Source organism: Carettochelys insculpta, chromosome 2 (assembly GCF_033958435.1).
Source record: "Carettochelys insculpta isolate YL-2023 chromosome 2, ASM3395843v1, whole genome shotgun sequence".
Lineage (NCBI taxonomy): Eukaryota > Metazoa > Chordata > Testudines > Carettochelyidae > Carettochelys > Carettochelys insculpta.
This window is the reverse complement of record NC_134138.1, coordinates 83,180,630-83,324,808: the sequence shown is the minus strand read 5'-3', so window position 1 is coordinate 83,324,808 and position 144,179 is coordinate 83,180,630. Positions and strand designations below refer to the sequence as shown.

Genomic DNA, 144,179 nt, shown 5'->3' with positions numbered 1-144,179 from the left:
GGTTACCCGTAGGTTGGCCGCCGAGTCACAAACATGTTGGGCTGTGAAGTGTGTGCCCTGATCACTCTGAAGCACCAGGGGGACGTCATACCGTTCGCTGAGTTGGGTGAGTGCTGTAATCGTAGCAGCAGTGTTTGCATGCTTGCAGGGATGTACAAACAGCAGGCCAGTATAGGTATCCACGGCAGTTAGCGCATACAGCCATGAGCGCGATGGAGGTAGCGGTCCGATGTAATCGATTTGCCACTCACTACAGGGCAAGTGCCCATGGCATACGCTTCCTGTGGCTAGTGCTAGCACTACGGGGGCCAGTTTGGTGCAGACGGTGCATTTCAGTCAGGCTGCCCGATACGCTACCAGGGGGAGGTTCTCACCTTTGGTCAGGCTGTATTGGTGGGCTGCGTGGGCGTCTCGGTGCCCTGATTCCACATGTAAGGCCATGGCGCGTTCTGTGATCGTATGTTCTGCCATCTGATCCATGGCTGCGTTGAGTTGCGTCTCCCAAGTCGTTTGTTTGGTATGGGCGTCAACGTGCCGCACCAGCAGGGGCTGCTGCCGAGCAAAAGCTAAGAGTTGTTGCCATAAGTCGGCGCCCCAGAGGGGGCGATCCACTATCTTCCATTCCTTGGCTTCCCACGTTGTTACCCAGGTGCACAGACCCTTGTAGACTACCCAGCTGTCAGTATAGATAAAGGTCTCCGCTTGCCCAGCTTCCACCGCCAGCTTCGCTGCCCACAACTCTGCCCATTGGCTTGAATTACCTCTTCCCCAGGCAAAGGCGATTTCATCCCTGTAGGGGGCATATGCAAGTGCTCGCCACTGTTTCTGTCCCGTTGAGGTGTACGTAGCAGACCCATTGGTTACCCAGATGCTTTCTCTCCTTTCCTCAGGCACAGTATCCAACGGAGGTGCCTCCGCCACTGGCAAGAGGGCTACTGGTGCGTCGACGGCGGGTAGCTCATCCGCTAGCTGGGGATCATGCTGAAAAGTAATGGTTCCCAGGAGAAGGGCATGTGGAACAGTGAGTGTGCGGGCTCCCAAGTGCATGCGCTGCTGTAAGTAGTGTTTCCACTTGAAGTGGGTAGCTGCTTGGGCCACTCCTGTATGTGCATGCTCAGAGGTATCTGTGACCCACCCCATTAAGGGGATTGGGGTCCATACAGTAACAGGGGCAACACCCATGACCCGCTCAGTGTTCTGCAAAGCCCACACCACTGCTAGGATCTGCTTTTCCAGGGGTGCGTACCTGCTTTTGGCTCCGCGGAGGGTTCATGACCAGAAGCCGATAGGTTCTTTTTGCTGGGTTCCTACCTGCTGCCACAGACCCCAGAATGCCATGTCGCTGACGGTTGTTACCTCCAGTTCAAACGGTTGGCCTTGCAGCGATGCAGTGAGGCGGGCGTGTGCCACCACCGCCTCTTTGCAAAGGTTGAAAGCTCATTCTTGCTTGTCTGTCCAGTTCCACTGGGTGGCCTTGCGCACAAGCTCCTGTAAAGGAGGCAAAAGAAAAGCAAAGTGAGGAATAAAAGCACGCCAGAAACCGAGAAGGCCCGGAAAGGTTTGCAACTGCTGTTTAGACGAGGGTGTGGGGAACATCTGGATGGTATGCCGCGCTTTCGGTGGAATGCATTTTTCCGTACCCATCCCCAGTACACCCAAGTAGGCCACACTAGTGACTGGCCCCTACACTTTGTTGGGGTTAATAGCCCACCCCCGTTCCTGCAAACCTGTTACAACGGTGTCTAGGGCGACTTGAACGGTTGGTTCCTCTGGTCCCGAGATCACAACATCATCGATGTAGTGGTAGCAGGCCGTCTGGTCAGGGAGGTCCAGACACTCCAGATCAGCCTGCACTAGCTGATGGCAGATCGTTGGGGAGTGCTTAAAGACCTGTGGTAACATGGTAAATGTGTACTGCTTTGTTAGCCACGTGAAGGCAAACTGCTCTTGACTCTCGGGATGAATGTTAATAGAGAAAAACACATTGGCCAGGTCTATGACTGCATGCCACAGCAAAGCCGCCACGGTGATGTGCTCCAGGATGGTAACCATGTCTGGAACTACAGCCGTAAGCTCCAGGGTTACCTTATTGAATTCCCGATAGTTCACTGTTATGCGACACGATCCATACGGCTTCTTCACTGGCCAGATGGGGCTGTTGAAGGCACTCAGCGTGGGGCGAATAATTTCTGCTGGTAGCAATGCAGCAATAGTGTTACTGATCTCGTGCTCTCCACCAGGAATGCGGTGCTGCTTGACTGACACCAGGGTCTGGGGGAGGGGCAGGCGCACAGGGTCCCATTTGGGATGTCCCCACAGTAGGGGCTCCACAGTTCTGATTGCCTGAATGTATCAGGGGTGCCCAAAGGCAAACAGCCCATACTTCGTATCCACACACCAGCCACGCAAAGCATCCATTCCAATGATGTATTCACCCAAAGGTGCAGCCAGCACAGTCGCCCAAAAGGGAGGGGCTTTCCCCAGCATTAGGGTGACCTCCACCGAATAAGCAGTGGTCTCTACTCCTCCGAGGCCCTGCACGACCATCGCGTGACCCGCGGTCTGGGTAGAATGCAGAATGGTCGCCTTGGCTCCAGTGTCTAACAGAGCTAACACATGCTGCTCCCCTCCCCGGGGCCACTTGATGGTTAACGGGACAAATGGGCGCCGGTCCCCTGCTACCTGTTGCACAGCCACAGCCCATACCACAGGGGACCCGCCTCCCCGTCACCTCCTAGGGGGAAGGGTCCAGTTGACGGGGGCACTGGGCTCTGTCCTCCCCCCAGATCCTGTACCTTTTTGTGGTGCCTAGGTCTCGCCCACCCTCTTGGAGACACTCACATCCTCACTCCGCTGAGTAGGCGGCAGTTGTAACCAACGTTTGTACAAGTCTGGTGTTGGCAAACGATTGATCTCTTCACGGGGGACTCCTGCCTTCAGCAAGTCTGTCCACATGGTTCTCTGGGTCACCTGAGCGTGCCCTTTCTCCTGTCCAGGGGCTCCCGCCCGACCACCTTTTCCTTTTGTGGCACGGACTGCTTTCGCGCCTATGACCGTTTCTAGTTGCATCAACGTTCCAACCAAGTCACCTACATTCCCGCCCACTGCCATGACCATGGCCATAAGGGAGGCCTTCAGCTTGAGGGGGGCAAGGCGTAACAGAGTGGCCTTGATGGATTATGGACCCCTATATCGTCTGGTCCCGTGTTGATGAAAGCCACAGCCCACGCCAAGCCCAGCTGCCCCAGCACACCCACCCCTTCTGGAATCGTACGCAAGGGCTTCACCAGTGCTTCCAGTTCCTCCGGGGAGGGGTAGACCCGGTCCACCGCCGCAGTCAACCAGCAGTACAAGGACAGCACTACCATGGTGTTTCCCTGTGCATCAGTTATACCTTGCATAGTCTTCAGTGCCTGTCTGACCTGTGAATCCTGGGACAACATGCCCATCTGGTGGAGTTCTGCAAGCAGCAGCAACACAGTGTTGCCCGCATTGTCCCACACACGCACTAGCCAGGCCAACAGGCCTTCCCCTGGCTTCTGCCTAAAACTCTTCACCATCTCCTGCAACTCACTTGTCTTAAACGTTCGCCAGACCTCATTGCAGCAACCTCCTTCTGCCCTCAGCTCCCGAATGGGACGCGCCTGTCTCAGGTCAATTTGCACAGCCTCCCCGTTCACCTCGTCCTCCTCCTCAGACGAGGAAGAGCTCCAAATGTTACCATCCGAGGTCTCAGGGTCCCAAGTGGCTAGCGCAAGGACTGCACGCACTTGGGCCATCGACACCGGTTCTTTCCCTAATTTCACGCACCACCGATTTGCCGCTCTCACCGCCAACACCTCACAATGATGGGTTAACTCTTGAGTCCTTTCGGACTGCGAGGTAACCACCTCCTGCACTATTGCCCGCTCATCCACCAAATTGCGACATTCCTGCTCCTTCCCCGCCAGCGCCTTCTGCAGGCAGCGAAGCTCATCATCCAGGACCCAGAGGGCAGTTAGGAAAAGCCATGCTACCTCTCCCACCGCCCTTTTTTCCATCCCTGGCCAGCAGCTCAGCCGCAGCCGACACAACGCCCCTTCTACCTGTACCGGCATCACGCCTGCCGCCTCCTGCAACTCCGGCCAGTCTTCCGGGGCTGCCCAACAGGCCACCATCCGCGCTACTGGCCCCCATCACTCCGTCGAGGGCCATCCTGGTATGCGCTGCAGGGCCAGCGCTGGCTTCCCTGCCTCCCCCACTTTCAACCAGAAAGGCATCGTACCTGGAGAACCCTGCTCGCTGCGCCAATTGTAGCCAACCAGGCTCGGGTTCCCCAGAAATGAGGCTGCACCCAGAAGGTGAGTGCTATATTTGGTTTATTGAAAGCGCTTGTCACCCGCGACAGGAGCCCCGGAGATGCTGCAGTCACCAGTGGGGGAAAACCCGACGTGTCAGAGCTTCGCTTGGGGAGAGACTCTGTAACAGGCCTCCTAACACTAGCTGATAAAGCTCAACTCATTAACATAAGATTGCCTAAAATTGCCTACGCATTCCTTATCACTATCTCTGGTGGCCTACTGCCAGCATAGCTTTGAAGTGTTGGCAAGCGTGCTTTGTTTTGCAGGTGTTGTCATAGGATTCCTCTGAGGGTTCGCAGAGGGATCGGACTGCTCTCATGACACCGTTACAAAATCTTCTCGCACCCTACACTAGTTATCACAGGTTGAATGCTCTGTTGGCCTAAGTCCACTGAAACCATGTCATGTTACAGCCACAGATAATTTGTTCACGCATATTTGCGTGACTTTTTCTCCCTATTCTAACCAATGCTAAATATACCAAATAGAGCCTTTGGTATGAGAAATCTGAATTTGTCTGGCACTGGACTGCATCTAAATGGGATACCATAGAACACTCTATACTGGTCTAACATTAGAGGGGTTATTTTGAATTAATTCAAAATAACCATCTCTGCAGGACAACATAGTCTCACCTGTCAGTACTGGTGCGATGGTGTGTGAGAACTGAGGGTACCATGCAACAGCAGGAGTGCCAGGACCTGGCTGAGGGGGTCTGGCTGATCCTCATCATCATCCTTCTGGAGCAACATGTAGGAGGCTTGGAGGAAGCATGCCATGAGATGCAGCATGAAGCTTGTGAGCCTGGCAGTCATCTGCAGATGCTCCTGCTCAATGCAGAGAGTGCTGTGGTGCCTGCAATGGCAACCAGAGCACAAGGCTGCAGGTGTCCAGTGTGTCCCCTTAAGGTCCCGGTAGAGGGAAGGCAGTGGTCGAGTGACTTGTGAGATGGCTGTTAAGAGCAGCTTTGCTGAGCAAGCCGCCCTGGGAAGCACCCACCCTGGCGTCCTCCCTGGAGTGCTTTTGGGGACTCTAATCCAAAATAGACTCTATTGCGTGTGGATGTGCTGCTCCAAAATAAGTTCTTCCGTATTCCAGGGCTTCCCTGTAGTATGGATGCATTATTCTAGAATGGCTTATGTCACAACAACAACTTCAGAATAAACTATTCCAGCATAACTCTGTAGTGTAGACATGCTCTCCATCAGTGGGTCCTAACTATTTCAGTAACATGGCACATTTCAATGAGACAAACATTTCCATGGCGCACCTACTTTTTTTCAGTTGAATCGATTGCTCAGAAATGTCACATTTCCTTACATTTGCTATGGTTAGAGTCTTACTAGAGAGATTTGTGCCACAGTAGTTCATGCAACAAGCTAAACAAGGATCAAAGTCATTAATATTTAAATCCACCACAGAATACACCTTCTTAGCCAGTGAGCTCAGATATTTTCAAAATCTGCTCAATGCCACACTCGGGACGTTGAGTAAATGAGAAAGTACTGAAAGCAGCCCCCCTCCCTGCCAGCCCATTGGAGCCAGGACGTGGCATTTAAACCTATCCCATGTCCAACTGGCTCCTGCCCTCCCTCTTTCCCCCTTGTCACAACAGGGAGTGGGGGCAGCCTCCCCTCCAGCTCATTCAGGCTGGGAAGCAGCATTCCGTCTGCCTCCCATCGTGAACGGGGCCCTACAGGGTTGGCATTTTCCCTCATGGTGCCTCTGCAAAGAGCCACAGAGCAGGGTGGAGGAGAAAACTGACAAATCCCACACCAGCTAGGGCTTGGGCAGCCTTGCTGCTGGACACCCAGCTGGCACATGGTCATCAATCCCCCCCTCCCCCCTACAGGCTCTGAAAAGAGCCACATCAAGGGAAATTGACAATATTCCTCAGCACGCTTGTACAGTTTCATAGCACACCAGTGTGCTATGGCAGACTGGTTGAAAACCACTGCCCTTTATGAGTGCTTAGCAATTAAAAGTTATATGAGTATCATAGGATTCACGGCTCACTGCTGTGATGCTTTCTTGGGACCATTGTAAGGGATTAATTCATGACCTTGAGACACCCTCGTCTTCGGTTTCTCAACCCATGATGCGTGTGTGCGTCTTTCTTTCTGGAGTCCGTTTACTATCTCTTCATAGCTTGGTTTCTCATCAGATCACTGTAGGCTTCACCTACTGGATATCTTAGGCACTCTTATGCTACACAACTCAGTGTCTGCGTCCAAACTAGCAAGTTCTTTCGGAAAACCTGGCCCTTTTTTGAAAGAACATGTGGAGTATCTACACACACTCCTTCAATCTGATCTCAAAAGAATGTAGCTTTTCTTCCAGAAGCCCTCTTCCACTCCTGGATCAGGAAGAGCACCTTCTTTCGAAAAAAAGCGTGTATAGACACTTTTTAATCAGACTTTGACTTATATTTTTCTCGGTGAGTGTTCCATCCCAAGACAATGCACATATTCCATCCTGAGACCATGCCCCCACTTCACCTCTTTCCATTAAGCATTGGTCTGCCTTTTCACACCCCTATATGCACCCTCCCCCAAGGTCTCCCACCAGCAGACACGCATCTATTTCTTTCCATGGGTGCTCCAGCACAGAATCGGCACCTATGTTCAGAGTGCAAAAATAGTAAAGCAGCAGTCCTGCTCAGAACATTAAAAGAGTTCTAGAGGCCTTGGACAGAGTAGACAAAACTTTCATGGCCACGAAGGAGGGCTTATGTTGTACTAATTCATGTTGACAAGTGACTGAGACCAAGTAATATGCCTTGTGAAGTCAGTGCCCATGTATAGATCAATGCTTGAGCTTTGCATGGTTCTTCCACTAATTAACCTACAGTAGAGTCACTGATGTAATGACCCATATGCAGAAAAGCCAGCAGGAGAAAATTATAATTGTGTATTACAACAACTGTCACAAGTTGGTTTTGATTCAGGAAGCATGTTTTGAATGTTCCCAACAGTAGTCTGGTATTATCATACTTATTACAGTTATGATTTGACTAGCATAAACTCTATCTTCTTTTTTCTATTGTATTTTTAAGACAGGGTAAAGGCAAGCAGCGATGAATGAACATGTAGAGCAATGGCTCTCAAATTGGGGACCTGACCCAAAAGAGGGTCAAAAGACTATTGGAATTGTAAAGCTCCTTGTGGTTGTGCCAACACTACTATACGTATGTGAAATCTGGACAGCATACGAGCATCATTTGAAGGTACTTGAACAATATAATCAACGTTGCCTCAGGGGAATTCTAATTATCTTTTGGGAAGATACCTGTACAAACTCTAGTGTCCTGGCAGAGTCGAACATGACCAGCATCGTAGCCATTATCATGTCAACAACTTGATGGACTGGTCACCTTGTTCAGATGTCTGATCAGCACCTCCCAAAACAGATTCTGTTTTCCAAGTTGGAGGAAGGACAGAGAAGTGTTGGGGGCCAGTGGAAGAGATATAGGGACATGCTGAGGGCACACATGAAAAAGTGCAGCTTTGGTGTCAAAACTTGGGGGAACCTTGCCCAAGACCATCCCCAGTGGAGAACGGTAATTTGTAAGGGGGTGTTCAGTCTAAGAGGTCCTGCTGCAGTGCAGATGAAGCGAGGCAGAGAAGAAGAAAAGAGCATCAACAACTGTCCTGCACCGCTCCAACAGCTGCTAACACCTGCCTCTTCTGTGATAAGATCTGTGGCTTCAGAATCAGGCTGCTCAGCCATCAAAAGATTCACAGATAAGCAGGACTGTGTGAAGCTCAGTGGTTTGATCGAAACCCAGACTTGTGAGCTCAGTCCTTGAGGGGGCCATTTAGGGAGCTGGGGTAAATAAATTACTGACTGGAAAAAGGCAAACATAGTTTCCATCTTTAAAGAAGGACAATCCAGTGAACTATAGACTGGTCAGTCTTACCTCAATCCCTGGGAAAATAATGGAGCGAATCCTCAAGGAATCCATTTTGGAGCACTTGGAAGAGGGGAAAGTGATCAAAAGTAACCAACATGGATTCACCAGAGGCAAGTCCTGTCTGACCAATCCGATTAGCTTCTATGATGAGGTAACAGGCTCTGTGAACATGGGGAAGTCAGTGGATGTGATATACCTTGACTTCAGCGAAGCTTTTGACACAGTCTCCCACAACATTCTTGCCAATAAGTTAAGGAAATATGGATTGGATCCTTGGACTATAAGATGGGTAGAAAGCTGGATGGATGGTCGGGCCCAATGAGTAGTGGTCAATGGCTCTATATCTGGATGGCAGTCAGTTTAAAGTGGAGTGCCATAAGGCTTGGTTCTGCGGCCGGTGTTGTGCAACATCTTTATTAATGACCTGGATGAGGGACTGGGTTGCACCCTCAGCAAGTCTGCAGATGACACAAAACTAGGGGGGAGAGGTACATACATTGGAGGGTAGAGAGAGAATCCAGAGTGACCTGGATAAATTGGAAGACTGGGCCAAAAGAAATCTTTTGCAGTTCAACAAGGAGAAGTGTAGAGTGCTACACCTTGTGGGGGGAAAATCCCAAGCGTTGTTATAGGCTGGGGACTGACTGGCTCAGCAGCAGTACAGCAGAAAGAGACCTAGGGGTTATGGTGGATTAAAGGCTGGATATGAGTAAACAGTGTGCCCTTGTAGCCAAGAAGGCTAACGGCATACTACGGTGCATTAGGAGGAGCATTTCGAGCAGGTCTAGAGAAATAGTTGTTCCCCTCCATTCGGCACTGGTGAGGCCACATCTGGAATATTGTGTTTAGTTTTGGGCCCCCCAGTATAAAAAGGATGTGGATGTGCTGGAGCAGGTTCAGTGGAGGGCAACAAAAATGATTAAGGGGCCGGAGCACAAGACCTATGATGATAGGCTGAGGAATTTGGGCTTGTTTAGTTTACAGAAGGGAAGACTTAGGGGTGATTTAATAGCAGCCTTCAACTTCCTGAAGGGCAGCTGTAAAGAGGAGGGTGAGAACAGTTTCTCAGTGGTGTCAGATGGCAGAACAAGGACTACTGGACTGAAGTTGAAGAGGGAGAAGTGTAGGTTAGATACTAGGAAAAATGATACAGGAGGGTGGTGAAGCATTGGAATGTGTTGCCTAGAGAGGTGGTGGATTCTCCATCCCTCAAGGTTTTTAAGTCCCAGCTTGACAAAGTCCTGGCTGGGATGACTTAGTGGGGGGTTGATCCTGCTTGAAACAGGGGGCTGGACTAGATGATCTCCTGAGGTCCCTTCCAGCCCTGTGATTCTATGAGGGTGACATGAAGATGTCCTACTTGCTATTGGGTGACCACCAAGAAGAAGGGAACTGTAGAAGTAGCAGCTGCTTGCCATGCACCCAGCTCTGAGGGCAGTGTAGTAGTAGAGGTGGGATGGGATGGAGGAAGGTCACCATAGCCTGAAATGTTTTCCAAAAGGGGTCCCAGAAAAAAAAACAAAAATAAAATAAAAAGTAAGAATCCTTTGTATTGAACAATGTGTCCATACAGATTCAAGCTATTTTTGTTGTTTCTATCAGCTTGGCAGAATTTGATTTTTTTATAACTTCAACTGATACCAATTTTTATTCATAAACATGTTTTTTAATTTTTAACCATTTAAATTTTTGCAGTTGTGCAAAATTATGAGGTTAAAATTTCATTTCAACTTTGATTTTAATTTTCACAGTTCCAGGAAATTGAGGGTATCAGACAAAGGAGGGGTCAGACAACATTTCTTTAATAACTGTAGACGTAGAGGCAAAAGTTAAAGTTTTAATATCAGTAAAAACACAAATTGTCCACATCACATGTTAAAATATACGAAGTAAACCTTCTTCCAGCTCTAATAACTTCTCAAGCAGCATTTTTCTTCTTTGACTTTGTGAAAGTTCAGTTATCATCAATGGAAACATTTTTAATTCAGGTACTGTTGTAAAAATACAGCCTTTTTCTGTAGCTATAATGGAAGGCTAGTAGACGGCATAAGAGCAGCTGCTGTCAGCTGAAAAGCAGGAACTCACATCCTCACATTTCATCTACAGTGCATTAAGATCTCCTTCTGCCTGCAAAGCGGAGGTTAGCCCTGGCTCACCACCCTGCCCCCCCCAAGCATTGAGCAGCCCAAGGATGCAGATGCTCGGTGCCCTTCCTGCATGGCTAGCGCCCCTGCACAGTCCACACACCCTGGGGCTCCTGCAGAGCAAGGTGTGGGCAGGGAGTCCCCCTCTGTCCTTTTCAAGTGGAGCCCAGTCCTAGACTCCCTCCTCTAGCACTAAACAGCAGCCCTGCCCCCGTGAGCAGGACCCCATCCCTCACAAGGTGGGGAAGGGCTGCTCATTAGCTTCAATCCAGATGGCTGCCTGCTGAGTGACTCACATTTCCAGCCCGCCTGGGCAGTGCATGACAAGTGCTAACTTGGAAAGCAGAACCACACTCTGACCCCTGCTCTGCTTTCCCTCCCAATGTCTCCCTCCCTCCCCACCCATCCCCCCGTGTCCCCCTGTTCCCTGCCTGCTGCCTCCCCTGCCCCCCCACTGTCATCCTCTTGTTCCTCTGCCTCTGCGCCCCCCACTGCCCTCCTCTTCCCCTATACTCCCTCAATCACCCTACAGTCCTCTTCTCATCTCCCCTCCCTGCCCCTCTCTGTCCCTATAACCCCCCATTTCACTGATCCCCTCACTGCCTCCCACTGTGTCCCCCCATTCCCCACTCACTGCATGGGGCTGGAGGAGCAGGCACAGCCCCACGAGTTGCCCAGCCCTGGGAGGCAGGAGGCGGTGCCACATGGCATGACCTGACCTGAGGATTTCCTTCTGCTTTGTGGCGGTCGGCTCCCAAAGACGTGGATTTTGGAGTTCCACAGCTGGCCTGGAGTGAGCCAAGCATGAAAGCAGTTTACAGTACTGCCTTTGACCAGCTTTGAGCATGAACATGTTATTAGCAAGAGAACAGTGTTATCAAATCAGAGCTGTTTTTATCATTGCAGACTATTTCTCTTTGCGTTTTTTCAAGCTTATGCTTTGCACAGGATGCAAAATGGACTGGTTCTTCCTTTAGTATTTCCTTTTGCCAGAGTCTTGGTGACATTGTAAATACCGTTATCAAAATCACTTGAGACTGTCGTTTAACAACTTTGTTTGACAAAAATGCTTGCTAACCGGTCTGAATCTAAATTCAATATTTCAATAAAAAAAAATTCAGCACCCTAGCCAAAAGTAGAAAATTAAGTTAACGGTTACTTGTGACAAGTTTGGTTTGGAGGTTGGGAGTGGGCCAGTTTTCATTAAAAAGCCAAAAGATGCTGATAGACTTTCCTATAACACTGTTACTGTTAAAAAGAGCCATCTAACAATGTACCAACCAATGAAGCAGCTGAGGAACGTAAAGCAGACTTCTGTAAGAAACTACAAAGTGTGGTGAACCAGAAAGCAAAGAAAGATATGTTGATTTTGATGGTTGACTTCAGTGTGAAAACTGGAAGCATAAATGCAGACAGAGAACAGACCTAAGCAACATGAATGAAAATGGAGAGCGCTTCAATAACTTTTGTTCCTTCAATGGATTGGTGGTGTTTTTGCACACAAAATAATCCATAAGGTCACTTGGGTTTCACCGGAGCACCAGTCCAAAAAACAGATAGATCACATCGGTATCAGCAGGTCTTTCAGAAGATCCATGCAGAATATCCACACTAGAAGAGGAGCAGACGTAGGCTGAGACCACCATTTGGTCACGGTAAAACTCAAATTCAAGCTCAAGAGGTACACCACAAATGTGAACAAGCTGGGACTGAGATTCCACATGGAGCAGCTGAAGGATTTAAGGAAGAGGTGGTTTCCAAGTGGATCTGTCCAACAGATATGCACTTCTGGCAAACCTCATTCCAAAAGATGCTACTGTGGAACAAAGTTGGGAACACACCAAACCAGCCTGGAAAGAAACCTGCAATAAAACAATGCGAACAAGGACAAGGCATCACAAAGAATGAATCACAGCAGAAACTCTGAGAAAAATGAAGGAACGAAAGGACAGAAAAGCAGCAGTCAACAGCAAAACAAGAGCAGCCAATGTGGAAGCTCAGAGACTGTATTCAGAAGCCAACAAAGAAGTTAAACACATTGTAAAACAGGACAAGAAAACCTTGTGGAAAATCTTTCACAACAAGCTCAACAAGCTGCAGGACAGAGAAACTTGAAAGAGCTCTGTAACATCACATGGAAACTAGCTGGGTCACACCATACAGTGCATCAGCCAGTACAAATAAGGAGGGGTATGTGCTAATAAATCCAAGTGAGCAGCTCAGTAAATGAAAGGAACACTTTGAAGTGTTACTGAACTGCCCTGCCCACATTAAACCTCCCAAGTTACCACCTGCAAATATACCACTACAAATTAACAGCAGCAGACTTACAAAAGAAGAAATTGGAAACGCCGTTGCCCATCTGAAAGTGGAAAAGCACCTAGTCCAGAAAACATCCCGCAGAAGCAATCAAGGCAGGTAGTGAGACATCAATCAACATGACATATAATCTATTTGGGAAACCCTGGGACACTGAAGAGATCCCACAAGACTGGAAACATGGCTTCCTTATCAAGCTTCCAAAGAAAGGCAACCTGAAGGAATGCACGAACTGAAAGGGCATCACGTTACTGTCTATTCCAGGTAAAGTGTTCAATAGGATTCTCTTGGAGAAGACAAAAATTGGTGGACAGCTCAGGGGAGAACAGTCCAGCTTCTGAAGCAAGACATCCTGTACCAACCAAATAGCAACTCTCAGAGTGATCACAGAACAGTCTCTCGAGTGGAACTCCCCCTTGTACATAACCTTTGTAAACTTTGAAAAAACCTTTGACAGCATTGATAGAGAGACACTGTGGAAACTGCTGCAACTCTGTGTCATGCCATTCAAAATTATTAACTTGATTTGTTCAACGTATTAAAGCACAACATGCCAAGTTGTTCACAATGGTGTCTTGACGGAATCCTTCAGCATACTGTCAGGAGTTCAACAAGGGTGCCTATTGTCACCTTTCCTGTTCTTAATCACAGTGGACTGAATTATGAACAGGACAGTAGATGGCTATCAATGAGGCATTCAATGGACACTTTTCAAAGAGCTAGAGGACATTGATTTTGCTGATGATGTCACCTTCCTTTCACACCAACATGAAAGCATGGAAGAAAAGGTCACAATACTAGACAAAACTGCCTCAGTGACTGGACTGAGCATTGACAAGGGAAAGACCAAGACAGTGAGGATCAGCCAGTCCAAGAACACTACCATCACACAGGGAGGCAATGACTCGGAAGATGTAGAGAAGTTCACTGATTTGGGGGGTATTCTGGGCATAGATGGAGGAACAGGTAAGGATATCAAGGCCAGGATAGGGAAAGCAAAAGCCCCCTCTTTCGAAATAAGGGGCCAGGAAAGCCCACGGACCAGGTCACAGAGCACACTAGCCCTTCTGAGGCAGCTACATGCCACTCCTTTAAAGGGCCCCTCCCAGACACACTCAGACTGCACTGCACGAGCAGCCCTGCTTTGGTGATACAAGTCTCGCAGCCCTCGAGCCAGCAGACATGGACATCCAGCAGCAGCTGGAAGCCTTACAAGCTGCCTCCCATGGAGCAGGCACTCTTCTAGATGCTGCCTGGGCAGCCACCCAGCAGCTTCTGGAATGGGAGCCCTCCCCAGGAGCACCAGGAGACGTCCCCGACCATCGGGCCCTCCTCACCCTCACCCACCGGGTGCCCCACCAACTCTGGAGCTACCCCTCCAGCACTGAGTGGTGGGAGCACCTGGTTATGGGGGAATGGAATGATGACCAGCGGCTGTGGAACTTCCACATGAGCCGGCAGACCTTCATGGAGCTCTGCCAGTGGCTCACTCCCGCACTCAGGCACCATCACACCCGGATGCGGCGCGCCCTCCCCATCAAGAAGAGGGTCACAATAGCTGTCTGGAAGCTGGCCACTCCAGACAGCTACCGCTCCATGGGCCAGCAGTTTGGAGTGGGAAAGACCACAGCTGGGGCTGTCCTCATGGAGGTAAGGAGGCCTGGGTCTGAACCCTGTGCTGGGGAGGGGGGCCTGGGTGAAGGGGGGCCTGGGGAGGGAGCCTGAGGAGGGGGTCCTGGGTGAGGGGGACTGAGGAGGGGGGCCTGGGGAGTGGGTCCTGAGGAGGGGGTCCTGGGTGAGGGGGTCACACTCTGCAAACCCTCACAGGCACCCATGTTCCCTCCCCACAGGTGGTGCGTGCACTCAATGCCCTGCTGCTGAAGAGGGTCGTCCAAGCTGGGGACCTGGACGCGGCCGTCAAGGGATTCGCTGCCATGGGATTCCCCAACTGCTTTGGAGCCCTTGATGGGACCCACATCCCCATCCATGCCCCAGACCACAGTGATGGCCGCTACATCAACAGGAAGGACTACCGCTCTGTGGTCCTGCAGGCCATGGTCGACAGCCATGGCCACTTCCAGGACATCTACGTGGGCTGGCCCGGCTCTACTCACGATGCCGGCATTTTCTGGAATTCAGGACTATGCCACCGACTGCAGGAGGGACCTACATCCCCCAGAGGGAGATCCCTCTGGGGGATACCACCACCATACCCCTCTGCCTTGTGGTGGATGCGGCATACCCCCTCCAGCCCTGGCTTATGCAGCCCTATACAGGCCATCTCTCTGATAGCCAGGAGCGCTACAATGCCCGATTCAACCATGCCCGACAAGTGGTCGAGCGAGCCTTCAGGCACCTGAAAGGCCGCTGGCATTGCCTCCTGGCACGCCTAGACCTGGGCCTCCCAAATATCCCCCCAGGTTGTGGGGGCCTGCTGCACACTCCACAACCTTGTGGAAAGCAAGGAAGAGGTCTTCGTGCAGGGCTGGGCACAGGAGGCTGCAACAGCCTACCCCCAGACAGCCACCGCCCTGAGCTGCCAGGCCCACCAGGACGGGCTCCGGGTCCAGGAGGCCCTAAGGGAGTACTTTGACCAGGGGGCCCAGTGACCGACCTCCCAGCCATCCGTGCACCCTGCCCCAGCACCCACACCTCACCCTCACCAAAAGCACACAGGACACAGGTTTTTGGAAAAATAAAACTATCATTATTTACAAGAATAAAAATGTCACCTCTTTTTGGCAAATAATATTAGCAAATATAAAACAGATTCAATGAAAATAATAACTATATACAATTGGGGATATCTCTAATAAACTATTACGGGGGGATCAACTATAAATAACTATATACAGGGTGGGGACAACTATGTACGGGGGGGAGACGTGGGCATGCCACACATCGGCCCATCATTCTGGGGTGGGGGTGGAAGGGCGCGAGCCATGCTGCATTCGGCTGGCCAGTCCCCCTCTCAGCCGGGGTCCCCGGCAAGGCCAGCTGGGGGCCGGGAGCATGGGGAGGTATGGCCCAGGTGGGTCCTCGGCCCTGGGTGGCTCCTGCTCTGAGGAGCTAGTGGGTGGGGCAGCAGGCGGGACGTCAGCAGGTGGGGCAGTGGGGAGGGCAGCAGGCCGGACATCGGGGGAGGCAGATGGGCCACCAGCTCCGCAAAGGTGTTGGCCACCCGGTTGAAGGTGGCCATAAATTCCCGCCAGGCCTCCCAGCACCAGGCAGCCTCCTGCTCCTCAAATTGGAGCCTCCGCTCCATGAGGTCCACTTGGCGCCGGAGGGCCGCACCACCTTGGAGTCACTTGTGGTGCAGTGGTGTCCTCGGCGGGTGTGGGCCCGTTCTTCTGATGGGAATAGCGATTTTGACGTCTCGCCGTCTAACATCGATTTGAACGTCGAAATAGCACATGGAGCGTGTAGACGCGACGCATGCTATTTCGACGTTGTGCCAGCTACTTCGAAGTAGCTGGCTAGTGTAGGTGTAGCCATTATGTTTGATTTTTGCAGCAGGGCTGCCCAAGCCTACAGCCATTGCAGGTGTCCAGGTGTAATTGATACATGTTCAGTTTTCTATTAAAATATGTTAATTTTACTGTAGTTAAAATTATAGTTCACTAGTAACCTTCCTCCGCCCAATTAAACAACCCTTAATTTTACCTAAGGATTGACTGCAGCGTGTATTTGGTAAGATCTGAACTATACAATACTAGAACTGGAAGAGACCTAGAGAGGTCACCTAGTCCAAACCTCCTCTGCCCACATCACAGGACCAAGCGCCATCTAGATCAGGGGCACACAAAGTGTGGGGGGAGAGGGACAAGCCCCCTTGGGGGAACTTTGTAAGGGGGAGGCATCAGCTCTGAAGTCTCAGGCTCCTCCATCTCATTAAAAATGTTGAAATAGGTTAGTAGTTATGCATGTGTATTCACATCTATATACCAATTAATAACATTTTTACACTGGACACATTTTCTCATGCATGCCAAGAGAGGGGTTTTGATCGTATGAGCAATAAGCAACATTTCTGTCGCTTTGTATTACATTAGGTGGGGGTGAAGGGGACTGCTAATTACAGGGATGAAAAGTGGGGCCTGACATAACAAGCTTGCTCACCCCGACCTGGACCACCCCAACAAGTATTTGTCCAAACTGCTCTTAAAAATCAGCAATGGGGGGACTGGCTGGTGGTGTGTTGTGGTTGATTTTCTGGAACTGGAAAACAACTTGTATGTGGCGCTTTTAACTTTAATAACTTTATGTCACTAAACTCCATTTGTTTGGAGAGTGATAGAGGCTGGACTGTTCCTAGAGGACTGTTTGGATCTGCCACAGTCATATGGACACAGCCTTATTCTACTAATGGAGTGACACAGGATTCCCTTATGTTACCAGGTTGGTGATTTCTTAATGATAGAAAAAAAAAAACAAGCCGTTTTGAGGATGACTGTCACATTTCCTGCAGTTTGTCCTGAATGTGGCACTTTCAGCTGTGACCCAAGCCAGGCAGAGTGCCAAAGGGGTTATGGAAGTACCATTGAGGTTACTGTAGTGCTGCTAACTAGGGGGGCAGAAGGGGTTGGCGTCCCTGGGGGAGGAGTGAGACTCAAGAAACCAGTTGTTGTGGGCATTGTCCATAGCTGCTGCGATTCTACGGTTGTGAGCACCAGTGACAAGAACAAAGCCCTAAGAAAATTAGCACCAGGCTCAACTGACAACAAGGGCAGTAGCCCAAACAGGGTGGAGCAAAAGTGAGGTAAAGCCAACAGTCAGGGCCTTTGTCAGCAGCATGGAATCAGCCACAAACCTGTCAGCCTCTGACAACTTTTACTTATGCCAGAGACTATATTTGAAACACTCAGAGCAGTTGCCACCCACAACCCATAGCTCAGCCCAGCCACCAACTGCCTCTCGGAACTTTCGTCTAACATTTTTACAACAGACTGAGAAGAGCCAGGAGCCCTTTTGAGCCCTTGTCCAGGAGAAGCTTGAGGAATCCACCTCCCGTCTGCATCGGTAGGAGGGGATGGTTCAGACAACCTTACGCTCGATGCCCCACTCCTGGCTGGTCTTACTCGCTAACCTCAGGCTGTGGCTTGCAAGGGGAAGTGTTGCTTCTTTGTCATGCAGCGATGAGAGGCTAGCGTACCCTGGTCCATCCTTCAGAGCCTGGGACAAGGTGTCAGGCACTGTCCTGAGTTTCACCCGCACTGAACCTTCCCTTCTCCAGTACCCTTGTAATGAGGGTGATCCTTGGGGACGCTCCAGTCCAGCCCTGTATCTAGGGCAGAAGGTTTTCCTCAGCACAGATGGGTTCACGACCAGCCTCCTGCCACTGACTATCCCTGCTGAGCTAGAGCCCCCCAATGCCTCGGTCAGTGCTGCTGCCTTTGTGAGGAAAGATGAGTTAGCGATGGTCATAAATGGGAGGGTCTACCTCTACAACTTTGGTGCCAGGAAAGAGGAGTGGATCCCAGCACAAGGGATTAATTCCTTGGTCACTGAGCTTTCAAACACCCACTGCTGCTATGCAGGGCAGGACCCAGCCTGCCAGGCCATCAGTACCACCATTTTTGCTTACGAGATTGGGCATTCAGCCTTCAAAAGCCACATCTTCAAGTCAGAGAATGGGGGCTCTTCGTTCACCCCTGTGAAGCTGAGCCCACAACTGCGCGGGGTGCTGCTTGGTGTCTACAATTTTGCTTCCCTCTCCCAGAGTGGAGTGCTCATCGCTCGCACCCACCATGGTGGGGAGGGGAAAGGAGGTGAGGCCTATTTCACATACTTTGGAGGCAATGTGAACCAGACATCCAACCACATCTCCATGGGCTTTCATCTGAAGCCCTCAGGGGGCTCTGATGTCCGGGGTATCCAGCATCCTCGCCTGTGGGGCTTCACCATCCTCTGGACCAAAGACACCGTGCTGGTCTCCAGCAATAATGGCTTGCTTGTAGAGCCAGTGACTGTGCTGGCCACAAAGGATCTTCCTAGCTCCCCCGACCCTTTCCTTGCCAGTGGCCTCTGCCATGTGGTTGTCAGCAATGCTGAAATTGCAGCCCTGACCCAGGACCATCAGCTTTTCCATGGCAGCTTAAACATGGTCTCCACAACTCTGGTGTACGTTGGAGAGCGCAACAGCAGCCAGAAGGGCCTGTGCAATGCTGTGCTGATGTTTGACGAGGTAGGGATGCTAACCATGTTGAGTCCTGTGCCCACCAATGGCTCCTGGGCTTATAACTTCCAGAAATGCACCTTCAACATGCAGTTGCTGCTCATGAACGTTTGGCCATATCTGCCAACTTGCCCAGTTGAGATCCTCAAGGGCCAGTTTCACAAGATCCATTACATTGACATGCACCAGAAGCTGAACCTTAGTGCCACATTTGTGCCAAAGCCAGGTACTGGAGCCTTTCCAATGGTGACTGTGAGCAACCCCCATGTGCTAGGGTTCCAGGCAAAGATCACAGAGGATGGATACACCTATGATGGGCACACCAAATATAGCTTGGACATACAGCTGCTGCAGCAATATTTCTCTGGCATGGCAGACCCTCATTTCAGTGATTCTTTCCTCTTTGGTGGGATGTCTGTTCTCACCGTGGATGTCCCCAACAAAGGCAGCTGCTGCATTGATATACATCCTTTATCTGCACTTATCAATGTAGGTTGCCCACCTACTAAACACATTACATTTTTTAAAAACACAACAGTGTGCAGCAAAGGCCTCTTTACCATAGGCATGCTGAAAGATAAATTCACTTACACTATCGGTCACAAATTATATGACCCAAATTTTCTTGCCATGCCACAGATGGGCCAAAGTGATCTTGAAGTTCCATATGACTATGATAAGCTGGGGTGTCCTCTTCTGCTTTATTACGATACCCCATGGCTGCCAGTCCTCGAAATGTGGGAAAATAATGCATTTGTGGAATACGTTTCTGCTGACTTTGTTGTATTTGAGGTCAACGGCATGTATAATTATGATTATCTCTTGACAGCTGCTGAAGCTAATTGTGTATCTCAACCTCAGAACTGGACAGCCTTGATACAGAAGCAAGCTTCTCCAGACCCACATACAGTGTGGAACAGAACAAACTATCTAAGCTGTAAGAATCACGATGGACCTAAATTAGTATCACCCTCAGCCAAGTATCAAATTCTTAACCAAAATGAAAAGAACAAGATTATTTTTTCATACTATAATGGCTTTTATATCTTTAAAGCCATTGTTGTGGACAAATTCTATAGTTACTGTGAATTGTCTGCAATTGTCAGTGTATATGTCTCTGGTGCCCTCCCAAAGTCATACATAGACGCTTGGACAACACTGACAGCTTTTCTGACTGTCATTCTGCTTGTGATTTTCATGGGATACATCTTACATAAACAATCGCTTAAGAAAAAATTCCCAAAGATGAAAATATTTTGAGCATAATCATTTAAAAACTTAGTATGGTAATCAGGAAAATTAAGGGGGTAGCATTAAGAATTTTAATAGGTTATTTTTATAGTTTAGGAAAGCAAATAATTTTTTGCTATGAGAAATTTGGTTGAGGCAGCTGATTAAAAGAAGTTATGGCTACTAAGGAAAGAGGAATTGGTTAAAGGAACTGTTATATCTGTTTTCTAACTTGATGAATGTTGGTGGGGGAGGAGACTGTTCTGATTCTAACCTACGAGATCTTTAAAGGGTGGACATTCCTTTGCAGCTATTTTAACGTACCAGTTTCTCTCTAATTCTTTTTTCTCGTCTTTCATGCAGTACTCTCATCTCTTGGCTTATGTGAACAAACCTTACAGCTTTCTATTTTGCTGCTTATGTATTGCTTTTAAGTGTCATCTTTTGTGGATGCAGTCAATTATATTAACTTATTCAAGAGCTGGATCTTCTCATCCAGCTGAGCCTTTCCTCAGCAAAGAGGAAGGATGTCCTTGGGGTGTGACAGGTGCTTGTTCCATGGTCACTGGAAATGCCAAAGACTCCAGTTTACTCCTCATTCTGGGTGTGATTAGGATGTACATCATCTTCCTCTCATACAATTGGCAACAAATTTTAATTTATATCTCGTTCCAGTTCATTCCTGGAGGGCACAGTACTGACACTTGTATTTGGTCTAAAAAACTCACAATGAAAACAACAAAATACAATTATTTTCCAACGTGGGAGAATTGAAGGAATTCTGAAAACATTACTGAGGTTGGAAAGAACTTGGCTTCAATTGGTTTACTAGCCTGTGCAAACACTAATCAGCATGAACACAGTTACAGGAGGTGGTCCCTGGTTAGTTCATTAAGTAAGGTTTTTCATTTGACAGACTGATGCTTTCCTGTTGGATGATGTGGTCAACCAAAGTATTGTCTGTTTAATAAATGTACCATGAAACGTTATGGTCCATTGCCATAATCAATTCCTACTTTTCACTGCTGAGATACTCACTCACCCCTCCTCTTAAAATGGGCTTTCAATCAGTTTTTTTTTTTTAAACTTTACTGACAGAAATGATGTTTAATCCTAACACAACGGTGGTATGGTAACAGAAACAGCAAAAACCACAAACATTCATTTAAGAAATAAACTGCGATTTCTCTATCCATTTCATATTGTCTTCATTATAGCAAAAGTATTTTAATACAGCAAAGCTACACAAATATCTTTACATCTTTGTAGTTAAACTGTTCATTTTTGTTTCTTGCTGAGGGCTCATTTGTGGTTTGTCGTATTTGTTAGCATACAGCAAGTGAAGACACAACACAGTTTATTTAAATTAGGTGCTTTAACGGGATTATTAGGAAAGAATTTTTGCTTTTTGTACCTGCATATTGTATGGATATTATTTAAATGTAAAATAAAAGTATCAGTTTTTAAAAAAAAATGGTACTGTAATAGTTTGTGGTATGTACTTGGTTTGGATCCACTTGACTCATTTGGTGTCCCTTTCCACACACCCCTTCACGTTTGACTGCGTGACCTTATTTCAAGCAAGGGCAGAAATCCCACATACATAGCAGCCAGTCGAGCTTTGCCATCCCAGTGGATTGAGTTGTGCCAAGAACCAGGGGACACTCAATAGTGCAATGGTGACACAAGGTGGCTAGTCCTCAGAAGCTCCCAGCTTCTACCAAAAGTTGAAGATAGCCAAATTCAGATCAGAAATAAAAGGCATGCATTTTTTGTGGTGAGTAATTAAACACTGGAACAATTAATCAAGGGTCAAACTGGATTCTCCATCACTGACAATTTTTAAATCAAGACATGCCAAGGAATTATTTGGGGGAAAGTCTATGGTCTGTATCATACAGATCAGACCAGGTAATTCTCTTCTGACCTTAGAATCCATGAAAATGTTTACAAGTTTAGCCAACTGAGGAGACAGTTGGGGTTGGGGCTATTTAAAAAAAAACAGGGAAAGTCTGAGGACACCTGGTTAGTCAGGACTGTCTAAAACCAGACTGGAGAGGAAAGAAAACAGGCTGGTGAGAGCCATCTCTGAGAGACAATCTGCAACGTGCAGTAAGCTCTGCAAACCCTCCCTGGGAAGAAGGGGAGATTGGGCTGGAAGCTGGCAGAGGGATTAGTTTACTGAGCGTCCTTAGCCAAGAGATTGCTCAGGGAAGCTGAGATGTGCTAAGAGCTCACAGTCTGAAGAGGGCCTAGGCTGTAGAACTTCTTGAACCAGACACACAATGCCATAAGGCTGGCGAGGGATGTGACTTGTTGGACTGTGTCTGAATAGATATCATGAGCTTGGGCACCCGCAGGTGAAGGGCCTGGAAAGTGGGATCCTGGAACAAAGGCAGAAAGAACTGGGCTCTGTGTGCTGGTGAACTCCATGGCGAGTGCCTCTGAATGATAAACCCGCAGAAAGGAACAGAAGATTCTGTGCGCCTTCACATTCCCTGTAGGTTTGCAGATAATGGTTTTAGTACAAGGATTTTAGAGAAGTGAAATGATGCCCAGAGAGGAACATTTGTACTCAACGTAAGAGACTGATCCTGCCATAGTAAACCTGTAGGTGAAAGTAAGCCAGTGCAGGGGACAGCCTCCCTTCTCCTGGCACCCTTTCGTGTGGCGGAGGGGATGCAGCTGCACAAAGCAAGTTTTCTCCCTCTTCCACCGAGGACCAGAGAGCGAGGGGAAAACGCACAGCTTCCGTGTTTTCCTTGTGCTCCCAGCCGCTATGAGAAGGGGCAGAAGAATGCAGCAGGCTGTCAACTTCCCCTCACTCCCTGAGGATCAGAGTGAGAAGAGCAGCAGTGATCCAACATGCATGGCTGCATGGCCTTCCCACAGTGGTGCCTTTGCTCCTCCCCCTCCCACTCACTCACACATCTCAGCCCTGCGCCCCCAGCCCCTTACCTGACTCTTGAAACCTCCACAGCCCCCTGCCCTGAGTCTCCCACACCCCTAGGTCTAAGCCCAGACACCTGAACCCCCACTGCCCCATGCGGTGAGCCCCTCCTCACCAGCAACTGACACCTACGCCATGCACACTGCAGCCCGTGTCCTCAGCCGTTCTTTACCCACCCGAGCACTGACTCCTGCATCCCACATACACAAACCTCTACCTTGAGCCCTTCCTCCCCAAATTCTGCCTCGTCCCCCACTCCGCTCCGCTCCACCCCACACTTAAATTTCTTACAACTACTGTCGGATCACACCCCCCCGAACCTCCTGCCCCGAGCCTCCCGCTCCCACCTCCGGGGGATGTGGCACGACATTACCTGTACGAAACTTGCTACTTTCATCCCTGGCAAAGGTAGGTGCCCGTTTCTGCTGCCAGAGAACACTGCAAGAGGGGCTGCCTTCTGACAAACCGCAACTGCAACTTTGATTAGAATGCTGTATGCATCTATGGGCTGGAACTGCCCCCGACACATGCATGGCTAGCGTGGCTGCCCTATGCCACTGCTTTTTACAGTGGCCTACAACTTCTCATTAAGATACTTTGTTTACAGGCTTCTGTTGTAAATAAGATGTAGAAAAAAATACAAGTGAAGTCTATACCGTGAATATGGCGTATGTTTTATTCTATTTACAGTACAATTGTTATAAATATAATACAATTCTTGAAAAGCTTAATTGAGTAGATTTTTTTTTTAAAACAGATCAACTCAGTTGTTATAGTTACATAATAAAGTGAACGACAATTTAAGTGACAATCTCATGGTTGTGGAATAGTGCATTCTGCACTGAGATGAACGAGAAAATACTCAAACTGGTTTCAAAATTATTTTCAGAACATCTTTCAGTGGGATTGTGTGTAAGCCATAAGGATCATTGGTTATCCAAATCAGAAGACACAATAACGAAGCCCCAAACTAATTATAAAACTGAAAAGAAAAAAAAAAAATCCAACAATCCAGGATAAATTGTTTTTAACAACCCAACAAACTTCACAGTAAGGTTGGAATTTCTGATGAACAATGGCTTAAGTCAGGAAAAAAGACAACCAGGCTTGTCTTCTGAATGGTCTTTCAGCATTGCCACAAAATATATTTAAAACACCATGCTGGAAGTTGTAACAGCCATCAAGCTGCTTTTTTATTACGACTATTTGGACAGGGCCTGGGATACACAAGTAAATTCAAATGGTTTTATAAGGAGTATTTTAGTTCAGTGTTATGAGTATTCATTAAGACAAATGCAAGAGACATTAAAAAGGATATATGCAATTCCTGTCCAACGTGCTTTGCATTAAGAAACAAAATGGCAAGTAGTCCAAGTATTTTGATATTGTTTCTTACACAATCTTTTGTAACAAGTTAGATGATGGAGTAACATTCCATAACTGGAATAAATGTCAATCTGCAGAATAAGAAAAATCTTAGATTCTTCTGTGTTTTAGTATGGTCTTTGAGTAAGTGGTCAAATATTATTGATGATGATCAGTGCTGGCATGGAGTTCTGCTGACTTGTTTCAAACAAAGTAACTTGGTCGGCTAACTTGGCAAATACTCTGGGAGTTCCAAGATTATAGACTCCTGTACGAACAAAGCAAGCTTTCAATTGCAAACTATGGACCTCCTGGCTTTTAAGCTGAAGTTTGTACTGGGTTTGCCCAAGCCACGTGAAAGAACCATGGATTTCTAGTGCTTCTGGACTGAAAGAGAAACATAAATCAGATTTCTGATCCTCTTATATGCTTAAGTGTCTACCAAACATGCATACATTCAAAATGACAGTCCTACAAAAAATTTTACTTCACTGTGTAATATGTTTCCCATATTAACTGGCAAGCAAATACACGGGTGTTGTGGCTTTCTGGTATTTTTGAAAATGACCAAGATGGGATGACTAGTGATCAGTTCTACATAAGTTCTATTAATTCATTTTTAAATTAGTTCTCCACAAACTGTTCAACTAGGACTTCTGGGTAGACTACTGCCTTACTGTCAAAATTTTTATTATATATCTGGAATTCTGAGTTTCATCTCCATCTGGTGAAATACACCAGGCAATCTTCTGGCACTGGGAAAACGCTTTCCAGTTACACTGAGTTTTGATAAGTCTGTCCCAGTTACTGCCCTTCAAAATCCATCTCTGGGAAACTTCTAAGAATGCCTAATTAGGGCTGTAAGCACGAACACTTATCAGCTATTTAACTGAACTAAGTCAAGTTTGATGACAATCAGGAACTTTGGGGAGTATTTGTCAACGTTCAACCACTTAGACTCTGGAATCACTGGAGTAAACTATACACAGAAATTAATCAGTTCTATTATAAATAGTACATCAGAGATATGACATTTGCCTCTTTTTATGCAACTTTTGTTTAAAATAATCTAATTTGGTTTTTAAATGTTTTTCCCCCATGTTACTGCTATATTTTTGAGTAAAAACCATAATCATGTGCCATAGAGGACAAAACTTAAGAATCTGTGACGAATGCCATTAAAGAAATTATTTTCTTTACAATAAGAGGTGATTTGTCAAATTTGTATTGCTTATCATAGAATACGGATACCTACACAGCAATTCTAATAAAAACAGTTATCTATGCACTTAAAAATAAACACACTCATTGTACAACTTTAAAGGAATGTAGATGAAAGTAGCTATATTTTAGTATTTTAAAAGTTAACTCATTACAGTTGAGGAACCGTGTCAAATATAATTATTCATTTTTAATGAAACTAGCATCTGTGCTGATGTTTCCCACAATGAAGCTATCAGCCTAATGAGAGGAACATTTCCTTATATTCCCAGGACAAGGAATTTAAACAAAAAATAAAATATTGTCCCACCTTTGTTTTTAACCCAGCCACCACTAACAATCATCTTGGCAGTGCAATCTGTTTGTTTTATTTCCAAATGGACATTGTTTTTCAAAAACCTCTCACATTGACTTAACTACACGCCCACTGAGATAATGGAAAACTCCCACTGACATCAATAAAAACACAAGTGAGGATGAAAGTCCTATCCTAAACATTTGATATATTTAATATGCACTTGATAAAATTATGCAAAAAATTAGATTAAGAGCTCAGTAGCACTAAGCGTTCACAATAAATATCAAATAGGTTGTAAATTTAACATCTAAAAGATTAATTACCTTGTTGTTTTATGCCTCAAGTCAATTATTACATCGACATCAGCCTGAGAACAATTGGAAAGTAGAAGAGTGACAGGCACTAAACAAAGGCTGCAAGAGAAAATTGGTTTATGATTTATATTTATTACTGGTCAATCTTGATAACTATAAAACTGTAACATACAACTATTTAAAAGAATGATTCGATCATGTAAACATTAAAATACAGAGCAGTATTTTGTACAATATTACAGTCTAATATTAGCTCTTACATGCGATCAGATAATCATTTTTACCCTGAAAAAGGAAATTCACCTGAAGTATATTTATGATTGTGACCTCATAGGAAAAAACACATAAATCAGTGTTGAAACTACTTCCTCTGTTGTCTACATAAGACTTGGTAATGCAACAGTTCATAGCATAGCTTGATTTTTGCAAGCTTCCTACAAAGGTAATGTACAGCAAGATGCAATAGTAAGAAATTTTAGAATGTGAAAGAACATTTGCCCCAACAAGCTAGAGGTTGAATTCTAAATCTGAAACTCTTGCATCAGGCAACATCCATACTCTGGCATGATTTTAGTTAGCAGAATAACCACTTATCATGGGCGTGGCCAAGTTTCCCCATGGTCCCATAAAGTTTGTTTACAGACACGAGTCCTGGCTCTGTGTTCTGTGCTGTTATTTGCTTGCAATTTACCCCTATAACCTACCCCTAAATGTCTTCTAAGAGCCTAGTAAGCAGCAGAAGTTGATCTCCTGTGATCCAGTTAAATTTGCTCGTTTAGCACCAATCAGTTCCCAAGGATGCTGGACAAGAGGGGTTCAATCTGTAGTCTAAATTTTGACTTGCTGCAAAAATATCTTTACACTTTGTCTCCATGTAGATCTATCCCTTTCTGCATACTGCTGATTAACAAACCTATTTAAACTACTTGCTTCTGTGGCCTGAAGAAATACATGTAGAGGTTTTTAAACAGGGCAGATGTATAATGCCCATCTCACGTTGGGGCTGTTTGGACATTCAAGTCCAACTTGCTGCATTTTTAAGTGTTGGCATTGCATTATATTTAATATTCTAAACAACTGTCCCTGAATACACTCATTAACACTAATGTTTGTATACAGAACACTCCTTTCAGAAGGATCCCACAGTCCTTGAGAAAAACTTTTCAGGGTTGTTTCCCCACTTGTTCCTGTCCACTCCTTTACCCCACCTCAAGAGTGGCAGCATGGCTCACAGGGGCACGTGGAAGATGCAGACGGGATAGGGCTGGGGACAGGAATGGGGCCAGGACCACAGCCACAAGCAGGCTGCATGTGGAGTTGAAGCCAGGCCAAGGTAGGAGATGGCATGGGACCATGACTTGGGGCCAGATCACAGCACAGTTGGGGATGGAGCAGGGCTGAGTGGCGCTCCCGCCTCACTGCCCCAGGGGGACTGGCCCCTGTCCCACCATGCCACCTTGGAATTTTCCTTTGCACCCTTGTAGAGCAGCACACTGTATGGGGACCAGTGAACTAGAGTTATCAGTTCACCACTTAACTGTTTAACTGAAATTTCTTAGCAGTAAACACAACTTCCTGCCTTAAAAAGTACCTTCAAAAGTTGACCACTACAGGAAGAATTTAAGGTAGGAAACACGTAACCCAAATTGGAATATGACTAGAATTTGATCCCTATTGAAATAAGTGCAGGCTCTCACTATTAAAGCAGTCATTTTGGCACTTCATTCCACACTTATGCTAGGTAGTTTCACTTCATTATCTACCGTATTATTATAAGAACATACCAGTTGCCAAGGTACTGAAAGACAACCCCTTTCTGCTAACAATTAAACCCTTTACTAGCAAGTTTTTTAAATAAAATTTCAAGGTAATCTAAAATTGAAACATACACTGTTTTCCTTATTTTTGTAATGTTATGATTACCAAAACATTGACAAGATTGCCATCTCAGTGTGAAGCAGATAACTGCAAAGTAGAATCTGCAGGAACATGTTTTATCAAATAAAAATAGTTTGCGTAAGTGCTTTAGTTTATTGGTACTATTTCAGCCATGTTAAGCCTCCTTGTTCTTTACACCCAAGCCATATTAACATAAATGTGGATATGCTACAGACATTACTAAAAACGAATAACTAGAGCAAGAATTTTTTCTGTTTCTTCAAATATTGTCATTTTGCAGCATATATATTTTGCTTCCAAGCCATTAATGACTGTTTAGGTTGTGATTTTTCTAAAGCTGGGCAAAGATACTACAGATTTTGTTCCACGATGAGTTTCATGAGCCACTTAATGAGTTATCTTAACATTCCTATTCACTTTTAAAGCAAAACAATCTATAGAAGGAGTAATCAAAAGGCAGACAATGGGCCAAATTCAGACTGCCAGATGTTTTTGAATGTACCCTTAAATCTTTTTATTCACTTATGGTTTTTTTAAAATGATTTTTCTCAAGCCTGCAACTTGAACCAAGAAAACCCCGACAAAAAGTAATTGACTACCCCGATCCACAGTACTTAATTTTCATTTCTTGTTTCAATCTGCAATGGCTAGAAAAACACTATTCTATTGTAATTTTATGAATACTGTTACCAAAAACATTTTTTCCCTTATAGCCCATATTTAAGTTGAACTTTTCTTAGTTCATGGCAAATTTATTTTATCCCTCCACAGAGCACAATCTAAAGTGGATTTTTATTACAGAAACAGAAGCAAATAGTTTCCTAAGAATCTTGACATTGTAAAAGCTAGCAATCAAACCTTTTCTGAAGAAATGAGTGATTAAAGGACTCTGGATAATGAAGACTAGTCTTGATAAGGTTAGAAAGCTGTTCGGGCGTCGGTCTTGTGGGTACTGAAGTGCTCTCTGGTCGAAAAAACTTTAAGAGAACCATTTCTGGTGATTCCTGGAACACAAAATCCGGATAACTGAATTTAAAACACTCTTATGAATACATTAACATGAGACACAATACAACAAGGGGTTAACCAGACAGATGTTAACACAAAAGTACTATTTTCTCCTAAGAACTGTATCTCCCATGATTACAATATTGTGTCACAATGTTTGCTGGAGTCAATTCAGGAAATTCCTGTGTCTCGCTGTTTCAGGTGACGAGGTGGTTAAATTCTTACGATGGGGTGCTATATCACAGGCAATTAAATTTCCTCCTTCCAAGACTGCTTTTCTAAAGGCAATAAAAGTGAAGGGTTCTGTATATAAGTTTTACTGGTAAGATAAAAATGGAAAAAAATTTAGACAGTGTACCTCAAGTTCATCTTGGGTTTTCACCAAAAAAAAAAACAAAAAAAAAAAAAACCCACCCCCAAGCAGCTACAGTGAAAAGTCTATGGGAAGGTTGCCACAAAGGAACCACAAATAGCCAGGAAAGCCCCAGAAGTACGTAGCACTGGGTGAGAAGGGAACTTTGTGTTAATAAAATATGTCTCTAAAGCTGCAACCTTAGAAGCTCTTCCACAAATGAAAGCTACCTCGCCCCCACAAACAGTGGAAAGCCCAAGGGAAGTCAGGGGGTGGAATACTCCACACCATTGCGGATCTCAGCCTCCAGGACAGATGGGACCAGATGATGTGGAAAGGTGCAACTGCTGCAATCCTGGCTGCATCTGGTTCGGAATCAAGATGCTATGGTACCTGTCTAACACCATAGAGTCTGTTACCTACCCAAATCACTTACTGATGAGGGATCAGTTTCAGTCATTCACTCATGAACCATTGGTGTAGTCGATAATCAGTGATACAAATGCATTCACAGTAGTGAACATGCCAGCAGCTGCTAAGTACAAGGAGCTGCTTGGTGACCCCTATTTAGGCACTACAAATAGTTCACTGTACTCTTAGCTTACTGCTCTGCTTATGTCAGCAACTGATATTAGAAAAATTTTTTACAATACCTAAGACAAAAAACTATAAGAAACACCTGAGACGACAACTTAGGTTAACAGAAGATTAAATATCTTGGCCCTCACTGAGTAAGTGGGAGATTTTCCACTGATTTTATTGCTGTTAGAATTTCACTCAGGAAATGTAAATTATTATTATTTGCATTATTGGAGCATCCCAAGTCTGGTTGTACTTGGCACAAGCCATCCAAAGATAGCATATGCTTGAAAAAAAAGTAAGATTTTTGTCCTTTTATGCAAAACTTTAATTTAAATTCAAACTCAAACCAGCAACCCAAAAAGATCAAGAAGCAAACAGAATACTCTGTATTAACTATGGAATATAGTTGGAAACTATCTGTTTTAATTCATTTGGCATCTCTGGTTCTGCTATAAAGGCGTACATTTTGCTGAAAGATGACACCAGGTGTAATATTAACTGTTTTGAGTGACCATAAAACTATGGAGAATGGGGGAGGGAAGCTTAGAAGATTTATCTAATTGAAGAATATTCAATATTATGTTGGATAGCATACATTAACATTCTAAAAACTGCTCTTTCCCTTCAAGTCAGTTACCTGTTCCAAGTCCTCCCAATCAGAATTTCCGAGTATTTTTTTAAAACCCTACAAAAACAAATATTAACATTTATCTGAACAGAGAAGCAAAACTCAATAGGAGAAGTTACAGAATGCAACAGCTATTACATAAAGTCTGGCATCATTAAATTTTCATCATGTGATTCATTTAACAATTTTGAAAGGCTTAGTTGAAAGCAACTTACCACAAGCCACGGTCAATCCTACAGAGTTCGATTTTGTCAAGTCTATGTCGATTTTGTCAAGTCTATGAAGACATGGCAAAATCGATCTCTCTGGGTTCAACCATTGATCCTGGCACCCCCTGCTATCGTGGTGTAACTGACATTGGCATGAGCCCACTGAGCCCCGATCTATGCTAGGGAACAAAGTTGACCCTGATACGTGAATTCTAGTGATGCTAATGGCGCAGCTAGATTTGAGGATCTGTGATTGACTTTGTTCCCTAGTGTACAACAGGCCTGAAATTGGACAATTTAAACACTCCAGATTTAAGTTTAGTCATTTGATTCCTATATAAGACATCCCTTTACTAACCTTCTTTGTGCCCAGAGAATGAAATACTGGTTATGCTGAACTCATAGCAAAACCCCCACTAACTTCAATAGGGCCGGGATTCCACCCACAGCTTTTATATTTGTGGGAAGAGTTTCAAGTCACACAGAGCACTGCTCTCCACTAACAGCTTCACAATGAGTTGCCTTTGTAAGAAACCTGGAGAAAGAAGCCATGAAACTGGAGAAAGACAGTGGGTGTGAGAATGTCTATTATTGGAACAACAGAAGCTGGGCTTGTAAAAGATATTAGCTCCCCCTGCCAGCCCACCTTGACTGCTACAATGCATAAACCATACAACTTATACCAGCCGTAGGCAAGATTTAGCCCACCAAGCCTCTGGAACCAGCTTGTGCACCACCCTGCTGGGACCCTCAGGAAAACAGCAGGTTTAAGCAGCTAATCGATCCATGTAGTTCTCTGCTCCAGACCCCCAGGGAAGGGGGAGGGGAGATTTTGTGCACTACTCCCACCCTTCGATAAAAATCTCTCAGCTCCCATTGTCTGGTTTCTGGCCAACAAGAACTCAGATTTTGCTGTGGGTGGAGAGGAGCCATGAAGGTGGAACAGCATGCAAAGCCCCACCCTCCCCTTGGCATCCAGAGCAGAGCCACAAGGAACATGCTTTACGGATCTGGGTCTACAGCAGGTAGGAAACCTGCCTCAAAGCCACCTAGGTAAGCACCTCCGAGCCAGTGCCTGCCTCTGGCATCCCACCCCTTCCTCCCCACAACTCCCTGCCCCAGGTCACCACCCAAATCCTCTGTGTCCCCCCTCCCCCAGGTCACAACTCCCTCCCACCCTGTGCCACCTCTCACATCCCTCCCTCAGGCCGGAATCCATTCATGCACCTAATACCCCTGCTCCCAGACTCTGCCTCAAGTCACCCCCCGCACTCCTTCACCCAAACCCTACACCCCTTCCTGAATCCCAAAGCTCTCTTTTGCACACAGCCTCTGCCCCAGATCCTACCCACTGCTGACTTATAAACATCTGCACTCTCAGGAATAAAGTTAAATAAAATTCAGCTAATATCAGCAATTGTGTTAATACAATAAAAACCTTTGTGTAAATGTAAAAAACATTCTTCAAAACAAACCACTACTACAAATTAAACCCCTCTAGTCTGGCGCTCTTGGGACCTGACCAGTACCAAAACAGGGAAGGTCAAGTGAGTGCCAATGGGTCTCCACAGGCGTGGGAAGTAAAAGGAAGGGGCACTGCAGTACCCGCAGGCTTTGCGCCCTGCATGGCTTCATGCCCACCAGCCCCTCTCTGCTGCTGTTGCCCAGGATCATGGCCCACTGACCCCTTTGCTGCCACCCAGGGTCCCAGCTTGCCAACCCCAAGTTGCAGCTACCAGCCCCTCACCCAGGGTTCCAGCCGCTGGCCATGGGGCTCTGCTCCTGACCCTGACTGGAGCTCTGCAGTTGCTTCCCACTGTGATACAAGTCAGTGTTCTAATTTTTTCCATTTATGCGCAGAAAAAATAGCATTATGTTCACTGAGTCACACGTGGATCTGCAGCAGAAACATACGCTGCAAACTGTGAGCGCTGTGGGTGCTCTGCTAAGCAGGGTGGCTGGCATTTGAATTTTTCCTGGGTGGCCGCCCAAGCACTCAGTTTACAGGGGACACTGGTCCCAGCCTGAGGCAGTGAGGGGAGTGGACAAAAGTAGGGGATGAGACTGCAGGCAGCAGCAGAGGAGTTGGCAGCCAGGACCTGGGGCCAGGTGGGACCACAGATGGCAGTGAGACCCCCTGGAGGGGGGAGGAGAGACATAGGATGCAGCTTGGCACTGGTGGGTGCAAAGTGCCTCTCCCCCTGTGAGTGCTTCAGCCCCAGAGAACCTATTACCATTCAACTTCAGATTAAGTGAATTAGTTAAAAACACATTTTGACCTTGACTGACAATCAGCTAAGATCTTTCTTTACATAACACCCAATCTCTGCTGCCTGTGTGTCAAATGAGTTTACCCTCACCTAGCCTACTAACCATCATGTTTCTTATGCTGGATTCTTTAACATGATTTTAGAATTTTTTTTCAGCCACGCTAGACTCTCCATCCTGCATTAATATTGGTTTATTCAAAGCTTAAGAGTTACTGTGTTCCAACTAACTTTAAATTGTTAAGCCAGAATTAAAAGACTTGGGACATCTGTAAAGGTCTCCCATGTAAGCCTCAATAGGTGCTGCTTTTTAGCAAGATGGGTGCCAAAAGAAGGTAGGTTAAAAACACATACCCATTCAACTATCTTAAATCAGTCTGAGATTTCTGTACAATGAACATGATCTCAAGAAGGGCTGAGACCCTAATCAAAAGACTTCAATGGCTAGTCCTCTGAGTCACTTGGCAATGTCTATTTGCTATTTACTCCATTTCTGGATAATGTTAAACATATTTGTTTTTTAAATTAATTGATGTATTTAGCAAAAAGAATACACAATATAATTTCACACAAGTGTCATATAGCTCCAAGAAGGAAAAAAATCCATACTCTGAGCTGAGTATGAAAGATTGAGGTAAGTAGGAAGGGCTGTGAAAAGAAGGTTCTAGAATAAGCTGAGTAAGGAGGTATGGCAGGACAGAAGGAGCAAGAGCTGTTGAGAAAAGGGAAAGCCTCAGACTGGAAGTGATGTAGTGCCAGCAAGCACAAAAATAAAGGGATCAGAACCTGGAAATATCAGCAGACTAGTTAGAATCAGTGAGCTCTCACTTCAAATCTCAGATTACAACTCTCCTCTCCCTTTGCCTACTTTTTTGCTTTCCTCTGTTAACTTTCAGTTCCAGTGATGTCAACTCCTCCTGATTTTGCAATGAAGGCTGTGTGAAAGGTATTACACACTAGACTGAATACTTTTTACATTGTTTATCTGGAAGAATAAACATCAGACAGGATTGGTGTGTCACAGTCAGCTGTTTGACTCAGCGCAAGATTCCGTGAGCAAAGTGGGCTCTGAAAAGGGCATTTTTTTAAAACTATTAAAAACTAAACTCAGGAGAAACCATTTTACTGGTGTGCGCATATTGTAAAACAACCCTCCAATAAACACTGACAATAAGCGTAGACTAATATTCACAATATAAAAAAGGTAAATTCCAAGTAATTGCCTTGAAATGAGTACTAGAGGGGGAGATCTCCTGCACACTTTCCTTAGTGACTCATGTGTTACATCCCTCTCTTATAAATTGTCGGCCTCTATCAATACCCAATTTTATCCTCTAATTTCCTATGCCATATATGAAGCTACATTGGCACAAGCTACCTCAGTTTATATTCACAAATTGTGAACTCTACCTTCTGCTTCATATTAGTACGAGAGGCTGCTCTGTGTCACTTAGTTCTTTAACAACCCAGTCGCATCAGGCCAAGTTTCTTCCTCCCAACACCCCGTTTATTTTGGCTACTCAAAGGAATGAATTACATTTGGCATTCTTTATTCTGCTTTTCTCTCAAGAGCTGTTTCACACATGTACACTTGGATGAGGGGAGGAAAGCCAATGACAAACAGATTCAGAACTGTCTGTTCATTAAAAGACTCCTACACTACTACTGCACATGAAGCATGTTTTTTAAAACCAATGTTGCTTAGCAACATTAGATGCATCAGACCACAGCACATGGCTATAGCAGCACTGTTATAATTTCTATTTATAGCACACCAAATATTAAGACTAAGATGTGCCAAAAGAGAGAACTGATCCATCTCGTCCAATAATCTACACCCATCAGTAACTAAAACCTAATTCATAATACGAAACTAAAAACGTCTATCTCCTTGTAACGCACACACGCACTAATGTAGTACCATACAGGCAAGGGGAAAAAAATCTCTTTCTGATTTTCACAGGGTACAAACTGTGCCCTTAAGTGTATGATTTTATTGCTCTTATCCCAGATAGGATAAGAAAGAGCGACTTAGATTTCACAATTTTATGGCCAAGAGTTTAGGGAAGGAAATATATCCATTTGATGCTGCAAATGCAATTTAACTTCATTAGGTATTATGCAATTATTTATCCTGAAATATGATCAGGAGCAGGATAACACTAAGCATTTAAAAAAAATTCTGATGGAATTGTTATGGATTCCATGTTGTCAGTATCTTGGTTTTACAATCTCATTGCAAATTACAATGCTTCGCTCAGTTGAGGATGATAATCTCCTGCTGGCAACTGCTGGAAAGGCAATTATATGTTCTTAACTTAGCAGCATTTGGTAACTGGGGGAAGAAAAAAAAAAAAAAAAGCCTCCCACAGAAACACAAGTAAAATGGCACTATGACTGTTCTACCATAGTTCAGTTCTTCCAAGAAACCCTAAAACTAAGGTTGAATAATTTCTCCCTGTACAGCAGGGGTTCAACTTTGTATTCTCTTTCAGTCAATTACAGCGAGGCCTACAGTTAAGGTTGCCCAACACTTAGAGAGGTAGCCGTGTTAGTCTCTATCTTCAAGAACAACAAGAAGTCCTGTGGCACCTTACAGACTAACAGATATTTTGGAGCATAAACTTGGACCCATTTTTGCCCACAAAAGCTTAGGCTCCAAAACATCTGTTAGTCTATAAGGTGCCACAGGACATGTTGTTGTTCTCCAACACCTATCAGTTATTTCAAGTCTAAACAGCGCAAATCTGAAAGTTACTGAGACTCAGATTTATCCTGCATATTACTTGTTTTAAATGCTTCTTCACATTCACAAATACATTGAACTATTCACGTGTACAATATTACACAAGTTAACTCTCAACCCCAAACAATTTGGAGTAAATACAGGCTTTGTGCACTGTTAATTCTTTGATTGTATATGTGCAGCACTGGCATACTCTGATATTCACCAGTTTGTTGCAGACCCTATCAATCATTTCTTTATAACTGCTTTTGTGGATCAGTGAAAACCAATATTCTAAAAAAATTAATTACAATGGTGGAAAGATTTTATTGATTGATCTCTCCCAATTAAGTATATCGGTTTCTCAAATTATTTCCTCTGATAATTCTATTAATTCTTATAATGCTGCTAAATTTTAAAGGGAAAACCACATTAGTGCACAGAACACGTCAGAATACTAAAGATTCAAGAATGTTTATTTAATCCTTTAGTGAAGCAAAACAAGGTCCTTATTTCAGAATCAAACTTATTTTATACCATGCTGATTTAGGCACAGGAGCAGGAGGTTGTGCTTGAGAGAGAATTCACCGAAGTTTCATTACTGCTATGTTACCATGTACTTTTCTTACACTAACATGCTGACTTCTTTATTGTTTCTCAATACAACAATGCATTAGAGCACTGAAAATTTTCATCCAGTCTGACTTTAGCCCTGCAACAAAACTCAAGTAATTTGTCTAAGGCAACTATGTAAGTATGTCTCCTATACATGGGTTAACTCCCTGCAACAATTATTGTGTTACACTGTAGCAGCATTAGCAATCCTCTTATGGACAGTGGTTCTCAACCCTTGCTCTTCAGGGCACATATAGCTCAAACAGCACACAGCTGCTGCCCATGTGACAGCCTCAGGGCTGTACAAGTAGTGTGTTGATATGGTGTGGTGCACGTAACACAGACAAAGCTATATATGCAGCCCACAGTGGTGAACAGGTTGAGAACTATTGTTGTAAGCCAGATGGATTTAACTCTTCCATTTAAAGTTTTGTTTTTATAGTTGTGTCACATAAGACTTGAAAGTACATTGCTAAAATTACTCTAAAATTAGCAACTTCCTTTTAACTTACAAGATGGCATACAGATCTTTACAAAATAAATACCATAGAAGCCTTTATAAAGGAATTTAAATAACTTAGACACACTCATACACACACACAGATTTTGGAAATACCAAACACTTTTGTAAAACAAGAAGTTTTTAATACAGAAAAGTATTATGATTACCTGCTTTTGAGGAAAGGAAAAAGCCTCCTTTCCTAGTGTGTGAAGAAGAACATGATGCTGTCCTTCTAAAATAAGCTGCTTGTTGTCTTCCACAACATAAGCCTAAATACAAAGTTAACATTTAGTATTTCTTACATGTGCTGCAAACCTCAAAAGGTTATTATTAATATTTCTCTGTTATAATACAAACTTTATAAGTGAAAGTGATCTTGCTTTATACCACCTTTTATTTAGAAATATTCTGAAGTACATCATAATCTTTACCAAAATATTTACAAAATTCTGAATGCAGGAATCACTTCCCCCTCCAATAAAATGCATTTACTTTGCATTAGAAAGTTAAGGGTCTAGTTAATAAATCCCATGTAGAATAGTCCTGTGTGTTGCCTTAATGTTTCTAATTCAAGGAACTGAAGAGCTGGGCATGCACTGTGTTTCCCAAAAATAATTAATAAAATTCACTTTAATAAAAATCTCACGTGAAAAACCACAGGATTCAATGTAGATACAATTTTATTTAAATCGGTGTTGCTCCATTCTTGCATTGTGGTGTATTTTTAGAATTATTTCAATACTACTAAAGATTTAAAAAGTGAGTTAGCGCTGAGTTGATATCGCAGCATAAACTGCTTTAACCATAAAATTCAGAACAGCTCTATTGCATGAGTTACAGGACTGTTCAGCACAGCTGAAGTTCATAAAAGCCATCTAATGCAGAATGTCTTGTTCATACTCAGCAAAACCTTACAAATTTGTGATATTAAATATTTCAAGGGAGATTTTTTGCAAGCCTCTGAGCAGCTCCTAAGCTTCTGTCTTAGGCAGTTTTCCAAGATCTGATTCAGCAGCCTGAGGGTATGGCTGTATTTCTGGGAAGACTGAGCCAGCCAGGATGGATCTTCTGGAGTTCTATTTTGCACATCTGGTACAGAAGTGCAAAATAGATCTCTCTGGTGTCGGCAGTCGACCCCTGTATGCCAGGATATTGCATGAAGTAAGGGAGGTCAATGGGAGAGTACTGAGGCTAGGTCTATACCAGGGAAATAAGTCAATTCTGATATGCCGATTCTAGCTAGGCAAATGCTGTAACTAGAATTGCATATCCGAAATGGAATTGTTTCCCTAGTATAGACAGCCTCAGAGTGCAAGACTTCCACTGAAGTCAGATTTTAGAAGAACACACTGATTTTCAGGGGAAGATACTTTGTTTTAAATAAAGGCAATTTTCAATCACACTGCTTTTGCAATTTCTGTTTGGAATACCACTGCCTATCAGAAGTTACAAAAGTCAATACTTGAAAATGGAAATAATGTGCGAAACACAGGGTTTGTCTATAGTTACGGGAAGATTGCCATACCGCAGTTGATCTTCTGGAGTTCGATTTTGCTATGTGTGAAGACATGGCAAAATCGCTTTCTCTGGTCTCTGTCATCAACCCTGGTACTCCATGCTCTCTCATGGAGTAAGGGACATCAGCACGGGCCCAAAGAGCCCCAATCTACACAAGGGAAGAAAGTCAATTCCGATATGTTTATTCCAGCTACACTAATGGTGTAGCTAGAATTGCATATCTGGGATTGACTTTGTTCCCTACTGTAGACCAGACCTCAGTAGTACAGGCTCTTCATAAGTGTCATTATGAATCAAGGTCAATTACTACTAGTCTGGGACAGAGATTCACCCACTGTACAGAAGGGTAAAAGTTTACAAAAACTCACTTGAGAGTGCTGGGAATAGACCTCAGGTCTCCAATACAATGAAAGCCCTCTACTACGTCTTTTTAAAAAAAAAAAAAAAAAAAAAAAACACTTGCAGAAGTGCCACGTTATACACTAGCAGTAAGTAGGCACTGTGTTATCTGCTAATTGCTAGATCATGTAAAGACCTTTATGGCTCTGTACTGCTTCTGTAGTAACAGGTCATGTTTTTGTACCTCAAAATGATAGAGCTGGTTATTTTTACATCCAAAGATGTTGGGTTCAGTCCTCAAAGACAAACCCACATACGGGCATTGTTATGTTTAGTTAGTTTATACCCACAAAGAGATCCCCTAAAACAGGAAATCTTACATATATGGGCTAGTCCACAGAGAAAAAACAGCAGACTTTTTCCCTCAGTTTCTCCCATAATTAAAGCGGGAAAAGGCTAATGCTTTGTGGAAGTGAGAAAATGCAAAAGTTAGCATGGAGACTCAAATAATGTAATTTTATACTGCCAAAATTTATTTGTTATGTTGATATATTTTTTGTGTTTATGGCTATGTCTACACTAGCCCCAAACTTTGAAATGGCCACGCAAATGGCCATTTTGAAGTTTACTAATGAAGCACTGAAATGCATATTCAGCGCTTCATTAGCATGTGGGCGGCCACAGCACTTAGAAATTGACACACCTCGCTGCCGCACGGCTTGTTCCGACGGGGCTCCTTTTCGAAAGGACCCCACCTACTTCGAAGTCCCCTTATTCCCATCAGCTCATGGAAATAAGGGGACTTCGAAGTAGGCGGGGTCCTTTTGAAAAGTAGCTGCGCGGCGGCGAGCCGCGTCAATTTCGAAGTGCTGCGGCCACCCACATGCTAATGAAGCGCTGAATATGCATTTCCGCGCTTCATTAGTAAACTTCAAAATGGCCATTTGCGTGGCCATTTCAAAGTTTGGGGCTAGTGTAGACGTAGCCTAAGTGTGGGAGAGTCTACCTGTGCGCCCAAAGATTTAAAGATTCTGATTGTGTGGCTCAAAGAGGCCAGAACTTCATTTACTATTTTGACAAGAGAAAACATAGGCTCATATGGCAGGAACAGGATCATATTAATAAACAGACATTATTAAAAAGGGGTCCTCATTATTCACTGTTATGTCACTAACTTTTAATATTGTTCCAACTGTGGTTTCAATTTACTTAATTTTCCTATTTTCAGACAAACTAAAGCTTAATGAAAACACCACCTAATATTCACCTGGAAAATTAGGTATCTCCAGAATGCTACATTAGATTTAAACCATCTCATTGCTCATTTTCTATTATGTTTCATAATCAAGCTATTATATGGATAATTGAGAATAGACCATACATACCTTCCAGAGAACAACAATATTCAAATCCACCTCGCTGCACCTTTGTATCAGTCTGACGGCCTCATCAAAAGATTGTTTTGCAGCTCCTTGAAATATATTGGATTGTGTATGTGTTCTTTTTAATTCAGAGGATAAACTTCGGAAAAAAAAGTCTGCACATGGACTAGCTGAACTGATTATCTATAAGGAAACACCACATTTTGATTTCAGAACCTATAACAGAGCGAAGTTTGTGCTAGGCCCCCTTCTGAAGTCTCTCACTACTAAGACCCTGGTGAGCAGAGCAGCCAGCTTTCACACTCCTTTTGTGCCACAGAAGTTAACTTCATACCAGCTCCAAACAACCCAGTGTAGAAGAGGGGAATAAAGATGATCCACTTCTGTCATATGACCAACATGGAAATGATGGGCTTTTGTTGCTATTCCAGATGACCACCTGCTCTGTTGAACCGAGTCCTTAACAGGCTTTAACTACCTGCTAACTCACGTAAACCTTACAATTGCCTTGTTTCTACTAGGCAATTACCTCAGATTAATCTCTAGGCTGCAAGAAATGAGCATGGCACTGCATTTGTTCTTTGGGTGCTTGGAGCCAGACACCAAAACTAATACCAGAAACAATCTCCTGTGCTCTCAGTGCCACCACTCCTACAACTCAAACAGCCCACAGAAGACAAGTAGCCTGACTGGCATGTACAGAAGTTACGTAAAAGACTGAGAAAGGAGACAGTAGAAGGGTCTGCTGTGAATGACAAGTCAATGGTACAACCACCAAAATTCTGTTCCAGTAGAACTACTGCAAACCCTATGTACTTTCTGAAAGATTGAGAGAAACATAATAGTTTAAGTCTTACAATTAAGTATTTTAAACCTACACAAATGCCCCTGCACTGGAACAGTTTGCTCTCGATGAAAGCCAAGCCTATGTTTCTAAGAGAATAAAACCCTTTCAAATATATTACCATGTTTTCAAAGAAAAAAAAAACTCTCCATGCTCCACGTAAGAGTTCAACTGAAAACATTAAAATGAAGAGAACTGACTAAACCTTATTTCAGGATAAGAATCAGCATCTTGTTTGTCTGTGTTTGAATACTACCAAAGGTGATCTGTTAAAAAAGCAGACACCAAGAGAAATTGTTTGTTCAGGATCAGGTAACACAGAGTAAGTAGGGTATTATCTGATAGGCAGAGAAAATTACTAATTGTCATTATAATGTAAAGAAAAAAAAGCTTTATGAATTTTCTACTATTTGTGATCTGAAGTATAAGAGAGTAAACTGTCTAGCAGAGATCATCTTGAAATTTGAAAGTCTTATTAATTTTATACTTTTGTAGACTATTCTGCCTTTCAACTACCTATGAAGTCAAACAACTATTTTTTACATACACATGTAAATATTAACTGTGTCCTGAAGACTCAATATGAACTCCTCTCTTTGCTCAATATGAAATGTTACTGATTTAGACTTGAAGATGCCCTTAAACATTGTATTAGTGTTCAGTCTTATTTCTATGGGAGCAAAATCAGGCTTGTCTATAGTCAATTTGACTGAAGCCATCAGCTACACTCTTAGCTCAGTAAATTCTCACACAGAACAAGTAAAATATGATGCTCATTTAAACAAGATTAAATCAATATTACATGCACCATCACACAGGATATTTTCACATCTAAAAAGGTGTATCAGTGAAATCTCAACTTGGTTAAGTGTCAAGTATATAAACTATTTAAAAAAAATCAGATGTAAAGGAGGCATACCCATTTAAAAGTCTGGATATAGTGAACACATTTGAAGCACAAGTCTATGTTGAAGAATGATTCGGAAGACACCTACACAACCTGCATGATCTGGCAATACCATATCATAAAAGCATAAAACTACAACACTTAACGCTACAGACCTACTCGCCTTCAGTCTTCCTACCGCACCAGCATTCCCCATTCAGTCTCCTTTTGCGACAAGCATCCCAATGGCTATGAAAGCACACGATTCTTCCAAATTCTCCCCTCCAATATACCTACACAATCTCACTGAAGACAAAGTTGCACAGGTATCTCTGACTATGAAGTCTTTATTATTATTAGTGATAGTGCACAAAACAAAAAACTACAGATTGACTGATCAGAGTTGGGGTTTGCAGGACTAGAAATTAAGGAAAAGATCTACAGTACTTGCAACACAGTAACTGTACCTGGAATTTATCGAAATGCTCTTGGAACATTCCAGGCCTCCTCAGGATAATTTTTACAAAATTTTTTGAGAAAAACAAATTTAAAAGCCATCAATAAATTTAGATTTTTTTAAAAATTACTGTTACTGTAACATCTTGAGGCCTCAACATATTAGGGGTTCCCTGTCTTAGGCACTGAACTGCTTACAAACTAAACAGTAAAACAGGATGGGAAGGGAAAGAGGTAGAAAGAACTGCTCAGTGCCATGAAAAGAAGGCAGGGACAGAAACAGAACCTAGGTCTCCAGATTATCCATTACACTATGCATTGGCTCATGCTGCCATCTCTCATATTGTTTACATCCATAGTGATCAAGTCTAGTTACACTGAGGAAGCTGGAGAAAGACTAACGTACAAGAATTTGTATTTTTAAAATACCAGTCCAAATTTGAAGTGCTAAGATAATCATCACATAGGCTTTGTTTACACTAGCACCCCTCTTTCAAAAGGGGGATGCTAATGAGACCCTTCAGGATAAACGAATATGCAGTGCCTCATTAGCATAATAGTGGCCGTGGCACTTTGAAAGTGCTGCTTTTGATCGCATGCGGCTCACCTACATGGTGTTGATTTTGAAAGGACCCCACACACGACAAAGTCTCCTTATTCCTATTTGGTTACAGGAATAAGGCGATTTCGACGCGTGCGAGGTCATTTCGAAAAGGACCCCTGTAGACGAGCCACATGATTGAAAGCAGCACTTTCGAAGTGCCGCAGCCGCCATTATGCTAACGAGGTGCTGCATAGTCATTGCAGTACCTCATTATCATATCCTGAAGTGTCTCATTAGCATTCCCCTTTCGAAAGGGAGGCGGTTAGTGTATACACAGCCATAGAGCTGTACTTCTTGGGCAGTAAAGGGTCTGAGTGGGTCACATGCACAAGTCATGCATTTAACACTAAGAAATTGACAAAGTGTACCACTAGGTTGTGCCAATAAGTTATACCATAACACGTACCTGCTCATTTCCAAATACAACGTCTGCAAATATATACTTTTCTAAAGGAGAGAAAGAAATAGTGTTATTTCATCTGCATGAAAAGTCACAAGGCAAGTACTTAAGTTTCACGAAAGCTAAATGCTTTTGAAGAAAATCCAACCCCAAACCAACGTACAATAAAGCTGGTGAACCTACCTCCAGAATTTTTGCATCTTACTGCTTTGAAGCAAAGTTTTCCTCTCTCTCTGTTGGCAAGTTTGTAATCTGAAAGAAAGATATTGAAATAATGTATTTCCAATTGACCTAATTACTTACACGGTCTCTCCTAACATCTGGACACCTCCCAGGCTATGTCTAGATTGAAGAGCCCTGTTGGCAAAAGATATGCAAATTGCACAATGCATTTGCATATCTCCTGTGACAGTTCTGTTGGGAAAGGCTTTCCCAACACATTGGGAAACCCCACTCTGCCAACACTTCCTTTCTTTTTCGTGACTGGGATGTGGGCAGAAGGCTCCTGGAGCAGCAGACTTCTGTTGGGAAACCTCTGGAACCTAGACATAGCATAGACTGAGGATCTGGGGCTAACTATAAGCTCGATGAACATAGAAGACTGAGTATTTAGAAAATATTTATGAACCAATACTGTACAACTACTGACTATAATAGAATTTACCTACCTTGGAGTCTCTTTCTGACTTACTAACATATACAAAAAAATCCATCCTGTTACAGTTATTCGGTATATTGACAATATTGGTCAATGACCGAAAGACCTCCATTTGCAGTCTACCTCCAAGCATTTCTAAACTGGACTAGGAAGTGTTGGAGTAGAGGAAGGAGGAACAGGTATGGATAAGGAAAGTGCAACAGAAAGCCTAGGGGCCTGGACTCATGTTCAAGTATGCCCATTTACAGGTAAGGATAAAACGTATTTGTGTAAACTAAAGCATATTAAATTAAAAACACAAAGGCTATGTCTACACTTGCCTCCAGAAAGGGGCATGGTAATCAGGGTGATGGGAAATTACTAATGAAGTGCTGTGGTGAATATGCAGCACTTCAGTAGGCTAATTCTCCCCCGCGGCAACTTTAAAGTTGAAAACTTCAAGTGCCAGCTGCCATGCAGCCGCAGGCTCTTCGAAGTGCCTGTGCTACTTCCAAGTGCCTTTACTCCTCAAAATTCTGGGGTGTAAAGGCACTTTGAAGTGCCTGCGGCTACACACATGCCAGCAATTCAAAGTCTGACACTTTGAAGTTGATGAGGTGGAGAATTAGCCTAATGAAGTGCTGCATATTCACCGCAGCACTTCATTAGTAATCTCCCATCACCCTGATTACCATGCCCCCTTTGAAGTTGGAGGCAAGTGTAAGCAAGCCCATAAAGGAAATAGATAACCAATTACGTCAAGAGCCATTCTAATCCTATAAAGTTAAATAAATTAGTGATAAATAAAAGAAATATAACAGAGAAAGCAAGGCAGATGGAGATATTGGCAGAACCTGAGACAAACTTCACTAGTCAACCCATCCAGTTAAGAACATAAAAGGTCCATCCAGCCCAGTATCCTTCCTGCTGACAATGGTCAATGCCAGGTGCCCCAGAGGGAGTGAACCAAACAGGTAATGATCAAGCAATCTCTCTCCTGCCATCTATCTCCAACCTCTGACAAACAGGACTCCAAGATATCCTTCTTGATTAGTTATAGCGAAAAATCAGCCCCCATCATACTGTATATATAGTTGGGGTTACTTTTTCCAGTGTGCATTACTTTACATTTATTCACAGTAAATTTCGTTTGCCATTTTATTGCCCAATCACTTAGGTTTGTGAATCGTTTTGAAGTTCTTCAGCCTGCTGTGGTCTGAACTATCTTGAGCAGTTTAGTATAGATTGCAAAGTTCACCATCTCACTGTTTACCCCTTTCTCCAGACCATTTATGAATAAGTTGAATAGGATTTTGTCCTAGGACTGATCCTTGGGGAATTCCACTAGCTACCCCTCTCCATTCTGAAAATTTACTGTTTATTCCTACTCTGTTTCCTATCCTTTAACTAGTTTTCAACCCATGAAAGATATTCCCTCTTATCCTATGACAACTTAATTTATGTTAGAGCCTTTGGTGAGGGACTTATCAAAGGCTTTCTGGAAATCCAAGCACACTATATCTACTGGATCCCCTTTCCACGTTTGTTGACCCCTTCAAAGAACTCTAATAGATTAGTAAGACATGATTTCCCTTTACAGAAACCATGTTGACTTTTGCCCAACAAATTGTGTTTTTCTAAGTGTCTGAAAATTTTATTCTTTACTACTGTTTCAACTAATTTGCCCAGTATTGACATTACACTTACTGGTCTGTAATTGCCAGGATCACCTCTAGAGCCCTTTTTAAATATTGGCATTATGTTAGCTATCTTCCAGTCACTGGTACAGAAGCTGGTTTAAAGGATAGGTTACAAACCACAGTTAACAGTTTCGCAGTTTCACATTTGAGTTCTTTCAGAACCCTTGGGTGAATGCCACTTGGTCTTGGTGACTTGTTAAGTTTATCAGTTAGTTCCAAAGCCTCCTCTAGTGACAATTCAATCTGGGACAATTCCTCGGATTTGTCACCTACAAGGGACAGCTCAGGTTTTTAAAAAGATGCCTTTTTCTCTCTCTCCGCTTCTTTTATGTAGCTTTTAAGCCATGGTGCCTCTTTCTGGGGTATTTTACTATGTTTTTTGATATGGGGGTATACGCTTAACTTGGGCCTCTATAATTGCGTGTTTGAAAAGTTTCCATGCAGTTAGGTTGATCTCCCAATGTGTACATAGATTTTTAATTTATTGGTATACCAATTATGTCTTTATATAGACAACAAGTTACTGTTTCTGAAATGGTCAATAAAACTACAAGAAAATTTATTTTAAAAGAAAGAAAAGAAAAATAAGTATATTTAAATAGCATAATGTGATACCATCTCATTCGATATTTAAATATTTTTGCTAAACAGAATGTGTAGTAACTTATACCTGAAGAAATACAAACCTTTGTTTTCAGAGAGATTTACAGCTTTCTGTAACTTCCAGTGCTTGCTGCTACTTGATACTTGCACTACATGAAATTCTTTAACACCAGCTTCACTCTAAATAAGAATGAGAAAGTTTAACAATTCATTGGTAAAGCATTCAATTATTTTATTCTGGTTTTTAGTGTAAACATTGTAGCTTCAGCATTCTAGAACATGAAAACTCAAAAAAGGCATCAGTCCATTACAGACTATGCCAATAATATCTAGTGAGATGGAATGGTCTAGTGATTAGCAGCCAGCAGGCTGATTTCTAGCTGCACCTGATAAACCCCTTGAAAAGTTTCTGACAAGTCACTTAACCTTTCTGCCTCACTTTATGCATGTAAGAATCTCTCAAAGGTATATCGTCAGAAATGTTTAATCTATTTAATAGTGAAATACTCACTAATTTTAGCATTACCTGTGATGAATTCCCTCAGACAGGCAGGTCTGAGAAGCACTGACATTTTTTCATTCATCTTGTCATCCAGCTAGTTCTGCTGTAGCACCCAATCGTAAGCCACACTAGTGACACCACATTACCAGAATCCTGCCAGATCAAAACCCGGCCTCAAGGTAATTAAGTCCCTCACCTCACGCTATATTGTATATCAGGGATTCTTAAACATCACTGCAACATGACACCTTTCTGACAACCATTACTTCACAACCCCAAAGGGGGAGGGCGAAGGGCTGAAATCTTAGTATTACTGCTGTGGGCAGGGAGATACAAAGCTTAAGCTCAAGAGCTTTGGTCCCAGACACAGGGCCTACAACCTAAGTCCTAATGCCCAGGACTGAAGACCTAGAGCTCTGGCTTCAGCCTTAGGTAGTGGGTCTTGGGCCTCATCCCTGGGTTGCACCATGCCTAAGCCAGCCTTGGTGACCCCATTCAAAAGGGATCCCAACCTACTTCGGGGTCTGAACCCACAATTTCAGAACTGCTGCTGTATATTAGTTTACAATATTTTACACCTTAATGGTAGAACATCTTTAAAAACAAAGCAAAAAAGGACTAAATCCTACCCTTAAAATGAAGGTTTTGCACTGAGTAGAAAACAACCTAGAATTGGTTCCCACGCTGAGTTGTACTCAGCCCACTGAAGGGAAGAAATCAGTAAAATACTGAAGCATTAGGATGTGGTAAGGGTACAAAGTAAAAGAGCATCTCTCCCAGACTCCTTTCATCTGCTACCACCCCCTCTCCCTCTATAATGAATACCAGCACAGCACCAAAAGCAGTGTTACATTGAACAAGAGTTACATACTACAGGGTCAGTGAGAAGCAAGCTTACAACAGAGCCACTCAAAAGACCCCAATCCCACATCTGTAGTTTCTTACCCTGGCCCAATCTCTAAATATTGGCTTATAGCAAGAAAACAGATTTGGGTTTTTTGGATGTAGTGTGGAAAGACTGCAAACCACAGCTATAGATCATATCAAGTTACTGCAGCAACACCACTCATTACTTCAACGACAGGAACCCACCTACTAACCAAACTCTCAAACTGGCAGAAGCAAGCAAGCAGACTCAGAATCCAAGTTCATAATGTTGAACTGAATCATTTTGATTCGAAGGTAGAAACAAAAACTTGTGTGATAGAAGGAAAGCCTCAGATATGAATTTAGAATTCATTACCCTTGCTTTGCAACTAATGGGCATCAAGAAGACGTATAATACATCTTACAACGTACACCCTTTCAAGGTAAATAAAATTTGACATTTCCTAAAGTATAGTTGGGGGAGCGAGAAGTTACAGTGGTACTTTCCTACAACAAACTTTTTTTAGTGAAATTCCACTTGTAAGTGAAGAGTACTAAATAGTTCCAGGGTATTTTATTGAGCAAGTTTCACTAAGAACGTCATGCTTATAATGAAGCTATTTTGCCAACAAATACATAAATACATTAATAAATAAATAAATAAACAAACTTAACTAGACAAGTTTCACTTTAGTAGACTTAGCATATGCTTACAGAAACATCAAGGAATGCAGCCACAAAGTAAACCTCTGTAGAAGAACAGAAAAGGCAAAATAAAATCCCTTTTTCTAAACAAACTTACAGTGTTAATATTTTCCACATCCACAAACACCAGCATATTGTCCCCTTTGCCTTCATCTTCAAAGGAATTACTTCTGCAGACAGTAGCTCGAACATTCAAAGATCGGCTGGTACAAATAACTGCAGTGTGTCTTAATACTCTATGACTAGAAAGAAACAGGTTCTAAATTGCAATACTAGGTTATCAGAGAAATTCTCATGAACAATTATGCTTTTATATTTAAAGGCAGATGTAATCAGATGATTAAATTTTTTCAGCTTCCACTGAGAAGATATCCTGGGCTCTATGAAGTGCCTCACTCCAAGATAAAAGGTATAGCAAATTGACAACTCATGTTCATGGCACCTCAAAACCTGTACTACTGGTAAGGCTCAAAGTCATGGTTCTTGTATTTATGTTCTCCAGAACACAGAGATTCAAATGCAGCCAGATACATTTAGAACAAGTTTACGGTTATTAGACCTCAATTTAAAAAGCATTAGTTTTGTACTTCAGCACTGAACAAAATGTTAATTCCTTTAGTGCAATAAGTTCCCTTATATCAGCCTGTATTCTGAAAAGTACAATTTATAAACCAATTAGCTACAATCTCACACATGCTGAGTTTGAGAACATTTTAAAATGTGGTTTTTATCCAAAATAACTGAAAATGGCAATGCATTCAAAACATTTGATACCTGCTTGCATCCAGAACCTTACTTATGCCAGCAAAAAAACAGTCTTATTTCTAATCCTGTTAGCAGTACAGGAGCAAGTTAAGTATTGAAAGTTTTATATTTATCTGGCAACCAAGTGCTTGACACAAAATGCAGCTTGACTGATTTTCTGAAGGTCAGCAGGCTTATTTGAAGCTGTAAGAACCAGCCAGGACAAACTATGGCGGGGGGAAGGGGGGAATTAAAGAGAAGGATTGGAAGCACTGAATTCTCCACTGTGATCTATGAGGAGCAGATAGGAATTACATCTAGGTGAATGTTTCTGTTCACTACAGACTTCTGAAGACTCATCCCTATGTTTTCTGGACAACTCGGGCCTGATAACTGATAGTGTGGTTCTTTAGGGTCTGTTTACAGAACAGCACCCCTACCTACTGCTATCCTTAAAACTGTAGCCAGGACAGCGAATGCACCAGAGAAGCGATATCTCTCTGTAGAGTCACAGTAGCAAGGAACAATAAGGGTACATTATAGAACAAGCCAATGAATCTTGTATGCTCCGTGAAAACCTGGGAATGGACACTGGATGCAAATATGCTTCACTTCTGCTATAATGAGAAAAAAAGTAAGAAGATCTGTGGATATTTGGGACTCTCAAGAAGTGATGGAGTGGGGGAGGTAGACAAGTATTTTGTTGGTGGCTCCTGTTGACACAAGCCCAATGCAGGAACACTGTGTAAGGAGTTACTCTTGTCAGGTAATATGCGTTGGAAAAGGATATGAAGGAAAGAACTCCTTATGGGAGCTGTGGAAGAAGGTACAGTACCCCTACGACTTTGAACAGCAGGAAGCTGACCTCCCTGCACTGTACAGTTTCCAGATAGTTCCAGCTAGAAGGAAATAAATGTGCAGCTTAATTCACCCACATCTGGAAGCCTCCTGTTGTTCTCCCTGGGTTGGGCAACCTCTTTTTACTTATGCTAGCCTGATTAGCTGCTATTTTGTAAATGGAGAGAAGAAAAATAAAGTGGCATAAACACCACAAATGGTAAGACTGCCTTTTCCCCAGATGAGTAGCAAACTAAATAAGATGAACAAGAAAGCAAAAAGACATTGCTATTATTTTGTATTTGTAAAGAGGGTTTTGGTTTTTTTTTATTTAAATATCAGCTGAAGAAATTGGTAAGTTGGAAAGGCTGGCCAACTTCTGAGCTGAAAGCAAAATCTCTTTTAGGTTCTGATGTGGACAGAGCTTCACTTTTATAGGATCCAAGAGCAACTACTCCACCCTCTCCTCTCTGGAAAAGGCAAGACAACCCAAGATCAAGAACCGAATGCGCTTCCAAAACAAAAACCTGATTCAAATACATCGTGCTTTCTTAAGACTTCAGAGAGGTTTGTTTCACTATTGAGTATAGTATTTTGCAATTTTTCCATGCAGTTTGACAATGTAACCAGAAAGTTAATCTAGCAAGCATTGAGCTCAGTTTAACATACACAGCCACTAATGTTCAAGCTCTACTTCATCATAGCAAAAATCAGGTATTCTTTTTATGGCACTTAGGTTAAATATTTCTGGACATATTTAAATACCCCATTAACCTACTTGACACCAAATGTCAGACCTAATTAGTTTGAAAAAGGAAATTTAAAGGCTTACCACATTTTTGAGTGTTTTTTAATACTTTCATAGTAAAACAAAAAGTTTATTTCATGAACCCCTTCTTCATCTGGTCCATGTAACCACATTGGCAGTTGAACTGAAGCTCCAGGGAGGAGGACAGAGTCAGGCAGTGGGACATGTATCACCTCTGGCTGGCTTCCTGTGCCAACCCCAAAGTCTACAGAAGAAGCTGATGACATCAGTGCTGTACATACAGAGGTAGAATCTGTCACAACAGTCTTGTAAGCACTACAGTTTTCAGAAGCTGAGGGACTCAGTGGTGTTAGAGCAGCAGTATTTCCACCAAAAGTAAAAAATTCTGGATGTTTTGATACAACTTTCAATGCAGTCAGAGGGCACTTGCTCACATTCACAAATTCTACATATGCCTTCCTGATTTCTCCACAGAGCAGCCCTGTAGGAAAATTTATAAAGAATACCTGCATTGGGGGGAAAAAATATAAGGTTGACAAATTAATAGCAATAGATTTGTGAAAATAACCTGAAGCCACCACTGTATTTATAATCTAAAATTTTAATTTGTCAGTGTTAAATTTAACAGTAAAGAGAATCTCTCAATAAACCCTGGTAAACGAAGGACTTTTTCTGTTCCACTTTTGTTTTCACCGACCCCCTTTGCACTGAAGAAATAAGGTCATGCTTTGGGGAAATGTAGGGTTTGCAACTGGAGAACCAACATGCTAATTTACAAGATGCATTTTTTTTCTTACAGCTTTTATTAATAAAGTTGAATTCCAGCAGAAGAGTTTATTCTCCCAAGAAGGGTACAAATCTGTGAGTCTATATGTACTTGATACCTAAACTTTAAAAACCTGCTGCAGCTGTAAGAGAATAGAAACACATCTCATAGAACTGGAAGGGACCTCAGGAGGTCAAGTCCAGTCCTCTGCCCTCTTAGCAGGACCAAGCACCATCCCTTACGTATTCCACTACAAGTCTACCCCTTCACAAGAGTGCCAAAAGACTGCAATGCTATAAATAAAATCAAACCAAAAGTAAAAAATGTATTACTACTCTATAAAAGTACAGTTCAACATTTGACTAAGAGCTCAAAATACTAGCAGGAGAGAATATAAAATACCTCCAATAGGGGCATTTCCTCAGTTATAATAGGATCCAAACGTCGATCTGGTCCATATTTAATGGATGTTTTTTCTTCTTTTGTATTATTAAGTCGAGGGCCTTGGATATCTAAGTCCTGTCGTCCTCGAACAGACATCCCATTATAGACAAATTTTCCTGAAACCACCACCAGCATTTTGAAACCATGAGCTTACATGAACAAAACAGTTTACTTTTTATTTATTTTTCAGACTCTAATTCTTTCAATTTTATGGTGTTTTCCAAACAAGATCTACTTTGTGGCAGATTGCTACCTGTAGGCTGCAGGGACTTGATAGAAGGCAGATATTCTGGATGGTGGGCTAATGCTTCTCTGTTCCCCGAGTAAGTCCAATTAGGGCAGGCAGCTGGGCCCTCATTAGGAGTCAGCCACAGCTGAGTCTAATCGGCCAGCTGAGTCCCCTGGGCAGCGGGGGGGAGGAGTTGGAAGGTGCACAGGGGAGCGGAGCAGAGCTGCACAACACAAAAAAGGTACCATGGGGAAGTGGTGGGCATAGTGACCCAGGGTGAGGTAGTTACATTTGGGCAGGGGCGAGAGCCCCTCCAGCTGCCTTTTGTCCTCTTAGAGGCCCTGGGCCAGAGTCCAGGGTAGACGGAGGGTCTGGACTCCCCTCACCCTGCCCCAGAAGGCCACCTTGCTGGAGCAGGCAAAAACCTGCAAGGAGGCCTGCTTTACCCCCATTTCAGACTTGCCCGTGATGAGAATGGCTTGCTAAGTGGAGACCCCTGCCTCTGGAAAGATCTGGGCAGGTAAGGGGCCATCGTGAGCCTCTGAGGCACAATAGGAAACCAACAGGATGCACAGAGGCCTGACAGGGGAAACTGTCACAACTTGAAAGACATTTATTATTTTTTATTTTAAGTGTGAGCAGAATGCTTATTAAAGCTTAAATGTCACCTAGAGAAACCAGTATTCATAAAATGGGAAGGTAATGCACTAGTAATGGCACTGCAATCTGCACCTCTATACAATCCATGTCTCAAATGTTCTGGAAGAAGCAAAAGAAGATGGTTCAATTTTTATCTAATCAATTCTTGTCCTCTGAAACATGTCAGAATTAGGTGGGTCTTCTAACACTTCTAAAAAAGGAACTGGACCAAGACTATCCACAAAGCATAGCCAGCAAATTACTTTCACTCCTTATCTTAACATCTGATTACAGTTAGGGAATAAAACATTTAATGGAAAATGGTTCAGAAGGAAGGAGCTGGAAAAGTACAGACCTATTTTAAAATGAAGTTAAAAATACTATGAAAGCAAGTTCAAAATGAGGAAGCAGTCCTAACCCCAAGTCTGAAAATAAAAGAAAAATAAAAAGTGTAAAATAAGGTACTTAGAGCTCACTAAAAATATGGCCATTCTGAAACACTGAAAAGTAAAAGATACTAACCAAGGAACTCATAAGCAGGGCTATCCAACTTACTCCATATAAAATAATTATCTAAAGAGACAAAAAGGAAGCCTTATACGAAGGATAAAGATAGAGGTTGTCCTTCTCAAAACAATGTTGGATGGATTATGAACAAGATTTGCCTTTGAATATTTTTTTCAATTAGATAAGTTTTAAAGAAAGAAGAAGAAACTGACAGCTTATCAATTTACAATGCAGAGTATTGTATGACGGAAAGATTCTGCATTCTCATTACAAAAAAATTCCCTATTACACAATAAATACAATCAGTTCATCATGTGGTTGAACAATTCAAGTAAATTAATTTTCATTTAATTTTTAATAAAGCATAGAATTTTCAACTTCGAAGAGAAAGTGAATGTTGTGCTACCCAGATTAAACAACTTTGATTAGAAGACCATTGTTGTATATGAACACGAAAACTGCTACTAAAGGACCATATAAGTTGTACCCATTTACTTAAAAAATATGAAATAGGTATTTCTACAAAATGAAAGTTACTCTTTCCCGCTGTTAGTTGCATGTATATAAATTTTAAAATTTCCAAAATAGTTTTGCTGTAAAATGTTATGACCTCAAGGAAGGACTTGATAATCCATTAGCTGACTCAAATGTGATGTCTAAAAGCAGAAAATTAGTGCCCAAGGACTAGAGATTTATATTAGAATAGGTTTACTTTTTCCCCCCAAAATATTTAGCTATCACTAGAATTTTCGTTTACAGATATCCAGATACCTGAGCCATATGGTCAACATTTGAAACCATACAACAGGGAACTAATGGATAGGAAAAGTTGCAGTAAACTGGCTGACTCTGTCTACTACTCCAACCTGTGAAAGATCACCCGCTTTCACATAGCCATGTTCATCCTACAAGGATACAGGCAATGGATAAAATGGATTCAAGCATCAAGACCACTTGCAGAGTCAGAAACTTTCCATGTTTAAACTACAAGCAATCACCAGAGACAGAAGTTAAATCGTGGATTTAAGTCTTCCAAGATTCTCCACATGAATGAGGGAAGGAGGAAGATAAGCACAGTAAAAGAGCTAAGCTACAATAATCAGAATTTCTGATTTGTCAACCCTGATTACTAGTTTTGGTTCTCTGTGCCTTAAATATTGAGTCTGTTCTGGTATGCCTATGCTGTGAAGAAGAGGGTCTGTCTCACAAAAGCTCATCACCCAACAAATTATTTTGTTAGTCTTTAAAGTGCTACTGGATTCTCCCCCACAGAATTTCTACGCATATGTATTGTTTTTGTTAAATCTCAGCTCTTTCCTTCATCTAAAGATGAAAATCTGTCTTCATATTCCAGATGTAGCAAACCACTTTAAAATGAAGATATGCATATCTTAACTAGCTTGAAGGATTCCACAATTAAAGGCATTGGCGGCTGATGAAGTCAGAGCCACTCAGTAAGTCATGAATTTGTTACTAAACAGAGATTTAGCACCAATGCTATTATCTTTGCTTAGTAGCACAAGGAATACACAGAAATGCAGATACTTCCTTGCCTATCCCCACTAGAGAGGGGGATAGGCAAGGAAATATCTGGCAAAACCTTCTGGTGTGGCCAAAATCCTTCCCTTGCAGCTCAGGACTTTTCTTCCAAATAACAGTTTTTGTTTTCTAGGTAAGCAAGATTTCACTGACAGTGGATGGTCACAGTTACACAGAACCTCTCTGTTAGGGAGTCACAATAGTTTTTCTTCTTTCCTGCCCAGAACTTCCTGTTCCTGCCTCTGAGTCTCAAGTTTGTTCTGTTGCTGGTATTTTTTACATTCTTCAATTCACCAGTACCCTGAAGACAAGCTACAAAAAGTGGATTCTCCCAGTTCCAACCCAATTTATTAGCATACAACTTGTTTGGCCCAAAATATGCTCATTAATGTCGATAACTCTCCATTACATCTGATCTGGAGAGAGGATGTTACAGCTTATGTCAACAAATGGTCAATTCAATATCCACGTGGCAAAATTTTACTTAACGTGCGAACCTCAATTAGCATTTATAAACCATACAGATTGGTATATCTGCTGCAATACAAGCATAAATGAGGCCTCTGACTAGTTTCAATGCCTTGATGGATTGAACAAGCTGGAGGCATTTAAACAACATAAGACTAATAAAAATTTTCTCCACACCATTAACTAGTTGGGGAATAGAAGTAAATCCCAGTAGCTGGAAAATAAATTGAGAAGCAGAGAGTAGAGAATCCACTACAAAATGTTGCCTCCACAACCTGCATCTCAACTGAGCCATACAAAAAGCCTGAGGAGACAGGACTTAACATGTTCTAGGATTGCATCCTCCAGGGGAGACCAGCAACTGATGAGACATCTATGATCCCAACCTTGCTCAGCAATGGGATAAAAGAATTTACGAGAGATGGGAGCCTGGGGTGTCATTGTGTCTAGCAGCAGATGACGGAGTTAAAACCAATGAAGGCAGTGAACTTGGGATAGTGAAGGCATGCCACATTCCTCGGAAGACTTCATTCCCTTATAGAACAGGAACCTGCCATTTTCTCTGCTACTTCCTCAGGGAAAAGTTGGAAATACCATCAGAGCTGAGGCATCAATTCAATGCCTCAAACAAGAGGTAGAAAAAATAAGCAACTTGTGCCTTATGTACTGTCTGCAAAAGAGATTCTCTGTCTCTGCTTCTTGCCATATAAGGCCAAGGAAGTCTAAGACGGACTTTTCCTTTGCAAGATGGAAAAAACGCGCATTTAACAAGTTAATCAAGTTTAGTCTGTAATGTAATTTTTTTCCCATAAATACAGTCAAATTCTGCAATTCCACTTTTAACTTAATAAGGCTAGTTTAAGCTATAATTTCTGTTGTATAAGGTTATATTTACACTAGGCAAAGTAAGTTGACCAAAGATACACAATTCTAGTTAGGGCAATTGCGTAGCTTAAATTAAAGATATCTGCGCTCAGCTAACTTGGCTGTCCATACTGGGGAAGGTCGACAGGAAAAGTTTCTCCTGTTGACCTCCCTTACTCCTCGCGTCTCGTGAGGAGTACAGAGTTGACTGCGACCCAAGAGGATGATTTCACGCGTCCATACTAGACGTGAAAAATAAAAACCCAAAAGATTGATCCTGAGCTGGTCAATCTTCCAGGGTAGCAGAGACGTAGTGTAAGATACTTAGCACACACAATAGTGACTTTCATACATTAGTCACTTAGCAAGTCAGCGGATCGGATATAAATAGCATGTTTTTAGGAAAGGATAAAGGGGTGACAACTGAAACATTTAGGAAGCACTTGGCTGAAGTAATTTTTCATGTCCTACATTAAATCTGATTAAATTATAATTTGATGACAAACTATGCCTAAGAAACAAAGCTGATGATTGTTAACAGGAGGAAAAGATGAAAATCCAAGTAGCAGTGAGGTAGGAAGCGCCAGGTGCTGCTTTAGTCTGCTACATATGTCACTAATTTTAGCAGTCTTTGCCTCTTTCAGCATCAGCTCCCACTGATTACCTTGCAGACTTTAGTAACGTTCTGGGGCACAGTCCAAGATTCTCTGCCATATCCCAGGGGAATGATATATGCTTACCTGCTTGCAGTCCAATAGAAGGCTCAATCCCATCTAACATCATAGTACTTTGAATAGTTCCAAGATTGTAAACGACTCCCAGAATATGTAGCTCCCCTGTTTGATGGGGAAAGAGCTTTAGTCTTGCCTGTGGAGATACGTTAAATTTTGTTGTTGTTGCTAATAAAGAAAGCACTTATTTTTACATTCAATGTTCCACTTTTACAAACATTCTTAGCCACATTATATAATCATGTTTCTGTTGCCACAGTCTATTACACAAATTAAAGCTTAATATCCAGAAGATTTTTGTTGTTACATTTGTGCAAAAAAAAAAAAAAAAAAAAAAAAAAAAAAAGTTTCTTTGCAGATCAGTAGTGAAATTATCAAACACAGGAAAGAAACATTTCTTCAGAAAGAAAAATTTCTAATCTGGAATTAGGCTATAAGAGTGCTTAAAAAACAGAGGATATTACTACTGCACCAACGACTACAGTAAAAGGAAATTATTCCAGATGGAACTACTGTCTGATAGAATATCTAAACTTGTCTTTCATCAAGCAAAAAAAGTATCTAGAATACACAAACTGGAAAATGTGCACTCAAAAGGTAAAACAAATATTTATCTACTTACCATTTTTGTCTCTTCACTATTAATTAAGAATTCAGCTATTACTTCAGCTCCGATCATGTCATTTCCACATGCCTGGGGAAGGAGAGGGAAAATCATTTTCTGAAAAGTTTTTATTTCTTTATTAATGATGCTCTTCTGAACTGCTACAAACACTAGTTTTTTCCAACAGCAAGCTATTTTTAGGGCACTCCAAACCAGCAAAACCATGCACAATTTGAAACTATAAATGGAGACCTGTAGAAGTGTGACTAGCCCCAGTACACTTCATGTATTGCCACATTTAAGGTAGACAGACAATGTTTAATTAAATATCAATCAGCATTCCAGGCCTAGTAAGCCACTTCAGTAATGAACAGCATTCCAAAGATCAACTGTGATATTGACATCATAACAGTGCATTTGAGATTCACTGTATCTTGGGAGATAATCTCTGAACCATGGATTTCATTGAGAATTAGAGAAGGTTATTATATAGGCTTGAATCCCTCACATAGCAAATAAAATGGAGTTTTCAAAAGGAGAAAGGTAGCCAAACCATAAGCACGAAGTTGCCTCTTTCTATGATTGACTAGAAATAATTCAATCAGTAATGCTGGGAGGACTACTGTATTACGTAAAACACAGTAGTCAGCTGAGATTAAGATAGTAGTTTAAACAACACCTTTCCACAGAAAAGCAACTTGAAAAGAAAGAATGTACTAAGCATTTCAGAAAGTTCAGAAGACTGACAGACCTCTGAACAACAGAGGTCATTTTAAGAAGAAATTCCACCACCAGGATACATTACTCAAAGTGTCATAGTAAGTATAGGTTATTTTAAATATGAAGCCACTGAAAAAAAATGAAATTATCAGAAAGTATCCATATTATCAAAAAGACTACATAAAACAATTTATGCTCAAGCCAAAGAAAACTGAAAATCTAGGTGAATCAATCAGATTTATATTACTTGATTATAAACACTTCATATTATATAGGTTGAACCTCTAGTCCAGCACCTTAGGGACCTGACTAGTGCCAAACGAGAAAATTTGCCCGACCATGGGCAAACAGCATTACCAACACCTCCACTTCTTACTGGGCTCTTAGAAGACATTTAGGAGTAAATGTCTAAATAATAGCACAGAACACCGAGAGCCAGGGCTGGTGGTTGTAAACATACTTTTATGGGACCATAAGAAACTTGGCCACACCCATGATGTCCGGCTAACTAAAATCATGCTGGATTACCAATGTTGCCAGATGAGAGTAGTGAAAGAAAGATCAATCTATATTAAATTATAAACATGCAGATTAAGTGATCCTAACCCAATTAATATGATGCACAGATTAAACTACATAAAAAGAGTTTTATCTTGCTGATGTTATACCAAGCTTCAACTATCTGAAAACAGATAACTCAAAACATTAATGATATAGAATTTAAATAAATACTTACTAAAAATCAAAGATTAGAAACCCTGTAATGTCCATACTTTCCACTTTTACGCTAGGTACCATTAAAGATTCAGCATTTGCCAGCTTTTAACACTCTCCCCAGAAAAAACTATAGCAGAAAATAACTATAGTAACATATACGGTATTTGTTGACAATTGTTGACTTTTTAATGAAAGCAACACCTCAATATTATGCTATAGAACAGTAAGTAAATTTTTAAATTAAAATTTTAAAATTGTAAAAAGAGTTTGGCAACATTTAAACATTTTTAATTACTCACCAACTCTTTTGTTTCTCCATTATGCTTTGCACTGAAATCTTTAGGTTGAAATTTCCAAAGCAACGATAAGTCAGTCAACAAAAGTGGAACCTTCAATGGGTTTCTAAAGGCTACTTCCACAGTTACTGGTTCTATTAAAAAAAAGCTATTATGTACACTATGTAGGAGTATATATTTCAACAAGTGATTACATGCTATATACTTCTAATATGACTTAATTTTCACCTTAAACAAATCAATCACAAAAATACTCTAGCATGGTTAGTTTCACAATAGGAAAAGGGAAACTTCCTCCTGATTAGTTTTAAAGACTTCTGAGTTTTAAAGAATCCATAAGCTGTAATTTTACCTTCTACTACAGCAAGTGGAAATTTGGAGTTATCTGAATAGCTATTCAAACAATACTGCGTTGGTTGAAAATTTGATGGTAATATTCCTTTGTTAACCATGGCCACAACCTGTTCTTCAAGCTCCTTCCATTGTTGTGAAGAGTCACAATCATATTCCTGATCAAGACTTATGTGTGTGGCAGCCTGCTTTTCACCTAATAAGTTAATAAAGAAAGAAAGAAAGAAAGAAAGAAAGAAAGAAAGAAAGAAAAAAGAAAAATAAATATCAAAACTAAGTGGCAAAAGAGTGCACAACAGTTAAAACAGCTTGGCTGGGGCCCAAGGTTTGTAATCCATTCTTATACATGATTTATTTGATAAGCTTCCCAAATGAGTCAGAAAATGCTTTATTCACTGCACCTGTGAAGTACAAATACAAATATTTAACACATTTGCTTAAGCCATTTGATTTTTAAAAATGGTACAGATTTTCACAACCTTAAAATACTTGGAAGTTTGCGAATGGAATAAAAGCTAAATTGTAATTTATGACAGCAAAGGTTCAACTTTATAGACTAAAAATGTACCTCTACTCTTAAAATATAGAAAAAAGACTCATTAATTTGCACACAGCATTGTATCTGAGAATCTCAAAACATTTGAGATATTTTACCTGGAGGGGGTAGGTAAGTATTTTGACTATCTACCACATAAGCAGAACCAGCTGAAGACCGATCATTGCTTCCAAAAGAACATAGTGCAGGCAAATTTCTCAACTGTTCACAGTCTGCACTTTTATTTTTAAAAAGTGAAACCTGTTACCATTTTGAAGGAACTCTTCAAAAGTTGAACCATGTTACCATTGCAGAAAGGGTTGGTTGGGCCTGAACCAATAGCTCTGAGATTTTGATTACCCGAATCATTTTAATGGCAGCTAACTCAAATGCCAATGACAATTAATGCCGATATTTTAAAAATGTTCCATTCCTCAATAAAATACGTAAGAAACAAGAGAGAGATAGGCTATGTTTCCCAAAGCTGTCTTAATGATGACTAATACAGATATTCCTATCTTTGTTGAGTAACTTAGTATACGGATTATTCAACTACTGAACACTCCTCTACACTACTGCAAAAAACAGACATATGGGATATCTCCTTACATCCTGTTATTTTTCATGTTTGTTTATTCTCTATTACTGCTTCATCTGAACACCACCATATAGAGTATATATAAAACCAAGACAGTTTCTTTCACACCTTTCCTCAGTTGTTTTCACTGTCACATTAATGTTGATCCAAGCCATTTAAGAACTAACACCACTCACCTTTTTCAATGTCTTTATGCTCTTTGCTGAGTCTACATAACATATTGCCTCCAAGCATCATAAATGCACAGCAAAATTTAGTCATTACATCCTCTCCTATAAATCTCATTTTGTTCCGACAATCAATGCACAAAAACTTTTCATTTACAAAAAATTCAAATAATTTATACCACTGTATAGCAGACAAGGAAAATCTTTTTTCTGTAAATGTTACACTAGTAAAGCAACTCTGAAAGAAAATTCCCTAGAACTAATGAAATGTAGGCTTCCTAACTCTCAAAGTTCAAAATTCCCTTAAGTCACAGGAAATATGTTCCTCCTCAGCAGCGTTCTGGCTAATTTTTGTTATCCATGGGCAGAACAAGTTTTATTATGTGCACCAAGGCCTGGGCGGATGTGCACCAATAGAAACATACTGCCCACTATGGATGGCCGTGGGCACTCTGCTTATCCACTGGGCAGCACATGAATCTCTCCTGTGAAGCCAACCAAGTGTGCAGCTTACAGCAAACACTGCTCCTCAGTATGACCTTCTTGGACTTAAACCCTTGTACTCCAACTGGAGCATCGGTCATGCACAAGTCTCCTCCACTTCACTGTCTCACGACAAAACTTCTAGCTGACTCCAGTTGGGGGCGGGGGGGGGGGGGCATGGAGCAGAGAACTAGCAGTGTGTGGAGCCGCTTCTTGCCTCTTCTCCCCCCCAACATGGGTCAGACATGGATCTGGCCCTGGCTTGCCTGACATCAGCCAACAAAGCCTAGGGCTCCACACCCCTGCACACTACCATGTGCCTGATGCTGGGAAGGGGAGCCCAAAGAGCTTGATCCAGGCAAGCCACAGGCCAGACTGGGACTGGGGGTTCCCGACCTCTGATTTAAAGCATCATGTTAGCGTAGTTAGTTAACCCATGTGGAACGTGTTTAAGAGTCTAAAACAGACAAGATGTCTAGACTAGTGCTCAACTAGTTAAAGATCAGTGTTTCAGTGGGACTTGTGCTGTCATTCAGATGCTTTTGAAAATTCTACCTATAAGACCTGAGTTTTATAATCAACATGTATTTAAAAAGTCCAATCCAAGGCTTCTTTTGCATGTTTGCTTTTCTTCAATAAATTCTGCACGCAGTCAGAAATTATTTCTGAAAATTCCATAGCTGTTCTTGTCTAATGAATGACTGCCCAAATCTAGACCCTTTAAAATGTCTCTCTCACACTCAAGACCCTCCCAACACAGCCATCCTATCCGGAGGATGAGGTGGGGTGGCTACCCCAGGCCCTACGCTTTTGGGGGCCCCGTGATAGCTGCCCCACCTGTGCTATGGACAGGAGGGGGAGGATTACCTGGGGCATGGGGTGGGGGTAAGCGACAGCAGCAGCAGATTGCCTCCCCTTGGCCACCCGAGCAGCAGTGGATCATCTGCTCTTGGCCTCCCCAACTGTGCCCTCAATCAATCAATAAGGTTAAGGACCTAATTGTTCCATGCATAAGATGCAAATTTCCCTTTAGCTCAGGGGAGAATTTTGAGTTTGAAAGGCTTCAACTCCTTTAGTTAGGAACTTATCCCTGATACAGTACTCACTTCTAGGATCCTACCAAATTGCATCCTACCAAGACACAAAGGGACAGCCTAAGATAGAATATTTATGGGCCCCAACAAAGAATCCACAGACTGAGAAGAGGTAAGACGACCCATACCTTAAGGATTATGGATCTAGAACTGAAAAAAATATGCTTCAATTATAGTTTACACTGATTTATCTGCACCTGAAAAAGAGGTGCACCTATCCTTTATGAATTCCTTGACATATTTTAGAAATAATTCTAGTTGCCCTCCTATATGGTTAATAATACATAATACTGAACAGCTGAAGAAAGGAGCCAGAGAGTGTACAAAGACCCTCAAAAAACTACAGATGGGCAACTTCTTTTTTGCCCAGCTGCCAATTCTTCTTCCAATAGCATTGGAACCTTTCATGTCTGACATAACTATTTGTCTTGGACATAGTTGTTGCACATGAAAGAATAAGTATTCATAACAAAAACGTCTCATTTTATGTGTAAAGGTCCTTTAAAAAGGTATCTAATATTAGAGTAGTATTTAAATATTCATTTCTAAATTTCCATAATGTTCAATTATTTAAGAACCCATATCATGATGTTCATATGGACTCACTCGGGAATACCCAGATAATGCTACTTCCAAACTACCAAAAACAATCAAAACAGCAGGTAATGGTTAGCAATTACACAGCTGTAAACATGTCCAGGGGCTGTGAAATAAGCCCTGCCTCATGAAATATGATCTCCCTTTTGCTGTTGGGAGCACCACTGTCAGGGACCTCATAGATGAAAGTCCCATCAGGGCTGGGAAAGGAGAGCGTTCGTCCTTCCGCTGGCTGGCCATTCACAGGAGATGATCAGACACACTTCTGAGTGCTCCCACCAACTGCGCAAAGCTCCCGGTCCAGAGGTTCCAAAAGCTGGAGACTTGGAAAGATGGTTCCAATATCCCTCTGCTCCTGGGAGTGCCCCTCGCTACAGGGGCTTCTAGCTGACTGTTCCTACTGGACAGGACTCGTCCTTCCCTTGCATGGCAACTGGGGTACTGGAGATCAGATCCCCTCCAACTGCATCCTCCTGCTGCAGGAAGCTCCCTGTCAAGCTCCAGAGATTCTTGACATTGGAGGAAACTTGGAAAGGTAGGTCTATATCCCCTTGTTCCTGGAAGCTTGGCTGGAGCAAGATAGGACTTGTTTTCTTGCTTGGCAGCTGGGGGGTTATGGAATGGAGATCAAACCTACGTCTGTGTATCTTTATAGTTAAGCTCCCCCTGATTACAAAACTGTTTAAATTTCAGATGGAAACAGCTGAAAATGTGAAAACCACCAATTTTAAAACCCTCTAGCCACAAAATTGATCAAAACAGGCCATGAATTTGGTAGGATCCTAGTAATGAATACTGTATCAGGGATAAGTTCCTAACTAAAGGAGTTGAAGCCTTTCAAACTCAAAATTCTCCTGAGCTAAAGGGAAATTCACTATAATTTAATGTTCAGCAACAAAAGAAATAAGCCTGACTTACAAAACTAGCTTGTGAGCTATATAAAGCTGAGATGACTTTCAGAATGGAAAAGATTGAGCAAGCTGAAGATTCACGGATGATATAGTTATCACTGAGGACGATGAGGAGAAGCTAGTGAAAACAGTGCAGGTGCTAAATGAGGAAGTGGTACAAACTGATCACAAACATCAAACAAAAACAATGGTATTTGGAAATAAGGAGGAAGATCAGTGTAGATGGGATTGAACTAGAGAACATAGAGAAGTTCACATATCTGGGGAGCAACATAACGTATGACCAAAACTAAGACGGAAATAGTGACTAGAATAGCGAAAGCAAGAGCGAGTTTGAAGGTAATGGATAAGGTCTGGAAAAGCAAAACTATTAGCTTAGGAATAAAGCTGAGCATCTTGAAAATGCTTGTTCAGCAGCATGTTGTACGGATGTGAGACATGGGTGATAACGAAAGATTCAGAGAGAAGACTACTGGTGTTCAAAAGGAGTTGTTATAGGAATATCCTGAGAATAGGATGGATGCAGGTCACCAACACGGAATTATACAGGAAGATACAGCTGAAAGAGAACCTACTGCAGAAAGTTATGCAAACACAAGTTACAGCTATTCGGGCATATCTGCAGAATGAGCGATGAACAAAAAAAAACCAAGACCCTATTATGTGGCATAATGGGCAGTTTGAATAGGAGAGGCAACCCCCACAGAAAATGTGTGGCTGACACAGTACATTCTGTAGACTAGCTCCACACCAAACTAAGCCACTCGCACTGCACAGGGAAAGATGAAAGGAAAACAGTGAGAGCGGCATCAGACACCAATGGGCACTGAGCCCACAGTTGCTGCTGTTGCTGATGATGATGAAGCTGATGAAATACTGAAGTTTCCTGTAGGTTGCCTTATTCATGAATTTCTTTTGGTCCATCATGAAACAGTTGTATCAGACAACCACTGAAATTTCACTAACCTTCTGCTGGTCGTCGATCATGTCCAAAGAATACTCGTGTTGCAGAACTATTAATATATGGTAAAGGAAGTTGTGGTAAAGGGCTATCAGGTGACAGCTGTGTTACATTCTGGAATAAGAACAGAGTATTTATTTTTTAAACATATCATCCATACGTAAATATCCTTTTTACAATCAGTATTCAAAAACCAAAGAGCTGAATTTACAAGTTAAGTTGCCATGCACTGTTAAAAAAACAAATAAATAATTGTACTACATCTAACCTCTGCTTTATCCATTTCTTTGCACAAACTTTAAACTAACAATAGTTTAAAATAGGGAGACTTGTCTTTTCATTTCACAATCTGATATTTTTGAACGAGTAGGAATCTACAAAAAGGCCTGTATTTTTAAAAAAAAAAAAAAAAAAAAAATCAACATTTTACTCCACTACTCTAACCTTAACTTTGTCAGCAGGTTTCTGATAAAATACGTTGTTAAGCTCTGTCCTGGGTTTCAATATTAAGTGACAAAGTACATTAGTTGTCTATTACTGTGTAATTTTAATGTTATATTTCTTTATAATGTACTCTGAGATGCAAGTTTGTACAGTCAATTATTGCTAATGAATACAAAGATATATTTTCTCTCCTTTTTACATTTTAAATTAAGAGTCTATTTCTCAAATTAATCTTCACTAAAGAAAAATTTGTTAGAAGTTGCAAATATTAATGATAAGCAAAGTCACCATGACTCCACTCACTGAATTTAATCTACATACAGATATTACTCTACTACCAACTACCCAACAGCCTTCTAAGAAGGCCCCTTCAAAATAAGTTGCGATAGTACAAGATGTCTTGGAAAAACAACTTTGATAGTTATATTTCTTAAATCTGAGTTAAGGTGGGACCTTTCCTAATTAAGTCTCCAGATATATTAATGATTCTGAATCTGTAAAATTCTCAACAATCAAATCAATATTTGTAAGCTTACTGCTGGATCTTAAATCTGCAGTAATATAGCTGGAAATTCAAATCCAATCAGAAGCAAAATATGGGGACGTCAGACCTCTATTTTTTGGAGGATTTTAGGTCAACTGTCGCTAAGAATTCATGAATTCAGCATTCTGGGTAAGGAAAGTACAAGTGTTAAATATTTTAAGGTATAAGGTGTTCGTTTGTAATATTAGCAAATTGTATACGTAAACACTGAGATGTATTTTGTAAAATAAGCTTTCTAAGTTGACCTTTGTGTGCAGAAAGGAGTGCTGTGCATGCTATGCATTCTGTGGTCTGCTGCTAGGAGAGTTTTGTACCAAAACAATTAAAATTCTGCACAAAATATTTGAAAATTCTGCTTTATTTTGACAAAATAGGCAATCACACCAGCTTCAATTATTTTGGTAATTTATTTCAAAATGCCAGTCAGCATGTATGTATAAACACAGGTTGCAGGTTTGTTTTCACTTTTTTATTTCTTACCAGAAGTATTAAATACAGAAATTGTGAGGCATTCATTTAAACCACAATATCACACACTTCCCGCACCTAGTAGAAGTGGTGAAAGGGCTTGGAAGAGTCAGAGGTAATGGAGTGGCTGAGCAAAAGGGAAGGGACCTTAAGTAAACTTGATAGCTGTTGAGAATGCAGGAAGAAGGGGGATGGGGAGGAGATTGTTTAGGGGAAGAGGAATTGATCCAGAGTTGAAGAGCCTCCCCCATACAGTCCCTGGCCGACCCCAAGTCTTTCCCATTCAGTCAGAGGCACTGGCACCTGTCCCCTCCTCCAGCAAACCCCCACCCTTGCCCACATGGGGCCTTGCACCTCCACTCCCCTTCAGTCTCTGGCTCAATGCTTTAACTCCACCAGCTCCAGAACACATGCTCAATCTAATTCACACCCCCCCGCCCCCGCCCCAAGGCACTCTGAACTCCAGTCTGTGACACCTCCTGTCCTACGCCCCACACTTTATAATAAACTTGCTCTAGGGCAGCGGTTCTTACCCTGTGATGCTTTTCTGGAGGTGCAAGACATGCCAGATTTTTTTAGAAGGTAAATAAGTGAAAACACAAGTTAAGCAGAGGCATGTAAGTACAGCTACTTTGTTTCATCAAACCTATGTATTTATTAACATTATACCCTTTTTCACTATTACTGCAATATACAAACAAAAAAGTTATTTTCAAGTTTTTAAGCTAAATGTAGTGAAATTATCTCACTACACAATACAGCGTACTGCCACATTGCAGGTTATTTCTTGACACATGCACAGATGATGATGTGGCAGCCCAGTGGCTTTGTTTGAATTCAGTTAGCCGCTAACCGTTAGCGTATCGGTTACAGTTTACTTCCACAGCAAAACTCCGCAATACCTCTGAGTAGTGCTTGTGTATTTTTGTATACATTCTGTACTATTATTTGTGGTGAGTAATAACAAAACTATTTTACACAGATTTAATATGCATTAAAAAGTATATAGGCCTCCATCTCTATTTTTGATTTTTGATAAGGGGTGCGAGAACATATTTTGAGAACCAAAGTGGTGAAGGCTGCAGTAAAGGTTAAGAACCACTGCTCTAGGAGAAGGGTGCCCTATAATATGTATGAAGTTGGTGTGGTAAAGTAAAAACAGCTAAAATTAAAATTCAGCTTGGAATCTGAAGAATTACACTAGAACCAAATACTAAAAGTCACCAAATTCTGTGTTTATGTAAAATGATTGTTAATTAATAAAATTTTAAGCTAATCTTTAAGAAAAAAATTTACATCTTACCTTGTAAACATAAAGGTATTCTCGGAGGAAAGCTCCTTGTTGAGCAGCAGGTTGTTTGCTGTCATTGATCAAAATATGCCTGAAGGCAGATACAGCATTATCAAGCTGACGAAGTGTAAAAGACTGACGACCAATAGTGAAGTTAATATGATCCTCTGCAAGAGACCAACCTTTCCCTTTGTAAACTTGCATGGCTTGACAATAACAACGCAAGGCATGTTTCTTCTGCAAGAAAATGAAATTGAAACTGTTCCTCTGATAGTACTATTGTGTAATTTAACCAATTCAATTTTAATATTATTCAACTAAGTCAGAGAAATTATTTATATCAAGATAATTTTCCACATCACCTAAATACACACCTAGATACACTGAGATGTGAAAGAAAGCACATCAACCTGAAAAATGAACTGTAAAGCTAAAATATAGACTGAGGTAAACTAAATCGTAATGCCCTTAAATAACAGCGCTGACAGTGAAATTCAGTACAAACAAACAATAAGCTAATCAGCTTTGCTGAAACCCTCTCCATGGCATAATTCTGGGGCATCTTGTGTTACTTAGAAAGTGTCAACCAAAAAAAACTGGTACTGTCTAGCTTAGAAATTTCTGTCACCATACAATAGTCTTTCAATTTCTGCATGATCCCAAATCAAAGTATACAAATAAATTCCACATGAGGGACCTATTTAGGATTGATTCAACTGTCAGTTAAGATACGGAGTAGACTACAAAAATAACCTGAACAGTACCTCTAAAAATCTTAAATCATGAACACTTCTTTAAAGCCATCATTATCAATTTGTGGCCACTGCTTGGTTGCATCTATATCCTGTATCCCGTTAAACCTTGCTTTTCACATAAGAGGCTACGATGGTATTGATTTTAACATGAACATGCAAACCATTGTTGCAACCACTGTCCTAGGTTTGCACCAAATCTTGTGCCAAGTGGGTCAAGTGAGGTACTACTGAAAGCTGGTGATTCACAGAAGCTGCTTATACTACTCATTTTAATATGTGGAGTTATAAGTGCTGGCCCTGTGCTTGCTATTTAAAATTTTGGTTTCTGGGAGACCATAATAGGAAGGGATACCTATTGTGAAAGGATTCCTAGTCAGGTGAAACCAATACGTGATGGAGAAAGGGCCTTATCAGATACCAGTCCACTTCTGAGGAATCTGGCTTTGAACATGTTGGAATTTGGCTATGGACAGGCAATGGCAGATCGCCCAAAAGGGACATGGGCAGGTGACCTGCTCATGTGACACACTCCATCTCAGATGTACTTCCATGCAGGGAGAAACAATGGAATTCCCTCCATAAGGGCAAAGGTATAAAAGGGTGTCAAGGATCCTCATCTTTGGTCTTCAATTCAGCTCATCACTTCAGGAGCAACTCTGATATGAACTGAACCCAGAAGGATTGCTTACTCCTCCTAAGGATGTACTCCAGAGACTTTTAATATAGCCTATTCCACCACTGCTTCAAGCCTGCATCAAGAACTTTGCAAATGTTGTATGTAATTGGACTGCTTTAACAATTTTACTCTCAACCTTTTTGTTCTTTTTATTAATAAACCTTTGGATTTTAGATTCTAAAGGACTGGCACCGTGTGCTCTTTTGGGTAAATATCCGAGATATCCATTGTCTTGGGAATGTGGTAGGTCCTTTCAGACTGGAAGAACATGCTCATATGTGGTGAGCTTTGTTTATATAACCTCTCATCTGTGTAAGGAAGAATACTAGTTGTGGCACGAGGGAAACTGGAATGAGCAAGAGAATTGCTTGTGTGACTTTTTGCTGGCCAGCTTGGCAACAGAACTGACTGGTTTAGCATGCCTTCCAGTGGGGAAACCCAGTCTTGGGCTGTAAGTAGCCTTGTTTTAAGCAATTTGCCCTGATTTGACTCTCTCAGCTGTGCCCAGAAAACCCCCCTACATTACAAAGGCCACTACCATGAATAAGATTTAAAAATTCAACAGTTTTTAATGCTTTACTTTATAGATGTGAAAGCTCTGATACTACCATTAAAGTTCAAAGTTCCTCAGTGGAGCTTTTCAGAGTTATACCAGGGTGACAGCAGAAGTAAGGCTACTGCAAAATTTAATGTAAATATCAATCACTGCAGTCACTAAAACATGAATGAAATGGTCATTCTGAATGGTAAATAGGTTCAGTTGCCCTTGCTATTTTTCATAAATTCTGAACCTCAAAAAAACAGTTTTATTACATTTATTTAATAGATGTGGAGAGTTTTGATTAACTTGTGCTTTTATCTGCAATCCGAGTATTTGACACTTCCCATAAAGTGATTACACTAAGTACATTTTTCTGGCTATTGCAAAAGACTGAAGTCCAAAGATGCAGTTTCACTAGCTCTGACAGCACATACTGCAATCAGCCAAAAATAAATGTTTCAGGTTGGGCTGCTTTCCATTACACTGCAAGGTAATTTATATTAAGCATACATACGTGAGATATGTAAAAATATAAAAAGAACCCTTGAAATAACAATACATGTCAAAGCACAAATTTAGGCTTGCGGCTCCATCTACACACCAAACTAAAAATACAGCCACACTATACACCCTTTAAAAAAGCTAAACATCATCATATGACACCACCCCCACCCCCCACCCCCCAAAATCTACTACATTCTTCCAGAAAAGTTTAGAGCATGAGCTTTCGTGAGTTAACTCACTTCTTCAGATGCTGGTCTTTCGTGAGTTAACTCACGAAAGCTCATGCTCTAAACTTTTCTGTTAGTCTATAAGGTGCCACAGGACCCTTCGTTGCTCTACAGATCCAGACTAACACGGCTACCCCTCTGATACTTGACTACATTCTTCCAGTGGAACTGATTGCTAGCACCTAAAAGGTGAGCAAAATCCCCTCTGCACATAAGTTCAGCAGGTTTCCAGCAGCTCTACCAATTCAAGAATTGGCGACTCTTTAGATAAGCTCTGTTGGAGGGGCTCCTTTGAAGTCCCAGCCACAAAGTGAATCTTAGCTTTTCAAAACAATTGTCCCAAAAGGGTGGTGATACTGTACAGAGGACAAAGTTCAAGTGAATCAAGCAGCGTTTTAAGCTTATTCCAGGGGACAAGGTCAGCTCAACTTTACAGTATGAACAGCTTTCAAATAAACCAAGTTTGATAGCACATCTTTAAAACAGTTTGCCCTGAAACTGATGATTTTTAAATACAGTAAACCCTCAATTTAATGAGCTAACAGGGGGAGGGGTGTCCGTTAAAGGGAAAGTTTGCTCACTGACCTTCCCAGCTCCACTCTTGCGATGAAGGCAGAGCATGGCGACCCCTCCAGGTCTCACCCACCCATGATCTGCCGCGAGTGCAGCGGCTCCTCCTGGCTCCAAGCTGCTACGTTCAGGGCAGAGTGTGGTGGCTCCTCCTGGCTCCAAGCCGCTGTGCTCAGGAAAAGAGCGTGCGGGCTCCTCAGCTCTGAGCTGCCTGCTCTGCAGCAAGGGGTGGTGGGGGACCTGGTGGTGGCCTCAGCCACAGCTGGCAGCTCTGGTGATTTGCCATTGACAGTACAGTACAATACTATACTCTAATTTCTTTTCTTTTCTTTTTTGTGGGGGGGGCACTAGGCAATGCCTGTTATTACAGGTATCCTGTAAAAGGGGGTCCACAATATCAAGGGTTTACTGTAGAGATTTTTTTTTAGTCCCTTAATGAAGTTTCCAAGGTTCTTCTCCGATAACAGAGATGGAACAAAAGATGCCCCAAAAGTACCCTTTCCCCAATTGCTACTACCTAAACACTGAAAGAGCAACTGTACAAACAAACTGCGGAGCTGGTTAAACTCTATGTGAAGTACACAAAGTGAATAAAATTTATAAAAGTATTTTTCCACTAGCTTTCAGTCATAGCTATGCTCAAACAAAATTTTCAAGTTTGCATCTTCAAAATGTTGGTTTAAAGTAAACTTTGAGCTGATGCTCTAAGAACTCTCGCACGTAAGTGTGATTGCAGAAAGTCATGCAAAAAGGACAGTAATAACCCCACTTACCTGACACTAACTATGATAGTTTGGACTCAAATAATAGGGCCGATTTTTTAACACATTTAGTTAGGGGAAATTGTATTGGAGGAATTCTAACAAAATGGACAATGTCATGGTTAATATCATAGTACAGTAGCAGTTACACTGTGCAGCTAGAGGGCCTAGCTGTCCTATTTTCAGAAATTTATGCATCAGTCTGTACAATTCATTAGCAAATAATCACCATTAGGTGGAGCAACAAATCTCTGTTGGGGAATCAGATCCTAGAAAATGTAAAAAACCAACAAAAACAGAAAAGTTGTGGTTTTCACTAACCTTATCAAAAACCCCACAAAAACAAAGGGCCATGTAGCAGGCCACATAAACAGCATTCGAGGTACTGGGTTTTTTTGTTTTGCTTTGTTTTTTTAAGAAAGTCAAAAATCACTATTCTGGTAAAAGGTCTGGTCCTGTCTCTAACAAACACCAAAGAGGGAAAAATCTACAATAGATCTACACGAGAACTTCGCTATTAGACAAAGAGATTGAGAGTTGCTCCAACCCACACTGAAAGATATTTCAAGTCTGTAGTTTTATAATTACAAAGGTGGGGAGTAGTCCAGACTGCTTTACTTCACATCTTTAGGTGAAGTAGAACCAAAAACAAGTTAAGGATATGAAAGGCAAGAGGAGGTTACTCATAAGGTAACAGTGACTGACATTTTTTGAGCTGTGTCCCCAGGTGACAGTGGGTTCTGGTGCCATCAACTGGAGATCTTCAGTCATAGCGCCCAGCTGTAACATGCACAAATAGCTGCTGTCTCACAATGTCATTAGGATCTATTTGCATGCACATATTCCAAACACCAAGTACTCCGACTTGTACTCGGAAAGTAAAGGGGAGGAGAGTGGTAATGGTGCACCCACAGGAACGCATCTTGCAGAATATCAGTTACTGTACAAAGTGAACAACATTCTCCTCTCCTTCCAGTGCTGTCCCTGTCTATTAAGGGTCCGCACATACCTGCCAGCACAAAGCCAGCAAAAGGACTGGGATCTCTGCAACATCTCAACTTTAGGAAGTCACATTTTTGTCAACCTTGATTACTATTTTTGGTTCTCTGTGCCTTAAATATTGAGTCTGTTCTGGTCTGGCTATGGTCTGAAGAAGTGGGTCTGCACCATGAAAGCTCACCTAATAAATTATTTTCTTAGTCGTTAAAGTGCTACTTGACTGCATTTTTGTTTTGATGGTATACAGACTAGCACGGCTTTCTCTCTGTTACATTTATTATGTTACCCTAAGCTTCACAATATAAATTAACATAAGAAGCCAGAATTGGGGGGAAAAAAACACGTTTAAGTGAAAATTACATAAAATTGCATCTGAAGTTAACTAATTGCCAATGGTTATAGCTACACTACAGATCTCTTTAGAAAGAAGCTGTTCCAGAAGATCTCTTCCAAAAGAACTTCTTTTGAAAGAGTGCATCCACAAAAAAGGGCATCGAAAGAGTGATCTTCTCTTTCAAAAGGGAGCGTTCACACAGTCCCCACTCTTTTGAAAAAACAGGCCAGGGATTCAAAAAATCAGGTGCCACGAGGACTGCTCTTTCAAAAGAAGGGCCCACAGAGCGTCTACATGTTTCTTCCCTGAAAAGGAAGTGGAAGAGTACTTTCAACAGCAGCACTACATTATTTTGATTTACTTTTGAAAGAATGATATTTGTGTGTAGATGCTCTGTGGGATCTTTTGAAAGAACTTGATAGTGTAGTTGCAGTCACTCAGTTCAACAGAGTTAAGAGGAAGTATTATCTAGTGGTTAAAATACAGGTCAGAATCAGGGTAACTAAATTCTATTCTCAGTTCTTTTACTAACTGGTACGATATCGTAAATCATTTTAATCTTGGTGACTCAGTTTCTCCATCCATGAAAGAGAAATAATCTTAATTGTTAAGTGGCATTTGAAGATCAGGTGGAAGGCACTACAGAAATGACGATTACTATTTAGATTTTATCCAGGGCAATGATCGGCATCACTTCAGACACAGATGTCAGCAACTGCTCTCTTCAAGGCAAGATGAGTTAATTTGGAAGTCAAGGAGGGCAATGAGATCAGTATTATATGATTTTTTCTGATACAGAATATCATCCACAAGGGACTACACAGTCAAATTATTTTTAGCCAAAAAGCATGACATGGAACTCAATGCATTCAATACATTTCATATTAAGTACAACCTACATTCTGCACTTTTTCAGAATATGAAATACACTTACCTGCCCTGCTTTGCTGAATCTATGGCCAGCTAATATCATATGAAAGGCAAACTTTCTAACCATAGGACTTTTCATGTTTATAAAACAATGTGCAGCTTGCTCCAACAGAAGGGCACTGCGAAGGTCTGAATCCTATTTGAGGAGGAAAAAAAATCATTAATGTCACATTTGAAATATACAAGTGATCCCTCACTAGTAACAAAATGTAGCTATACTCACTAAAACTCACAAGAGATAAGGCTCAGCTGAAGACTTTTAAACAATAAAATCATATTATTACTCTGTGGAAGACTTACAAATGGCAATATGTTCTAGGCTGTTGATCTATTCACACCTCGATCCCTCCTGCAATGATTTACAATGTGATCAGGTTTCCTGTCCCATACATACACACGCAGTTTTGAAGGCAGACCATTATGAAAACAATGGCATACCACAATTGTTTTCTGTATTTAACTTGCAGAAGTGTGTAAGACAGAGCCAATAATACTCTGACACAATCAAGTATTCTTAAAGAGAACAACTGGCAGACCCAATTCCTGAACCCCACACTGGATGTAAAACTAAAGCAATTTACTGTAATTCAAAACAGCAAGGATCTTTTTTTTTTTTTTAATTAATACTGTCCTAGCTTCCAGAGCCAAGGAATAACTGTATATAACAGTGGATGCATCACAGATGCTTATAAAAGGAATTAAAATGGAACTGGATTAGCAGCCTAAACATACTGCCTATAATAAAGAAGTTATGAAAGCCTTCCATATACAGATAAAACAGGGAGTTATTTTCATCCCTATATTTGTTAGATACTCTACACATTAAACATATTTAAGATATACAATTAAATATACATTTTCATTAAGAAATAGTAATTTGCTTCATCTGAGCCTCATGTTTACAAAATTATTTCAATGTGAGTACAGCTATATGGTTTAGAGTCCTTCACAAATACACAAATCCACAAGCATGTGTATCTTCAACCTTATATATCTATCTATCTATCTATATATCTTGTACTGTATCAGTGACCTGGTAAATACTGAAACAGACTCAAACACAATTGATTGACAGAACATGTTTATTTCAACACTCCTTAAGCCTTCAGCTACTGAGGCAGAAATTTCTAACACTTACCATTCCCATCCAAGTGAGCTGCTGCCATTTTTTCCCCAAAAAATTAAAAACAAGAATGTCAGCTGTAACATTTTACTTTAACATAAGAACATGTATAGAAACATAAGAGGGTGCAATTATGGCACTGAATTCGTTACCAAAGTTGGCCGAAGTTTCTCATTTGTCAGGTCATTAGCGCCACTTCATTTTGACTCCTGAGTTGTCATTTTTAATGCTGATAAGAATATCAGATCTCTGACAAACAGCACCAATTGCCTATTGTGGGTAGAGTCACTGGTCACATATCCAAGATCACACAATTGCATTAAATGACTATCATGTAATCGGATACATGAAACAGAGTCAAAGACAATATGGGGGCAAAAACCAATCAATCCCAAAAAGATTAATGATTTTGAAATTCCAAAATGATTTTGACCACCAAATATATTAAAATCCATGAGGCTATCATTAAATGAAGAAGTAGTTCTTGACCTTGTTATTTTAAGATGCCCATCTTTTCCCCTTATTAGATATGAAAGATTATTTTTCAAAAAAAAAGTTTTTCCCAAAATATTTTTCAAAAAACTTGAGTAACATGCATTGCAGACTTCTTATACAATGGAAAACATCCAAGACTATCATGATATGAAAGAAGAAAATAAACACAGCCAGCAGCAATCTTTCCTTAAGCAAATTTCAGTGCCCACGTGTCATTTTATCTTCCCGATTATTTATGTTAGGATGGTAAGGTATGACCAAATATGTAGTGTTTTTCTTTTTTTAAGCTGTTAAGGAAATACAGAACTACCAACATAATCTGTTGTTAAATAAGCACTGGAGATAAATTTAGAGAAACTTGGCTGGAGTCTGAACAGTATGTACAACCATAAGGCTAGTATGGATGTGGCCTGTTTGTGCCACGCTACCCACTAGCCATGAAGACAGCATAACCAACCACAGACAAATCATCCCAGTATTCAAGTTAGTGTGAGCAGGTATTTAAGGAGGGATGGGGAAGATATTTGTCTTTATAACACAAAGCCTCCACTATCAGAGGACAGTCCTGCTGATAAATAGGACATCCAGTCACCCTAGCTCATGTGTCCAGGGGCAGAGAAAACGTTATGATTATGCCAAACCTACACCCTGCTGTCAAAGCTAGGTTAAGCCAGAACAGCAAGGATGCTGTTAACAATCCTTGGGGGTTATTAACTGCCAATAAGTTTCTCTAACTTGTTCAGAGAAAGGCTTATCAGAACTGAAAGTAATACTGCATACTTAGTTAAGGTAAGCCTAATCAGTAATTAACAAACAAACCTCAATTGAAAGAGAACTTTATTTCTTTAGTTTTATAGACTTCCCTGTGTCACCCACCTACAATACGAAGATAGACAGCTTGTGAATAACATGCTAAATTTTTGAAGTAGTGCTTTTTAAACTGTTTGAAGTATACTCCCTCTCAAGGGACAGAGAGCTTAAGCATAAAAATATAAGTTAGGAAGATAGTTCTAACAAATGTATGATTCGGGCGCTTTTTGTTTTTTAAATAAAAATAACGTACATCACCTCTAAGCGAAAAAGGAAGACTGAACACAGAGGAAACTAGGTAGGCTTATGTAACAAGTTGCACAAATGCATGTTAAATGACATTTAGTTTAGAGGGTCAAGCTGAGCTCTACCCCAAACATGCAAATTTTATTTCAGCCAGTTTCTGCCTCTGGACATCTCCACCTTTGCAAGGAACCCACATAAAAAGTTATTTGGTTTAAAAATTGAGCATTACTATTTAAAGCCATTGATTGTGGAGAAAACAAAAATTAAGTTCTCTCTACCTCACTAGTTAATCGTATCAGAAGAGCAGCAGCATCTGAATATTTGCTTTGGCTTTTTAAAATTTCAGCACTAAGCAGCACACATCTCTCGGCCAGGACCATATTCCTGAGGGGACAAGAAATTAATTACATGCATTATAACATGTTTAGAATAAGCTGTTTAAAAAAAAAACTTTAAATTGGACAATAACCAATAAATTCCAGTTTTGTAGGCCTGATTAACATATATAATTTTGTTATATGTATGAATGAAGCTTGCATCTTTTTCCTGTATTATTTTAATATGATAAATACATTCTTGTGACAAAAAAAAGCTTTAATCTAGATAATATTGATTAAAATATATCTTCCTGGATGAGACCTTCATATGCTTTTAAATCTAAGATGTTACAATACATTTCCTTTAGGAAAACATCCCTTTGAAGTTCTTAAAATGAACTTCTGTAATGCAAAAAAGAATACAAGTCAGGGAAGCAGAGACTAATTTTAATTAAGGTTCTGATGATTCGTGCACTGCAAGAACAGTATTCCCCAATTCTATAACCACAATGGTACATAAGTAAAATTTGAATAAATTCTAACTAACAGTTTTGAACATAAGAATGGCCATACTGGGTCAAACCAAAAGTCCATCCAGCCCAGTATCCTGTCTGCCAACAGCGGCCAATACCAGGTGCCCCAGAGGGAGTGGACCGAACAGGTATCAAGCAAGCAATCTCTCTCCTCCCATCCACCTCCAGCTTCTGAAAACCAGAGGCTAGGGACACCATTCCTTACCCACCCTGGCTAAACAGCAATTAATGCACCTAACCTCCATGAATTTATCTAGCTCTTTTTAAAACCCTGTTATAGTCCTAGCCTTCACAGCCTCCTCTGACAAGGAGTTCCACAGGTTGACTGTGCGCTGTATGAAGCACTTCCTTTAATTTCTTTTAAACCTGCTGCCCATTAAAATCATTTGGTGCCCTCAAGTTCTGATATTATGGGAACAAGCAAATAATTTTTCTTTGTTCATTTTTTCCACACCACTCAATTTATATACCTCTACCACATCCCTGCCCTATTTAGTCTCCTCTTGTCTAAACTGAAGAGTTCTAGTCTCTAATTTCTCTTCAAGTGGAACCCTTTCCAAAACCCGAATCATTTTAGCTGCCCTTTTTTAAACCTTTTCTAATGCCAGTATATGTTTTTTGAGATAAGGAAACCACATCTGTACACAGTATCCAAGATGTGGGTGTACCATGATTTTATGTAAGGGCAAGAAGATAGGAATCATTAAAAAAAGGGATCAAGAATAAGACTAAACATCCTGTTTGCTTTTTTCACTGCCACTGCATCGATGTTTTCAGAGAACTATCCACGATGACTCCAAGATCTCTTACCAGATGAGCTGCCCCTAAATTAGCCCCCTCCATCAAACCACGTGTATAGTTGGGGTTATTTTTTCCAGTGTGCATTACTTTACATTTATGCACATGAAATTTCATTTGCCATTTTGTTGCCCAATCACTCAGTATTGTGAGATCCTTTAGAAGTTATTCACAGTCTGCTTTGGTCTTAACTATCGTGAGCAATTTAGTGTCATCTGCAAACTTTGTCACTTCACAGCTTACCCACTTCAGATCATTTATGAATAATTGAATAGGATTGGTCCAAGGACTGACCCGTGGAGAACACCACTAGTTACCCCTTTCAATTCTGAAAACTTATTTATTTCTACCATTTCCTGCCTTTTAACCAGTTCTCAATCCATGAAAGGATCCTCTCTCTTATTCCATGACAACTCAGGGATGACAACAAAAGAGCCTTTGGTGTGGGACCTTGTCAAAGGCTTTCTGGAAATCTAAGTACACTATATCTACTGGACCCCCTTTATCCACACCTGTTGACCCCTTCAAAGAACTCTAATAGATCAGTAAGACATGATTTTCCTTTACAGAAACCATGCTGACTTTCACCCAACAAATTGTTCTTCTATAGTAACAGAGAGGGAGCCGTGCTCGTCTATACACTATCAAAACAAAAAGCAGTCAGGTAGCACTTTAAAGACAAGCAAAATAATTTATGAGGTGAGCTTTCGTGGGACAGATCCACTTCTTCAGACCGTAGCCATACCAGAACGGACTCAATATTTAAGGCACAGAGAACTAAAGAGAGGAATCAAGGAGGACAAGTCAGAAAAAAAAATGATCAAGGTGAGAAAAATCAGAGAGTGGAGGGGTGGGGGGTGAAGGATACTGGGCTTAATCTAATTCTTGACCTCTCCCCCCCGCCCGCCCCCCCCACACCCCTTTCCACTCTCTCATTTGCTCACCTTGATCATTTTTTTTCTGATTTGTCCTCCTTGATTCCTCTTTTTGGTTCTCTGTGCCTTAAATATTGAGTCTGTTCTGGTATGGCTATGGTCTGAAGATGTGGGTCTGTCCCACGAAAGCTCACCTAATAAACCATTTTGCTAGTCTTTAAAGTGCTAGAAGAGTGCTTTTTGTTTTGATTGTTCTGTGTGTGACAATTTTACTCTTGACTACGGTTTCAACCAATTTACCCAGTACAGATGTTAGACTTACTGGTCTATAATTGCCGAGATCGCCTCTAGAGACCTTTTTAAATACTGGCATTAAATTAGTTATCTTCCAGTCCATAGGTACAGAAGCTGATTTAAAGGATAGGTTACAAACCACAGTTAATAGTTTCATAATTTCACATTTGAGTTCTTTCAGAACTCTTGGGTGAATGCTATCTGGTCCGAGTGACTTGTTACTCTTAACTTTATCAAATCAGTTTCAAAACCTCCTCTCTAACGACACCTCAGTCTTGGACAACTCCTCAGATTTGTCACCTATGAAGGATAGCTCAGGTTTGGGAATCTCCCTAAGATCCTCAGTTGTGAAGACCAAAGCAAAGAATTCACTGAGCCTCTCCGCAATGATATCATCATCTTTGACTGCTCCTCTTGAATCTCAACTGTCTATGGGCCCCACTGGTTGTTCTGCAGGCTTCCTGAATCTGATGTACGTAAAAACACATTTTGGTATTGCTTTTTGAGTTTTTGACTAGCTGTTCTTCAAACACTTTTTTGGCTTTTCTTATCGCATTTTTACATTTATTTTGGCAGTGTATATGCTCCTTTCTATTTTCCTCACTAGGATCTGACTTCCACTTTTTAAGAGATGCCTTTTTCTCTCTCACTGCTTCTTTTATATGGTTGTTAAGCCACAGTGGCTCTTTGCCAGGTCTTTTACTATGTTTTTTTAATTTGTGGTATATATTTGAATTGGGCCTCTATTATGGTGTCTTTGAAAAGTTTCCATGCAGTTTACAGGGATTTTACTTTGGTCACTGTGGCTGTGTCTACAGTAGCCCAAAACTTCAAAATGGCTACGCAAATGGACATTTCGAAGTTTACTAATGAAGCGCTGAAATACATATTCAGTGCTTCATTAGAATGCCAGCAGCTGTGGCGCTTCGAAATTGACGCAGCTTGCAGCCGCATGGCTCGTCCAGATGGCGCTCCTTTTCGAAAGGATCCCGGCAATGTTGAAATCCCCTTATTCCTATCAGCAGATAGGAATAAGGGGATTTCGAAGTTGCTAGGATCCTTTCGAAAAAGAGCCCCATCTGGATGAGCCACGTGGCTGCAAGTTGCGTCAATCTCAAAGCATTCTAATGAGGCGCTGAATATGTATTTCAGCGCTTCGTTAGTAAACTTCGAAATGTCCATTTGCGTGGCCATTCCAAAGTTCTGGGCTGGTGTAGACACAGCCTGTACCTTTTATTTTCTGCTTCAGCTTCTCATTTTTCCATAGTTCCCCTTTCTAAAATTAAAGGCCACAGTGTTGGACTGCTGAGATGTCCTTCCCACCAGAGGAATGTTAAATGTTATTATATTATGGTCACTACTTCCAAGTGGTCCTGTTACCTCTTGGACCAGATCCTGCACTCCTATCAGAACTAAATCAAGAATTACTTCTCCTTGTGGGTTCCTGTACTAGCTGCTCCAAGAAGCAATCATTTAAGGTATCAAGAAATTTTTATCTCCACATCTCAACCTGAGATTTTTATTTTGATTGCCTCCCTAATCTCCCTAAGTATTTCATTATCACTAACACTGCCCTGGTTAGGAGGTCGATAGTATCTCTCTACTGCTATATTCTTATTAGAGCATGGAACTTCTATCCACACAAAGATTCTATGGAACCTTTTGATCCATTTAAGATTTTTACATCATTTAATTCTACATTTCCCTTCACATATACCGTGTCTACACTAGCCCCAAACATTGAAATTGCCACGCAAATGGCCATTTTGAAGTTTACTAATGAAGCGCTGAAATGCATATTCAGCACTTCATTAGCATGCAGGTGGCCACGGCGCTTCGAATGATGCACCTCGCCACCACGCGGCTCATCCAGACTGGGCTCCTTTTCGAAAGGACCCCGCCTACTTAGAAGTCCCCTTATTCCCATCAGCTCATGGGAATAAGGGAACTTCGAAGTAGGTGGGGTCCTTTCAAAAAGGAGCCCTGTTGGGACGAGCCACATCAATTTCGAAGCGCCGCGGCCGCCCGCATACTAATGAAGCACCGAATATGCATTTCAGCGCTTCATTAGTAAACTTCAAAATGGCCATTTGCATGGCCATTTCGAAGTTTGGGGCTAGTGTAGACATAGCCATAGTGCCACTTCCTTATGCTTCCTTTGCGTACCTGTAACATGCCTCCTAAAACACAGGGCAGGCAAGTGATGTTAAATTTACACAACTGTGTAGTGAAAGCAAGTTGAGGCAACAGTATTGATCATCATCATTCATCAGAGGGAATGGAAGGTAAACCACCACCTACTTGCAGATATCTCTGTATGTTTGAATTGCTGTATCCATATAATGAGCAGGGTATGGTCTAGGCGCCCCAGGCTGAAGAAAAGCTGATACCGCAGCCATTTCCTGAAGGATAAAATAAAAAACACAATTTAATGCTGCCAAAATTATAGTTTCTAACACCAGCCATAAAGACCCTTTACCTGAATCGACACACAGGGTTTGGGAGACTAGATGTTTAAACATCAGCACCCTAGTTTACTGTAAGGCAGCAATAAGCTTCACTTACAACTTTATTTGCCACCTGCCCTGCTACTTAGGGCTGTGATCACTGAAGCTGTGGCATCCAATACGTTTGCCACTCACCGGGTGGCAAATAGGACACTGCGTTGTGGCAAATGCAGCTCTCGAGCCCATGTGGCTCTTGGAGCCTTTAAATGCAGCTCTGCCTGACAGATGCACACGGGGAGTGCTGTTCCCCTGCTCTGCGCACGCAGCCCACAGTTTGGTGGCAGAAGCAATGTGGCGGCTCTGGTAAGTCACTGATATTGAATTAGAATGGGGAGCTGGGAATGCTTGACTGGGAGGGGGCATTTATTTGGAATGGGGGGCGGGGTGGGGAGTTCAAATAGTGTGGCAAATATTGAAAGATGACAAGCACAAGTGTGGCCATCTTTAGAGCAGCTGTGTCCTATAGGAATTCAAAGAGTTATAAACTAAAAACACCTACTCCTCCTTCAAACTCTGGGAAACCTCAAGATAGATATAGAAGCTGAAGAAAATGGGACTGGTGATTCAGCAGACACTATACTTCCTGCCAAGTCAGCGCTGTAGGATAGGTCCTAGTGTCACTACCCTACTGGAGATGCAGTCTTTCCAACAATACAATGATTCTCTCCATTTGTGGTGCTTAAATGTTGGGTGGTGTTTTTGTTTTGTTAAACACAAAATTGCAGGTTAAGGTCTAAATCTTGGAGAAATTCCAGCTATGTTTTCCTACATTAAAATAACTGAATTTTTAGATGAGGTGGTTAACTCACCGCTAGCACTTCGCCCCAAATTTGTTCACTTCCGTGACAGCTGAACCGACTCCTATGCATACACACGCACACTCCCCTCTAACAGTTTGGAACCCTCGCAGATGAAAGATGCCGTATAAATTTAAGCCACTTTACATTACTTAAATATTTGAGGTTATCCAAAGGAATTTTGCACATACAACTTGTCACACGCACATAAGCTCTACAGTTACTTGGGCTGTGTCTTGACTAGCACCCAACTTTGAAGGGGGCATGGTAACTAGGGCGTCAGGAGATTACTACTGAAGTGCTGTGGTGCATATGCACCACTTCCACAGGCTGAATCTCCGCTGCAGCAACTCTGAAGTGCTGGCTTGCATGGAGCCACAGGTACTTCCAAGAGCCCGCGCTCCTTCCAAGTCCCTTCACTCCTCCAAATTTTGAGGAGTAAAGGGACTTCGAAGCAGCGTGGCCACTTTGATGTACCCGCGGCTACAAGCAAACCAGCCCTTCAAAGTTGCCACAGGGGCAGATTCAGCCTAATGAAGTGCTGCATATGCACTGCAGCATTTCACTAGTGATCTCCCGACACCCTAATTACCATGCCCCCTTTGAAGTAGGGGCTAGTCTAGACACAGCCTTGGAGTATTCAAATATTTGAAATAAGCTTCACTGTCAAGAATGCTACAAGTAAATCCTCCAAAAACATTCATGCTTGCTGAAAATTAGTGACTCAAAATTAGACAGCAGATTTAAAAATACAGCAAGTGTGAGCATAAAGGAAAGCAAAACAATGTTCTTATGGTAATCCCATCAGTCACTATATATTTAGATCTGTATCTTCCTACTGTGCAGCATGAATGTATGCATGAAGCTGACAGGCAATAACAGAAATTATCTAATTGATTTAGAGAGGCATCAAGAGAGTAAAAACCTCAGCAGTCTTAATGGGAAGTGCCAATATATTTGCTCTACTAGTAAATGGATAGTAATATATTAACGAACAGCTCCAGATCACAAGATATTTAGTAATCTTGAAATCTTAGTCAAAGTAAAAAATACTACAGTATTAAAATTATGTTTTATCCATTTAAAACGATTAAAAGAACTACTCTGATATTAATATAACAGAACTAACTACATTTCAATTTAACCTCCAGCAAAATAAAATTCTCCCTCAAAAGCATGTCATGCTTTTTACTACACATTTAAATAGCAAAACTATTCTCTACACCAGGGGTGTCCAACCCGTGGGCCAGAATCCAGCCCAGGGAACCTTTTCCCACAGAGCCAGCAGTGGCACCCTTTTGAAAGCTGGCTGGGCACCTCCAAGCCACACATGGATCTCAGAGGAGCCACTTGCAGCTCTCACCACTGCTGCCACTCACTCGTCCTCTGGCTCCCTGCACTGAAAGAGTAGAACTCAATTTAATTGGTTGAATGGCTGGCGGGAGGGATGCAGCTGTTAAACCAACTAAACTGAGTCACATTATTTCAGCAGGGCAGTGTAAAGAGCTGCACGCACTGCAGGTGAGGGAGGGAGTAGGGTGGCTGGAGGGGAGCTGTGCAGCTGCGCTGAGGAGACAGCTGCCTGGCAGAGGTGCAGCAGTGTGGGGGGGGCGGGGGCGGGGGCGGGGAGGGAGTACCTGGAGCTCCTGTGTAAGGTGAATTAATTCTGGGTTTGAGGCTGCAAGGGGTTAACCCTGGGGGCAAAAGGGTTGGCAATTTGGGGCTGCAAAGGGTTTAAGCCTGGGGGTGAGGAGTGGGGGGTGGTTTTGGGGCTCTGAGAGGTGTAAGCCAGGGGACGGGGTGATTTGGGGGCTGAGAGGAGTGAGGCGGTGAGTTTGGGGCTATTTTGTGTTTGGCCCTCCGATGATGTAAAAAATTGGCCCCCTATGAAAAAAGGCTGGGCAGCCCTGCTATACGCAGAACTATTGCAAATATTAATGAGCGTGATGTGACTGTGCCAGACACAGATATCCACAAAAACAGGGCTATGTTTTAATTTTTGGAATTGAAATTATTATTATAAATTGCAGGGGTATGTGTTGTCTTTTGTTTTGCTGTATATTGTTATCTAGAAGCGTTAACTTTAAACTAGCTACACTAAGCGATACACAGAATGGTTACTGTAATGTACTAACCAGGGCTCCTGCTGCATAAAGCATTGCTTGATCATTCAAAAAGTCTTTCTTTGCTGTATGGTAGCAGTTATATGCCAGTTCATAGTGCTGGACCAAGAAACACAAATCAGCCATTTTCCTGATTTGAAGCTCTGGTGCTTCTGGGGGATACCTATAAACAGAAACGATCTGTAACAAAAATACCACTCACATTTTAAGCACCAATATTCAAAACACAAACGAGACCGATGACAGCATAAAACAGAAAAGGAAAAAAAAAAAACAGTAAGGCTAAGTCTAGATTAGAGCAATGTGCAACAGTTTTTGCTGGAAGATATCTTCCAACAAACCCGTCGACAGATTGCGGCCAAATTGCAACAGGTGGCAAAAGTGATTCGCTCTGTCAACAGCAACCGGATTACCCAACTGCTCTCTTAATAAAACAGCCAACCAGAAGCACAGCACACATGGCTGTGTGGTGTCCCGAAAGCACTGTCCGTCAGCAGAGGGCTCCCCCAGAACGTCTAGACCAGCTTTCTGTCAACAGATCTCTGTTGACAGGCATTACTCCTCATGAGGAGCTGCATATGGCTGTTGACAGAAGTGCTGCACTCTGTCAATTTACTGTTGACAGAACACCTTTGGAATCCGGATGTTTCCTGGGTTTTGTTGGCAAAATGACAGTTTTGTCAACAAAATCCTCTAGTCTAGATACAGCCTAAAAAAAAAAAAAAATAAGGACCCCCAACTCCCATGAGAAATGAGTTGGCTGAATGTTTATATTACTTCCAAGGTTGTACCTTGTAGTACATAAAAGCCACCATCCTTCTGGCTGTGAATTATGAGAGACTTCCTTCAAGCCTATTCCTTCAACAGCAGAAAGGGCCTTGTCCTACACATAAAACTTAGGTCAACTTATCAACACCATCCAGGACTGTTTTAAAAAAAGCTCAACCTAATTCCCATTTGTAGCTGCAACTAGACTGATAGAAACATTCTTCTATCAAGCTGATTACTGCCTCTTAAGGGGACAGATTTACTGCAACAACAGAAAAACCCTTTCTGTTGCAGTAACAAGTGTATATGCTGCAGATGTACTGCTGCAACACTTGTAGAGAGACAACAGCCAAGCCAAAAGGAGTTTGTTTTATACTATGAATTTGGCCCAAACAATCCAAAATGTTAATAAGTACATGTAACTGAAGTGAGTCACCAAGATACATTAACAATTCTCAAGTTGGAGTTGCATAACTTAAGTTTCATTTTTTCTTCCCTAGTGTAGATCAGCCCTGTGCCTAACACCATTCCCACTTTTCTCAGTTGAAACTGTGGCTTATACTGGTTCAGCTTGCATCAGTAAGCTTAAGGCCCAAGTTAAAATCAGTGTGAAAAAATGCATGTGCAATATAAACTATACACAAAGGGAAACGAAAGAGCAGACCTGAGCAGCATCGCCACACAGCATGGTAATAAGAATTCCGGTACACTCACTGCTCCTTTTCTAGCATCAGGTCACAGACATTACTGGACAGCAAGGATTGACACTGCTCCTAACAGTCTCTGATCAACATGTTTGGTCCTCTGGTAAAATTTACTAGTCTCAATATGAGCATGGATGGCTGAATTAAGAGAAAAATCTGGGAACCAACCTGGGAATGAGTTGTCTTAGCTAGCTGGCATCCAGTAATAACTTCAAGTTCTATAGCTAAAGACAGGTGATAAGGGCAATGCTTGTTCCTAAACAGTAGACAGGTTTTATGTTTTAGTGCTCAAAAAAGTTGCTCTGGTTTACCATAAGTCTATTTTAAATCCAACACCATGGTGCATACACACTCATTTCAGTCAAAGCTGGTCTTAAGTTGATTTTGTTTCCATTTTTTACTAGCAACAGGTTTAAGATAAGATACGCTAAAATGACTACGTCCACAAATGGGTACGTCCACCATTTTAACTAAGACAATTTAAAGATGATTATGGCATAATTTATTGAAGAGTTAAATCAGTGCAACTTTTTGACATAGCCATAGGCATTCTAATTTCTCTTTAGAGGTGTTCCTTCTCGTCCATGGAATATTTTTTGTAAAAAAGCATTTGAATAAGGTAAATTTGAAATAAGGCAAACACAAAGCTTGCATTAGTAAAATCAAATTGTTTAACAGGAAAACTAAATTTTAAAACTTCTCAACCTCTGTTTAATTCAGGTTAGGAAAAAAGTTTAAGACCAAATAAAATTCTACTACGGTTTGTCTTACTCAAGTTAAGATTTTTGGTAAATACATCAGCAATTTTGCTGATGAAAGCTACCTGCAGTATTTCATGTTACCAAAATTTGGTAAAGTGAGCTCCAATTAAGACCATTCTGAGTAGCTAAATTATACTTAGGGAGCCCTCTCAAGTAAAAGAAACACTTCAGTATTTTCACTGAAACTTACAATTGAAAGATGAACAGTTTTACTTACAACAAGCCAGATGTATTTTTCAGCTCACTAATACTTTTCTCCGGAACTTTACTGCCACTAAACCATTTTTTTGTTGCAGAAAATAGCGATCGACTCAAACCTTTCCTGGATATTAACTGGAAAAGAAAATTACAACAAACCAGTGATGTAACTGAACTCACTGCAACATAAAGTACAGATTCCTTCTGAATAGGAATAGTAAAAATCATCAGTACAACCAGACACATCCAGAATATCAAAGCTCTGTTGAAGCTTGTGTACATTGTTTTAAAACCGTAAAGTTAGAAAAAAATGGATGTAGTTAAAGCAATACAACCCCTTGCATAAATGCAATTATGCCAGTATAAAAGGAGCATACAGCAGCATAGTTTATTTTGTAAATGTACTCAAATTTTAGCAAACTTAAGGAATTGTACCAATTATACTTATCTATTCTTAATTACAATATATTCTTTCATCTTTGTGTTTAGTCCCAAAAATAGGTTGACTACATTTGGCTCTCAGGCGCAGTTTTTCCATCACTGTACAGCGTACAAGGCTTTTGCAGCAGCCAGAGAATCTATATGCCACGTTCATTTATCAGCCCTACTTTGAACAAAGTTCAATGCTGGTGGCTGCAGCTGTCTTTTCCAGACTACTACTCCCTCCTGTGGAGCTGCACTAGGGGGACATTTCCCTAGAATACTTTTAAACTTTTCTAAACTAAGGAGAAAGATGTAGTTTTCTTGTTTTCTGCAAAGCAAAGAGCATCACATTTCCTTTCAACAATCTGAAAAAGTTTAAGTCTGTTTTGTCTTACAAATAAAGTATACTTTTTAAATGCATGCCTTTGCCTGGTGATACCAGGAGAAGGCCTGGAAACACTAACATGGTTTAATTAGGCTGCACATTTATTTTTACAGAGTAGGATGGATTTATTTGAGGTTTTGGTTCCTTCTGGTAGTTAGCTTCCTAGGGCCTATCAGCAGCCTTATAGCGGAGATCTCCCAGAGCTGAGCTGGTTCTTTGTCTGTATAGCTCTGTTAGGGTGGTGGGAGCTACAAAGGGCAGGAAGATAGCTATTAATAGCTTCATCATCACACAAAGCGACAACTGCAAGAGGAATTCTGGGATCCATCCTGTCTCAGTCCCACCACTTAATGCACAGTGAAGTCATTCTGTATATCATGAACTCTCAAAGATTATGGAGTGCAAAAAGGAGGGGTTGGAAATGAGCAATAGTTCTAACAAAATTAATCTTAAAACAGTACAATGGCATGGTTTAGCATTAAGGGGTCTGGCATGACAGATGAGACTGTACATGCCACCCTCTCGCACACATGCTTTTAGCAACTTGTGAAGCAGGCTGTGCTCATGTAACAGTATCTGAAGTTATGTAGGAGGAATCTTCTGGTACTTGCCTTATCAGAGGATGCAAAGGCCTCCTCAAATATCTATGAAGCAAAAATATAACCTTTGCTTCCCCCTCATGGCAAGCAACAGAAGTAGCTTTATTGTGCATACAGCCCTTAATCGACCTGTTATTCACACGGCATCATCAACATCATATCTTCACCCCCTGGACAGAAAGGATTCTAAAGAGGAGGTGGGCACTTGATTGTCAAGGCAGAGATTTGGTCACTCTGATTTCTGAGTGTGATTTGCATGCTGTAGGTTCAGCTCCCATAGAAGTTCTGGATCCTACATGCGAGCTGTGTCCTGCTGTTCAACAATACTGGTAGAATGTGCTATTGTGGGAAGTAATGGGAGGGACAAGCAACTTCGCAAATAGCTAGAGCCGATCCCCTGGAGACATACGAGTATCAGGAGAATGAGCAAGCACTAGCAAAATGCTGTTACTGTAAGAAAACAAGAAAGCTGCCGTACTCTGTCAGTTGTACATATCCTATTTCTGAGAGATGGATTCACTACTACGTAGGAATTGAAAGCAAGCCTTGAAAACTATATCCAGATGAAAGCAAAGAGGAAAGGACACAATACTGTGGCCAGGTCACATGTGAAAGTACATGGTTTTGCTCATCATCACTACTGAATATTCATGTGCATGAAAAGTCAAAGTATCTCAAGGCTGAGGGGAAAAAACACCTCAGTAATTTCAAGTACTTCAATGCATATGCCCTTGGTAGTGGTCCTGGCTTCACTTGTTAGAGCTATGCTGTTGCACGTAACTGCTGGTGTACAAGCAGATATTTTGGCATGATGTAAAATCATATCACAAATTCAGTCACTTAAAATCTTCAGAACTTTGTTTCGTTTTATTTTGGATGAGTGAAATAATGTTGGATGCACCACACAGTCCAAAATCAGATGCAGTGTTTTTAACCTAAAGAGTTAAACTATTGGAAGTTACAGGTTAAAATATTAAAAACCCTACTTTTATTATTTTTTTCAAACATGCAGTACACATCACTGACATTACTACAATAGCAATGTATTTTCACAGTCACACTTTAGTTATATGTACCAGCCACGGATAAATCAAATTTTATATGGACATACAACTGATTTTTAATTAACAGACATGGAGAAGCAGAATAGACCTATTTTAGATCAAAGGTCTTATGGATTATCACACCCATGCTACAACAGATTCAATCCACCACATTTATTAAGAAGTCAAGTTGTTTTTACTGAATGACTTACCTGATCATTAAGCTGTCGAATTGTTTTCTCTATATGTGGCAAAAGTCCCCTAAACGTGAACTCCTGTATGAACTGTCTAATTCGATCGTGATCTGTAAGTGTTAAACATGCACCATGAGGAATCCCAGAACTTGTCTTCTTCGATTCTTGCAGTGATGTCATTGTCTTTATGTGATCAGTGCCATCAAAACTGCAACTAGTATCACCGAGGTGATCAAGTTGAAGGGGGTGAGCCTTAAAATTGTTTGATAATCCATCTACTGAAAAATAAAAGGTTCTATTTTACTAGCTGTGCACTGTTATTTCCTGAAAACTGAAAATTTAGATTGTAAGTCATCTTGACAAGTTTATGTTACAGGCTGTAACACAGACTTATTCCAGCTTTCCCTATCCAAATGTTTATTACATGCAATATATATTCAAGTAACTACTTGTGCCAAATTGTGCTAAATGAAACCTGTTCTCCCTTAATCAGCAGGGCAGCAACCCCGGCACATGTGCCACTATTGTCATGAGTGTATGTTAAGTGGGATGTGGTGGGAGCTCAGCTGTGCCCCTCCTTCCCTCATACCCCCAATCTGCCATGGGCCACCTGCTCACATGCCTAATTCAATGCAATTAATTGGATAAACCCCCACCCTAGCTCTGATGAACTTTGGTCTTTATTATTTTTACTCTCACAGAAGTGTTCTTCTTTGGGAATTGGAGAAGTTATTGGCCAGATTTTACAATATATTTGTTAGCAGCAATCTTTGGATTTTTTTTTTTAGCATAGGGCTGAGACGCAGCTATGTGCTAACTGAGCCACAAGCTGCCTGGGGTGAAGAACCATTGATCTGGGTACATCTCAATCACTTTCGGGCCAGAGGGGCCCTAGCATACTGACACACCTTGGTCCCTCCCATTCTCTGCCTATGGCAGGTATATAATTTTTTAGTCTTCTGTGGACTGTAATAGTTTGGTCTAATTTTGGTTGTTGGGTTTAGCTGGTGATGCTGGGTGGCTCTGGTGGCCTGTGATATACAAGAAATGTGACTAGATGATCTAGTGGCTACTTCTGGTCTTAAAATTTAAGATTATGCAAAGTAAGCTCTCACACATCAGATTAGGTTCCACCCTGATTTCTACTACTCAGAAAAATTCTAAAATCCTGATGCATGAGGTTTACTAGTCCTTCCACAAATTGTTTTGATAATTCTGAATATTCTTGATTTCCATGCAAGTGACTAATCTTTATCTGAATCTTGTACTTGGGCTCCACAACTTCCCGAGATGGAGAGCTCCACAGTTTAATTTCATATTTCATATGTTTGTGATGAATGACAAAGAACACTGAAACAAACTCTCATTGCAAGATCATTGGGATGACTCACGTCAGAAAAGAGATAAGTAAGATGGGATATGCAAGCAACTCATGGTTCTTAGAGACAGCATATGCATTCCTGAAACCAAAGTGGGTGAACACAGTCAAGCTTTCATTTGAAACAGAGCTTGGTGTCTGCATTGGAAAAGACATCACATCTATGTCTAGACTGAACACAAGAGGCTATGGTAAAACAACAAATAGAAAGAACACACAAAAATTTGTGCATTGTGCACATGTTATCAGCACACTTTTCTATGGGAGCAAGACCTGGACCTTATACTTTCAACAGGAAAAGGTGCTCAATGGGTTTCATATGTGTTGCCTTTATGAAATCTTTGGAATTTTCTGGAAGTCACAATCACCAGCACAGTGATGATCAAGTGAACTAGCGTACCCAGCATCCAAAAAAACGTCAAACAAGTCTCTGCTGACTTGAGCATGTGTGCCAAATGACCGATGGGTGCATTCCAAAGGACATCCTCTTGAGTGAATTGGCGTTTGCAAAAAGACCCCAGGGACACCCAAAATTGTGTTTCAAGGATGTTTGCAATTGACACCTCAAAGAAATGGACGTGGATCTTCAGTAATGAGAAGATCATACTCTAAACTGCAAATTTGCAGAAGGCAGAGCCTTAAAAGGTCAAAGCAGCCACTTTAAATGTGACAAGTAAGCTGTTGTCTTCCTTGAATGGATGTCTTTAGCCTCATTTGTGATTGCCATGAAACTAATCAAGTAAATGCTTCTCTTCTCAGGGGTGCATACCCATGGTCTCTTGTGATTGAACAAAGCCTACTATAGATGAATACAACAGATGAGGGAAGAGCCAGTGCAACTTTATAAAGGGAGCCTGTTTCCAGGAGATGATGTAATGGCCAAAAGCATACAACTTCCAAAAAAGAACTAAATTAGTTCAGGGAGGTTAGTTTTTTCAATGGCTATTAGCCAAGATAGTCAGGTATGCAACCCAAAGCTCTCAAGTTCGTACTCTAACTCCCAGAAAGCTGAGACTGGATGACGGGATGGATCATTAGATAATTTACCTGTTCATTTCTTCTGAAGCATCTCACACTGGCCACTGTCAGAAGACTGATACTGGGCTAGATGATCTTGACCCAGTGTGAACATTCTTATGTTCTTTAAACACTTTGCTTTTCCTTCTGCTCCTCTCCTATCATAGCCAGAGTGTTCAAGACGGTCTTTGTCAATAGTGTACACTGCACCACCTGGTCAATTCATAGGTTTAGGGAAGGGGTCAGCAACCTTTCCGAGGCGGAGTGCTGAAATTTGACCTTTGATTTGTGTACGGTCTGAGTGCTGCTGATACTTTTTAAAGTCACCAATAATCCTACTTACAACTGTTGCAGAACTTTACCATCACAGACTCACCTTGTTCCAAGTTTCATTACAACATAGGAGGAGAACCCTCACAGCTTACCTGGATCCAGACCTCAAGGCTCCTCTTTCCTAGCATTCGGCCCATGGCAGATTGGGGGTATGGAGCCTTGAGCCTTCTGAGTTGGATTTAGGCAAGCCAGGGCTGGATCTGGCCCATGTGCTTTGCTGAGGGCGTGGGGGGCAGGATGTGGTTTTAATACCACTACACTGCCTGTGCCTCTGTTGCCTCCACTCCTACTCCTCCTCCCCCTCCACTGGCTGGGGAGCGGCAGCCTGGAGCGAGGCTTACCCCACTTCTCTGATTGGCAGGAATTTCTGCCAACTGGTGGGGGGAGGGTGCAGAGCATGGGAGAAAAGTCTCTCCAGGGCTCTTCATTCTCCCTGCTGGGGGTGGGGTCAGTGACAACACTGCAGGAAGACAAGTGCCCCCTCCCCCTTGAACCAGCCTGCTCTTACTCACTCCTGCTGCCAGCCCCCCTCCCCCCCCCCTACTCTGCTGCTACATTGGCTCCTGCCCAGACCCCACTTCCCACCACCTGCTCCTGCCTAGACTCTCACGCTCAGCCTGTTTCTGCACCCTGCCTTCCACCCAGACCTCTCGCATCCAGCCCACTCCTGAACCTACCACCCATTGCTGCACCTTACCTCCACCCAAATCCCAAGCCCCAGCCCATTCCTGCACTCTCCCTCCCATCCAGACTCCACACACCCACCCCAACCCACCAGGAGGGGTGGGGGAGAAACCAGCCTGGGTCCTCAGGGCTCCATGGTGGAGGCCTTGGTCCTGGCCCTGGCTGTGCACCACAGTGGGGGCTCCAGCCCTGGCCCCATGTTGCAGGCTCTGGGGGTGCCCGGCCCCATGCAGGGCTCCATCCTCAGCCCTGTGGTGGAGCCTTCATGGCAGGGACAGCCCTGGTAGGGCTCCAGTGGGGCTTTGGCCCTGGCCCCGTGCTGCCATGGGGGCTTTTGTAGCAGGGTCCTCTGTCTTCCAGCCCCCTTCTGTGCCGCATGAGAACCCTCACAGCTTACCTGGATCCAGACCTCAAGGCTCCCCTTTCCTAGCATTCGGCCCATGGCAGATTGGGGGTACGAGGGAAGGAGGGGCACAGCTGAGTTTTAAATTTCTCCACCTTTAAATTTCTCCACCTTTTCATTTTACTGAGTGCTCCCTTCTTAAGCTACGAAACAGGGAGAGCACACTATGAGTTACTGTATACCATTTTGTCATATCCCATCTTACTTATCTCTTTTCTGACGTGAGTCATCCCAATGATCTTGCAATGAGAGTTTGTTTCAGTGTTTTGTCATTCACCACACTTTGACAGCCCATTAGATCTGCAAATGTGATGACCAGGAAGGCATACAGTAGTCCAGGAGAGGCCACACTACCAATTCATATAAAGACATAATACCCTCCATTTTTATTACCCCACTCCTTATGCAACTTAACATTTTGTTTGTTTAATCTGATCTCAGCTGTATGCAAACCAGAGGTCTGCAGTGAAGCCCAGGTCCCTTTCTTGGGCAGATACAGTTAAAATTGAGAGAGCGTGTGAATTGGTTTGCATTACTGGCACTGAATTTCATTTGCCATCAAATTGGCCATATCCTCAGTTTGCACAGATCTCTATGAAGGTCCTCAGACTCATCTAGTCCTCACTAACCCAAATAATAGTAAAATCATAGAACACTAGAACTGGAAGGGACCTCCAGAGGTCATCGAGTCCAGTCCCCTGTCCTCATGGCAGAACCAAGCACCATCTATACCATCCCTGACAGATGTCTGTCTAACCTGCTCTTACATATCTTCAGTGATGGAGATTCCACAACCTCCCCTGTACATTTTGTTACCTCATGACTCAACATTTTCCAAATGACAAAACACATTAAGCATGGAACCTAGTACAGAATTTAAGTCACCTTGTTAACCTGTTCCCGTAACAAAAAAATTGGTCAATTAAGCCTCCTCCTTGTTTTCCATTTCTCAAACAAGGACTACTTCACTTATTTAGCAACTTTCTGTGCAAGACCTTGATGACAGCCTTCTGGAAATCTATTTTGTTGACACAATTCTAAGAGATTAATGAAACTACTGTACCACATTGCCAGACCCTATCATAATATGATCTTCCAAGAGTTCCAAATTTACAATTTCAGTGGCTTGGCAGAATTTTGTCACATCCCTAGCATACACTTGTCCATTGCTAAATATCAACACTGAAGTTAGTTATATCAACTTCAATTGTGCAGAAAAGCATTAAATCCAGCATTTAATGTTTAATACAGTAGGTACCAGGATGCTAAAACTAGAATCAAGGCTCATTGTGCTATGCACTACACAAACACAGTAAGACATGAACCATGCTCCTAGGACTCAGACAGCACAAATTATATTTATATATTAATTTACATGCCTACATTAATGTTCAAATTTTGAGCAAAAATTAAAGTTATAAAAATACCTTTAATGTCGTTATCTAAGCCATCTGACATTAAATTGTCAGCATTCTTATTTGAAATTACAGTATATGGACCATCTTCATAAGATTCCTACCAGGAAAAAAAGACCATTAGTACAGTTTTTAAAAAGCTGTTTTCAAATCATTAGTAATTCCTGTCAATTCTTCCCTCAGAAGTTTGATTCCTAAAATGTAAGATATGAATAGTTTCCAACCATATTTTAAATAGAGGCTCCTCTTACAAGTTAGTTTTTCAACAGATAACTCTTAAAGCTTTGAGAAATTGCTTGGAAGTGTGAAACCAAAGTCAGAGAATTAGGGGCAGATGAGTTCAGAAAAGGTCCAAGTTCATGACAGCAGGACCCCTTCAAGTTAGTTCATTAGAAAAATAAGATATTCTAGAGAGTTTTCATTAACTAGAGAAAGAAGGAACGACTTCAGCCTTCAATGGCAAAGTCAGAGCTGCTGGGACAACAACTTTAAAATTTCAGGTGACACTGGATATTTAGCAGGAATGGGAGAGGGACTCCCCAAATACACACTCGTTAAAGACTTTCCATCAGTGAAAATATGGCAAGGAAAGAGGTGGGTTAAACACCCAAAAGAGAGGAAAAGTTTTCAGTGCAGAGACATGGCTGTATCAGATTCTTTGACTACATATCAGATGTTTGACAAAGAGAATGCTAGATACCTCAAAGAGTGACACACACCACTTTTAAAAAGTCCCAACAAAGGCAAATAGGGTCTATCAGACTGGTTGCAAAAGCTCACCACTAAAAAAGCACTTATTTCCTCCTGACCTTTTTGTTCATTCATTTCCTACAACACTTTAAACATCCTAAATTGAGAGGAAGAAAGTTCGCCTAGGAGAACTTCCAGAAAGCAAGCATGAGCAAAATGCTTGTGCTGTTAACTACCTGGAGAGCAAAAATAACTAGAGAGATTTTCAAAGTATAGAGATCATTGCTCTTGGTGCTCAAGGATTCTACTACTTCAATAATAAAGTTTATATATTTAAACAGTTTTTAAGCAGAAGTTGTCTAAATGAAGATTGCCCTCAAACAAAAATAGTTGGGAATAAAATAATCAGTCTTACTACCATGCTTGGGAATACCCTGGTGAACGATTAATCATGGCACAATGATACACTGCTAATAGGGAGCCAGAACAAAATTGCAGAAAGAAAATCAGATAACATGATCACAAGAGTCATTACAGTCAAGGTTTCCAACATTTTTGAACACATACCTGATTTTGGATACTATATTTCTGGAGATACTGACTCCAAGGATCTGGTATCTGTTCATCTGCTCCCCTGTTAGATCCTCGAGAATTTATTTTAAGTAAATAGCAACCCTGAGTTCCATATCTCTGCTTCATTTCTTCATATATTGAGTCAGCTCTGAAATGAAATATCTCAAAGTCAGTTTGCCTCAAACTGGAATTAGTTTTCAATGCATCATTTTCTTTAAAACAGTTTGAGATTTTCTACCATATAAAAGTTATAGAAAAGGAATGTAGTTTACAATTTTTCTACTGTATTTCAGCCTCAGACTGCTCGCAAATCTGACATCACCATCTACAAAATGCTTCCCATCAACTGTGTCTGCTACTTCCCCAGGTACACTTGGTATAGCAGTTCACAGCAGAGACAGAGTGGCAGCCAATATAGCAGAACTCCAGTGCAGAAGGGGTACCCTGAAGGGGTACAAAGGCAAAACGACCAGATAGAATTGCTACTAATCTACAATAACTGCTTATTCTTTATGAAGAACGGGATGGGAGAAAAGAAGGAAACAAGAAAAGTTAGTAGCTAAAGAGATGAGATCATACAGTAACAGACTAAAAAGAAATAAGCAGGGGAGAAACAAGTATGAAGGAAGGCATTTCTTTTGACATGGAAAAAATGTAAGTGTATAATGGTAGCGCACGGGATTTCAAGGCATAACACAAATTGTTTAAGTATTTAGGGATGTATAGCTGCAAAACAAGAGGACAGAGCTGGGGCATGTGTCACCCTAACAATGGTAGCATCTCCTTATTTCCTATCACCATTGTAGCCAGCACCTTTAATCACTCTAAATTTGAAATACGTGCCTAACTAGATATTTTTCTCTGTCTAAAACAGGGGTCTGCAACCTGTGGCTCTTTAAGGACTTCTTGGTGGCTCCCGACACTATAATTGCGAAGTTTAGAAAACAAACAAAAAACACCACTTCCTGATTTTCAATAAATGATGAATGTCTAAAAGCCCAGAAATTAACAACTCATATCTAAACAGCAAATGATATGCAATCTCAAATCTTTGGATAGCTCTCCCTAGCATCCTCTGGGGAGAGAGAAGGTTCAGGAGTGGAAGTCAGGAAGACAGTAGTACAAAACACAAAGTGTAAGGAAACAGAATATGTAAGAAGTTTGTGAATGTCCTGCAATAAACAGGTATCACATTACAAATCATTGTGTGCCCGCTGTTCTCAAAATAGGGGTTAAAAAATTTGGCTTGACATTATTTATTAAGGACCATCTCATTCACATGCATTGCGGCTCTTGAATTCTTGAGTTTTTTAACCAAACTGAAAAAAAATGGCTCTTCTTGCTATTTTGGTTGCCAATCCCTGTTCTAAAACATGCTAGAGCTATTATATAATACACTAAGTTGTATTCAAGTCAAACAAAAAATTTAGCAAGTTGAAATACAAGAGGCAGATGATTTCAAAATAATTCACTTTAGAAAGAAATCCAAGACACTAAATGCATAATAAACACTGGAATATTTTTTACAAAGGTGTGTGCACGCTTCACTTGCGCATACAAAAGAGAACTTTGAGAGAAGATATTAAATAAGTAAATCTGCCTGGACACCAGTCTCCATACAGATTAATTATATCAAAATAGGTGACTGAATTATTTTGCACTCACACGTCCAAGTTCATTTATGCAGTCAGCATTTCAACAAAATATGCTTTTCTGACTGTTCAGTACAATCGTAAGATCAAAAAACCACACACCTTTGTTCCTCTCCTGCACTTACGTCATGCAGCAATACATAATATTTGAGAGTGTTTGGTATAAACCACTTAGGATATGCATATTCACTACTGTGCTGAATTCTATGCTGCTCTTGTGACAGCTTCAGAAATTGCTCCACAGGTTCAGGTTCACCAGAAGAAACTACAAGCATACCTGAATTCACATTAAGGATATGAACTTAACACAAAAGCCAGAAACAATCATACCAGCACATGGGGAAAAAACAAAGGGTGAAAGTTAGTCAAACATTCTAGCTAAGAGGTAAAAGTATGAAAGGGAGCTCTGGGCTGAGCTGGGGTATGGGAGGAGTACGGGCTCTGGGCTAGAGATTTGGGCTCTAGGGCGGTGGTCTGAAACGAATGGTTCAGGATGCAGAATGGGGAAGCTGGGCAGTAGGTTGTCTGTGCGAGGAGGTGCAGACTCTGACTAGGGAAGCGAGTTCTGGGGTGTGGAATGCCGGAGGGGTTGCAGCACTCAGGATCAGGGCTGGGTGCTGGGGCACCAGAGGAGGGTCAGGCCAGGGGACAAAAATAAAGGAGAAGGTTAGGGGTAGTAAAATCCAAGGAGCGCTCCCCTTCGCTAGTCAGAAGCATGGCTAGACTGCTCCGCATGCAGCCTCCACCAGCTGGCACGGCCCCTGCAGGTCCCATTACCCATGGTTCCCAGGCAACAGGAGCCAGGGATCCAACACGCAGGGCAGGGTGGGGCAGAGTCAGCTCACAGAGCCTCTGTGGCCATTTCTCCCTCTCAGAAGCAGCAGGGACATGTTGCACATTCCAGGGGGTCACACAGAACTAGGCAGGGAGACTGGCCACCCCATGCCAGACGATAAATCAGACTTTCAATGAAGATCAGAAATGCTAGTTTATAGAGCTTAAGTTCATAATGGGCCTGATAAAACAGTGTTTCATGTAAATGGCTTTATAACTGTTCATTTTTTGACTGTTGCAAATGTGTCTATGTAACAGTTGACCAAGCAATTTAGACAAATGCAACTTTAAAAAAGGCATCTAAACCACTGGTCAATTACTAAAGAATAAACCATAACCTTAATAAAAAAAACCTCCTTACTAGCATACGTTCACATAAAAAATGGTTTCCAAGCCACCTACAAACATTTGAAAAGTGATGTTAAAAAACACAGTAGAATCCTCAGCGTGTATCTTATTTGGTTTTCCATTACTTTTGGTTTGAATAGGAGTTAAGATGAAAAACATATTTTGGACTTTATCCCATGAAGTTTGAATCTGGTAAACAGCTCAACATAGAGTCAAATAGGACAACACGGTAGCACACAAAACTCTTGTAGCATCTCAACTCTATAGAGATATATTGGCAATCTCACTAAAAGTATATGAGGTAGAGACAAAAGGAGTTACTAGATATTTGTAACAATATATGAAGTGGAAAGTTCTATTAGATTAACTCTTGCATATTAATACGTGGAGGACAGGGGAAAAAAATGCATCATCCAGGAAGAGTATAAAACTTGTGTTTAAGTCATCAACTTGAGACAAAAAAAGTTGTTAGTTGTGGCAGTTCCGTTAACTTTCCAAACGTCAAGTCATCTTGGCTACATCTACACTTAGAGAAATCTTCGAAATAGCCATGTTAATGGCCATTTTGAAGAATACTAACGAGGTGCTGCAATGCATATTCAGCACCTCATTAGCATGCCACCAGCTGCTGCACTTCAAAATTGCCGCTTTTCGCTCCCGCACGGCTTGTACAGACAGGGGTCCTTTTTGAAAGGAAGCCGTCCACTTTGAAATCCCCTTATTCCTATCAGCAGAAATGGATAAGGAGATTTCAAAGTTGGCAGGGTCCTTTCAAAAAGGACCCATCTGGACGAGCCACACGAGAGCAAAAAAGCTGCAATTTCGAAGTGCTGCAGCTGGCGGCATGCTAATGAGACACTGAATATGGATTTCAGTGCTTCATTACTATTCTTTGAAATGGCCATTAGCATGACTATTTCAAAGATTTCTCTAAGTGTAGACATGGCCCTCAGGCAGTATTGTTTTCCAGCTACAGAATGAAATGGGCTGCATTGCTAGCTTTTACTGCAGCTGTTCAAAACCGCGTAAGCAACAGTGATATGGAAGTGGCCAGGTAAACATTACTACTGCTGTATACAAAAATACAGCACTATATTAGTTTCAAGACCAGAAACTAGATCAGCATATAGCACCATTCTGGGTGGGGGGGGGGGAGGAAATCATAATTGATATAGCATCAAGAAGCTCTAGAAGAAGAAAACACAAAACACAGAAAATACTCCTTGCTCTTTGCAGTGTGAGGTAGTTTTAGGGAAAGACTGTGGCCACAGACAGCTATCAACTGTCAAGAAGGGTTCAGAGACATCTCCCATCAGAGACCCCTCAGCTTCCCCAACTGGGGGGTGAGAAAAGCAGAGTGTATCTGACTTAACCATTGCCACTTGAGAGTGGAACAGGATTTCCCCATCTTCTGTACCATGACTTAACAGATTTAATTATCTGTTATATATACACACCAAGCACTTATTTACAGCAATAATTTAGATATCTCCTACATAATCCAGGTATTTTCTTCATTTAGTGAATGTGTGGAGTTATATGTGCTAAAGAGATTAAGGAAGAGGAATTTATCCTAAAGCAGCACAACAGCAATATTCCTATTAAACTTACTCACATCCCCCCAAATTCCTCATATACTAGGTTTCTGCAACAACAGTTTCAGCTGTAATATTGTGGTTCATTTAATTTTAGAGAGACATAGCCCATATTAAGATTCAAAGGATACATGCTACATAGTGGTTTAGGAATTCATGATCTGATGCAGGCATTGACTGGAGAAAGCTCTCTCTGTAAGACTCGAACCATGGTGTAGTAGCTGAAAGATACAAAGTTTACAAAAAAGTCAATCAATCAGACTGGGAAACAGCCAAAGAATTTGCTAAGTTATGTTACTTCAAACAATCTATAGAGGACCAGATATGAATGTCTTTTTTTTGATTTATTTCTAAACCATTTTACCTCTCGATCACATTTAATTTATTGAAGAAGCAAAAATTAAGACTGCATAAACCTTCTCCAGTTAGGCTGTCAATCTTAGAATGGGACTGTTATGTTGAGGGAAGGTGAGTTTAATGTGAATCCTGTTTCGTTCTCGCCACTCTTCAGAAGTATTTTTGAACTTTTCATATTTTCAGGTCTTGTTGATCCAGTCAAAACTACAATAACCTCGCTTTGGCATCACTTACAGTCAAGTCTCGGATTCACTTAGCACAAATCGTTGGATGTGCCTAAATTAGCATGCAGTAAGCCTGCTATAGCCATCTTCCATATAATTTGAAACCAAACTGATTTGGAAATATATGGAGAGGAGCTAGGATCACTGAATTATTGTCTAAAGTTCTTCCCAATTTTTGTGATTGCAATTCAAGTATCCCTCAAAACTTCTACACAGAGCATACATAGTTCACAGATCACAGACCAAGAAATGTTGAATTCTAAACCTAGATCTACAATTGACTCATTGCAGGGTCTTGAATGTGTCAGTTAACATCTCTGATTCAACTTCTACACTTTACTGCAAGAATAATAGTTGCTTGTCTCCCAGGAGTGGGGAGTAAATATTTCAAGGGCTGGAAATGTGGAGCGTGATCCTGGTAATCTATTCAACATAATTACACATTATAAAAGTTCTAAAAGACCACAGCAAAGAAAAAAGTGACATTTCTAAATCAGAAAACAAAACAAAACTGGCCCAGGACTAAGGAAATACATCGACAACTGGGGGGGGGGGGCGGGAATATCATGAAAATAAGGGGTTGGGGAGAGACAGTTAACTATTTCTGTAACTGTTCTCCTTCAAGATGTACTGCTCATGTCCATTCAATATTGGTGCATGGGGCAAACACACACATCTGTGCTGGAAGATTTTCCCTTAGCAGTATCTGCAAGGGAGCTGACTCACGTGCCCCTTGGGAGTAGCACACACATGCTGTGCTATATTACATAGCGTGCATCCATCCCCCTCCACCCTTTGTCCTTTCTTGCACTGACAGTGGGGCAGAACTGTGGGAAGGTGAATAAACATGAGCAGCATATCTTGAAGAACACCACTTACAGAAACAGGCAACTCTTTCCTTGAGCGATTGCTCATAGTCACTCGACAAAGATAACCACAAGCAGTGCACCTCTTATGTGTGCCTCTCCTAAGCACCACAAAAAGCCACAGTGGGGGAATCACTAGCATGGGCCAACTACAACTGTTACATAACGTGAAGCCTGAGAAATGGGACAAGCCACAACCCCAAGCTAATGTCCTACGGGACCTACAAGAGCTAACTTCTTAGAACAGTAGACTAACAAACAAACAAACAATTTACAGAGAAAATAGAGTCCCACATAGGAAATGCGCAACATCTAACATTGAGATGAGTAGGTTCCAAGTACCATCACTGGTGACAATAAGAAACAGGATGGAGCAGGCCAGAGGGATTGTACATAGCGCCGCACCTGCGCATCACTCCAGGGTGTGCCTGAACCAGCTCCCCTGCAGGTACTGCTAAGGGAAAATCTTCCAACACCGGTGCATGTGATGAGTATACACACTTATGCTGAATGGACACAAGCAATAATACACGGAAGAACTGTTACATTTTAATTGTCTAGAATGGGGGGGAAAATCATTTCCAGCTACAGCTTCAAATGTATGGTTCCAACACTTTATAAAGTTTTGGAATACTCAGGTTTCATATATTGGGGGGACTTTATACAAGAAAATGACACAGTGAATCCTTTTACTTCAGTGTTTCAAGTTTTCCATCTAAAAATTATAAATGCAACAAGTTAGGGATTTTCCCCACTCCTATCTAGGCACAGATGAAAGGATGGTTGCCAACTCCCTGGACTTGTTCTCAAATCCCAGGCTGAGAACTCATGCTGTTCATACAGGAAGAACAAAATTTAAAACAAGCATAATAAATACAACAAATTCCTTTTTAATACTTGTAGGTATTTCCTGAACTCTATACATGGAGATAAAAAGGAACTAAAGAGCATTATTCAATCAGATAATGTCAATACCAAAGCAATTTTAAAGCAGTTAAAGCCCAAAGAAATTACTTCAATTGAGAATACTTTCTCTATAGTGACTGGAAGAAGTCAAATGTGAAAAAAATACTTCGGGGTGGGGGGGAGACATACTTAACTTCTAGTGATCAGTGATTCAAAAACAGGACATTTTCTCTCACTGCTATGGAATGTTGTCATAGCCAAAGTATAACCGAGTTCAAAAAATACCTTAACAGATTGACAGAGCCAGAGGAGCACCAAGACGACACCTACTTCAGGACAAGCCCAACACAGAAAATAACCAGTGGTGTTCTATCATTACCTCCATACCTCAGCTAAAACCCCCTTCTAGTGCATCACTGACAGTCTACAACCTATCCTGGAAAACAATACCCCTGTCACAGACCTTGGGAGGACAGACCAATCCTTGCTGACAGATAGCCTGAAACAAATACTCAGCTACAGCCACACAAAACAGCCCAAAACACACTAACCCAGGAACCTATCACTGAAACAAACCCTGCTACTAACTCTGTCCACATACCTATACAAGCAACCCCACCACAGGACCTAATCACACAAGCCACCCCAAGCTCCTATACTCTCACATCCACTAACATAAATACATGTCATCAAGTGCCAGCAATGCTCCTGCCAAGTATATTGGACAAACCAGACTGTCTCCGCACCAAAGGATAAACACGGACAAATTAGACCGCAACAAAGGGAACGTACATAAACCTCTAGGGTCACGTCTCCACAGAGTTGTACTCCCAGCAGCTCCATACTAATGAGCAGTCTCAAAATTGCAAATGGCTGCTCATTAGCATAATCGTGCAGCTCAGTAGCACAGTCATGCGAGATCTCACTACTGACAGAGGCAGCTGCCGGCAGCAAACAAGCCATGTAGATGTACCTCTGCTGCCTAAAAATCCCTCTGTCACCAGTCCCTCATCCCTGAAAAATCTCATGCTAACGAAAAATTCAGGGATAAGGGACTTTGACATAGTGGGTTTTAGCCGCTAGAGGCACATCTAGATGGCTTGTTTACTGCTGATAGCAGCCTCTTCAGGCAGTGAGATCTCGTGCGGATATGCTAATTAGCTGTGATTAGCTAATGAACAGCCACTATCAAGACTGCTCATTAGCATGGAGCTGCTAGGAGTACAGCTCCATGTAGACATGCCCTAGGAGAACAATAACTTTCCTAGACATTAAATAAAAGGTTTAAAAGTAGCCATCCTTCTACAAAAAAAAAACAAAACAAAAAACCTTCAAAACTTGATTACAAAGGGAACAGCTGAATTGGAATTCATTTGCGCATTATACAAATTAGGCCTCAATAAGGAGGCCTAAATCAACTTCCCCTGAATAAATACCTGTATTTCCCCATCAGCTATGCTGAACAGCCACAATCACCCTAAGCACCCTAATTTACAATAGATAATAACTACTTCTGCAGTACTTTTCTTACATATATACCCCCTTTGTATTTCCACTCCAGTTCATCTGATTAAGTGGGTTTTAACCATGAAAGCGTATGCCATAATAAACCAGTTATTCTCTAAGATGTTAGAGGATGCCTCATAGTTTCTCAGTTTTACCAGAGCTGGTAGGATCAGAGAGATAAACACAGAATTCATAGGTAGGTCTAGTCAAGACTCTCCTACAAATCAGTCAGAGAAACTAAGGCTGTCACCTTGATGAACTAAAAGGTTTGAAATATGATTACTTACTGGGTAAAGAATCAAAAGAATTAGTAAGTTTTCAGGAGGCTGCAGAATTGCCGCACATTTAATACGAGGGCTGTGTCTACACTAGCCAAAAACTTCGAAATGGCCATTTTGAAGTTTACTAATGAAGCCCTACATATTTAGAGCCTCATTAGCACGCGGGTGGCCGCAGCACTTCGAAATTGACGCGGCTCGCCGTCGCGCGGCTCATCCAAATGGGGCTCCTTTTTGAAAGGACCCCGGCTACTTCGAAGTCCCCTTATTCCTATCTGCTCATAAAGTAGCCGGGGTCCTTTCAAAAAGGAGCCCCGGTCTGGATGAGCCGCACCAATTTCAAAGTGCTGCGGCTGCCCGCACGCTAATGAGGCGCTGAATATGTATTCCAGTGCTTCATTAGTAAAACTTCGAAATGGCCATTTGCATGGCTATTTTGAAGATTTTGGCTAGTGTAGATGTAGCCAAAGGCAGCTAAACTATGTTTTTTGCAAACACTAGGGATCAAGACATACATTTCCATAGTAATTTGAGTTATATATAACTAAGTACAATATGTTCCATCTACCTAGAATTTCTCCTCTACTTTCAAAAGGCAGACCAGTGAAAAAAACAGCTCTTCCAACCTTCTCAGCTCCCAACAAGTAAAATGTTAAAATATGGCAGTTTCGTTGCTAACTCCTCTCTTCAACCCACCTAACCATCCTCCTTGAGCCATGGAAAGAAAACTATATAAGAAATTATAGATAACAAACAGGATTATACATAAAGGATTTTATCAACCTTTCAATTAACATAATATTCACATACATTTATGCCAGCTCAATCAATGTTGATGTTAATATCAATAAATGTTAATTAAAAGAACATTAAAACATACTAATTTCAAGCCACCATATTTAACCTGAAGTCTAATAATATCTCTGAAGCACACTTTCTATACTAATTTAAATCAGGAACATTCACAGTGTACCACAATGTATAAAAATATTTACATGTAATTTAAGTAGCCATCTGTAAAATCCTTATTAAAATCTCAGCCTTTTTCACAGAGTTAATACTGTGAGGAAAAATTGGTGTAGGACACCCAACATATAATACTGTATATTTTAAGATCTTTACTTCAGATAAACCATAGATTGTTATTAAAAGAACGGATGTGGAAATGCAGCTCATTGCACGATCCATTCTCTCTCTCTCTCTCTCTCTCTCTCACACACACACACACACACACACACACACACATAGTCTACAACTCTAAAATAGTGCCTTAAAGGACACAAATCTGTGTATCAGACTTCATTTCAAATTGTACTTTGCATTTCAAGAGCATTCAATTCTCAAGTACTGTGTAGCAGGTCCTGGTGTCATAAGCACAGTGGAAAGGGAAGACACTTGACAATATTTTAGACTGAGACACTGCCACCCATAACTGGAGGGGTTTTTTCTCCCACTGTTCCGGGAAGGAGAGTACAAAGCAAGGGTATTTCAGTTTATCACACTATATGGTATACACTAATATACTGAGTTCTCAGCACTGAAAAACATTTAGGAAACCACGATAGCTCTGTAGTATTTACTGCTCAAGTTATCTAAAACTAAATACAAGAAGAAAGTTATTGATTTTTAAACTGATTTTAGGTAGAACTTTAGCCCTGATTTTAGAAAAAAAAGTGGTATTGCATCTACGTAGATGTATTCAATATTGCCCACTGTTGCATTTAACATGCAGTGTCATCCTCTCTAATCCTCCCTATATTGCCTGAGGTTTAGAGTACTAATAGCAAGCACATCTGAAAATTTAATTAAGATAGTAAATACTGCTCAACAAGCATTTTCCATATGACCACAACCATTTACTATAAGCCAAAGAAATGAAGAGATCTGATTTTGCCAAGTTCTACATACATTTTGCTCCTGGAGTAACGTTCCAGAACATCAGATGTGCAATCAGTAGAAGGCACTTAGCACCCTCTGGAAAGCAAACTTCTATGGCAAATCTGATTTTTTTTTTTAATAGCAGGTATAACTTCAATATGTACAATCTTTAAATATTTAAGATCACGGATCTAAATATTTTTATACATCATAGTGTTTTGTAAATTAGCAAATTAGTAAGAGCTACCTTATTTCTTTACAACAGTTATCTAAACCAAAAGAGCTCTTAAAGTTTTGTACTCTTGAGAATAAATGAATCCATTACAGAAAACGTCAATAGCATAAAGGATCTTTTACTGCATATTAAGATATTAATATTAAGGTTTTAAAATGCGTAACGCTAGTATGCCTACAGAATAATCGAGAAGAGAAAAGAGGGAAGAAGATTCATTTGAAATACTAGAGCAGTGTGACATCACATAATTCCATGTGTGCAACAAGGGAAAATATTTTATGGTATCAGAACTTTATTTGTTCATTCTGTACTTAGTTTGACTCTATGGAATAGCCACAGATAATTTGTTAATTAGTGACAAGAGAAGAATTATGGATAATAAAAGAAAAACTATACTACCACAACCAATAGCTTTTATTTTTGGAAAAAAATAGGAATATACACAATCAAACTCTACATCAAAGAAAGTGCTGAACAGTTACAGCAGAATGGTAAGGAAAGGTGGACGAGGCACATGGAAAAGGAATAGATAAAGGGCAATTTGGCAAACCCATACCAATCACAAAAAAAATACCTGAATAAAACGTGGATGTGTTCAGTTCCATCAGTGTGTCTTTCCAATTACTGTACCAAGGAACACTAGCTTTAACTGAGCGATCTGACAGAGAAAACATGGTATTATTAAGCTAAACAGTGTCAGGTGCATATATACCATCTGCTCTTAGGTTTTGGTAGTGTGAAATAGTCAAGTACTGTACCACGTCCACCATCAGGGACTGAAACAATTGTCTCCTAAGAATTAAGTGTTTCATGCTACAAGTTAGACAGTTCACCATATGCTATCATAGAGATCATCCTTCATTTCCTGTGCACCGAAACTCGATGACTTCAATGGACGTTGAGATTTGCAAGTGAAGAATCAGAAACACATATCACAAGGGATGAAACATTTCTATTTGTCACATGTTTTCCAGGGAGAAAAGACCACATCCGTAACCAGATAATACCAAATTTCTGAGATGACAGCAAAACCAGAAAAGGAATTAGGAGTAAGGAACAGAACTATTTATGGCCTTCTTTCAAGTAAGCTAAATTATAAAGTTTCTTAATTTTTAACCTGTAATGCAGCCGATTTAACTAATAGCAAAGAACAAGGAAATGACAAAACATTTTAAACACACCACACCCTGGAAATTTACACTGATACTTTGAGGTAGACTGATAAACAATTTCATTACAAACAGAAAAGTCACTTAAGACAAGAGACTAAGGTACTTTACAGTTATACCAAAATCAGATACTATAGCCATGAGAAGCTGCTTTGCAGACTCTCACAGATTTGCAATATTAAAAAAAAACAGTCATGTCACTTGTTGAGTGACTAGGTTGTGGAACACCACTTTGAGTACCTTTCTGAACAGCTTGCACCATAGAGACCACGTCATACCCTACCAAATTCATGGCCCATTTTGGTCAATTTTATGTTCATAAGATTTTCAAAGTGGTAAAATGGTAGGATTTTCAGTGTTGTGAAATTTCAGATTTAAATACAGAAGCAGATGTATGAGGGCTGCAAGATTATTGTAAGAGAGGCAGGGTTGCAAACTGCTATCCTCTTTAGGTCTGTGCTGCTGTGGGTGGAAACATTCCCTTCAGAGCTGGGCAGCTAGAGAGTGGTGGCTGGGAGTCCAAATGTGAAGGCAGATATCACCAGCAGCAGCACAGAAGTAGGAAATATGGTATGTTATTACTATCCTTATTTCTGCTCTGCTGCTCACAGAAGAGGGACCTTTGTCAGCAGCTAACACTCTCCATACACCCAGTACTAAAGGAAACAGTATTACCACCCTTACTTCTGCACTGCAGTTGACAGGGTGCTGCCTTCAAAATTGGGCACCCAGTCAATATTACTGCTCTCTAGCGCTGAAGGCAGCGAAACCATGACACTCCTGAATAAAAACAAAAAGCAGTCAAGTAGCACTTTAAAGACGAGCCAAATAATATATTAGGTGAGCTTTCGTGGGACAGACCCACTTCTTCAGACCATAGCCAGACCAGAACAGACTCAATATTTAAGGCACAGAGAACCAAAAACAGGAATCAAGGAGGACAAAGCAGAAAAAAAAAATGATCAAGGTGAGCAAATCAGAGAGTGGAGGGGTGGGGGGGAGGTCAAGAATTATATTAAGCCAAGTATCCTTTCCCCCCAAACCCCTCCACTCTCTGATTTTCTCACCTAGATCATTCTTTTCTGCTTTGTCCTCCTTGATTCCTGTTTTTGGTTCTCTGTGCCTTAAATATTGAGTCTGTTCTGGTATGGCTATGGTCTGAAGAAGTGGGTCTGTCCCACGAAAGCTCACCTAATAAATTATTTTGATAGTCTTCAAAGTGCTACCTGACTGCTTTTTGTTTTGATAGTATATAGACTAGCACGGCTCCCTCTTTGTTACTCCTGAAATAAATTTGTGATCCCCCTCCAACTCCCTTTTGGGTCAGGAGCCCAAATTTGAGAATCACTGGTCTCCCTTGTAAAATCTGTATCATATAGCATAAAAGCATACATAAACCCAGGTTTTATGGGAGGACACCAGATTTCATGGTCAGTGATATATTTTGCACGGCTGTGAATTTGTTAGGGCCCTAGTCATGCCCTAACACAACACAACCAATTTACATAGGGCAGCAAGAGCAGATATACGCTGGCAGTATAGTGTTCGTTCCCCATGGTGCCCTAAAACAGAAGCGTATGAAAGCACAGAGCACAAATAAAATTCAGATTAAAGGTAGATAAATGCATCCAGAATATATGGCTCTCTCCATATATTACCAGGAAGCCCCATCTCAACAATGATTAGAAACACGAAACCATGCTTTGACAGAAACAAACAAACAATCTCCATGTATATATAATCTTAGTTATGAAACAGTCATTCAAAATAATAAATAACTGTACCCATGTTTTCCAGCACTGCAGAAAAAACTGATATTCCAAGGTTGCATTCAAATCTACTAAACCTGAAAAAAATGCAGTGTCTGGAAGAATATGATGGGAGACTTTCTTATGAACAATTCGCTCTGGTACATGGAAGATGGCAATTCCATATGCACCTACATGGGCTCTCCACATTTCTGCAGAGCTGCACTATGTAAAGAACATTTAAGCAACATCTATCATAGGCAGACAGAGACATGGAAACAGTGAAACTGGCTCTACAAACCAATTTCAATATTGAGGAGATAATGTCTTTAATTATTTCGAAAAGAAACTAATAATCATTTCATAGCATGTTACAGATTTAGTTGTTTTTAAAACTGAAAGACACCCTCAAATATTACTTCTGACTTTTAGATCTATCAAAGAAACACACAGCAATAAAAGCTGCTAATCTTCAGAGTAGTAAGCAGACATCAGAGCTATTAATAACACACCAAGATCCTAATCCAGCAAAACATTCCAATGCATGTTAAACTTTTTAAGCATTCAAGTAGTTCAACAGGACATAACATGCTTGCAGTTAAATGATTTCCAGAATGAGGACCTTAATCAGGAGGAAGTTCAGTATTACCAATCACATCTCATGATATTTGGTATTTTCTTTAATGTTTTAGTTCCTGAAGGTTTGCAAAGATAGGAAAAGTTTAAGTCGTTTAAAACTATTGCCAGCCACCAAAGAGAAGGAAGGATCTATACGTCAGTCTTAAAGGTGAAAACAAGAAGGCAAAGCAAACCTCCCTGCACCCCTAGAAGTTATTTTAAAGTAATGATTTTTAGGAGCTTGGGGATGGCAATACAATAAGGATTAGTACAGAAAAAAAAAAAAAAAAAGTTAGGTTTAGCTTCATACTATGAGAGTACTATGGTGGCAACGTTACAGACATCAGAGAGGTAGCCGTGTTAGTCTGTAGCTTCGAGAACACCAAAGTCTTGTGGCACCTTATAGACTAACAGATATTTTGGAGCATAAGCTTTCGTGGGCAAAGACCTGCTTCATCAGATGCATGGGTTGGGGGGGGGGGGGGCAGGTTTCAGAGGAGTATTTAAAGAGTGGGGTCCCAGTAAGAGGGAGGGCCAGAGCTGACAAGGTCTATTCAGCAAGGTGGAAATGGCCCAGTATCAACAGTACTTATCAAAAGAGGAAAAAACCAAGTCAGATCAGACAGGGGAATGTGAGCCATCATCAGCATCTAATGGGGAGCTATCAACACTCAAAGCAGAGAAACTGTCTTTGTAAACTGCGTGCCACTCCCAGTCTCTGTTTAATCCACGGTTAATGGAGTCAAATTTGCAAATAAATTGCAGCTCAGATTTCTCTGTCCATTTGATTTCTGAATTTTTTTTGTTTCAGAACTGTCACCCTTAAATCTGTTACTGTGTGTCCAGGGAGACTGAAATGCTTTCCCACAGGCTTCCGTACATTACCATTCCTGATGTCTGATTTATGTCCATTTATTCTTTTACAGAGAGACTGTCCAGTTTGGCCAATGCAAATTGAAGTACTGTTGATACTGGACCATTTCCACCTTGCTGAATAGACCTTGTCAGCTCTGGCCCTCCCCCCTTACTGGGACCCCACTCTTTAAATACCCCTCTGAAACCACGCCCCCACTCAAGCATCTCTTTGCCCACAAAACTTATCCTCCAAAGTATCTGTCTATAAGGTGCCACGAAACTTTTTGTTGTTCTCAATGTTACAGATGTGTTTTCATAGATTTAGATGCCTCAGATCAAGTACACTATATGCTTACATTTACAACAGCGTGTAATGACAAATATTTGGTTTCAGAATGAAGTTGGCAGCGTTATAATCTTTAAAGATGGTAGTAAAAATTGTTGGAAGAGTACTTTTTCCAAAGTAAGTGGAGGACTTTAATATAGGTAAAAATTTTCCCAGTCAGAATTAACAATCCACAATTGATTTAATATTAAATCTGATCAACAAGTGTTTTTAGCATCATATTAATATTTGGGATCCAGTTACATCTTATGAAAAAAAAAGTCACCGAATAAAAGCTCTAATGTGTGCTACCAAGGTATTTTAGATAAGAATCACAATATTAGCAGTTTAACAGTGGTACTCAATATTCAGGGACACTGTATTAAGTAAAAATGAACCACCTGAAAGTGATCTGAAAATGAAGAAAGCTTCAATTTAAGACACAGTGGGAAAAAACCACACACACACAGAGAATAAATGTTGTTACATACCACTAATGTTGAGGTCATAATCTCCAGCAGTAATCACATTAGCTACTAATCCTTCAGCTGGTTGACTGACTGATACAACATCATTTAGAAGCTTCCGAATAGCTCCTTGCTGAGGTGGGTGTGTGATAATGTTGTTGACAGCAATTTTCAAGTTTTTAATTACGTGAAGCTGGTTGTTAGGATCTCTCATGTGAACTAAAAAAGAGAAAATGATTTTGTTAAACTGAGTATTTTATTGCAACAACTGTGTTTTAGCTCTGGATGCATTAATATGTCCTTGACAAAATATATTTAACATTTAAAAAGAGAACTTACATAACTAAAAAGATCGCAATTTAACCTAAGAATTTTCTCCATGACACCCTAGTCTGATGCTGTAATAAGAAGCTTTATACACCAAAATATTAAATGAAAATATATTAAAGGCTAGGACCCCAATACTTAAATGGACTTGCTAACTAGGGAATTAGACACTGACTTAAATCGACTATTTAGGCAACACTGAAATTTACAAAGCCATCACTCAGAGGCTACCTACACTCACTGATGCTTGAGTCCACACCAGCAGTATATTCAAAGTCTGATACCAGCACTTATACCACTCACAGTTAATAAGCCAGAGCTCTAGGGGGCCCCCCAAGTGTTCCTCTGTTTAGTTTGAGAATGCCAGTCTTGGCACTAGGGGACTCAAGTTTTAAAGGTGTGCTCTAAACACGATTAACACTGTTGGCTGCCAACCTCCACATTAGGAAGGCCAGATACAGGCCATCCACAGATGGAACAGCAGCAGAATACCTCCCCAAAAGACATGGGAGATGGGACACAGAAAAACAGGTTTGCTTTACAAGTGTGGAATCAAGCATGAGCAGGAGAAAGACATATGGCAGCACTTGTGAGGATGCTGGACACTGGATCAGTTGATCTGGCTTTTGAGGAGAGGGTTCAGAGCTGCATATCCCAAGGGGAAGTAGCTGCACATGTCAAGTCCATCAACCAGCTGCACCAAGACAGCTGCTCCTCACCATTAATTCTGGCTAGCTCAAGAAGCTTGCCATTCAACTGTCCCCAGCTTCTGAAAAAGCTCTAATCAAGAACTGAGCTCTCCCCAGACATCACATAGAAAAGGTAGACACCTATCTTGGGGCTAAAAATTTAACTAGGCAGCCCACCATATGGCTGTTAGGTGTTTTAACGGTAAGCAGAATAGCAGCCAAGTACATTTAAAGGCCTGGATTCAACTATTCAATTCTTGTACCTCAAAAGAAAACATTATACGTTTATGTTGTTTGCAATGAGTAAGCACCACAGCTACCAAGAAGCTAACAGTCAATATCCCAAGTTAAAAAAGAATTCTCAATAAAAGCTATCCAAAAGTGTTAGAGACTTGCTACAGATTTCACAGAATTACTTCAAAGCAAGCTCTAATAGCAAGACAAAGTTGACTAATTAAAGAGTTATTTCACAAAACTAGTATTGTCACAAACCAGAAAAAAATTATACAGAAATAGGACTTTCACACTTGTTATGCCTACAAACTGTCACAGCCTCTACTGTTACATATTATACATGCTGCAATACCTTGACGATAGGATAGAGAACTCAGACTTTAATCACTGAAGGTAAGCTGTGACAAAGGTAATGTTAATTTTAAATGTCTTTGTGAATTAATTAGACATTATTCAACCAAAGACCAGAAACTTGGCTGCATTAGCTGGATTTTAAAATGAGACAAGCATATCTAAATGCCAAGAAGTTCCACTCAGTGTATGAAAAATATTAATAGGACAAACTGTCAAAAATACTACCAGTCATTTTTAGTCCTGTAGTTGGATAAAAATCAGGATTTTTCCTCAAATGATTCTTGACAGGAATAGATTTCCTAGCTATAACATGCTTTTTTGTCACAGCCTCTATGTCAGTATCACATTCATTTAAAACAATGAAAATTTAACCAAGATTAAATTTTGACCATCAAAATTTTAACAATAAAATATATTAACTGTAGATATTTTACACTGCTTCTTTTAAAAATACATATTCTGTTCAATATCCACTCAATTCCAACTTCCGTGTGGTTTTAATAAAAAATAATAAATAAAAAACATAGATGCGAGGAAATCAGGTGGTTACTTACAAGATTTTTAAAAGAAAATACTTATTCATGCTTTGTCAGAAGAATGCCTCAATCATCTTTTTTCACCAAATAGGACACAGGTAAGAACACATTTGCCAGTACTCTGTACTTTAAGCTGGCTCAGAAGTCAATATAAAGTTCAGCTTCTCAGTCTCTTTCATTAAATGGGCAGGTTGAACCAACGGTATGCTTCACAGCTACAGCAGTACAGAACTTTGTCCACGGAATCATTGAATAATTTGCTCCCTAAAGTCAAGTCTTGGTATCTTAAGGACATACTAACACAGAAAGTACCACATAGCATCACATTTGTGGTCCATTTAACCCAATATCCTGTCTCCAGTAGCAGCCAGCATCAGATGCTTCAAAAGACATCGCCAGTTTTCTTGCACTAAGATGTAACGTAAAATGATCTGCCTCCATGAATGCCTTGCCCTAATCATTAAAGTTTGGTATAAACCATGCAGCCTAATTTTTATATTTTGTCCCAAGTTAATGAACTGCTCCTGCACCTCTTGGAGTCTTATCCTTCAAGTTAAACACTGGTAATGAAGACAGTTTTGTGGGCATTCCTTAAAAAAGATATCTGTGCTCAGAGACCAGCAAAACACTCCAACATAAGGGCTTTAGAAGTGTGACCACCTGTTTTATTTTCTTTGCTTAGGCTATGCCCACACTACAGCATAAATTCGAATCTAAGGCACTTAGCTCGATTTTAAATTGGGACTGTTCACACATCAAATACCATTATTTCAAATTCAGAGGACGCCATGGCCAACATTGTTACTACAACAATCCAAGTGGGATTAATGGGAAGTTTGAATGTAAGCATTCAGATTAATGGTAGTGGGGAAACAGCTTCTATTTAAACTGGTTTTACTGGCCTCCAGAGGAGTCCCACATGTATTCCTTTCTGGCTAGATGCATCTCTGATGCTCTCCAGGTGTGCAGGAAGTAAGGTAACAACAGGAGGCCTGCAAATTTGAATGGTATCAAGAATACAAATTCATTTTCTTTCTGACTACTCTGGATGGCACACGTCAATATGACAGTCCCCTGCCTGGCGCACTAGCTAGCTGATCAGACAAAAGTCATACATAAAGGTGTTCTTTTTGTGGGGGAAAAGTAGCTGAGCAACCAGTTTACATGGTTCAGTCACTTCTGTAGCCAGGGTATTTGGTTTTCTTTCGCCTGGGATTCCCTACTTTTCCTTCTCCCCTCTGAAAAAGTGGCCGTTTGCTTATCATTGGAGCAGAATGAGGGCAATGCAATGTGGAAAGATGACATCACATACCCACAACCACTTGCAGAGCACTTTTCCCCCCATACTACACCAGCGAAAAAACCCAGAATACTACGGAGCTGAGGGAACTGTGGGATAGGTTCCCACAATGCACTAATGCAACAGTCAATCTCTGACCATTTAGTGTGGCAGCACTAACTCGAATTTGTGGAGAAGTGAGAAAATTCAAATTTGAATTTATAAAACCCAGCGTTACAAATTTGAATTTCATAAATTGGAATTTATTTCATAGTGTAGACAAAGCCTTAATGAAGTAGATTTGGAAGGAGAGCATGTATGTGGGAGAAATGAGTACAGAGTTATCAAAAAAAAAAAAAAAAACCAACAACAAGCAGCAATCCTGTAGCACATTAAAGGCTCACAAATGTATTTCTTACGTATCAAAACAAAAAGCAGTCAAGTAGCACTTTAAAGACGAGCAAAATAATGTATTAGGTGAGCTTTCGTGAGGCAGACTGCCCCACAAAAAGCTCACCTAGTAAATTATTTTGCTTGTCTTGAAAGTGCTACTTGACTGCTTTTTGTTTTGATAGTATATAGACTAGCATGGCTCCCTCTCTGTTACTATTTATTACATAATTATATTATTAATTAGTCTTGTTTGCAATCTACTTTTTTGTGAAGCAACAGACTAACACGGTTATCCCTCTGAGCCTAAACATCAAAAAAAGTACTCCTCTTTTAGTTAGCTCTACCTTCTTCACCTCAAAGCCTAAGTGACTCCTTCCTTAAGGAGAACTTGGCAAAATTCCCAGCAGCTGGTCAATATTATACAATGGCTGCACTGCAAGTTAATTCCGTTTTTAAATATGGTGTAGTTATAATTTTGTCTGTCAGACAATAAGAGGGAATACGTGGGTGAACTTGTATTTTGGACTAACTCCTATTGATGAGAGACAAGCTTTTGAGTTGCATACAACCCTTCTTCAGGTCTGTGATGCCTTTCCCAAGTTTGAAGAAGAACCTTCCCGTGGCTCAAAAGCCCAGCTCTCTCACCAACAGAAAGTGGTCCCAGAAAAACAAATTATCTCACCCACTTTAAAACAGAGAAGAGACAGAGATAGTATTAGTGCCAGTAAAGCAAGATAATTTTTAAAATGGAAGAAACTAAGTAACGTCTTTCAGCAGGTCTCTTAAAACCTACAGTGCCATTTCCCTAAATAGCACATCTTCATTTGCTAAACAGAAGTCAGTTTTGATCATTACAAAACACAAACAATACCGGCAGATATTCTGTAGCTGTTATCCACACATCTTATAATATTCTTGAGCAATGAGAATAAAAACAAATATAAAAACTATGGCATGTTTTCAGTTTCTTACCTCTGGAAGAGTTAGAAATAACCCACACACATAACACTAACATTTTTAAATAACTACAACATTTAATGAAAGTCTTTTTTAAACATAAAATTAATTTTGTTGCCCCAATTATCACACGCCATCATGTAAAACTCACTTGTTTCAAAGAATTTCCTTGTTTCTAATGTCCAAAGATCAAACACTAAATTAGGATATTTAAAACTCAGAGGTATCCATGTTAGACAAACAACAAGCAGTCCTGTAGCATCATAGAGACTAACAAATGTATTAGTTCATGAGCTTTCATGTGTAAAATGCACTTCCTCAGACAAATGGAGTAGAAAAATAGAATCCAGGGTTCACATAGCAGGGAGACGAAGTTTAAAAAAAAAAAAAAAAGTAGGGCCAGTTAATGGAGCAAACTAGAAGATAGATTTTTTTTTTACCCTCACAATTCTGGCTAGTTCACAGGGCGTATTTTCTTTGACAGGAGTGTTGTTATGGATTATGTTAATTAGAGACAAAAAAAACACTATATTACAAATTTAGCATAGAGGTCTGAAGTGACCACGTATGTTATAAATATTTCACATCAAAATAGTTAATCCTTGGCAGTTTAACTGGAATGCAAGATTTCAGAACAAAGACAGTACAACAGACATTAAAACTCAAAGAGATTCTCAGCCAATGGAAGCAGCAAAAGCGCTTCCTCTCCCCATCTACATAAAAGGCACTGACAGAAAAATCTGATGATCTTCAGCTACAGCTCTGTCTACACTCAGACCTGGGAGTGTGACTCTCTGCTCAACTGTGCAATCAATACTCATGTTAGCTCTCACCAACCTAGCATGATAAAAATGGCTAGCTCTCATTGCTGCTTGCCGCTGCCCATGCTACTTCCCCTACACGACTACTTTTGGAAAGTTAGCTGAATAAAAGCTAACAAAATCCTGTCTGTCAGAGCTAAGAATGACACCTCCAGCTCTAACGGTAGATGTAGCCTGTGTTAAGGGCTATTAAAAAGATGATGATGAACTGCTCTCCAAGCCCACTGAAGATTGGCTGCTGATTAGGCCAATATTTCTTGCCCTTAAGCATATTTAAGAAAGTCCTTCTCTCCAAAAAACCTAACCATGAGGACAGCTAAATACCCCAATGGCGTTCCAAAGGAGATTCTGGAATCCCATTTTAGAGATTTTAAAAACAGGTTAGATAAATATATGTCAGGAATGGTCTAAGTTTATCTGGCTTTGTTTCATCTTAGGGGTGCTCTGACTAGATGATCTCTTCCGGTCCTATATTTCTATGATTTAAAGGCAACCCCAGGAGGCTGTTTATACAGGGATGGAGGTTGATCCTTAACCACGCATAATTCTTTTGGCTTCCATAAGTAACAACCTGAATATTCAATTATTCCTGGAAAGAGTACATGATTTTTATTTTGCTAAAAGATGGGAAAGAATTGTATCTGAAGTGTCAACACACTGGGATACACACGTTGACCTTGAAGCACCTATAAAAAATTGTTAGTAAATTGTGAGATATGTATCAGACTCTTTTGCCATTAGGTATCCTTTAAAAAGAGAAATTGATAAAACTTCTGTTGATGCTACTTAGAAAACAAACCAATATTAACTGTGGTAGAGTTACCAATAATTCTCCCCATGAGCTTTAAAAAGAAGACCTTCAATTTAAAATTGCTACATTAAAAGCCAGAAATTATAAACAAGAAAAAATCTTTCCCATTTCTTCTTTAATGTTCAATTTATGCATTTGACAATCTTTGGGTAAAGTTGGTTTCAATATGTATCTTTCATGGCCAGTCCATTTCCTCTTTTCTCTACCTAGAGTATTCACACAACAACAAAGAAAGATCACTCAACAGAAAGACAGAACTGTAAGACTATGCAAAGTGACAGGGGGACTCAGACTAGTAAAGAACCTGAAGCTACTTTAACTCTTTCTGTAGGCTGTCTACATTGTCAACTGACACTGCTCCAAAAGGTCCTTTGCCATAAGGCTGCACTAATGTCCTGCAATAAGCAGGATGTCAAAAATTCCAGGGACACACCTGACCCAGCAAAATTTCACTATTCTAACATTTAAAAAAAACAAAAAAGGGCAAGCCACCAGTTCCACTGGGAAGTCTGTCTCCACAGACGAGAAAGTCACTTCTAAGCTGTGTATAGCCTTGTGCCCACTCAGGAGTACAACAACCTTGCGGGTCAGACAAGACTTGACTAGGAATCAACCCTTATAAGCGACACCTCCTTCCCTAGGCGTGAGCCTGCAGAAAGTCTGCCGACACCTGCCCTGATCTGCATCTGTCCCCGGGCAGCCCGTCCGGCAGAGGGGTGCACGGCGCTGGCATCTCCTTCCCCGGCCAGGGGGGCGCACAGCCGGGACGCGAGAAAACAACCACTGTCCAGTGCCCTGTCGCGGCGGGGACAGGACGGCCCCGGCCCTCCCAGCCGAGGGTGGGTGCCAGTGACAGCTCTCCTGCCCCGCCCGGCGGCTGCCATGTAAACAAGCCCCGTCCCGCAGCCCTCCCGCGGCCGGCACAGACCTTCCGAGGTGAGGCGGCAGAAGGGCTTCACCAGCTCGGAGAAGCCCAGGTTGTTCTTGCGGGTGAGTCTCTCCGCCTCCTCGCTGCACAGCGCGGCCACCAAGGGCACGAACGAGTCCTGGATAAACTCCTGCACCGACTGCACGCACTGAGCCATCTCCCCGCCGCAGGCCCAGCCCCGGCCCCGGCCGCTCCCCCGCCCGGTCGCCGCCGCCTCGTCCCTCTGCTCCCAGCTCGCTCCCGCACTCCGGCCGGCACAGGGCCCCACGCGCCACCAAACCTTCCCCGCCGGCCTCTTAGCGCTCTCCCTGAGCCGCCATATTGAGCCTGAGCCGAGATTACAGCCCACTCCCGGCAGCCTCCGCGGCCCCTCACGTGATTGGTTGGAAGGGCGCGGCGGGGCGGGTCCAACAGCTGAGCGGAACGCCGGGGTCGGAGGTGGAACTGGGCCGGGCCCGAGCGCAAAGGCAGAATTCGCGCGGCCACCGAGGCCGCGCGTCATAGTCAAGTGGCCGCGCGCGTCCATCCTCGGCGTGCGTGGGGCGCGACTGAGTGCTGGGGCGCGCGCTCCTGCCACACGGGCGGGGCTGGGCCCGGAGGGCCCGGGATGAGGAGCGCCCTGCCAGATGCTCCCGGAGTTCAGCACGCACCCGTGTGTGTGCGGGTCCCGTGCCGAGGACCGTATTCCCGAGAGGCAGGCGGCCCGTGCAAGCACCATGCAGTACCCGGCCTCTGAGCGCAATGAACCAGGCAAGCCCACCGAGCATGTGGCTTTCAAGAGGACACCGTACGGACCCAAACATAAAAGCAGCACCGAGCTGATGATGCTCCAGAGGGCACCAGGGAAAACTAAACGCCGAGCCCCACAAGGCAGACAACTAACCGAAGTTTTGCATCTGGCTCCTTTTGGCAGTAAATATATAAAATGTACGTTTGGTGACATCAAAAGATTTTGCTGATTTGTGTGGATTTTTTAACTAGTTTGGGTTAGAAAAGCCCCAAGAAAATCGAAATGTTTCTGTTCTTCTTTGATCTGAATTGCCAGGGAACCAAAACTTCTGTTACTGATCTGGCATCATTAAGAGCCTCAGAAACAAAGACTCATAGGTGAGTGCAGGATGGGGGCAACCCCTGCTGCCACCTTATGCCAGGCCAGCTGGTAATCCTCCAGATCAGGTTGCTTAGGGTGGGGGCTTTGTGCAAGGGGACATAGCAGGAGCAGAGTAGGGGCAGAGCTTGGGGAAAAGGGTGGGCATGAGCAGAGGTGGGCGGGGGTTGGTACCTGAAGTAGGGGGATTGCCCTGGGCCCCATATCTGGAGCACTGGAGGGTGTTGCACAAGGCCGTGAGGATAAGGGTAACAGTTAAGCTGCAGAGGGGTAGCCATGTCAGTTTGTATCCGCAAAAACAAGAAATCCTGTGGCACCTCATAGACTACCAGATACATTGGAGCATAAGCTTTCGTGGGCAAAGATCCACTTCGGCAGATGCAGAGTGGGTCTTTGCCCACAAAAGTTTATGCTCCAATAAATCTGTTAATCGATAAGGTGCCACAGGACTTCTTGTTGGTTTTAGTTAATAAGTTGATGTGTCCACAGATTAGTCATAAAAATGTCTCTGAATCATTAAATGTCCATTATATGTTATTATATTATTAAGGGAAAAGAGTTGGGTGAGAGAAATGGCAGGGTGAAAGAAAAAAGGAAGTGGGACACCAAGGGAGGAAGCTTGAGAGAGTTATAAGACCAAGACAACAGGTGGAAACATACTTTAGAAAGAGTGAGGCTGGCAGCCCAGAAAACAAGAGAGGGCACAGATAACACATGGAGGTGCACAGCAGGCCAAATGCACCCCCAGCATTGGGCCCTCCTGCATTCAGTGTCAGCGCCCTTGCAACTTCCTATGAATGGGGAAGTCCGATTCCACCCCTCCCTCTGAGTACTGCAGCCTGAAAGCAGCAAGAGCTTCCTAGCTCACCCTACTTTGAGGCCGGGTCGGAAGGGGGTTGTCCCATGCATGAGAAGTGGTGCTGTACTTCCACAGGAAGAGTGGATGGGGACAGAGCAGGGACAGGGAGATATGGGGTGTGGGGCTGCTCTGGCCGGCTCCACTGAGCCAGGAAGCAGGTGGCAGCCGCCAGTGCTCTTTCTGGCTTCTCCCAGCCTTTGGGAGCTGGAAAGCGGGCAGCAAACACCACTGCTCCTCCTGGCTTCTCTGAGCCTCAAGGAGCTGGGAAGAAGACAGCAGCTGCAGTGCTCCTTCTGGCTTCCCTGAGGCACAGGGAGCTAGGAAGAAGGCAGAGCTGCTGGTGTTGCTCTTGGCTTCCCTCAAGTGTGGGGAGCCAGGAAGCAGCTGGCAGCCACCCCCCATGCCCTGCGGTCCCCAACCTACCCTTACTTTTACAGGGCCCCCTGCTGGCTCCCGGGCCCCTTGCTGGATCCCTCTAGTGTGGCTGGAGAGTACATGTGTAACTGCTCTCTGGCCAGCAGCTGCGCCTGCCCGCCAGCAGGGGGCCAAATACAGGGCAATTAGCCCCTTCTAAAAAATAAATTGGGATGCCTTCCTGGCACCCAAAATATGGGGCTGTCCTGCCCAAAACAGGACAGATGGTCACCCTAATCATGGTGTCTTAAAGCACCTCACCCTTTACCCCATTTCACCTCCCAGCAGTCACCCTGAAAACTCTTGTTCCTGGAATTGATTCTGACTCTCAGAACATTGTGATTCTTGTTCCCAGCCCATGCAGCCAGAGTGTGGGGAGTGTGCTGGGTTTTGACGCTCTTGAAGAGGCTCTTCCACAGCTCCCAATTGTTGTGCTTACTGTTGGACATAATTGCAGAGGCAAATAAAATAGGGCCATTGATTTACCACAGTTAACTCACACAATTAACTCAAAAATTAATCATGATTAATTGCACTGTTGAACAAGAGAATAACAACCAAAATTTATTAACTATTTTGGTTGTATTTCTACATTTTTCAAAAATATCTATTTCTCTTACAATACAGAATACAAAGTGTGCAGCGCTCACTATATTATTTTTACTAATATTTGCACTGTAAAAATGAGAAATGAAATAGCATTTTTCACTTCACCTCATACATATTGTAGCTTAATCTCTTTATCCTGAAAGTGTAACTTATGCATGTAAACTTTTTTGTTACATAACTATACTCAAGTACCAAAAAAAAAAAAAAAAAAAAAAAGAATCTGTAAGTCCAGTCAGTCCTATTTCTTGTTCAGCCAATTGCTAGGACAAACAAGTTTGCTTACATTTATGGGAGATAATGCTTCCCACTTCTTATTTACAGAATCACGTGAAAGTGAGAGCAGATGTTCACAGGGCACTTTTGTAGCCAGCACTGCAAGGTATTTATGTGGCAAATATGCTAGACATTCATATATCTCTTATGCTTGGGTCACCATTCCTGAGGGCATCCTTCCATGCTGATGATGCTCATTAAAATATAAAGAATTAGTTAAAAGTATGACTGAGCTCCTTGGGGGAATGGAGCGGGGGAGAGAATTTTATGTCTCTTGTTCTGTTTTACCCACATTCTGCCATATATTTCCTGTTATGGCAGTTTTGAGTGAAGATCTAGCACATGTTTGTTTCAAGAACACTTTCACTGCAAATTTGATAAAATGCAAAGAAGGTAACAATATGAGATTTCTAAAAATAGTCACAGTACAGGACCCAAGGTTGAAGAATCTGAAGCACGACCCAAAATCTGAGCAAGCTGAGGTGCGGAGCATGTTTTCAGAAGTGTTAAAAGAGCAATACTCTGATACAGAAACTACAGAACCCAAATCACCAAAAAGAGAAAATCAACCTTCTGCTGGTGGCATCTACCTCAGATGATGAAAATGAACATGGATTGCTCCACTCTGCACACTGCATCATCAGCAATGGATGTGTGTCCTCTGGAATGGTTGTCGAAGCATGAAGGACGTATGTCTTTAGAGCATCTGGCATATGTCTTGGCCACACTTGCAAAGTAACCCAATATTTTCATCTGGAGTTGTTCATATATTTATACACATGCATATAAATATACATACACACATGCAGATATTTGGAAATTGACATCATAGGTTCCCTATTGCCTGAGATTAGTGTTCCCTATTAGTTGAGCACTTGGGTGGCCACCTAGCAGAGATTCAGATACTGCCCAGCTGATTAGAAGAGCACCCATAGGCTACGTCTACACGTGAAGCCAACATCGAAATAGGCTATTTCAATGAATAACGTCTACACGTCCTCCAGGGCTGGCAACGTCGATGTTCAACTTCGACGTTGCGCGGCACCACATCGAAATAGGCGCTGCGAGGGTACGTCTACACGCCAAAGTAGCACACATCGAAATAAGGGTGCCAGGCACAGCTGCAGACAGGGTCACAGGGAGGACTCAACAGCAAGCCGCTCCCTTAAAGGGCCCCTCCCAGACACAGTTGCACTAAACAACACAAGATACACAGAGCTGACAACTGGTTGCAGACCCTGTGCCTGCAGCATGGATCCCCAGCTGCCGCAGAAGCAGCCAGAAGCCCTGGGCTAAGGGCTGCTGCCCACGGTGACCATAGAGCCCCGCAGGGGCTGGAGAGAGAGCATCTCTCAACCCCCCAGCTGATGGCCGCCATGGAGGACCCGGCAATTTCGACGTTGCGGGACGCGGATCGTCTACACGGTCCCTACTTCGACGTTGAACGTTGAAGTAGGGCGCTATTCCGATCCCCTCATGAGGTTAGCGACTTCGACGTCTCGCCGCCTAACGTCGAAGTTAACTTCGAAATAGCGCCCGACGCGTGTAGCCGCGACGGGCGCTATTTCGAAGTTAGTGCCGCTACTTCGAAGTAGCGTGCACGTGTAGACACAGCTATAATGTCCTTAGCCAGCAGCATGTGTTTCTACTGCTGGTGGACATCTGCACATGCCTTGGTACACAGTAAAATTTATTCTGCCTATGGATAAAAAAATTAGAGGGAAAACTGCCTGCTATCGTAAAAGCCAAAGTTGAGTTCTGTTTCAGTTCACGCTCCTGGAAGTGTACAATCAGATGGGTCGCCTTGACTAGGAAAAGTGATTACACTTAAACAAATCCTATTTAATATAGTACACGATCATTTTGCAGACAAATTTTGTCACCTTCATGCAGTTGTAGTCAGAAGCTAGGGAACTCCTGAAGTCACATAGCTGTGGTTTTGCTTTAAACATCTGCAGGAAGAATCAGAGCCCTACTGAAGTCAATGGCAAACTCCCACTGATTCTATTCTTTTCAGTAAAACACAGACTTGATTATAACTTTTCTGATCTGTCAACTTTTATAACTATTTTTGGTTCTTTGTGCCTTAAATATTGAGTCTGTTCTGGTCTGGCTATGGTCTGTCCCACAAAAGTGGGTCTGTCCCACGAACGCTCACCACCTAATAAATTATTTTATTAGTCTTTAAGGTGCTACTGGACTGTTTTTTTGTTTTGACAGAATGTAGGCTAACACGGTTATCTTTCTCTTATAATTCCATCCTTGATGCTCTTGAATGCCAATTATTATTTCAACAGTAGATGGTGCTATTGACTATTGCCATCCAGATTGCTGACTGCTCTAATTCCTGAATACAGTGTGAAAGTTATTGTTTAAACAACCTCCTTCAGTTTAAAAATAGTAAATTACCATTTTTGCACCAGACTTTATGGATGAAAAGATATGATATAAGAGAGTGTGGCAAAAACAAGCAGATGGGAGAGTGGACAAGATAAAACGTAATAGGATTTTTAGCAGAGTAGTTCTGTGCACAAATCTTAGCCATCCAATTTGCATAGCTTATCAAGCGTCAGTATCAAGTGTCAGTTTTCTGTAACCACTGTGACGGATGAAAGGATGAAGAACAATACTTTAGCGGGGACACAAAAACCTAGGGGAGGAGAGAGCATGAACATGTAAAATCCTGATGATTATTTCCCACCTAGAACTCTGAAAAACAAGTTTTGTGCACTACAACTTTATTTGGTACAGACAGACAATAGAGGAAAGTTTAGAAGTAATCAATTGCTCAAGTTGCTAGAACTTAATCAGAACCATAAGAATTAAATTTATTATATAAAACCACATTTTACTTTGCACTTAGGTTTTTGTTTCCATAGTCAATGGAAAAAACAAAAGATGCTAACAATACTTCTATTATTTATGCTAGCTATGTTGCTAAATTCCCTGAATTACTGAACACATAAATATTTGCTATTAAGTTAATATTTTAGTAATATTTTTAGAGTGAAATGGCAATGTGCTGCAATACATAGTTAAAGCCAATTTTAAATATATTTTATTAATAAATTTGATCATTTTTTCTTTCTTATCTACAAAGAAGGCTAACATTATTGGATGAGACTGAGTGAGTACATGATAATGGTTTTTCAATACATAAAGGACTGCTACAGGGAGGAAGGAAAACAATTGTTTTCCTTAATCTCTAAGGATAGGACAAGAAACTTTGGGCTTAAATTACAGCAAAAGAGGTTTGGGCTGGATAATAGGAAAATTTTCCAAACTGTGAGGCTTTTTAAGCACTGTAATACATTGCCTAGAAAAGTTGTGGAATCTCCATCACTGGAGATTTTGAAAAGCAGATTTGACAAACATCTATCAGGGACAGGGCAGATGAAGAATTGTTGCGCCCCTAGGCAAGATGGGGTGGCTCTGCACCCCCTGATGGGGCAGGGCCTCTGGCAGCAGAGATGGAGCTGCCCAGAGTGGACGACTCAGGGCTCCAGCAATGATTTAAAGAACCTGAGGCTCTGGCTGCTTCCCTGTCACAGGAGCAGCAGTGATGAATGGGAGCTACCCCACGGGTGGCCCTGGTCAGGATGGACTTAATAATACTTAGTCCTCCCATAAGTGCAGGCAACTGGACTAAATAATGTCTCAATGTCCCCTACAGTCCCAAGAACCTGTTTCCAGATAGTGCTATTGCAAGTGGTCTTGTGGAAAAATAAACAGCAGATGCACTTCTCTTTAGCTAGGATGGGCACATTGCCCTATGGCAAATCCAGGACACTGGCCTCCAGAGATGGGGGAGCTGCTCTCGCACGTCAGGGCTCCTTGGCAATGCAGGCTGCTGCCCCACAGTGAGGCACGGGGAGTTGGAGGCTCCCCAGCTTCCCGATGAGGGGGCGTGGAGTATGGGGACTCAGCAACCTCATGGCAGGGGTGCGTGTGCTGAGAATAGGGGCTTCACAGCCTCCCAGTGAGGGGGGCAAGGAGTTAGCGGGGCAGTCGCCCTATAGAGGAGCTTCCCCGCAGCAGGAGCTGCCTCACAGGGCATCAGGGAATGAGGCAGCCGTCCCATGGCACAGCTCACTGACAGCAGGGGCTGTTACCAGGGAATTGGGTAGCTGCTTCATGGAGGGGCTCCCCTGCAACAGGAGCTGCTTTTCCGAGGCAGAGGGCACCAGTAACAGGGCAGCCTCCCCAAAGAGGAGATCCCTGGCAGTGGGCGTGCTGCCCCAAGACACAGGGTGCCATAGAACTGGGCAGCTGCCTGCAGTGGGGCTGCCTGGCAGCGGAGGCTGCCACCCTGAGACACTGGGTGCTGGGGAACAAGAGCCCCACAACATACAGGACAATTTGCCCATTTTCTTTAAGAAGTCGGGATGCTTAACTAAGGGACTGTCCTGGGAAAAACAGGGCAGGTGGTCATGCTCTTTTTAGCAACAGCATGAGAATAGGGCCACCCACAGGTAGGGGCACAAGGTGCAGTTTGCCTCATGCCCCCCATGTGAGATGCCAGCCAAAACAAGTGGGGCTAGTTGCAGCACCACTTGGGTTTGGCCCCTCTATCACTACATTATGGCAGCTGGGAAAAAATTTGAATGCACTGCAACCAGGTACATAGGGTTGCAGGCTGCACTCAGTTATGATGCTGTGCACTTGTGCACCAGGTCCAATAAGCTAAGTAGTGAGCTCAGTCCAGCCCCACAGGATAGGAGCAGCTGCTGTGGGAGGAGCGAGGATGAGCTTCTTATTCAAACTTTGCCCCTCTCAGTTCCTCTCTTTTGTGTTTTTGCACCTTTGGAATTCTGGGTGGCGGGGGGGTGAACTGGGACTGGACTTGTTTGGTTTTGTTTGTTTTGAAGAGTGACAGGCCTCAGGTTCACATTTCGTCCCAGGCCACCAAAAGACTCTGGGAGGTGATGAATAAGAGTATTCTACCTCAATCTCCCTACCTCACGAAGAATTTTTTTCTTAGGTTACAGTCTCACAGACAAAACATTACATGGTACAAAGACATTATAATAATTATTTTTCAGGGTAGTAATATTTATATTTAAAATATTAAAAATGTTTTGGAAAGAGAGAATCTGAGTTCATTTCTCTCCAAATATTACTCCAGGGAGTAAAGTTAATCTGGAATTTCTTGTCTTCTCTTTGATTAATATCTCATTTTGTCATTGCACTGACATATCCTTTTTTAAGCACATTTAAATAATTCAAAAAAGCCCAAACAGATTTCTACTTGACATTTTAAGGAATTCATTCCTGGCCTCAAAAGTGAGCTATTTCATTGCAGAAGGTACTTTAGTACATTATAAATGACTGAAACAGGGCAGCCAGCAGACATTCATAGAAGAAGAGTAGGACTGGAAGGGACCTCGAGAGGCCATTGAGTCCAGCCCCCTGCCCTCATGGCAGGACCAAGCACTTTCTAGACCATCCCTGAAAGCCGTCTATCTAACCTCTTCTTAAATATCTCCAGTGATGGAGATTCTACCACCTCTCTTGGCAATTCGTTCCAGTGTTTGATCACCCTGACAGTTAGGAACTTTTTCCTAATGTCCAACCTGAACCTCTCCTGCTGCAATTTCAGTCCATTGCCTCTTGTTCTATCCTCAGAGGCAAGGAAGAACAAGTCCCCTCCCTCTGCCTTATGACACCCTTTTAGATACCTGAAAACTGCTATCATGTCCCCCCTCAACCTTCTCTTTTCTAAACTAAACAAGCCCAATTCTTTCAGCCTTTCTTCATAGGTCATGTTCTCTAGACCTTTGATCATTCTCGGTGCTCTCCTCTGGACCCTCTCCAATTTCTCCACATCCTTCCTGAACTGCGGTGCCCAGAACTGGACACAATACTCCAGCTGAGGCCTAACCAGCGCAGAGTAGAGCGGGAGAATGACTTCTCGTGTCTTGTTCACAACACACCTGTTAATGCATCCTAGAATCATGTTTGCCTTTTTTGCAACAGCATCACACTGTTGACTCATATTTAGCTTGTGGTCCACTATAACCCCTAGATCCCTTTCTGCTGTACTCATTCCTAGGCAGTCCTTTCCCATTCTTTATGTGTGACACTGATTGTTCCTTCCTAAGTGGAGCACTTTGCATTTGTCCTTATTAAACTTCATCCTGTTTACCTCAGCCCATTTCTCCAGTTTATCCAGATCCTTTTGAATTATGACCCTATCCTCCAAAGAAGTTGCAACCCCTCCCAGCTTGGTATCATCTGCAAACTTAATAAGTGTACTTTCTATGTCAATATCTAAATTGTTAATGAAGATATTGAACAGAACCGGTCCTAAAACAGACCCCTGCGGAACCCCACTAGTTATACTTTTCCAGCAGGATTGAAAACCATTAATAACTACTCTTTGGGCATGGTTATCCAGCCAGTTGTTCACCCACCTTATAGTAGCCCCATCTAAGTTGTATTTGCATAGTTTATTGATACGTATATTATGTGAGACCGTGTCAAATGCTTTACTGAAGTCTAGGCATAGCACATCCACCGCTTCTCCCTTATCCACAAGACTCGTTATTCTATCAAAGAAAGCTATTAGATTGGTTTGACATGATCTGTTTTTAACAAAACCATGCTGGCTGTTCCCTATCACCTTACCACTTTCCAATTGCTTGCAGATGATTTCTTTAATGACCTACTCCATTATCTTTCCTGGCACAGAAGTTAAGCTGACTGGCCTGTAGTTTCCCGGGTTATTCTTGTTCCCCTTTTTATAAATGGGTACTATATTTGCCCTTTTCCAGTCTTCTGGAATCTCTCCCGTCTCCCACGATTTACCAAAAATGATTGCTAAAGGCTCAGATACCTCTTCTATCAGCTCCTTGAGGATTCTAGGATGCATTTCATCAGGCCCTGGTGATTTGCAGACATCTAATTTCTCTAAGTAAATTTTAATTTGTTCTGTTCTATTCTATTGCTGGGCCATGGGCAAGAAGAGGTGGCTCTGGGCACCTTGAAGGGGCAGGAGCTTAAGCAGAAGGGGTGGGGTTGGGGCTAGCCTCTCCCCACCATCCCTTCAGCACTGCTGTTGCACTCTGGTGGTCATTCTATGGACTCGGGGCTCCATCTGCTGCCATTGCCACTGTGGTGGCAGTGGTTGCTAGGAGCTCTAGGCCTTTTTAAATCATGAGGCCCTGGTGGCAGCTTCCCCTTTACCTTCTCCCTCCCGCATCAGCAGGCTTAGCCTCAAAACAGGCATCAGAAATATCATTTTATACTTACAGCTGAACAGTAGCAATGGTATAATAAACAGTATACAACTGTGGTACCATATGTCAAACTACATAATTAATAGAAAAAAACAAGGTACAAAATAAACACAGATTTGAAAAGTTAAAGTACAAACTTACCATTTTTGCCACACAAATTTTAATTAAGCAAATTTGCAGTACTGCTGGAAAAGTAACATTTGAACTCCTCAAAGTACCATAAATATATCCAGACCAGTAAAAAATGGTATTCAGGAAATACTCTTTCCTACTGATGTCATGACCCACCATTCCCTTAAAAATATTTACAACAATCAACAGTACCGAGCAAAAATATTAAAACTGTTGCCAAAGAGGAAGCCAATTAACTTTGCCAATATACAAATACTTCTGATTCATAACTGAATTACTAGCCCTTGAAATGCCCATCTGTGCCTATGTAAGGCATACTTCTGTAGAACTATAAAAACACTTTAAATCCACAATGATCAAGAGTAATGTCAGCTGGCTGTTATAGAGCATGTAAAATGGCTTAATGACAACTTCAAATTAACACATCTGTTCTGTACGTTGAAGTTGAAAGGTGACAGAGAGTAAGTACTTTACCTTTTCACAGGAGAGTTTGGGGGAAACTGGAACAGTCCACATAGGCCGTGTCTACACGTGCATGCTACTTCGAAGTAGTGGCGCCAACTTCGAAATAGCGCCTGTCACGGCTACACGAGTTGGGCGCTATTTCAAAGTTGAAATCGACGTTAGGTGGCGAGATGTCAAAGTCGCTAACCCCATGAGGGGATGGGAATAGCGCCCTACTTCGAAGTTGAACGTCGAAGTAGGGCACGTGTAGACGATCCGTGTCCTGCACCATCGAAATAGCGGGGTCCACCATGGCGGCCATCAGCTGAGGGGTTGAGAGACGCTCTCTCTCCAGCCCCTGCGGGGCTCTATAGTCATCATGTGCAGCAGCCCTTAGCCCAGGGCTTCTGGCTGCTGCTGCTGCAGCTGGAGATCCATGCTGCATGCACAGGGTCTGCAACCAGTTGTCGGCTCTGTGTATCTTGTGTTGTTTAGTGCAACTGTGTCTGGGAGGGGCCCTTTAAGGGAGCGGCTTGCTGTTGAGTCCGCCCTGTGACCCTGTCTGCAGCTGTTCCTGGCACCCTTATTTCGATGTGTGCTACTTTGGCGTGTAGACGTTCCCTCGCAGCGCCTATTTCGATGTGGTGCTGCCCAACGTCGAAGCTGAACGTCGACGTTGCCAGCCCTGGAGGACGTGTAGACGTTATTCATTGAAATAGCCTATTTCGATGTCGCTACATCAAAATAAGCTATTTCGATGTAGCGTGCACGTGTAGACGTAGCCATAGTCTTTTAAAAGGTTGGAGAATTAATAGTCCTTCCATCCCTAGTACTTCCTAAAGAAAAGAAAAAAATTCTAACCAGTGGAGTATCCACAAATTCTGTCAGTAAACAGTCAGAAGAGGTTTCCTTCCAGGTGACCCAAAAGACTGTAAATCGGCAACACTATAGAGCAGGTTACAGCTTTGTTTAACAAGAACTATTGCACATTCCTTCTTCTATGTAAGTCTTTTTACTGCACACAAAAGGTGTTTTTTAAATTCTGTAATACATTTCCCTCCTAATTTTCCACCTATTTTGTTCAGCTCACAGGGCTAAATTCTGATCCTTTACACCAGAAGTCAACCATCTTAACATACCATTCCCAGTCGCTTGCTACTTCTGTAGTAACGTTATATGGCAACAGTCCAGAGCTAGGGGAGGAAAGTGCAGTGTGAATGAAAAGGAGTGTGGCTAGAGCATTCCAGGCTCCATCCCCTTCTATCCACCATACATACCTTTGGGGAGCTGGGGGAGTATTACCACTGGTAGAAATTAGAGGAGTCCAAACAATTCTGTCTTGTCCTAGAGGGTCAGACCAAGCTCTGGCAGCCCTGGTTCCCAAGTCAAAGAAGCAAAAATATGACATATGAGCACTTCTTCCCCTATTCCTTGTGTCATGTGCCAGCTGCAGTGTGGCCAAACCTATCAGGGCCAATATCTCAAGTGTTTCTCCAATATTTTTAAATATTTTTTTAAAAAGTATGCACCAACCTAGATTGGGTCAGAATTTTTCAAACAGAACATTTTTTTCTATCAGAAAATGATTGGCTAAAAATCAAAATATTCCAAAATAGGCCAATTTTGATAAAAATTCGTTTTTTAAAAAATGAAACAAGCTTTTTCTGAAGGGAATATTATGATTTTATGTTTTGAAATGACTTTCTGTTTTGTAGCCAGGAATCTCCCAGTAGCAGCCACAGCTCCCATTTTCTAGGGAAATTTCCTGTTGCAAAGTGTGCTGGAGATGACATGTAGAAAATGTATTACAGCCTCACACATTCATTCTCACACGGAAACAGATGCAAAATTAATTAAATGAATCAGTTAAAAATAATTTGTTCAACCCTACTTCAAAATGAATTCAGGGTAACCAAGGAATTAGCACAACACCAGATGCCGCTGATTGCACTTTAGTGAGGATGAACAGAAAGTCCAGGAGCCTAAGCCAAGGAACATGGAATTACTGACTCACTAAGAGGATGTGTATGGAATGACATATGAAGGTTGCTGGAGCGAATCTCTGAAGGGTGTTAGCATATGCCTACACAGTAGGCTTATTTTGAAATAAGTCCTTCTTGAAGAGCTATTCCGAAGTAGTTTATTTCAACATAACGCTGCTACACACAAAATGCATTTCAAAATGGCACTTAGCTATTTTGAAATACAGCATCCACACACAAGCCGCCTCTACATGTGCCGGCTACTTCAAAGTAGCCGCGCCAACTTCAAAATAGCGCCTGCCACGTCTACATGTGGCGAGCGCTATTTCGAAGTTGAAATTGACGTAAGGCGGCGAGACGTCAAAGTCGCTATCCCCATCAGGAGATGGGAATAGCGCCCTACTTCGACGTTGAATGTCGAAGTAGGGCACGTGTAGCCGATCCATGTCCCGCAACATCGAAAGAGCAGGCTCCGCCATGGCGGCCATCAGCTGAGGGGTTGAGAGACGCTCTCTCCAGCCCCTGAGCTCTATGGTCGCCACATGCAGCGGCCCCTTAAAGCTCCCCGCTCCCTGTGTTCCTGTGCAGCAAGCTGAGAGCGCGTGCAGTTGGCAGCACTGCCACGCATCCAGTCTGCATGCCCGCAGCAGCCCCATTTCACCACCCCCACAGCGATGGACGCTAGGCAGCCCCCAAGCGCCCCCAGGGCACCCCCCCCAAGGGGAGCCCGGGCTCCCAGGCAGCCAGCCGGTCTGCGAAGAGGCAGCAGGGACCCTCCTGGATGGAGGCCGAGATCTGGGACCTGCTGGGGCTCTGGGGCGAGGAGAAGGTGCTCCAGGTAATAGGGAGCAAGAGGCAGAATGCAGATGTGTTCACTCAGCTGGCTGAGGGCCTGGCTGCCCAGGGTCACCCGGCCTGCACTCCTGACCACGTCAGGAGTAAGGTTAAGGAGCTGCGGCAGGGTTACGCCCGGGCCCAGGATGCAGCCAGCCAGTCTGGGGCCGCCCCTGCCACTTGCCCCTTTTACAAGGAGCTCAGGTCCATCCTGGGCCCCCAGTACACCTCCTCCCCACTGGCCACTCTTGACACCTCGGCCAACGAGCCCCAGCAGGCCCCGGAGACGGAGTCCGCCCCGGAGGCAAGCCCTGCACCCCAGGGGCCCACCAGGAGCCCACCCCTGGGATGCCGGAGGAGGAGGAGGAGGGGGAATCCTCCTCCAGCGATGGGGGGCTGCGGATTGCTATCCCGTCCCGGAGCTCCAGCACGGCGTCCGCCCAGAGGGTGTCCCCCAACTGTGGGAGCGGACGGTCAGGTATGTACCCGCCCCGGTGCACACCCCCAGGGTTAAGGGGCGGGGACAACAGACAAGACCAGGGCCCTCCACATGCCCAGTGACCATGGCGCCAAGGACAGCAGTGGCATGTCCCTCAGAAGAGTGCATCAGCCCCTGCCCCCCAGCAGGACAGCGCCATGCCCCATCCCTGGGGATGCGGGGAGCAGAACCTAGGGTCCCCCGGGGTGGGGTGGGACACCCATCAGCAGCAGCAGCATCTCCCAGGGACAGGGATGGGGAACAAGAAGCAGAGGGGTGGGGGGACAAGGGCCACGGCTCGGGGCTCACACTAACGGCTGTCTCCACTCTTCTTCCCCCGTGTTCCACAGCTGCACCATCGGAGGGCCCAGAGAGTGCTGGCAAGGTGTCCGTGGTCCCGGAGAGCCCACCGGGGCCATCGCAGCAGGCCAGCCCCTCGGCAGAGCACAGACCAGCCCCAGGACGGGGCTGACAGCAGAGCCACCACCAACAAAGGACAGCCACGGACCCCCAGCTGCTTGCGACCCTCTGGCGTCAGCTGGAGGTGTCAGAGCGGCGCCTGCAGGTGGAGAAGCGGCGGCTGGAGCTCCAGGAGCGAGCACTGGCCTGGCACCAGGAGGCATGGGGGGCCTTCATGCGCACATTCGAGTGCATAGCGGAATACCTGGCCCCCCATGCCACGCCGCCCGCCGCTCTGTCCGCCGCTCCACCCACCTCTCCGACCACCGTCCCACCGCCGTCCGCCACCCTGGGGCCTGCCGCCGAGGGTGACCTGGGGCCTGCAGACACCTGCCGGCATACCTGCCGGTTTGCCCGGCCCCCACCCAGCCTTGGCCAGGGCTCAGGCCGAGGCGAGGGTCGCGCCTTCCAACCCCAGGCGCCGGACAGTAGAGGGGTGCGGGGCCGAGGACGCGCCCCCCCCCCCCCCTTTGTACATATCCACCATTATATTTGTATATAGTTTGTGTTGGACCCCTGTTGTATTATGGTACCTGCCCCCCATGTAAATAGTTCCTCCCTTTTGTTCTATTATATATATATTGTATTAATAATAAGACATTTCACTGTTTTCGTTTCAAAAAACAGGTCCATTTATTTGCAAGAGAAGTGGTGGGGGTTGTGCTCTTGGGTGCTCTGTGGTGTGGGCATGGGGGCAGGGAGTGTTGTGGAGGATGGCGGGGTGCAGTGGGTGGCCTGCCAGCATTCACCCCATGGCCTGGTTGAAATGGGCCTGCAGGGCCTCCCAGACCCAGATCTGCTCGGGGTCCACCTGGCGACTGGGGGCAGCGGGTGGCTGCACGTCAGCCCTGCCAGCCTCCACAGCCCAGCCCTGGAAGAATGCCTCCCCCTTGCTCTCGACCAGTGTTAGCCGATGACCAAAGATGTTTGGTGAGGTGCCAGCTATGCCCGTTTCACATAATCCGTGACTTCAACCGCTAGGACTCACTGTCCCTTCGCAGCGGGCAGTCAGGATTGACTGACAGGCACCCCAAGAGTTTGCCCCATGGAGGCGGCACAACTCAACGCTAGGCTCTTAGTACTCTCACCTAATGGCCAGGCTTTATAGCCAAAAACGGCTGAGGTTCTTTGATTGTGTTGGCTGCTTTACAGTAACCCAGGGAAACAACAGTCAGGCTTGTGCATAAACGGTCACCAAAATTTATTAAACTAGATTCTAATCATGTGGTTACAAAATTGCTAGTGCCTACTTATTTAAATGTATAGATGTTACACACACAAACAAGTTACAAAACTGAAGCCACGATCCCAAAGAAAGAAAACAAAGTATAGAGCTCTATTTCAAAATATGTGTACACTAAAGATAGGAGATCAGGTGTGGGCGCTTCTTACCCTCCTTGCATCTCTCAATTCCAGCGGTGCCAAGCCAGGATCGGTCACTCAATTCCGCGGAAAGACGAATAAGGGACAAGGCTTAGGGACCCCTTTTGCTGCAGAAGCCTTGGGAGGCTGTCACTTATCTGACCAGCAGATAGATAGTGAAAAGCACTCAAAAATTATGGTGCTGTTGGTCCCATACTTATACCTCTGTAGTCCTGTATTCTCTTTCTCCTTTCTTATGCCAAATTGGGGCTGGTCTGTCTGGGTGACGCCAGCTCTTGCAAGAGTAGTGTGAACTTAATTTACACTTGCAAGGGAGAGGAACAATAAGTTTCGACTACTGGACATTCCTTTTTATTAGGGTAAATATTTCCCACCTGGGATGTTAGTGTGTGTGCCTCAAGTTATTAGTAGGGGCTAAGAGCCATGTCTGTCACAGCTCCTCTGTCTGCTGTGAGCCTAATCATTGTATATGTTCCCAGAGGCACATTGTAGCAGCACCTGTGCTTTCTCACAGCCTCAAAGGCTGTGCTGGAATTTACATTAAGTGCCCTGTTGTCTTGGCTCCCTTGTTTTCCCAGCAATGCTGGTCTGAGAGGGGGCTGGCTGTCTGGCTACAACCAGATTGTGGAATGCGCTGCACGCGCCCACAACCTGGAAGATATTGATGGGGCCTGCATCCAGGCGGGTGAGGAGACACCTCCAGCGCCCTTTGAGGCGGCCAAAAGTGCGCTCAACCACCTGGCGCGCATGGTTCAAGCGCGTGTTGAACCGCTCCTGGCTGGCTGTGAGATGGCCCGCGTAAGGGTGCATGAGCCAGGGCCGGAGGGGGTATGCCGCGTCTGCAATGACACAGAGGGGCATGGTGGTGTCCCCCACAGGGATCTCCCGCTGGGGGATGTAGGTCCCCGCCTCCAGCCGGCAGCACAGGCCCGAATTTCTGAATACCCGGGCGTCGTGGGTGCTGCCAGGCCAGCTAACATAAATGTCCAGGAAGCAGCCCCAGCTGTCCACCAAGGCCTGGAGGACAACAGAATGGTAGCCCTTCCTGCTGAGGAAGCATCCTCCGCTCTGCTCCAGGGCACGGATGGGGATATGGGTCCCATCCAGAGCCCCAAAGCAATTTTGGAAGCCCAGGCTGGCAAACCCCGTGATGGGAGCATCCGGATCCCCAAGCCGCATGAGCCTGTGGAGGAGCAGGGCGTTGATTGCGCGGATGACCTGCAGGGGAAGGACATGAGAGAGCACCAGTGAGGGGTGTGCAGGGTGTGTCTGGCCCTCCACCCCAGGGCTCCCCCTCCCAGGGCTCCCCAAGGGCTCCCCCCTCTCAGGACTCCCCCCCCCGGGTCCTCTTACCTCCATGAGGACAGCCCCGACGGTGGCCTTGCCGACGCCAAACTGCTGCCCTACAGATCCGTAGCTGTCTGGAGTGGCCAGCTTCCAGACAGCGATGCCGACCCGTTTCTCGACCGTAAGGGCACGTCGCATGAAGGTGTCCTGATGCCGTAAGGCAGGGGTGAGCCACTGGCAGAGCTTCAGGAATGTCTTCCGGCTCATACGGAAATTCTGGAGCCAGTGGTCATTGTCCCACTCACCGAGCACCAGCCGCTCCCACCAGTCCGTGCTCGTGGGGTAGCTCCACAGCCGGCGGCGTGTGTGGCGGGGGCGGGGGGTCGGAGGGCAGCAAGGTCTGGGGCTGCTTCCTCCTCCCCTGGGGGCAGCTCCTCTTCCACGAATAAAAGTTGGTCAGCTGCCTCCTGCATAGCATTGAGCAGGGCAAGCACTGCTCCTGCAGGGGCGGCTGGGTGGACCTCTGGCTGCTGCTGCTGCTGCTGCTGCTAGGGGTCCATACTGCTTCGACGGGTGTGCGTGCCTGTGGCTCTGCAGACCGTGTGCTGTGCAGGCTGAGTGTGTCTGGGAGGGACCCTTTAAGGGAGCGGCTAGCTGTTGCCCCGGAAGTGCTTGTCCGCCCTGTGACCCTGTCTGCAGCTGTTCCTGGCACCCTTATTTCGATGCGGGCCACTTTGGCATGTAGACGCTCCCCTGCAGTGCCTACTTCGATGTGGTGCTGCCCAACGTCGACGTTGAACGTCGACGGCACCAGCCCTGGAGGACGTGTAGATGCTATTCATCGAAATAGCTTACTTTGGTGTCGCTACATCGAAATAAGCTATTTCGATGTAATGTCCCTGTGTAGACGTAGCTACACAGAGGCTATTTTGAAATAGAGACATGGGCTGCACCATGGCTTATTTCAAAATAGGCTCCATTCCTTGTCTTAACAGCACCTATTTCGAAACAGCTGTTCTGAAACAAGCACTATTCCTCGTAGAATTAGATTTACCAGTTTTGAAATAAGCCAACCGCTATTTCAAATTTTTTTCAAAATAGCAGTTGCACTGAGTAGCTGCTAGGATAGTTATTTTGAAACAGCTGGGTTTTTTTTCAAGATAACTTTACTGTGTAGACCTACCCCTAGGCTACGTCTACACTAGAAGCATCTGTCTGCAGAAGTTAGTGTTGGAAAAGATGTTCCCACAAAACTTCGGTCAACAGGTTGCGTCTACACATAAAAGTGGATCAATCTTTTCATCAGCTCTGTTGACAAAAGGGCCCCCAGAGTGTCTACACTGCTTTTTGTGTGTAGATGCACCACGAGTTTTGTTGGCAAAACCCCAGTTTTGTCTGCAAAACTGTCTAGTGTAGATGTCGCCCTAAAGAATAAGAGACGGGCTCGAGTTATTGTAGATAGGACAATCAGAGAAGCTCATTATTTCAGATTAAGATAAAAGCAAGTGGAGTGAGTGGCATATCTGCTTGACGTGGAAGGTGAGAAAGATGATTCAACCTGGAGTAACAGTAGCAGTTCAGGCATTAATTCAACTATAAAGAGAAGCAAAGACACAGCTGTGTTGTAAAAAAAATGACAGAAATGAAAGCCCAGAATGAGGGAGGTTTTACTGTTATTTGTCTGCAAAATAACTACTTCCATGTATTTTGATAACCAGAAATATTACAATTCCAGACTTTTTTCCAGTTATATTTGTGGCATTTTTTTCATGATATAAAGCAAATACAAATTTGGGATTATCAATAACTTTATGAATCAGTGATACAAGATTTGGATTTTAATATGGTTTTAATATTCCAAGTACAAAATAAATGCTTGTAATCATAGAAGTTCTTTAAAAATTATCAGTTTATATACATGGTCCATTAAGCAGACAAAAGGGCTTATGCCATTGGTGCTATATAATACTTCTTTAATGAATAAAACACATAAATTAGAGATTATACCATTATTCCAGGGAAATTGGGACTGGCTATGTGAGAACACCACACTTGTCAGTGAGCAATATTTGTGCCTGCCCCTGCCTACATCCTTCTTTTGGAGCTAATGTTTGCTTTTTGTGGCTTGTGAAAACTGGAGAAAAGTAATTTGAGGAACTCTCCCAAGGTATTAGTATATTTAAGTGTGATTATGCAGCTGACAATAAGGAGAGGTCCCTCAGTATGTCCACTGTGATCTCAATTGCCACAGGAAAAGGTACACCCTGAAGCAGTATTGCTACACAGATCACACTGTCCTACAAAAGAATCTAAGTTATCTAAGTTCTGATTTGGACATGTAGCAAATACACAAACTTTTTTTTTTTTAAGGTCAAGTAGTGGGTAGGATACTGTGATATTCAGATTCCCTTTAGGCATTGCTGTTGGGACTGCGTTAAATTTGTGAGGTTGCCTTCTGTGAGAGCATCACCTGAACTCTGTGAACGCATCTTCCTTTTCCCAAACACTCCCTCTTTGGCTTTATTTGTAATTTTATCTTTTTTAAATGCTTAATTTAGAACCTTAACTCTGAATTTTCCAGTTTACCAGCACTTGAGTTTAGCCAATAAGTTCCATATGCTACTAGCCTGTTTACTACAGTAGTTCCTCCCCAAGTTGTCAACAGGTGTGGGAAAGCACCCTACTACAAAGGAAGAAATAAGGCTGCCATCCCTAGAAACCTTCGGCAGAGGATTGCAGAGTGTCTCCATGAAAGCTGAACCAAGATCTCTCAGGAGGATTGAAGAGGCACCCCAGTACATGTAAACAAACTGCTCTGTTTGACTCCACTGTGTAACCCTACAGTGGGAGATGAAAAACAGATAAAGTTCTCTCTCTTTGTTGTCTCAGCATATTAATGAAAAGTTTACAACTGAGTCCTGCTGCATCAGGGGGTACCATTACTGTTATGGGAAACAAATTTATTTTTAGCCAAAGTTCCTTCCCATGCATCTGGATTGCCCAGTCATACTCAACTGTAGGACTGGCTGGGCTACGGTGGAGTCTCAAACAGGTCCTGGCACATGGCATAGCTGGCCCCCGGTCACACGTCCCTTATCATCTTTCTTCTCCATCTCCTCCTTGTCACCACTGGTCACACCATGAGCCTCTGATTCAGGCTTCTCAGAGGTATCCATGGTGATGTGTACGGTGCTAGTGGGGTCTTCACAAATTATAGCATGCAGTTTTTGTAAAAGCAGTAAGTCTGCAACTTGGCACCAGATCTACTGTTGGCCTCTCTGGCCTTTTGATGTGCTTGATACAGTTCCTTTGCATTCACCTGGCACTGTTGCTGATCCCTGTTGCAGCCTTTCTCCTATACCCACAAGGGCAATCCACTCATAGAAATCCACCTTTTTACAGATAGTCTGTAGCTGTGCTTGCAGCTTCCTCTCTCCACAGGCCCAGGAGATGCAATCTCTCCTGTTTCCTCCAAACTAGAGTACATCTAGAGCTTGTGGTCAGCTTGACAGTTGTACACAACAATGGAAAGATGATGCATGTGCTTACCAAATTGGAAAATCAGGAAAAGACACTTCAAAAATTCACTGAACTTAAAAGCATGAAAGAGCCTTCCAGTTTCCATGACTCCTGGGTAGTGGACTTCTCAATTGTAGCCAAAGAGCTCAGCTTTTAGCATTTTTTGAAAACCTCTAGAGGACTGTAGGGTCAGCATAGCTGTTGCAATGTCTGCTGTGCTGAGTTCAGTAGTTCAGTAACACTAGGGGAGGTAGTGTTACTCCGTCAGAATAAATAGAGTGCCTACATGAGTGGGAGGCAAATTTAAATATAGACATATGCACAACTAGACTGATGAGGCAGCTTATGTCTATCTAACTTAGTAAGATAGACAAGGTCTCTGATCTTAATGAACTGTATCTTCTTTCTTCCAAATACAGAACAGAAATATATACTGAATTCTTCTTCCTTTTTTGCATGATGAATCTCCACCTAGTAATAGGCCTATATACCAATGCCAGGTTTATTTGTTCCTACTATACTTTAAAATTCCTTCTTATCCCTGGTCAGGTGAGTCATTGATTTTTCCCTGATATAATTAGCTTCCATTTTCATTCTCTCCAATTTATATTGATTGCTATCTACTTCCCCTCCTTTTCAATTCGTTATATCTATAATTGCTGCTTTCACTAATTCTCTTAACTAGAATGGGCTTTTAATCAGAGCTGACCTCTTTCCTGTTTGTGGAATTACAATATTTTGGTAATCTAGTAAATTCATCTAAAAAAACTCAATTTTCATTCACAATTTCACTTCCAACCTTCCTCATCTTTTGGAAATTACCCATTTTTTAAACACCATGTCTGACAATACAGACATTACTGGTTGGAACAGCTCTCTGTTTGCCCATAATGAATACAAATAGGTCATTGGCATAGGTCCCTAGACAACCACCAGCTTCCGGTCCAGTGATTACTTCATCTTTTATCCATTATTATGAGGTCTAAAATAGTTCATGCATGTTGGAAGCAATAAATTCCTCATCATCAATAATTTTTAGAAATTTTAATGATGTTTTACAACTGGCTCCATGAGACTTCCATTTTATATTTCCCAAATTGAAGTCCCCATAATATACAATTTTCCTTTATGTACATGACAGATAAGTGCCTAATTGCTTTTATCTTGCATGATATAGTATATTTCACAAATTATTCAAACTGAAATTAGAGCAGTGAAGTTAATCTTTGATAACAGTCTAATTTACTAGGAAGCCTATAGTTTGTTAGTCACTGATTATTTTTTCTTGCATTGTTGTTAGAGATAATTGAATTGATATACACTAAGTACTGGCTAATGACATTTTTATCATGTTGCATCACTAATGTCTGGGTGTTAGTAATGGAGCTATTGACTCCGAATTGATAGGGTTAGAGTCTTACCCATACACCAATAGAATGACTCCATGACATTTGCACAGCTATAAATTAGATTAGAGTTTGGCCCATAACAAAGAATATACAAATAGTTTCCTTGGTTTGCTCTTAAGCAGCATGTAAAAGTAAGGAAAGACAGTAACTGGTAAAAGGAAGAAAAATTATATTCAGAAAATACTAAATTCCAGGGGTCTGACAGGAATATAATCCTGACCTGATCAATTTTTCAGCCCCAGAACTTGAGCTTTTAAAATACATGATTTTCATTAAGGCACATTTAGCTGCAATATTTTTCACATAAAAGGACATTAATATTTTGCCTGCATATTGCCCATCTTGAAATATAACTCCTTTTACACCTATTATAATCATTCATCAGTCGTGTCATGCCTGAACATACACTGTGTGAAGAAATATTCCTTCTACAGTGATAACATCTTTTATCATGCAAATGAATATTACTATAAAATGTACTTACATTTAAACTTGAAGCAAATCTACTTGTCCCTGTAAAGTCTGATACCAGAAAATTGGAAAAACTGTATTTTACTCTCAAAGCTGTAACTGAAATTTATAAAGAAAACCACTTTAACAAGAGCTGGCTACTTTCAGTCAGGTGTGGCTACAACTATATAAGTTACCAATGTGAGAGAATATTTTGCATATATCTAGGAAGGATACGTCAAACCTTTTGGGTGCGTCTACACTAGCACTCTATTTCGAAATTAATTTCGAAAGTGGCCCCAATTTTGAAAGAAGCTGCGGAGCATCTACATGCTCAGCAGCCTCTTTCGAAATTGTTTTCGGCGAAAACGGGTCTGAATTTCAAAATCGCTCTTCCCATCCGGGACTGGGGAGAGTGGACCCTTTCAAAATAAAATTTCAAAATAGTGCACACGTAGACATTCCACTGCCCGCAATTTTGAAATTGTGGGTCTGCCATGGTGGCAGCTCCAGGGAGCGCGGGACATGCGCTAGCAAGCCCCGGTGGGGCTCTATGGTCCCTGGGCCAGCCCCTTAAAGCCACAAGGCTCCAGAAACCCCGCGCAGGAAGCTGAGAGCGTGCCTAGGGCTCAAGAAGCACGAGCTCAGCCCTATACACGCTCCAGCAGCCAGATGGCCGTGCCACCCAGCCCATCAGTGGGATGGTGAGCCCCCGCCCTCTGGGGCACCCCAGGAGGCCCCCTCTTCCCCACATGAGGGGTTGCCAGAGGAGAGCCAGGGCCAGAGAAGGAGGGGCCTGTCCTGGATGGAGGCCAAGGTAAAAGACCTCCTCGGCCTCTGGGCAGACGACAAGGTGCTGCTCCACAGCACAGGGAGGCCCCGCAACGCAGCTGCCTTTGAGCGGCTGTCCCTGGGGCTGCGGAAGCAGGGACACCCCGAGCACATGGTTGCACAGGTCCGCTCCAAAGTTAAGGAGCTCAGGCAGCCCTACAGCTGGGCCAAGGATGCCTGCAGCCAATTGGGGGCCAGGGCCGGCCCGAGGTGCCCACACTACCGGGCACTGCAACAGCTCCTCAGCCCGAAGGACGTCCCAGAGCCGTCGGTGCTGGTGGACACAGGCGGCCCAGACCCTGACTGGGAGACCTGCTGGAGCAGCCGGGACCCTCCAGCCAGACCACACCTGCGGGGGCCGGGAGTGACTCGGAGGAGGGGGACCCATTACTCATCGCAGTGAGCTCCGCGACTTCCAGCCAGGTGCCCTCGAGGGCGGTGTCCCTGGACCTGTTCTCCAGAGGCCCAGGTAGGTGACAGGTGGATCGGGTGGCCTGGGTGGGGGGAGCCTATCCCACGGTACCCTGCCCCATCCCAGACCCAAGCACGGCACCATCCAGCACCTGCACCCATGGACAGCACCCTAGCTTGCCTGACCAGGGAGGGATGCGGGGACCAGGCTGCAGCCAGCAATTGCCCCATAGACGAGGTCCCGGCAGGCACATGGGAGCCCCAAGGGG

General features: G+C 42.5%; 2 protein-coding genes across 9 annotated transcripts; one reads left to right on the top strand and one right to left on the bottom strand.

Moving 5' to 3' along the window:
• The first annotated feature begins 17,769 nt into the window (after positions 1-17,769).
• CATSPERD (catsper channel auxiliary subunit delta) lies at positions 17,770-20,151 on the top strand. The gene has a single exon (XM_074985812.1). It carries the CDS (start codon positions 17,770-17,772, stop codon positions 20,149-20,151), a length of 2,382 nt encoding a protein of 793 aa, XP_074841913.1.
• A 3,578-nt stretch (positions 20,152-23,729) lies between these two features.
• Positions 23,730-120,125, bottom strand: TRAPPC8 (trafficking protein particle complex subunit 8). Of its 8 annotated transcripts, none has more exons than XM_074987236.1 (31): positions 119,791-120,125; positions 112,486-112,680; positions 107,854-107,937; positions 101,161-101,250; positions 98,355-98,529; positions 96,595-96,748; positions 95,350-95,437; positions 90,126-90,382; positions 87,483-87,598; positions 85,045-85,195; positions 81,907-82,007; positions 77,067-77,172; positions 74,119-74,250; positions 67,830-68,054; positions 65,076-65,184; positions 59,726-59,920; positions 59,377-59,507; positions 57,659-57,730; positions 57,046-57,172; positions 52,018-52,175; positions 50,913-51,355; positions 48,597-48,741; positions 46,509-46,605; positions 43,669-43,737; positions 43,492-43,532; positions 40,299-40,478; positions 37,224-37,325; positions 30,748-30,795; positions 29,027-29,172; positions 26,279-26,368; positions 23,730-24,823 (listed from the first exon to the last, which is right to left on the bottom strand). In XM_074987236.1, the coding sequence occupies exons 1-31, from the start codon at positions 119,945-119,947 to the stop codon at positions 24,589-24,591; spliced, it is 4,419 nt and encodes a 1,472-aa protein (XP_074843337.1). In that variant the 5' UTR covers positions 119,948-120,125; the 3' UTR covers positions 23,730-24,588. The 8 variants fall into 8 exon arrangements, with proteins under 8 accessions (XP_074843337.1, XP_074843335.1, XP_074843340.1 ...); XM_074987234.1 differs by having other exon boundaries at positions 90,126-90,385; positions 119,791-120,124; XM_074987239.1 differs by lacking the exon at positions 107,854-107,937 and having other exon boundaries at positions 119,791-120,123.
• Positions 120,126-144,179: the final 24,054 nt, after the last annotated feature.

What these genes read in the sequence shown, in the direction of transcription:
- CATSPERD (XM_074985812.1), top strand. Translation starts at nt 17,770, where the DNA reads ATGCCCCACTCCTGGCTGGTCTTACTCGCTAACCTCAGGCTGTGGCTT.
- TRAPPC8 (XM_074987234.1), bottom strand. Translation starts at nt 119,947, where the DNA reads ATGGCTCAGTGCGTGCAGTCGGTGCAGGAGTTTATCCAGGACTCGTTC. An exon ending in AGTGCAGGAGAGGAACAAAG is followed by an intron (nt 96,749 to 98,354) that starts GTGTGTGGTTTT and finishes ATTTCATTTCAG; the next exon opens with AGCTGACTCAATATATGAAG. An exon ending in TGATCGACGACCAGCAGAAG is followed by an intron (nt 59,921 to 65,075) that starts GTTAGTGAAATT and finishes TTAACTTATTAG; the next exon opens with GTGAAAAGCAGGCTGCCACA.